General features: G+C 41.3%; 3 protein-coding genes and 3 pseudogenes across 4 annotated transcripts in view; 4 read left to right on the forward strand and 2 right to left on the reverse strand.

Annotated features, from left to right (window-relative positions):
• Positions 1–25,923: 25,923 nt before the first annotated feature.
• Positions 25,924–36,863, reverse strand: KCTD12 (potassium channel tetramerization domain containing 12). Its single transcript, XM_001137708.7, has one exon. The coding sequence runs from the start codon at positions 31,914–31,916 to the stop codon at positions 30,939–30,941; it is 978 nt and encodes a 325-aa protein (XP_001137708.2). The 5' UTR covers positions 31,917–36,863; the 3' UTR covers positions 25,924–30,938.
• On the forward strand, positions 32,919–104,468 carry ACOD1 (aconitate decarboxylase 1). The gene is made up of 5 exons (XM_063792224.1): positions 32,919–33,008; positions 98,175–98,336; positions 99,281–99,370; positions 100,998–101,203; positions 102,690–104,468. Exons 2-5 carry the CDS (start codon positions 98,259–98,261, stop codon positions 103,708–103,710), a joined length of 1,395 nt encoding a protein of 464 aa, XP_063648294.1. The 5' UTR covers positions 32,919–33,008; positions 98,175–98,258; the 3' UTR covers positions 103,711–104,468.
• Positions 73,581–74,551, forward strand: LOC129136841 (transcription factor BTF3-like; annotated as a pseudogene).
• A 22,378-nt stretch (positions 104,469–126,846) lies between the features above and the next one.
• LOC737600 (large ribosomal subunit protein uL30-like) lies at positions 126,847–127,638 on the reverse strand (annotated as a pseudogene).
• A 2,929-nt stretch (positions 127,639–130,567) lies between these two features.
• Positions 130,568–134,361, forward strand: LOC452606 (ATP-dependent RNA helicase A-like; annotated as a pseudogene).
• A 2,023-nt stretch (positions 134,362–136,384) lies between these two features.
• Positions 136,385–144,179, forward strand: part of CLN5 (CLN5 intracellular trafficking protein) — a 12,488-nt gene continuing 4,693 nt past the window's right edge. Inside the window, exons 1-4 of one of the 2 annotated variants that reach the window (XM_054665404.2) lie at positions 137,750–137,973; positions 140,765–140,930; positions 141,604–141,829; positions 143,741–143,783. In XM_054665404.2, coding sequence (XP_054521379.2) covers positions 137,801–137,973; positions 140,765–140,930; positions 141,604–141,829; positions 143,741–143,769 — 594 coding nt within the window. In that variant the 5' untranslated portion in view covers positions 137,750–137,800 and the 3' untranslated portion in view covers positions 143,770–143,783. Of the gene's footprint in view, positions 137,974–140,764; positions 140,931–141,603; positions 141,830–143,740; positions 143,784–144,179 lie in introns of both variants that reach the window. The other variant, XM_509687.8, reaches the window with a different exon arrangement.

Consider the following 144,179-nt stretch of genomic DNA (forward strand, 5'->3'; position numbering starts at 1 on the left):
GCCCCAGGGGAGTTAGGGCCAGGAGGGGTCCTGATTTGCAGTGTTTGCTGATTTCCATGGTATAAATACCCTCATCGTGGACAATTTTAGCCTACAACCTAACCTCAACCAGTTAGCAAAATGTGTAAAAATGGAACAGTTGTCTGTGATGCGCCCGTGTGACATAGTTCTCACAGGTCACTGCAAAACCCTTGGCAGAGATATGGAACGTAAAGTCCTAAAAAGCAAATTGCGTAATAAATAATTATTCTAAGTGTGTGAATTCTGAATTATCATAAAAGAAAAATAAGCCTATATCTAACAAATAACCTATAAGATTCTATGTGAAAACTAGAAAAGTCAATAGGAGCTATTTCTGGTATATAAAAGTACCAATGTGGTGAGTTAACTGGGCTCTAATTCCCCTTGCTACCCACCAAAGATCATTCCCAAATCGCAAACACATTATTATGTGAGGATAGTACTCCAGGCTCCATGACTGCCACACTAAAGCAAATCCATGGGCCAGCAAACTTCCATGAGCTGGAACTGAGCCTCCAGGCAGAAAGGAAAAAAAAAATCAGACACTTTCAGAGCTGTAGATCAATGCACTAGCTATTGAAAATCCTTTGGCAGTCAGCAAAAGTTATAAGATTGCCTTTTCTCTGTTCTAAGAGATTGCAGAAGGCCTAAAGGTTACATTTGGGATCAGTGATTTTTTTCACAGATCTAAGCATTATTTCTATTCAAAGCCAATTTACAGCTTTGTTTAGTCCTAGTGGCTTAATATATAATAGAGAATAAAGCAGGTTAGAAGTAGGAAAAGCCCTTTGAGGCATAAATAATTTAAGCATTACTCACATCAATTCAAATGCTTTAATCAAATGTAAGAGATTCTACACAGAATTCACTAACTAGACACACCAGTAAAAGGCAAAATAAATATTTTCTAGAGAATGTTCTGTCGCAACACAGCATTACCTCCAAACTAAAAATATTTGGCCTGTGGGAAAAAGCCTAAAGGCTGAAAATTTACTGACTCCAAATTTATTAAGGTAATCATAGGTGTCTCAGTCACATATATTATTGTGGATTTTAAAAAAAAATCCTTATGCTAAAATGTGGGCAGGGCACAGTGGCTCATGCCTGTAATCCTAGCACTTTGGGAGGCTGAGGTGGGCAGATCACTTGAGGTCAGGAGTTCGAGACCAGCCTGGCCAACATGGCAAAACCCCATCTCTACTAAAAACACAAAAATTAGCCGGGCGTGGTGGCACGTGCCTGTAATCTAGCTACTCCGGAGGCTGAAGTAGGAGAATCATTTGAACCCAGGAGGCGGAGATTGCAGTGAGCCAATATCACACCACTGCACTCCAGCCTAGGCAGCAGAGTGAGACTCCTTCTCAAACAAATAAATAAATAAAACGTGGTATATACACACTATAGAATACCATTCAGCCTTTAAAAAAAGGAGGAAATCTGCCATTTGTGACATGGATAAATTTGAAAGACATTATGTTGAGTGAAATAAGCCAGGGCAAAAAGACAAATACTGTTGGCCAGGTGCAGTGGCCCACGGCTGTAATGCCAGCACTTTGGGAGGCCGAGGCAGGCAGATCATGAGGTCAAGAGACCAAGACCATCCTGGCCAACATGGTGAAACCCTGTCTGTACTAAAAATACAAAAATTATCTGGGCATGGTGGTGCGCACCTGTAGTCCCAGCTACTAGGGACGCTGAGACAGGAGAATTGCTTGAACCCAGGAGGCGGAGGTTGCAGTGAGCCAAGATCATGCCACTGCACTCCAGTCTGGGTGACAGAGCAAGTCTCCATCTCAACAACAACAAAAAAAGACAAATACTGTTACTGGTGGATGGTGTCCAGGTTCTTGGTGTCTTGAACAAAGAATTGGACAACATGCACAGACAAAGCAAGGAAAAAATGAAGCAACAAAAGCAGAGATTTACTGAAAATGAAAGTACGTTCCACAGGGTGTGAGCTGGCTCAATCAAGCAGCTGAAGAGCGTGGTTACAGAATTTTCTGGGGTTTAAATACCCTCTAGAGGTTTCCCATTGGTTACTTGGTGTACACCTTATGTAAATAAAGTAGTTGCCCAAGATCAGTCTGATTGTGGAGGGGACCAATGAGAGGCTGACATGAAGTTACAAGTTATACCCTATGCAAATGTCCGATTGGTTGTGGGAAGTGACCAATCAGAGACTGTAGTTACAAATGAAGACTTGGCCCACCAGCAGCCTGATTCATACTCCTATGCAAATGAAGACTTGGCCCAAGACCAGTCTGATTGATTGCAGGAGGGGACAAATCAGAGGTATTTTCAGTTTTTCATTTGCCACACAGAAAAGGCAGGGTGTTGCAAAGGGAGTCACCTCTGATCCTTTTGTTGCTTGGGTGTGGAAAGTTGGGGTTTTCCTTTTGATTTGGTTCTAGGAAGTCAGCATGAATTGGCCTTAAGTTCCTTGCCTCCAGACTTTATTCTCCTGCCCCAATACCACATGATCTTACTTGTATGTGAGATCTAAAAACATTAAACTCACAAAAGTAGAGAGTAGAATGGCAGTTATTGGGGTGTAAAGGGGACAGGGGTTAAGGAGATGTTTGTCAAAGGATACAAAATTTCCATTAGATGGAAGGAGAAAGTTCAAGAGATCTATTGCACAACATGGTGACTGCAGTTAATGATGACATATTATATACTTGAAAATCACCAAGAAAGTAGATTTTCAGTGTTCTCACCACAAAATATAAGAGGTAATGCATATAATAAGTAGCTCGATTTAGCCATTTCATATATATATATATATATGTATTTCAAAACCTCATGATGTGCATGATAAATATATATAATTTTGACTTGCCAATTTAAAAATTAATTAATTAATTTTTGTTTTTTGAGACAAGCTCCTGCTCTGTCGCCCAGACTGGAGTGCAGTGGCACGATCTCAGCTCACTGCAACCTCCGCCTCCCGGGTTCAAGAGATTCTCGTGCCTCAGCCTTCCGAGTAGCTGGGATTACGGGCGCGTGCCACCGCACCCAGCTAATTTTTGTATTTTTAGTAGAGACAGGGTTTCACCATGTTGGCCAGGCTGGTCACGAACTCCTGACCTGAAGTGCTCTGCCTGCCTCGGCCTCTCAAAGTGCTGGGATTACAGGCATGAGCCACCACACCCGACCAAAAATCAATTTTTAGAAGTAAAAACCCTTATCCTAAACATCACAGAAATTAGATTAAAAATAAAATAGGCCAGACGCAGTGGCTCACGCCTTTTCCTTCCACATCTTTCCATTTTGTTGTACTTTTTATGATAATTATTTTATGATAACCATTTGTAGCATGAGAAAAGTTATTTTAAATTCAACAAAAATATTGACTCACTCATATGTCTATAAGTAAACACTATATAGTTCTCATGAAGGAAATGTTGGAACTAAAAAGCGTCAAAGAAAAGTAACGGGAAAGGTCAGAAAAATGGGTAATAAGTTAGGACTATCATATATGGGAGTTATTTTTAAATTTCTGAAACACACAGACAGGGAATGCCACAACTGTTGCAGGCCCAGCTGGAGCTAAATGGATACAGCTCCTGACTGGGACAGGGCAGAGGCCCAGGCCAGCTCCATCATCTCTGATCTCCCTCTCAGCCAAAACCTTTCAGTGTCATCTTCCCTTCCTACCTCCATTCCTGCCTCCCCATTTACTCTTTAACTCACCATAAACTTGCCTGTTCCCCTTAATTTCCTCCCCCAGCTCCACAAAAAAATGCCTTTGCCGCTGCCATCATGTTGTCTCTGTTGTCAAATGCAGTAGTCATACTCAACCCTTGTCTTATATGAATGACCCCCCAGCCACAACTAACTCCTTGCACATCTCTTTCCCTGAATCCTGTGACACGCCCAGTGACAGATAAACTATCAATTGTCTACCCAGCAGGGGTTGCCCCATGCACACATGCATGGCACCTTGCCAACACAGTGCCAGTTGTGTTTGGAGGAAGTAGGCTTCTCCCCTAGCTCCAAGAGATGAACCATGTTGGCTCAAACCAATCCTCATGTAATCTCATTCCTCATGGCTGTAATGGGTGCAGGAGTTGGTACATACAGCCCAGCTTTGGCCAATGAGATCTGAGGATAAATTCCTCCCAATGCTCAATTCATGCTCTTGAACTCAGTTTTTGATGTTTGGCTCTGTGACAGCTTTTTCTGGGGGGGAGGGGAGGTGGGGGATGACCATGAGAGGAAAGCCAGGATAATGAACAGCTAAACAGAGCACTGATGTGAAAGAAATGCTGAATTAACCCTGGAATCACTTACGCCTGGATTTCCTGTATGTGAGACAGTAAGTCCTTATTGACTAAGCCACTCTTAGGGGTTCAGCTCCTTGCAGCCAAAGGTATCTTAGTTGATACTGACATGTTCTCCCTTCTCAGCTTCCATTCTCACCCACCTGTTCTTCAGGCCCTTTCCTGATCTCTATACCCTTTGCTTATTAGTAGTCTGGAGTTTCACCCTTGGCTTTCTTCTCTTATTATTCTATTCACTTTCTCTTTGTGTTTTCTCTCTTCCACTTGGATGATTTCAACTATACATATTTGTTTATAGGTATATATAAATATTTATTAAGGACCTACTATGAGCCAGATCCTGTTCCATGTTCTATATTCTGTGGATATACTGATAAATAAGACCACTGTTTCCCTGGACAAAAGAACATATGTATATGTATATGTATATGTATATGTATATGTATATGTGTGCATGTGTATATATGTAAATACTCATATGCACATATATGTGTGTATAGATATGTAAATACTCATATGCACATGTGTGTGTGTATATATATATGCATATAGATATGCATATATATAAAGGGGAGGAGGAAAGGGAAGGGGTTGAGGTTGAAGAATTTTTCATATTTTTCGTTATTCAAATGCTATTTTGCCTCCTTTTCTATAGGAATGTCTTTTGCTTATTGATTTAGAAGAGTTTTTTATTTTGTACACTATTCCTCTTTTCCTCTTTTTCTATTCTCTAAGTGTGTACAGTATTGGACATTCGTTTCTTAAAGATTTTGTAAAACTTCTGGTAAAGTTATCTAAGCACATAGTGTTCACTATGTAACACTATAGAAGTCTTTTTATTTCACCTTGGGTCAGTTTGCGGGAGCTATACTTTTCTAGGATTTCATCTATATTTTCAAATTTATTAACTTAAAATTTTTCTGAAATATATAAATTGAAGACTAAAAATTTCCCTCTGCATACAGCTTTGGTTACACTTTCTATATGTAGTGTCTTTATTTGGATGTTGTTCTAAGTACCTTCTTATTTCTGCTACAATTTTTTCTTTGATCATGAGTTATTTAGAAATTTTTCTTAATTTTCACATATATTAATTTTTTCCAGTTATCTTTTTGTTCGTGATTTCTAACTTAACTGTATTTGTTGTCATAAAATATGCTCTGTATTATTTTAATCTTTAAATGTGTTTTGACTTCCATTATGGCCCAAGTTATATCAATTTGTATAACTAACCCAATTGTTCTTAAAAAGAAATACATTCTCCAGTTCTTGAATGATCATTACAGCAAATTTGTTAATGTTTTTCAAATTGTCTCTCTTAGATTTTGCTGTTAGTTACTAAGAGAGACGTGTTCAAATTTCTCATGATGATTGTTGACTTGTTTATTTCTCTCCATAGTTGTCATTTTGCTTTGTATATTTTGAAGCTGTATTATTAGGTGCATCCAAATCTAAAAGTATTACATGGCTCTAGAGAATTGAACATGTTATCCTTATCCCTAAAAGTGATTTTTTGCTTTAAATTTTATTTTTTAATGAATTAATATAGGTATACTAGCTTTCTTTTTGTGGGAATTTGCCCGATTTGTCTTTTTTTATCCTTTTAGTTCCAATCTTTCTTTATCATCTCCAGTGCTTTTTAAATGATTCCATAATACTGTTACCACTGTAATGCTCTAATTATAGTTTTAGCTTCCAAAATAAGATTATTCACTCCTCAAATGAAACAAAAAACAGAACTGGCATTTCTGAAATTATGGTGTGTGGTTTTGAATATGATTGGTTTGCTATGGTAAACCCTGTTTTTCGTCTAAAAACCAGTTCTTGTTTTTCTTGAGCTCATGGGTCCTGCTGGAAAAACCTATCCGTGTGGGTGGATGGCAGGGCAGGAAGAGGGAAGATGTGGCCAGGAGAGGTGGTGGTGGGTAAGCAATGCTAAGTGTAGGTCGTGTTCGGCAAATCCTGATGCCTACAAGGGCCAAACAGGTAATTTAAGCAATTATGTGAGACGAGAGAGAACTGGTGATTACTTGTCCTTCTAAAGGCAGTTATTTGTCATCAGTTGTTACCCTGTTGAGACGCTGCAGATCTTTTTCAAGATAAACCTGAATCTAGACCTGGATGGGATATCTACTGAATTTGAAAAATTGGCAGCTAATTCATTTATTTAAATATACGATATCTGTTCCCTACATTTGCAAATTCTGGCCTCCACCTACAAATTCTGGCAAGGATCACACTTAAAGAAGGAGAAAAGTTGGAAAAGGTCTTTCCCCATTCCGGCTTACCCTATAATGGGCTTACTCACTCCTCTTTGTACAGGGAAATTCCTCCTGAGAAACATAAGTCTAAGGCATTTCTTAGCTCTTGGGAAATGGGTTTTTGGGATAACTTGGTCTGGTCAACTGCACAAACATCATGTTGTATTGCTTCTCTGGAGGCAAAAATGGAAAGCGGTAGGAAGTAAGAATAGGTACTTAAAAATGAAGAGTTACCAAAACAACCAAATTGTAGCAATGAAAACAAAATACAAAAGTTTGTCTGGGGTGCCTGTTGACAGCACTATGCCAACATCCAAATTTGTACTAATCTCTCTAACCTCAGCCCAAGTTAGTCCAGTCTGGAAACTAACTCATCCACCTTTCTCTATGCAGTTCATGAGAAAAAAAAATATGGAAAAAAGAAGAAAGGAAAAGAAAATATGCCCCAAAATATATGATATGTACCTGCAGGCATATGCACATACCAAGTCCTTAATTCTTCTGCTCTTTCGTTTTCCGATGGAGTTTCACTGTTTCTCAGGCTGGAGTGCAGTGGCACAATCATAGCTCACTGCAGGCTTGAACTCTTGGACTCAGGCAATCCTCCAGCCTCAGTCTTCCAAGTAGCTGGGACTATAGGCAGGTGTTACCATGCCTGGCTAATGTTTTTTTTTGGTAGAGATGGGGTCCTGCTTTGTTGCCCAGGCTGATCTCAAACTCCTGGCCTCAGGGGAACCTCCCACCTTAGCCTTCCAAAGTGCTGAGACTACAGGTATGAGCCACCATGCCCAGCCTGGTTATTATTTTACAATAATAAAATATTTGTGTAATATCTCCAAGGAATCTTTAGAATATACACTGCCACCAAGAGAAGATGATTCAATGACTGGCTGAACAAAAAGGTGTTCTTTAGAAAGAAAAAAAAGGATTGATCTCTCATCACTTACAAATCACTTTTAGTAACATTTATATATGCTATTTTATGTAGTGTTCAAAAAAAACAAAACTATGAGGTCCTTCCATTTTATAGTAAGAAAACTGAAGCACAGAGAAGATAAATGACTCACCAAGGTCATAGATTTAATAAGGGTTAGTGCCAGGATTGAAAACTAGGTCTCCTGTGTCGAAATCCTGCATTTTCCACTCTATCACACCTTCTCTGGCTGACAATCCAATGAGAATCTCAGCTCCAGCAGCCTGGTTCTTAGATAGCCAGGACTTCTGACAAAGTGTGAGAGCTGGGAAGTGCCAGTGTCAAGAACTCAAAACAGTAGGAAGTCAGAAGTGAGCAGCAGGACTCACAGCATGGAGCAAAGGCATGGCCTCTGGAGGGTTGCAAGGAAATACTTACATGTGATTTCTAAAAAACCAAAATTGTTATTTCTCACCTTCCCTACAATCGATTCCGCCTGTCCTTCCCTCCAGATAGAGACCAGGTATCCACGTTACTTCTCTGAACACCAATTTCATTTTACTCTAAATTCAAAGAAACTAAATTTCTATTTCCCATCTTTCATTTCCTTTTCCACAACCCAATCAATCATTTCATTATTTTAGCTTAGCAAATTTCAACTTTATCTAAGATCATTTCACTATCTACCTTCTGATATTTTTAGTATATTAAGTAGGTAAGTTAATATGTATTGCCTCAGTTAAAGAAAATATACTCAGCTGGAGTATGTTTTCATCATAGTTTCATCTGCTTTCATCGTAGTTTCAATTAATAAAATTGTTTTTACTCATATTTTAAAATACTGATCATATAAAGCATATATGTCTACCATGCTATTCTGGCACATTTTTTGACTGGTTATAGGATAATTGCATTGAATTAGTTGTACAAAAAAAATTGAGGTTTTTTTCTTAGGTAAAATAAACAAATGAACAGCAGAGTATGTTGTTAGATGATTTTCATTTTCTTCAACATGCACAATATAAAATTTCTCAGGTAACTGTGATAGAAGAGATTTCATTGGAAAATAAAATCCATAATTCATTAGTCATCTCTCTGGTTAGTTCTCAGATTGTCCCTTCAGAGGATCCTATAATTATTTTTCATCATTTCCACTATCAAAGGTTTATTTTACACATAAAAATTATACATGTATAACCCATCTCTCAACATAATGAGAGGTTTGGGGGATCCGTTCTGAAGTGAGAAGCTTCTCTCTCAATTTGATCTCAGGCCCACCTTGCTCACAACTGCTTTGTATCTCTGAAACTCCATAAGGGCTTTAATTAAATATTTTATATCAAAGACATTGTCATATTTTCTTCAATCAGTACCTACTGCAGTGCCTTAGAATGAATTATGGAAGGAAGGGAGAGACCACGTGAAAACTGTAAAGTACTAGGTACTTCCCACAAACAAAATTAAGCATTCAGTGTACATTTACAAATGACTCAAACCTGTTGATATGGTTTGGACCAGTGTCTCCAGCAAATCTCACGTCAAATTGTAATCCCCAGTGTTGAGGTGGGAGGTGACTGGATCATGGGGGCAGACTTCTCAGGATGGGTTTAGCACCATCCCCGTTGGTACTGTCTTCACAATCATGAATGAGTTCTCATGAGATCTGGTTCTTTTTTTTTTTTTTTTTTCTTTGAGACAGAGTCTTGCTCTGTTGCCCAGGCTGGAGGACAGTCATGCAATATCTTGGTGCACTGCAACCTCCATCTCCCAGGTTTAAGCAATTCTCCTGCCTCAGCCTCCTGAGTAGCTGGGATTACAGGTGCATGTCATCACACCTGGATAATTTTTTGTATTTTTAGTAGAGACGGGGTTTCACCATGTTGGCCAGGCTGGTCTCAAACTCCTGGCCTCAAGTGATCCGCCCACCTCAGCCTCCCAGATCTGGTTCTTTAAAATTGTGTGGCACCACCTCCCTCCTCTCTCTCTTGCTCCTCCAACCACATGATGTGCCTGCTCCCCCTTCGCTTTCTGACATGATTGGAAGCTTCCTGAAGCCTCCCCAAAGCAGAAGCTGCTATGCTTCCTGTCAAGCCTGCAGAACCATGAGCCAGTGAAACCTCTTTTCTTCATAAATTACCCAGTTCAGGTATTGCTTCATAGCAATACAAGAACGGACTAATATACCTATCTTTGAAGAGAGTTCTCCCATGGTTTTTGGGAAAATAGAATCATTTACATTTAACTGAGAATTTACTTAATAATTTTTGTTATGAAGTTGTAAGTCTTCAAAAAATATTTGCTTATTGATATCTTGTAGCAAACACATAGCCACATACAGCATGTATTGAAATTCTTTGCAAAAGAAAACCATTTCAGTTTTTCCAACTTGATTATAAAGTTCTGACTGTACCCTATAAGAAGCAGTTACAATGAGGGGTCAATTACTATAAAAAGAATTATATTTCTCTGGTTTTTAATATAAAAATTCGTGAAGTACTTTTATGAAGAATATTTTTCAAATTTCTAGCAGTTTGTTTCATCCATATTTCCAGGACCTTTGGCTGAAATTAAAATCCATTAGCTTTTCTGAAACATTTCACTGGGTACCACAACTGGTGTAAAAATAGGCTCCCCTCAAAGCCCACATTATCCTCAGTGACATTTATATTACAGTGTCATATAACTCACAAGCTAGCCCCAGTGAATCATGGCCAAATAACAGCAGAGGAAGTAAAGGTGAAGCCTGACAGCATTCTGCTATTGACTAAAGAGGATAAGGACACTCTGACTGTATTTTCCCCACTTTAGTCCAGAATTACAATATTCTGTAACTCATACCAGTAGCCACTCTAAAGAGTGTAATTTCAATTCTAAGCTACCTTACCGAACACTATTTTATGCTGATAAGATACAGTACCTCTATCTGTCTCACAGAAATTGGAAAAGGGAGTAAAACAGTGAAATGAGAAATGTTTAAAACATAGCAAAGAATATTCTCTCTCCTTCTTGGAATATTGAGTCTTCTAAATTACTTATTTATATGTTTTGTCCCATATCTGTAAACCACTTAAGCAGATCCAATGAACCTACACATTTTATGTACTCTACTAGTCATCAGTTGCCCAAACAGAAAATACTCAGTAGAATAAATTGATCACAAATGAGATACCAAATGAAAAATATCAAGTAAATTAATAATTCATTTCCAGGAGTAAAAAAAAAAATACAGTGCCATTAAGATACTAGAATCATGAATCTATAAATAAACTACCTGTCCAAGAATGACAGGGTAAACTCTCCAAGACTATATTCATTTCCTATGACTGTTGAAACAAATTGCCACAGACTTGGTGGCTTAAAACAACAGAAATATATTCTCTCACTCTCCCACTCTCTGGGTCCAGAGGGTGACCCAGATGTCCAAAATCAGTTTTACTAGGCTGAAATTTAGGTGTTGGCAGGGCCACCCTCCCTCTAGGGAAAAATGCATTCTTGCCTCTTACAGTTTCTGGTGGCTGCAGTGTTCTTTCGCTTACAGCCATATCATTGCAATCTCTGCCTCTGTGTTCACATGGCCTCCTCCTGGTCTGTCTGTGTTCAAATCTCCCTCTGCCTCTCCTTTGTAAGGACACTTCTGATGGCACTTAGGGCCCACAAGGATACCTAGAATAATCTCCCTATATCAAAATCCTTAACATCTGCAAAGCCACTTTATTCATGATTACCGGTTCCAGGAATTAGGATGTAGATACCTTTGGGGAAAAAGGTATCATTTTTCAGCCTGCTACACAGAGCAAGACCACAGTTAAAGCATTTAAATGGAAGCAAAGAAAATGGTGAAAAGAAACCTGAGTTATGCACAAGCCTCACACAATGCCCTTCTCGTGTCATGGCTGTGTAATGTCAGCTGTTTGGAAAGTCATGCTCAGCGTCTCAATCACGATGATTTTTAGGTCAATGGATTATCTGCCTTCAAGGCGATTACCGACCAATTAAGAAATTGATTCCCCTATTGTATATCTAACAAGAAAGATATTTCTAATGTGAGGGGGCAATATTGTCACCTGACGGTGAAGTAGGACAGAACACGTTCTCTGATTATTCTGTAAGACTTTTTATAAAAGCATTTCAGCTCAAAAGTTGCCTAGACACCTATGTTTTGTAAAAATCGTCCACATGATAGCGTCGCTGACACAGATAGTTACAAATAGGAAGGCAGACTTTATTTCAAAAAGTCAGACCACTTTGTACTCATTAACCAATCTCTCCTTACCCACCCCTCCACCCTCCCCTTCCCAGCCTCTGGTAACCACCATTCTCTTCTCTACTTCTACGAGTTCAGCTTCTTTAGATTCCATGCGTAAATGAAATCATGCAGTATTTGCCTTTCTGTAACTGGCTTATTTTACTAAACACAATGTTCTCCAGGTTCATCATTTTGCCACAAATGACAGGATTTCCTTCTTTTTTAATGGATTTTATGGATTTCCTTCCTTTTTCCATTGTGTATATACACATTTTCTTTATCCATTCATCTGTTGATGGGCATTTAGATTGATTACGTATCTTGTCTACTGTGAATAAAGCTGCAATAAACATGGGGGTGCAGATATCTCCTGGAGATACTGATTTTATTTCCTGAAGATATATATTCAGGAGTGAGATTTCTGGGTCATACAATAGTTCTATATAATAGTTCTAATGAATGCATGTATCAAAACATCACATTGTACTCCATAAATATGTACCATTGTTAATTTGAGGAACCTCTATACTATTTTCCATAATGGCTGTACTCATTTACATTCCCACCAACAGTGTACAAGGGTTTCCTCTTCCCCACACCTTTGCCTATACTTACCTCTTGTCTTTTTCAGAATAGCCGTCCTAACGTGTGAGGTGATATCTCACAGTGGTGTTGATTTGCATTTCCCTGATGATTAATTATGTTGAGCATTTTTCATATACCCACTGTCCATTTTATGTTTTCTTTTGAGAAATGTCTATTTAGGTCTTTTGCCATTTTTAATCAGATTATTTGAGTTTTTGCTATTGAGTTGAGTTCCTCCCACATTTTTTATATTAACCCCTTATCAGATATATGGTTTGCAAATACTTTCCCCCATTTTGTAGGCTGTCTCCTCACTCCGTTGTTTGTTTCCTTTGCTGTGACATCAATTTAATTTGATGTCATCTCATTTGTCTATTTTTACTTAGGTTGCCTGTGCTTTTGAGGTCTTATCCAAAAAAAATCTTTGTCCACAACCATATCATGAAGTATTTTCTCTATGTTTTCTTCTAGAAGTTTTACAGTTTCAGGTCTTTAAACCATTTTGAGTTGATTTTGTATATGGTGAGAGACAGAAGTCTGGCTTCATTTTTCTGCATGTAGATACCTAGTTTTCCCAGGACCATTTATTGAAGAGACTGTCCTTTCTCCATGGTGTGTTCTTGACACTTTTGCCAAAAATCAGTTCAGTAAAAGTGTATGGATTTATTTCTGGCTTCTCTATTCTGTTCCACTTGTCTATGTGTCTGTTTTCATACCAGTCTCATGCTGTGTTGGTCACTATAGCTTTGTATTATTTTGAAGTCAGGTAGTGTGATGCCTCCAGCTTTGCTCTTTTTGCTCAAGATTGCTTTGGCTATTTGGAGTCTTCCGTAGTTCCATATGAATTTTAGGATTGTTTTTCTATTTCTTTGAGATATCTTTGGTATCTTGATAGGGATTGCATTGAAACTGTAGATTGCTTGGGGTAATGTGGACATTTTAATATTAATTTGGAGGTTCATCAATGGGTACAAAGTTACCGGCAGGAGGAATAACTTCCGGTGTCCTACTGCACAGTAGAGTGACTGTGATTAACAATATTATATTTTATATTTCAAAATAGCTAGAAGAAAGGATGTTGAATGTTCTCACCACAAAGAAATGATAAATGTGATGTGACAGACATGCTAATACCCCAATTTGATTATAGATTATTATACAATGTATGCATATATCAAAACATCACAGTGTACCCCACAAACATGTACCATTATTATGTGCCAGTTAAAAATTTTTAAATGTTAGGAAGATATTTCAAAGAGGACAGCCATCCCATGATGCCACAAAATGTTTTTTGTGCCACAGTCAAAAAGACAACACCAAGTTGGATAGATCACTGATCTCAAGAAGTTAAACATATGTATTTCCATATGAGGAAGTCACATATTCTCTATGCAAGTGTAAAAAAAGAATGAGAAGCTTTTTATGCTCTAATATGAACAAATCTCCCAAATATATTCTTTAATGAAAAAAACTTGGATACAGAACAATGTACACATTATGCTTCCACTTGTGTAAAAATAATGTGGGGGGAAATATATATTCATATTTGCTTCAATGTTCATAAAATCTGTAAATGCAACCTACATAAGAAACTAAATACGATGGTTAGTCATTGGGGAAAAGGAGTGGGAAATGGATGAACAGGAGACCAGGCTGGAGGGAGATTTTCACTGTATACCTTTATATACTTTTAAATTTATGATCTGTGCAAATGTATTACCTAATCAAAAAACTTAAATTTATTAGTTAAAACATTTTTAAGGTCAAAAAAAAAAAAACAAAATAAAATTTTTCTGAAAAAAAAAAAAGTCAGGTGAGGCTCTAGGAAAAATATCTGGCCAGATCCTGGGCTCCTGATGCTCAGATTTCAGCTGCTAACGTATGTAAATGATCCCATCCAGGGGCCCAGCTGTTGTACACTGAAATGTGCTGATGAAACTAAATTGGGATTCTAGAGAACACAAATCAAATTGTAAGCAAAATTACTGAAATATACCAGCCCTCCTTTGAAGCATTATAGGCCAACCCAAGAGAAATGACTAATGGATAATAATACACAGTCCTGACAGGAATCATAAGCTAGGAAGGAAGTTGCATGTAAAATAATAATAAAGAATATTAAATTGCCACTAGGCCCTGCCAGAGACAAATGAAATCAGAACAGATTCTCACCACCAGTCACTTACTCAGTCCCTTTAAATATGTCCCAGACAAAGAATGCTTTTTCTCATATTCCCTTTCTACTAGAAAGGAAGGTTTTCTTAGATCTGGAAAAGGCAAAAAAGAGATGCCCCACCAAAAAAGAAGGCCATCAGGGGCACTATACTGCCCAGCCCGTTGTCTTTCCTTGGGCAACAGGCTGCCTTTACCAGCTACCTGTAGAGAAAAGTATGCACTTTCCAGCCGGGTGGCTCACACCTGTAATCCCAGCACTTTGGGAGGCCAAGGCAGGCGAGTCACAAGGTCAAGAGATCAAGACCATCCTGGCTAACATGGTGAAACCCCGTCTCTACTAAAAATACAAAAAAAAATTAACCAGGCATGGTGGCACGCGCCTGTAGTCCCAGCTACTCGGGAGGCTGAGGCAGGAGAATTGCTTGAACCCAGGAGGCGGAGGTTGCAGTGAGCCGAGATCACACCACTGCACTCCAGCCTGGTGACAGAGCAAGACTCCCTCTCAAAAAAAAAAAAAAAGAAAGAAAGAAAATTATGATGCACTTTCCTTGAGATATCTGTACATATATATACATATATATGCACGTGCAAAATAGGACATTGTTTTTAAGTGTCTATGTAATTTATTCCTAATTTTTCATTATAAGCTAGCACCTCAGCACTTTAATTTGGGGACTCCCTGGAAGTTTGCATCTAAACCTCAGTCATTCATCATTAATAAGAAGTGAGCCCCTGCCTGCCTAGTTCTGTTTATCATCAGGAGGTATGCCTTGAAGGCCCTCCACAAAGCCACCCAGCATGTGCACCTCCCAGCCTCTGCCCACACACATCTCTGTAAAGGACAGGTAGCAAAACACCAGGGCAGAGGACAAGCAGTCCCTAATCTTAGATGGTAGCATATTTCAGAGTGTACAGTTCAAGTCACCCTGTGTCCTTCTCCTAGACTTTATTGTCCTAAGACAGAAGTTCTCAACCCTAGCTGCACATTAGAAACATCTGGGAGATATCTTTCAACATTTGAGAAATGTCTATAAACATATTTGAAGTCTAGAAACTGCCCCCAAACACTTGGATTTCATTGGTCTGAGATGGGGCCCAGGCATCAGTATTTGTTTTTAATTCTCAAAGTTACTCTCATATGCACTCAGCTTTGAGAACCAGAGTACTATCTGCTAACTTTTGTTGCATTTTATCTCCCATGACTGTTCAGACTTTCTTTCAAGTTCATCTACCCAGGCCTACCCTGTTTCATCTATCTAAGGTCTCTTCTGCTTTATTTTGCTGCCTGAAGCTATGGTATTGTCTTGCTCATCTCCAGACTTAACACAATGCCTGTCAAGAATTTCTGTTCAACTCTATTCCAGGTCCTGGCTTCCCTGGCTATCCCCAATGGGACACTGACCAAGATTACAAAAATACCCCTGAAGAGTCTGCCCACCCACCTGCCATTCCCCTCCTTCACTTAAACCCGTCTCAAATACGGCAATTTATATAGTCTTTTTTTGTGCAATGCAGTAACATTCAACACCTTGGTCCTCATTTGGGCCAAATCCCTTACAATGGCTATTTCTTTGCTCACCTATACATCCTCCTTTCTATCATAGGGCTTCATCACTTCAGAACTGTCACCCTTTAGGGCCAAATAATTGTGGAGGCTGTCCTATTCATTAATATGATATTTAGCAGCATCCTGGTCTCTGCTCACTAGATGCCAGAAGCACCCTTCTCCCAAGTTATGACAACCAAAAATATCTCCAGACATTGCCAAATATTCCCTGGGGAGGGGGAAGAAGTTTCCAACCCTAACCATTTGAGAAGCACTGCTCTATCTCTACGGCTAGTCTCCCAAACTACTTCAAAGGGGTCGTCTCCTCGGCCACCTGGTATGTATATTCTCCCCAGTTTAAATTTTTACCCAAGTTTACGATTGATTACTCTAGACCATCTTCCTCCCCCTGAGTTGGCAACCTCTACCTTGGAGTCAACTTCCCAAAAGAAGCCAACACCAAAACAGCCGAGACAGACCCTCATGCCTGCAGGCTGGTGCGGATGAGCCTTAGGGGGATTCTACAGAACTTATCACATGTATGGCTTCAAGCCATACAGAATCTATTTATTCTGAAATCTCCTAAAATCATGACTGTGATTTTTCCACTGTATACCTTTGCAGCCCATAAAGACTTTTCTTATGCTTTAAACTCTCTAAACATTAAATTAATTTATATAACAGTGACAGTGTTTAGAGACAGAGTCTCACTCTGTCGCCCAGACTAGAGTGCAGTGGTATGATCTTGGCTCACTGCAACCTCCGCCTCCTGGTTCAAGCGATTTTCATGCCTCAGCCTCCCGAGTAGCTGGGATCACAGTTGTGAGCCACCATGCCTGGCTAATACTAGAACCTTTCTTAACATTAGAAATGCAAACTTGGTTCCTGACTCTAAATATTAATTCTTTCATTCCTTCCTCTGACTTGTGGGATGGGGATTATAATGTTCTGGCAAAGCCCTTTGAAATTCCAAATTAGGTGGAAATTCATTTCAATTCAATTTGAGCACCAACTCTTAATTATTTGAGCTAATGGAGAAGGACAAAGCACCAAAAATAGAAAATCACATAATACAAATGTAAGCACATACTGATACATACAGATCATCTCAAATTTTCAGAAATTAAAAGGTTACCGAAAGTTAGCAGACTGATTTTATTGTGTGATTCATAACTTTTCCAAATAAAGAATTGCTAATATGTTTGAGCATTATGTTACTGGCATAGCATGACCCTTTGGTCATGAGGAATGACTTTCCGTAGTTCCTCATTATATCTGGAGGTGATTTCAATGTTTACATTTTCTTGGCAAGTTTACACAAGAATTTTTATTCTCTTTGTAAAGTTCTATGTTTTCATGCTATTGTCATTAAGTCCATATTGTTTTTTATTGTGGTAAAATATACATACCATAAAATTTGCCATTCCTACCAGTATTAAGTGTACAGTTTTATAGCATCATGCACATTCATATTGTTGTGCAACCATCACCACCACACATCTCCAGAGCTTTTATATCTTCCCCAACATCAACATTTTTCACAGATAGCCTCTCCCTTCTATTGACTAATAATCTGCCAAGCATTATTTTAAATTGATTTCCTGTAGCTCTTATTGAAATAAATGTAGTCTCCCAAAAGGATTGTTCTGAAGAATGGCATTTACAAATAGTATTAATAGACATTTTATGAAAGAAGATATGCAGGTGGCAAATAAACATATGAAAAATGCTCACCATTAATAATAGAATAGAAAGTCCAGAAATACATCCACACATTCACAGCCAACTGATTTTTGACAAAGGTACCAAGTATCTTTGAAGAAAGAATACTGTCTTCAATAAATGTGTTGAAGAAACCAGATACTCACATGCAGAAAAATGGGATTAGGTCCTTAACCCACACCATATACAGAAAGCAACTCAAAATGGATTAAAGACAAATTTAAGACCTGAAACTGTAAAACTTCTAGAAGCATAAGGAAAACACTTTGTGACATGGGTATGGACAAAGACTTTTTGGATAAGACCTCAACACACAGGAAACTTAAGCAAAAATAGACAAATGGAATTACATCAAAATAAACAGCTTCTGCACAGTAAAGGAAACAACCAACAGATTCAAGAGACAACCTACAGAGTGGAAGAAAATATTCACAAGCTACACATCTGAGAAAGGGTTAATATACAAATTATATGAGGAACTCAATAGCAAGAAACCAAATGATTTTAAAATGGGTAAAAGACCAAAATAGACATCGACATTTCTCAAAAGAAGACATAAAAATGGCCAATGGGTATATCAGAAAATGCTCAGCATCTCTAATCATTAGGGAAATGCAAATCAAAACCACAGTGAGATATCACCTCACACATTAGGATGCCTATTAGGAAAAAGACAAGAGATAAGTATTGGCAAAGGTGTGGGGAAGAGGAAACCCTTGTACACTGTTGGTGGGAATGTAAATGAGTATAGCCATTATGGAAAACAGTATGGAGGTTTCTCAGAAAATTAAAAATAGAAGTACCATATGACCCAGGAATCTGGCTCCTGGGTATATATCCACAGGAAATGAAGTCAGTATCTCAAAGAGATATCTACACTCCCGTGTTTACTGCAGCTGTATTCACAACAGTCAAGACAGGGAATCACCCTAAGTGTTCATCAACAGATGAGTGGATAAAGAAAATGTGGTGTATATACACTATGCAGTACTATTTAGCCATAAAAAGAGAAGTAAATCCTGTTATTTGCAACAACATGGATGAATCTAGAGGACATTATGTTTAGTGAGATAATCCAGGCACAGAAAGGCAAATGCCACATGATGTCATTTATTTGTGGAATCTGAAAAGGCTGAACTAGTGGAAGTAGAGAGCAGAATGGTGGTTCCCAGGGCCTGGAGCAGTGGGGGACGGGGAGGGGTCGGTGGGTAGAAGACGTTTGTCAAAGGAGACAAAATTTCAGTTAAGTTCAAGAGATCTATTGTACAACATGGTGACTACAGTTAATAATAATGTGTTGTATTCTTTAAAATACATGAATACTCTAAGGGAGTATTCATGCTGTGGACAAGAAATTTAAAAAAATAATGGTAAGAGCGTAGATTTTAAGTGTTCTCAGCATAAAAATGGTAACTACAAGGTAATGCACATTAAATAGCTCAATTTAGCCATTTCACAACATACATATTGTAAAATATCATCTCGTAGAAGATAAATATATACAACTTTGTATGTCAATTTACAATGAAATGAAACACAAAAAATAAAAACGTTTTTGTCATTTCATAGTTATGCTTCATACATTCCCACTACTCAATGCCTCAGTAACCCCATTCTTCCTCTATTTCTTTTTCAACAGACAAAGGAACTTATGTTGAAAGAGGAATCTGGTTGTCTCAAAGAGTACATGGAGAGAATATAAGGTTGTTGACTAGACTGGGATGTTTTTGTATCTGCAAAATTGGAAAATTTATTTTAACAAATATCTCATTTCATTTAAAAACATACCATATAAATTGGCTAAATGATATTAAAACAAAAGCATACTAATCATTTTTTAAAGCTGTTAGCTTTTAGACTAAACCATTTTTTGGTTTAATAGATACAAAATATTAACTACTAAGACAGAATTTCCATAAAGTTGCACTAATAAGGTTAGTTCCCATAGTCTTAGCTTTATTAATAAACTCGATTTTAGCTGTCCACAGCCCATAAGGACTACGGAAGTTTCTTCAGAACATATCTTTAGCATTAAGCTACCAAAAAAATCTTTTTAATTTCAAAATTAATAAGCAAATAGCCTCTTTGTCCAACTCTCGTAAAACTGCAAACTTTGGCATTGGGGAAAACATTTTCATATCATTTTTGTACTAGAACTTCAGACATTCTTATTTTATGAAAGACAAGGACTGAAGTGGATGGTAATGACAGCTACTAAATGTCTCCAATATCAATTTCCTTCACAGAACCGCATACAACAACAGTAATCCCCATACAACTCCGAGCCCTAGTTTAAAAATGTCCCTGTAAGGTAATGCCATGTCACAATTAAAGCAGTGAGCTCCACACAGTTTCTCTCCAAAGCCTGTAGCAATTTTAAATTAACTTCAACCTTTTTTCAAGATAAGGTGACTCCCTGTGTCTACTCTTTCTTGGCTAAAGACCATTTCTGATTAGTTTCCTATAACTAAATGAAAGCTAATACATTTGTCTGCTCCAGCTGCCATAACAAAATACCATAGACTGTGTGGCTTACACAACAGAAATTTATTTCTCACAGTTCTGGAAACTGGAGAGACAAGATCAAGGTGCCGGCAGAGTGTGTTTCATTCTGAGACCTCTTCTCTTGACTTGTCGGTGGCCACCAGCTCTCTGTGCTCACATGAACTCTTTTTTTGTAAGCAGGAGAGAGTGAACTCTGGTTTCTCTTCCTCTTCTTTTAATGATACTAGTTCTATTGGATGAGGAATCCACCCTTATGATGCCATTTCACCTCAATTACTTCCATAAAGGACCTACCTCCAAATACAGTAACATTGGGAGTTAGGGCTTTAACATATGAATTTGGGGGGAACACACACATTCAGTTCATAGCCACTAATATCAGCCTTTTAACTGGGAAGTTGCTGGCAGATTTATCAACTGTGTCCAGATCCACAAAGTAAAATGAAGTTAAAGATGAATGTCAAAGAATTGAAGCCCCCCTAAAGCTCTTTTCAACTGTTAGAGCTAACACAAAAATATTTATTTGCCTACTTATCCCCAAATTGACTCAAACCTAGAATTAAACTAAATGATAATAACATGAAAGTTTTTTGAGAGTTCTCCTTAGATACTGGGAGAAGGAGACTATGTATATGTTACAGAGGAGAAATACAACAACAATACAATAAAGTTTCACTCTTGTTTTATGGTCTTTGCTGTACTTATGTTTTTAAAGTAATACTCCCAAAACTAGTGGGCAAAATTTTAACTAACAGCTCCGTTTCTGACATTAGCTCATGAAGAGAACTTATACTTTGAACACATGGAGTTCTGGGCAGGAAAAAATATATATATTCACTATTGTAAGGTCAGAGCATCATTGCACAGATCATTTATTTTTTTTAAGTACTTGCAACTGTCATTTTTAAAACCCACAATTCTCACCAACAGAACATTTGAAATAGTATACTCCAGCATTTCAGGGAGGTCAAATTTCTTTCCTACAACTTTTAGAGGCACCTTTTGAAACTTTCCAGTTAAGATTTTCAAAAATCTGTACCAAATAATAGCCCCAGAGGAAAGTATATAATACAGCTGCCAGTGAGCTTGACTTTCGTCATAAAATGGAAACATTGCCGAGCATTTTCTCCTTTAGCCAGAAATTCACATGGGGCTTTGGAGCAGCTGCCCTATAATAACTATTCAGAAAAAAAGATACCTGAATCAATTAGTTCTCATCCTAATCTTTCTGACTTTCGAGTCAGATGAAAGGATAATCATTTTTATATATTTATTTATGAAACTAGTTCTATTTTTTCAAATATATAGGTATAAAGGGGGATTATTGATCTTTGGTAGCATTATTTTAAAAAGCAAAGATTAAGGCCGGGCGTGGTGGCTCACACTTGTAATCCCAGCACTTTGGGAGGCTGCGGTGGGCAGATCACCTGAGGTCGGGAATTCAAGACCAGCCTGACCAACGTGGAGAAACCCTATCTCTACTAAAAATACAAAATTAGCCAGGGATGGTGGTGCATGCCTGTAATCCCAGCTAGTCGGGAGGCTGAGGCAAGAGAATCACTTGAACCTGGGAGGCAGAGGTTGCGGTGAGCCGAGATCACCCCACTGCACTCCAGCCTGGGCAATAAGAGTGAAACTCCATCTCAAAAGAAAAAAAAAAGCAAATATTGGCAAATTTCAAGTTAGTTCTTTTTCTCCCTATATGTGAAAAAAAATGAACTAACATAAGCATTCATTAATTTATTCAACAAACCTTTATTGATCCTCTATTACATGTTATGTACTATGTTGAGCCTTGGGGCAAAATAGAAAAATAAATGCTTTTTCTATTCTATAAATGGGCAAATAGATGTCGAGGGTGAGCTAAGGGCTCACTACATAACAGAATTAGGGCTGCTCTATATAATAGAGGCAAGCAACCCAAGTCATCAATGAGCCTAAACTCTTCGTTTCTCTTGCATTCCTCTTGCTTAAAAACTGTGATTTTTTTTTTATTCAATGCTTTCCAAAAAGGAAAGACAGAGAAAGAAGATATTTCCACTGCCCTTTTCTTTCTGTATACAAAAATGAGAGCTTGCTCTAACTTTGGATTCTACTCTTCCCTCACCCACCCAGAAAGCAGAATGGAGAAGGATAACGAATTATTATTATTATTATTATTATTATTTTTGAGACAGAGTCTCACTCTGTCACCCAGCCTGGAGTGCAGTGGCGCGATCTCGGCTCACTGCAAGCTCCGCCTCCCGGGTTCACGCCATTCTCCTGCCTCAGCCTCCCGAGTAGCTGGGACTACAGGCGCCCGCTACCACACCTAGCTAATTTTTTTGTATTTTTAGTAGAGATGGGGTTTCACTGTGTTAGCCAGGATGGTCTCGATCTCCTGACCTCGTGATCCGCCCGCCTCGGCCTCCCAAAGTGCTGGGATTACAGATGTGAGCCACCGCGCCTGGCCCCAGGATAATGAATTATTAAGAAATAAATGATAAATAACTGGGGAAATGTTTTCAGTTACTCTAACAAAAGAGAACTCCAAATAATTAATTTTAGAATCTATCATTCCTATGCTTCATCTTTTTCACTCTGAAAAAAAGGAGGGAGGGTGAAGCGGAGATCATTCTTAGTAGCTGTTAAGTGTATTTAACAGAATTGTGAGGGAAAGATAGTGTTCATAAAATTTCAACCATGAAATGTGTGTAAAGTCCAACGATGCTAAGTTTTTTGTCATGTCTGGTAGTTATAGAAATACTTTAACTTCTATAAGTACTTGGCCAGTTGACCATTTTGCTCTCTGTTGGTGACGGTAAAGGAGAAGGCTGCGTCTCAAATATATTAGGGGCTCAATTAATGGTTGTTGAAGCTGAAAGGATGACTTCGCATTTGGGGACTTCGTATGCATAATAATAGGTGCTCAATACAGTACCTACTAAATAATTGATGAGGTCTCTCTAAAGACTCTGTGTCTCTTGATGATGAGACCTAGGGATTAACAGAACATCAGAGTTTCTCATTCAAACATGGTGTGTCCAATATTACTGCAAACAAATCTCACTCATGCATAACCTGAGAGGTTTGAAGGGAGAATAAAGATGAACAAAACCTGACCCACTCCCCACCACCCCCATTGCAGCCAGGAGATCTGCACGTGGCTTCGTGTGGTCCTCTCATCTGGACTCGCATAAACAGCCTCCTTCCTGGTTTCTGACTCCTGGCCATGCCTATCAAACCCATCCCTCGCAGAGCCCCCAAACGTTCTCTGCAGAATGGAATTCTCTGATTACTTTACACCTTGCTTAAAATTCTTCAGTAAACCCTGAGAACCAAAGTTCAAATCTTGTAATGGGTTACGTGAGGCTCACCCTGATCTGGCTCTTACTGCTTCTCTGACTATGCTTTTGTTTGGTTGGTTGGTTTTGGTTTGGTTTGGTTTGGTTGTTTTTTTGGTGGGCATAGAGGGCTTTTTGCTTTTGCCATGAGGTTTCAGCAACACTGAGCTGTTTCTAGTTCTTGCTGTCTCCCGATCATTCCTCACTAAGCTGACCTGGACTTAGCAGGCCTCTCCTCTTTCTCTTCTTCACTTTTAAGCCTTTGCTCTGGTGTCTCCTCCTCTAGCAAGCCTAAGACATGACTTAGGTATCTCCCTTTCTGACTCCCTCTGTTGCTCAGACTATCTTAGCCCTGATTTCCAAGTCATTCTATCATTATTTGGCTCTCTTACTGATCCTCAGCACTTCTGTGTCTTAGTCATCCCCGTTTCCCTATCAGATTGGCACAGTGTGGCACACAGTAAGTACTCAGAGATTTTGAATGAATGAATCCTCAATGGCTGCTCTACAAGGGGGAAAGTTGCAGCAGCCAAGTTAAGAGTTAATGGCCTAAAACAGCCTCGATGACCTCTTTTCTACTTCGCCCCATCCACTACTCTTAGGAGATCTGTGAGGGTAAAGAAGGTGCCCTTGGGCCCCAGAGGGACATTGAAACTTCTTAACTGAGCATAGTAAAGCAGAGAACTTAGGAGGCTGACGTTTTCCCTAAACTATCTCTCAAAAATCAAGCCCAGTATATGCCAACAGAAGTTCTCAACTCTACCACTACCACCATCGCCAAGTTCCTAATGGCAGAAGAGCGTGCACTCATTCCTAGGATACTACAAGTTCAGAGTATCTTTAACATGTAGGGTTTTCTCTCTTAAATTCATGAAAATTTCTCAATCCTTCCATAAAATGAAACAGATTTTTATAAATCACTTACCAGTGAAAGGACCTAATTCCCCTATCCATAGGTACATATCTTAATTAGTAAAACTGAGATTCCAGAAGGCACCCCATATTTCTTCTATAACTTCCCATCCTTTTCCAAATCCCCCCGAGGTGCCTCCTTAAGAAGTATGGGATATAATATGGCTCCTCTAGATATACTGTATACCTAAAACCAAAGTATTGGTCATAATTCATTTAAAAAATCTAAAATTTGAAAGGAGGTATAAAACAAAGGGAAGGGGCCTTGTTTCCAATATAAAAGCTACATAAAACTTCACACTTATATACCTAATGACTCTAGAGTGATTTCACACCACCCCCACCAATTCCTAAAAAGCTTCCAGTGAATCCCACTGTTTCCATAGTTCCTCAAGAAGGAAAAAGTACCTCCTGGTCATTTCTCTCTTGGCATCACTTCATACAAAAAAAGCTGGACTCAAATATATTTGCATATATGTAAAAAGACATTCAGTACAGCACTCTTTGGAGTAGGAAAAAAATACCCGGAATTTTAAATGCCTATCAATGAAGGACTCACAAAATAAATGACAGCACATCTAGACAATGGCATGTCATGTAGAATATCATGTAGCTATCAAACAAAATGAGGTAGATCATTGCCACATGTTCATGCATTGCAGTAGCTCCAGGATATGTAGTTAACAAACAGAAAGCAAGACACAGAACAGGTGTGATTTCTACAGAAAAGATAAAAAAAAAAAAAAGGGAGGCCTCTAGGAAAAACTAGCGGTTACTGGAGGAGGGTTAATCTGTATTACATTTTCAAAAAATAATGTGTCTACACGCACACACTTTTAAAACAAAAGCTATCCAGAGGAAGTACAGGCAAAAGGAAAGAGGAAGGGTGAAGCCTGGCTCACTCTACCCGCCCGACTCATGGCTTCCGGTGCCATAACCCAGACGACTTGTTTCTGTGATTTCTCAATCTTAGCAGCACTGTGCCTTCTTTAGAGAGGAGGAACATCAACCACTAGAGATGATGCAGTAAAGTGCCCCCACATCAAAAAATGCAGCTCCTCTTTCCCAACATTTTTTAGAACCTTCTCATGAACTGTACTTTTAAGTAAAGAACATCTCGAAGCTTCTATTTCCCTGTCCCTATACACAGCAAGTGGCATATGCTGCAGAGAAGTCAAAGAAAATGTTTGTGAAAAACATTTCTTCCATATTAAGTACCAGACCGCCTGGGCATTCTTGACAATAAACTCTGGGGAAAGAAGCTATTTGTGCCTGGTCCTTCACCGGTTCCTTGGTGAAGAGTTCTGATGGCATAATGCTCGCCAGTAGTCCCACAATAATTTGGGAAGTGTTGCCAGTATTTAGAGAACCCCGTAAATGAAATTAGACCAGTGTTCAAGCCAATCCATGCCAAGGAGCCAAGAGGAATAAAGGAGTGAATGTTTTATTCTTTAGTGTTCAATTGAATACATAACAAGTCACATAATCAATGATTCATTACTTCACACACAGGAAGGAAAACAGTAGCTAGTATTTCTGTTATACAACTGGTTGTGAACAGGAAGAACAAAAATCTTTATAGCATTAGATGGTTGAAGAAATTCTCAAAGTTTGGGCATGTCTGAAAAGACTTTGACTGCATCTTTTTTCAATATAAAGGGATTTTTTTCTTACATTTCTGTGTCATTAGAAAAATCTGATAATCTTATAAGATTTTTTCTGCTCTTCTTACATTTAGAGAAAATGGTTTAATGATATGTACTACTTAAAAAATCAGAATCCCAGATAACTCTGTGTGAATCTTACATTGTCTAGCAGATAAGGCTTTCAGATGCCTGGAAAAATTTAAACAACATATAATTTACATCTTCAAAATTAACATCCAGATGGATGTTTTAATCCTTTGTCACTAAATGGTTACTAACGCTGTTTGAGTGGTCATAAATGAATTGTCATTTGTATTCAATAGTAATAGCAAAATTTACCTGCCTATAAAGTCGCAAAAACAGTTGTATAATAGTTTACATTACAATTAATGTACCCATACCTCAAAACACATTTAGAATTTTAAAAAACTGGCTTGGAAAAAAATCACAAAAAATTTAAGTGACAACAAATCTTGATTAACTAGTCCATCTTCCTACCACACATGATTATACTCTAATGTAGATATTCTGGTTGAATTTCTTCCATCCAAGTTTGAAGGGCCCCAGTAGAAAATCAAGTGTTAATACTTTCAGATTTTTATTGTCCAAAACTGTTGACAAAGAAAAGCTAACTTCAACATAACTTGTTTCTGGCTATACAAAGACCTATTTCAGGTGCTACAGATACTGAAAATAGGAGTATTTTACTTATTTCTCAAGAGACAGACTTATGCCATCTAAGAAAATGAATTCAGTTTTTAAATGATTTATAGTAAGGAAAAACAGGAAAACAATTCCAAACGAAGGATTGACTCTGATAGGCTTACAACAAAAATATTCAGTTTACTATTTTAAAAACTAAATTGAGTAAAGTATTTGTGATTTAGACTATAAAATAAATTCTCAAGGAATTCAACCCCTCCAGTCAATACTTTTTCTTAATGTCTGCATTGTAATTTAGCATTTTGCATGTGGGAGTACACAAATGAATTGAATATTGGATCAGAATTTACCCTAACTTGAAGAGTAAAAAGTTATCAAAGTTTCACCTTACATGGCTTTATTGAAATAACATTCCATCGAAAATTCCAATAAAAATTGGAATATATTATGAGCACTGCCAATTGCTCATTTTGTCTGATATTAACAGATTATGCATTTCCTCAGAGAAGCAGTAGGTCCCATATATACAGACATATATATATGGCTCTGGTTTGAAAGAGAAGACAATTTTGTCTAGTATTATGATTTATCACTGTGCTATCAATCAAAAAAACCAAGTAAGAAATACAATTAAAACAACATTGAAAGGGAAAAATTTTTAAATCTCACATCTTCAAGGAATATTTTCTACAGCATATCATTTGAAAAATTAGAATGAATACTGTTCATGGTCCACATGTATTAAACAAAAAACATGTCAATTACTTGGTGCAAACACACAGAACCTGGTACCTGTTTTCTTTTTTTTTTTTTAACCACCATTGTCTACTCCTTTTTAAAAATTAAGTTTGTTACTAAAAGTCCAATGTCATTCACTTGTATTTATGATCATCAAATGGTAATTAGGGCAACATATGTAAATGCATGCCTCTGAATCAGATTCATGCAGTGATAATTATCTGAATAATTTATGACATTCTCCCAGGTTATTTGAATGGTATCTTTGGAGGGCTTACTCAAATGAACCCACAATACCTCCACTATTACAGCTTATAGGAAATTACAATCCACTTTACAGGCCTCAAAGGTTCATTCTGTGGCCCAAAGCCCATGGAGGGGAAGGGATCTAAAGGTGCTCATGTCAAGTTATTTTACTTGTTTTTTACTGTCTACCCAATGTAAAATCAATTTTCTTCACAGCCTTTACTTTAGGCTAAAAATAGACAGTTTTCTTGTATTGACTTTAACTTTAGAGGGGACAGTCGTCCCTGGAAAAAGAAGTAGATTTACTGTCCCTAACCATTAAATTCCCAGTCTTTCAAATAATGTGGGGGGTGGGGGGTGCTGGGTGTGACAGGGTGGAGTGAATAAGATGCCTATGTACAAGACAGTGGAATAGTTCACCTCAAAGGTTTACAAGATAACATTTGTAAGACTTGAGTGACAGAGGCAAAATTTTAGCAGTTTCTCAAGACTCTTGGAGTTGAGCAGATTTGAGAAGGGAAATCAGAATCGCCGAGCCTTGCCATCTGTCAGTGGTTTTGGTCTGTCCCAAGATGTTCTCAATCATGTGCTTCCTGTTGAACAATCTAACAAAATACCATACGGGGTAGAGAAATCTCTGCAACACTGACTTTTGGTCAGTGAATCAGAGTCCTAAATTATTTCAGGCTTCAAACAGATGAATTCTGATGCATTACTTAGTCTCAGACCAAACTCAACATACAAGCAAGCACAACTTCCTAGATTTCTGCTTCCATTTCGCCTAAAATTACAGGCTTTGTATATAAAGTCAATTTTACTTCTCAAAAAATGTTAGTCTAATAAAAGACTTGAAATCTATTTCCCAACTAAAAAAAAATTAGTGGATTAAAAATACAGGTACCTTGACTTTAAGTAGACAGTTAATCAACATATGATTAGTAATACAACTAATACTCAAGAAAAAAAGTATAATACAGCAAACTCAGTTTTACAATTATGTATTTTTTCCTAACCCAATTCCTCGATAAGGATGTAAGAAACTCATCAAAACATGTTGCTTTAGTATATAAACCAGCTGATGCAAATTACTGGGGTAATATAGGAAATTTTATAGCATTAGTAAATGAATTAAAAAACTAAATGATTCGTGTAAAATGTTTATATATGGTATATACAGCTTGGATCACATGAGTCTAAGAATAAAACTGTCGATTTGTAACATCTGTATGGACATAGTAAGATACAGTACGAGATTCATTTTTAAAAACAAGGAAAAATAGCACTAATTTAAACACTGAAAACAGCTCTTACAAAATCCTTAAAAACGTACATCAGAGAAAGATGCTGAAAACAAAACAAAATAGGCTTCTCTGTCATCACAGAATATCCAAAGGACACCTCACAGCATGGAGCATGACGAGGTTTATTTCCCTTCACTTATGGTTTACATAGGATATGCATTGGGAATTTATTCCATGTAAGAGTAAAGGCATAAGGCAACCAGGTCTCCTTCTGTTTCTGTTGCATTTACCTATTATTGGACCATTTTATTGCTCAGCTCACTTTTAAGTACTTATTTGCCTTCATTTAAAAATATTCCATTTTACAGCTATCTACAGATAGGCAGCCCTTGGTGCTGAGTTCTCTGCAGCTCTGTCATTTGAAAGGATTCCACTTAACTTCAAACAAACTGCATGAAAGTGGCATTTTCAGGTTTTCAGGTTTGCCCAGAAGTCAACGTTTGCTGGGCTTGGAGAAAATAAGGATTTTTAATAAGTGATCTTAGGTCTAAGTAACCAAAATGAAACTTCTTTTGCGCAATAGATTCCAAAATCAGGATTTATAATCAACAAGAAAATAAAAGTTCAAAAACTAAAACCCTACTGGGTAACTCTTTGGTTAGATTATATATAAGCATTAACAACTCTAAGTTTAGGACTCAAAACAGTAAGTTCAGTAAACTGCCAGGTAAGAGTAGGTCTGTTATTAATCTTTATAAAATGCTTGGCATGTTTGCATTTACTATATGATATTTTTTAAATGTGCATATACTCAAACAGATGGTACAAATTTCCAACTTTTAAATCATAAATGACTATGTCTGCTTCTCCCTTCCCACCCTTCCTACCCTTTCCTCCCTCCCCACCCCACCCCGCCCACCAAGTCTTACAGCTAAAGGAAGGTCCTACTGACATTCATTGAAAGAATACAGGCTTTCCTAATACCCACGACGTGCACTATGACCCAGCTCCCTACAGTCACTGCCAGGTGACCTCCTACGGCGCTTGGAGACCTGAGCAGCCTTGCACTCTTAGGCGGCAGCGTCCTTTCTCCCTCTTGCCAGTAACTGCTGCCATGTCAACCAGTGGAATCAAGGGCTTCTGGCGAGCAGCAGCTGAAAAGGGCGCCTCTGCAGGCAGGCGGATCACTTTCTACAAGTTTAAGCTACAGGCTGAGACCTTTTATTCTGTACGAGAAAGGATCCTTTACTGTCCCACGCACTAGATTCTTCTACTTTACGTGTAACTTTTCAAAACTTTATTAGTTTAGTTACTGAACTGCCTCCATGGGGTCCTAATTCCAGGCTCAGAATCTTCCATCCAGCCTTCTAAAACTCTACCTTCAAAAGAGGTCAAAAAGACTGTGTAATGACCTTGTAAAACACTAACCCCAGACAGTGGAACCAATCCTGATCTCTTAAACCCCCAGTGAGTCATAAGAGCTTGAGAAGATTTCAAGGAAATCTTCCGCACATTGGACACGGTCCAATCAGGTTCTGAACAATTCAATCATCCCCAGGTCTGTGGCCCCACTCCCCCAATAGATCCAAACTGAAGTACCATCTGGGGGAGGGGTGGTTTGAGGCAGGGAGTAGAGAAAGCATGGAGTGGTAGGTGGGGGTGGGGTGGGGGTTCCTCTGGGTTCTCTCGGTTCAGGAGGTCCAAAGAAGACGAAGCAGCCCAGAGGATTTGCGGCTGCAGGTTCTGTAGTGGAGGGAAGGTGGACGGACAGGTCTCACCCAGCTACTACTGGAGGGGGAGAATGGGAGGGCAGCAGCCAGGGGACAAAGGGGGGGGACAAGAGGCTCTGTAATCATCTCTCAGGCAGGAGAAGGACTGGGCGCTGGAGTGGCGAGGGGGTCTGGGGAGCTCACTCCCTGCAGAAGACGTACTCGGTGTAGCTGGTCCAGATCTTGTCCTCGCTCTGGTCGGTGCTGCTGGCAAAGGCGCAGGTGCCCGTGGAGCTGCACGCCACCATGTGGAAGCCCGACTCGGACAGCTTGTCGAAAGCCTGCTCCAGGAAGTTGAACTTGAGGTAATAGCGCGAGGTGTAGCGCTCCGGGGGACGGTCGGGGTCCCGGCTTTCGTTCAGGGTGTCCCCAAACACCTCCTTGGCCAGCGACGTCTTTCCGCAAACGGTGATGCGCGCCACTCGCCGGAACTTGGCGTCCGCCTGCGCGTCCCGCCCGATGGTGTAGGAGCCGCGGTAGCCGATGGTGATGTAGCCCGAGCGCCGGCTGCCGTCCAGCGACTGGGACGGCGTGAGCAGCGGGCCCGCCGCGCCCCCGGACGGACTGCGGCTAGCCAGCTCCAGCGTGGGCGACGGCGCCCCGGCAGAGGCGCCCTCCTGCTGTTCGGGCTCCGCGTAGCCAAGCGGCAGCAGCTCGTCACCCAGCGAGCCCTCCTTGTGCACCCCGCGCCGCGAGGGCGGCGGCCCCGGGCCGGGCTGCTGGGGCGCCCCGAGGCGGCGCACGAGCTCTGGCAGCTCGAAGTACTCGGCCTCGCGCTGCAGCCGGCTGCGCTCGGGGAAGTAGTCGGGCAGCACGAGCTGCAAGTCCCGCAGGTAATCCAGGATGTAGCGGAAGAGGAAGCCGTCCCGGTCCAGAAAGAAGCGGCCTTTGCTGTCCCGGGCCAGCTCCTGCGGCTGCTGCTGCGTGAACATGCGCCAGAGCAGCGAGTCGGGCACCGACACCACCGTGCAGCGCCGGGTCACGTACACCTGGCCCCCCACGTTCAGCTCCACGATGTCGGGGAAGAGCGGTGGCTCCGCGGAGGACGACGAGGAGCCACTGCCGCCCCCGCCGCCGCCCCCGTTGGGTAATCCACGTGTGCTGTCCGCCAGAGCCATGACAGAGAGGTGGCCGGGCCGGGACAGTGGCAGGAAGCCGCGCTGCACTCAGGAGCTGCAACCGCCTTCCCCGGAGCCCCGGAGCCCGGACGCTCGCTCAGCCCTGCACCCCGCCGCCGCCGCCGCCACCTCCTAGAGCCGCGCGGAGCCAAGCGGTGCGAGCGCGCCGCTGTGCGCCCCCGTGAGTTCCAGTGCGCTCCGCCCGCCTTGCCCGCGCGCTCCAGGCGAGTGCCGGGTCGCGGCCCGCGCGCTGCTTAAGTAGAGCCGCCTGCTCTGGTGCCGTGGCGCGCAGGAGGCGTGGGCGGCGGCGGAGCCTCGCTTACCGGGCGAGTGGAGGGGGGGAGCGGGGACTCGATTTGCATCTTAAACGGGGACGCCACGCGGGGCTGCTGGCTCCACCCCGGCTCGCGAGCGCTGGGGGCGCCCGGACTCCCACCCGCTCCCCACCCACCAGCCCCGCCCCGTGGTCCCGCCCAACTTTCTCCCTCTTCCGAAGAGGACCCGCCCGAGACTTGGCGGCTTCGGAAGACAGCTCCTTGGAGGGACAGTCACCGCGCCCCCTCCCCTCTCGCCCCAGCCCGCACCCAGGGACTCTGGAAGGAGGACGTGAACTTTCGGAAGCCTCCCGCCCCGGGAGTGGAAATGCGTGGCCGCCTCTGGCCCTCCGGCCTGCGGAACTGGGCGCTTCCAGCAGTGCGGCTGCGGCCTGCCATCGTTGGTTGTCGTGTCACTGAAAGTAGAGAGACGCGAAAAACCTGGAGAGACGAAAGAGCCGCCCCAGTCCGAGCGCAGCCAGATTTTGTTCAAGTTGCCTTGCAGCCAGCCTGGAAAATAAATAAATAAATAAACCTAGAAACAAAAAGCAAACCTCAGTGTCCCGCAGTAGGATGCTTTACGATAGTTTATTTTCTGGCTGCAGAGACAAAATGAGATGAAGCTTCAAATCTGCTCTTAATTGCAATTCCCTCTTCCCGCAGGGCCTTCGAGGCCAGACTGAAGTGAAGGGGTAAGACTCCGGAACGTTCGGTCTCCGGGTCCCGTTCAGCCTTCGTTGAATCGCGCCCTTAGACTCACAACAGTTGCAGATCTAAGGTAATTTTTAAAGCCACCTTTGGCGCCTGCATGTTTATCCTTCCAAAAGTCCAGGCGCCCCTTCTCTCCCGCATGCCTCGGTCACTCTTCGGCCCTCTCCAAGTTCCCGTCAGTCTCAGAAAGGGATATTTATGTATCTGAAGGCCCTTGTCTGGATCCCATCTCTCAACTCCTGCTGCCTACACGTTTGCTTTTCCCCCTCGGACTGCAGCCCACAGAACCGCCCCCTCCCCCTGGAAGCTTTCCCTGGCTTCCCAGGTGGGTGGGGCCTCTGGATGGCTCCCTACACTCTGTCTGCGCTGCTCCCAGCACGTTCTGAAATGTCATATTTATGAGTGATTATCTGATCACTGATTTGGGTATAAAAGTAAGAGCTCCTGAATGCTGCAAAAAGAGAAGAGTGCAGAGGAGGGTGTCAAGAAATGATTGGGTCAGTGAATGTTTCTTGTGTACCTGCTATTATTTGCAGGGCACCAGGGAGTGAGGAATGCAAAGGCGAATAATCTCCAAAGCGCCTTCAGTGTAGCCCAATAAGCAAAGGGTCAGGGGTCTGCGCAGTTATCACATCAGTTTGAAGTATAGACCACACATCAGGATAAATCAGGCAAGATCTTTGTTCTTGATAAAATTTATCCTTCTGTGTAACCACCCAGTGAGCTTCACAGTCTCCTCACAGATAAATGTCATTTTTATTTTGAAATGTTTATATCTGCTCAACAATCACCGCGTTCATGTCAGTGTGCTGAAATGAGATCAACACCCAAACCAGTTATCTTAATTGCAAGTACAGATTTTGATACTGAATGTATTTCACCATTCTTTTTTGTTGTTGTTCTGTTCTTTGGGATAAATAATAGATAACACAAAACTTCCAAGTCCCAGTGCAGGATTTCGAGGTGGTTGTGCTACTAGGCGTTATATTAGTGTCAGAGACCTGACAAAACCAGTCTCTTTTCTACAAATCCAAGAAAAGCCTTCTTTGTATCAGTTCTGCACATATTTTTGTATAATTACCATTGCTCGTTGCATCAGCAAATCCTGCCAGCTCTGTGTTAAAAATCTTTCTAGACTATTAACGTATTTCACCATCTCCCTATCATCACCCTGGACCAAGCCACCATCATCTCTTGCCTGGATTATTGCACTGGTCTCCTAACTGCTTCTACTTCTGCTCCTACAGTCTTGTATCACCAGAACAAAAACAGGGACCCTGCCTATAATCCAAGGCTGGTATGTCACTCTGCTCAGAGCCTGCCAGTGGCTTCCTATCTCAGAAAGAGCAAAATCCAAAGTCCTCTCAGTGGCTTACAAGACTCTACATGTTTGGAGTTATCCCACCAGCACCTCTCTGACACATCTCCTGCCCTGCCCCCAGGAGCTGGCTGGCTTTAGCCACATAGCCCCTTTCTTGTTTTCTCAGGGCCTTTGCACATCCTTGTAAAAGTCTCATTTCTCCTCCCTCCCGTGTTCCTCACCTTGTTCAGGTCCCTCCCTTCTCACCTTCTTCAGGTCTGCCCACCAAGACCTTTCCTTGATTCCACTTCTTAATGCAGCACAGCCTCACTGCAGCTTCCTCTTCCCTGCCTTATTTGTTGACTCTTTTCCTACATCAGAATATAAACTCCAAGACTTCAGCAGTTTTTGTCTGCTTGGTTCACTGCTACACCCCCACTGCCTAGAACAGAGCTGGTATATTACAGGCATTTGATAAATATCTGTTGCTCACGCAAGCATTCAACCACTATTTATTCAGGGCCTACTACTATATTCCAGGCTGCATGTTAAAAAATAATCACTGCCCACTAGGAGCTTATAGTCTTGCGAGGGAGACAAATAAATATAGTATAAAGATAAGTAAGCCTATTTCAGGTGGTGATAAATGCCACAAAGAAAATAAAATTATAAGATGTGATAGAGGGACTGAGTGTGGAATACTACTTTATACAGAGTGCCTGGGGAAGGCATATCTGTGAATGTGACATTTGAGCTGAATAATAAGAAAGAGACAACCATGGGAAGTTTTGGAGGAAGAGCATTCCAGGCACAGGGTCAAACAAGTTAAAGGGGCCTGAGTTATGAGTGAGCTCACATTGAAAGTTTATGTATTGTGTCATCTACTTGTATCCTGTGAATCTCCAAAGTACCCTTGAGATGATCAGTACAGAGTCAAATGTGAGTGATACCGTGTGCTTATTCACTACCTGCAGCCTACTATCATCATTCTCTACATCTTGACATAAGGTAGTCATCAACCACCAGCTAGTCTACTGCAGAAAAGCCATTGGTATTTCCTTATAGAAGCCAGGTAGTGCATGAGAGATATAATAATGAATGAAACAGATGATTTGAAACACAAGGAATGTTTTTCTAGTTAATTTTATGTGTTCTGTTTCTTGCCTATTGGTTGGTATCACAGAATTCAAAAGGAAATACTACTGGGGAACTCTGATGCTGGGACTTGAGGGCCTGAGTGTTTATAAGAAGAGAGTCATAACTCTTTAGCATCTCCAGTATGTTAAATATGCTTGATTGCAAGGGATTGGGGAGGATTTGGAAACCCACTAGCCCTGTGTTTAGTCTCAAACCAGTTTCTAATGATGGTCATTGCTAATTGATGGTCATTGCTCCTTTTCAAGTAACTCTTTGTATTTTCCTGAATAAGATACAGTGTGCCTACAAGTAACCTGTCCTTTGATCCTAAAGTGGAGGATACTGGAAACATCTCTGGACCTACATTCTCATCTCATTTGCATCTTCTCCCCCACCTACTGCCTTCTCTTCAAACCAGCTTCCCCTCCCACTCCCCACAGTAATCCTTCTTATCCAAAGTTTCCATTACCATGGTTTCAGTTACCCATGGTCAGCTGTGGTTTGAAAATATTACATGGAAATTCCAGAAATATAACTAATTCATAAATTCAAAATTGCACACCATTCAGAGTAGTGTGATGAAATCTCCCACTGTCCTGCTTCGTCTTGCCCTGGACATGAATATCCACACCTCTACACTCCCAACCCATGAGTCACTTAGTAGCCATCTCAGCTATCAGATCAACTGTCTTAGTATCACCCTATCACAGTGCTTGTGTTCAAGTAACACTCAGTTTACTTAATAAATGGCCACAAAGTACAAGAGTAGTGATGCTGGCAATTCAGATATGCCAAAGAGAAGCCATAAAATGCTGCCTTTAAGTGAAAAGGTGAAAGTTCTCGACTTAATAAGAAAAAAAAATTGTATCCCAAGGTTGCTAAGATCTATGATAAGAATGTAGACATTGTGAAATTTCTGTGAAATTATGAAGGAAAAATTTATGCTAGTTTTGCTGTCACACCTCAAAACACAAAACGTATGGCACAGAGTGCATGATAAGTGTGTAGTTAAAATGGAAAAGGCATTAAACTTGTGGATTGAAGACATGAAGAGAAACATGTTCCAATGGACAGCAATCAGGTTCAGTACTACCTACGGTTTCAGTCACCCACTGAGGGTCTTGGAATGTATACCCTTTGTATAAAAGGAGACTACTGTATTCTGCATACCAAAGATTTAAGGAAAGGAATGAGGAACATGAAGAGAAATATAAAGTTAAAGGGGAGGAACAACTGGTGAAATGAAGTGAGTGCCTTTGAGAATTGAATGAATTTAATATATGTGAAATGATCTGTACATTGTAAAACACCATTCAAGTGTCAGAATCATTATTTTCCACCACTTATCATGGTGCCTGACAAGTCTTCCCAATAAATACTGAATGAACAAATGAATGGCAGAAACATTAAAATGAACACTATGGGGAAAGGGGAAGAGAGGCAGAATCAGAAATTATCCTGAATAAATATTTATTCCATTTGTCATCCTCCTAATATGTGTGAATCTTTTCTCCATGCAGGCTTTAGAAGTCATTGACTTTTTGTATTTAGAAGGAGAGATTAATTGAATAACATTAAGTGAATCAGGAGGCAAAATGATCTTAATAAAGATTTGGTAAAAGATGTGACAATATTTAACCTGAAGAAAAGAGAACAAAATGTTATATAGGGTACACTGCCAAAATACTAGGTCTAAATTCCAGTTACTCAGGAGGCTGAGGCAGGAGAATCGCTTGAACCTGAGAGGCAGAGGTTGCAGTGAGCCAAGGTCGCACCACTGCACTCCAGCCTAGGCAACAGAGCGAGACCCCATCTCAAAAAACAAAACAAACAAACAAAAAACAGGTCTAGACAGTAAAGAATATCCCAACATTGTATGATTATCTCTAGAGTATGATTTTTATGATTTATAGAACCAAACAAAGAGACAAAGGTTAACAATGTTGATATTTCTATACCCTTAAAATGGTGTTTGGAGCTTATCCAGGAAACAAATAATAATATAATAAGCATGTATAGAGTACTTACTATGAGCCAGCCCTATTTATAGAACTATACATGTATGAACTCATTTAATCCTAACAATAACTTTATGAGGTTGGTGCTATTACCCAAGTTTTAGATGAGAAACTGAGGCACAGTGAACTAATTTTCCCAAGATCATACAGCAAATAGGTGCTGGAGCTGGGATTTGAACCCAGGCAGTGTAGCCTTAGAATCTGTGCTTTTAAACACTGCATTTTAAATCCCCTTTCCTCTAGGAGTACTTTACATGTATTAAGAAGTAAGTTATATTATTTTCCCCCTTTACAGATGAGAAACCCAAGGCAAAGAGAAGTAAGGTAACTTGACCAAGATAACACAGCTCTTTATCTCTGCTGGGGGCAGAAATGCTACTCTAAAGTCTACGTGCTTATGTTCCGCAATACTGGTAACCAGAAACTCAAAGTAGCCACTTTGAAAGAACTAGGGTTAAGAAAGAGTCAAGTCCTTGGCCCTTATTTCTTCTTTCTGCCTTCTTTTTTCTTTCCAACCTATTTTAGGTTTATGGGTACATGTGCAGGTTTGTTACACAGGTAAATTGCACGTCGCAGGGGTTTGGTGTACAGATTATTTCATCACCAAAGTAATAAGCATAGTACCTGATAGGTAGTTTTTGGATTCTCACCTTCCATCCAACCTCTACCCTCAAGTAGGCTCCAATGTCTGTTGTTCCTTTCCTTGTATCCATGTGTACTTTTACCCAAATAAGAATCTCTATTTGAGCCCCTGGATAGAACTGACACACTATTGTCCTAATCTTTCCCTAATTCAGTCCTGTACACAAAATAAACAAGATTTTATTTCTGGCTCTCTCAAATATCATTACGGTTTGCAAAGCACCAAGTTCCTAGCATGTTCATTTGGCTTTATTCTGAGCACATTAACTCTTGACAAGGATAAAGTGAATCCATGGAAACTGCTGAGATCTAGGTTCCAGTTTCCCAAAGCAAGCAGTATCCACTGGTCTTCTGGGGCTCATAAAATTGAACAAGTGCATTCTACTTGTGGCTTTGCATATCAAACTGAACACAAAAATAGCTGGCCCTCATCACTTGAGTGATTCTGGAACTTCTGACTAAGACTAATTATTAACATCACTGATGTTTCATAAGAATTTGAAAGTCTTGGTTTCCAATCATGATATTAAATTTAGAGAGGAACTATATATAAGTTATCACATTCTAGTGTTTTTCTGTTTCGAGTGTTTTCATATTGTCAGGTTGACTTAATTATCACAATTTTGTGAGGTGTTAACCAACCTGTGTTCCAAATGAAGAAAGAAGCTCAAAAAGGTTAGGTGACTCACACCTCCTCTCAGGTGGCTGGGATGCAGTGCTGGGATGCACGTGGATGCTTCCTGATTTCACATCCCATGCTCTTTGAATTCTTCAGCAGCCATATCAGCTCCATTTAACACCCAAATGAAGGTTGTCATTCAAAATAATCACCTTGAAGACTATATACTTCTTTGAGGGATGCTGGAATCACTCACCATTTTTGGTACATTTGTTTGGAAATTTTCTTCAAAGCCAATTTACACAAGAATATCACCCTATTATTTTATACTTATGTTAAAGTTGTAGTTGATATCTTTCTAGGGCTCTAAAACAGGGCACCTCACTGCAGGACAGACCCACATGCCTGAAAATAAATTAGGACAAAGCCGGTTTTCATGAATGAAACTAAGGTGATGATCATCGGGTATTCACCTTTTGACATTGGGTTTTAAAGATCTCATCCCTAGAGTTCTCTAATATGCTGAATAGCATTGAGTTTAGGTTACTTAGAAAGAAGGGCTGATTCAACTGCAGAGATTTTAATATGTGGTTCCAGAAAGTCTGCATATTTTATTGTGAGGTTTGCACAAGAAGCCAAGCCACTGGCTAGACTGTAATGGTTGATTTCTTATGTAATTGTAAGATCATTTATTTGATATAATTAAGGGGGAAAAATATCTTTCCCCAATTTGCTTTCCAGTTACTAAAGAAATATGCATAATATTTCACAGTAAGAAAATTGCCTCCAAACATGCTAAACTTTAAATTTACATTACTTGGTATAATTTACTTTTAAAAAATACATTTCTTTTCCTACAGTAAAATATAGATGGGAAAATCATACACTTTAGAGTTTGATGAACCTGTATCCTTCTCCTGGTTTTATTTAAAATCAGATATTGGTCATAGTTATTTAAATATTCTAAACTTCAGATATTTATCTTAAAATGGAGCAAAAATACCAACCTCATGGGACTCTTGTGAGATTAAATGAGATGATACAAAGCATTTTCTTCCACAATGTCTGGCACATAACGGATACATCATGACATCATGCATGTAGGTTTCTGCTCCCACCCTTCCATTCCCCCATTGCCATTGCACTTCTACAATTCAGAGTTCCTTGTTGAGTTTGCTTACTTCATTCTTCAGTCTGTTTATTACTCTCTCTTAGATGATGTCTCTTTAACAGTAACTAAAATGGACAGGGTAAATGGCACTTCCTCAGCAGTTCCCCATTTCTTCCTAGGAGTCAGTCACATCTAACACAAATTTACTCTCTGGTTGGAAAATTTAGTCAAAATCTAGACAGCTGGGAACCCTCAATTCCAGGGCTTATTTCTCATCCTAGACTTTGCAACTCAAAGTACAGTTGGCATAGTTTTATCTCCGTAACTAAAAGTTCAGCTATTGGCAACCTCTAGGAGGTAAAGGCTGGGTAGGGGTGAGCAGAAGTGTTCTAAAGAGGGCCTTAAAAACTCCAGGTATCCTTAAAATCCAAAGACAATGACTTCTTCTCTGTTCTAAACCCAGGGACTTAAGCCATGAAATGTTGAGGAACTGAGCCTAAAGAGGGCAAGAGCACCATCCCAAACAACAGCTATGGTGTTTGCCCCTAGCTTCCAGGCGACAGTGGCTCCACAACAGGAAGAACACATGTGCACACTGCAAAGGAAACAGAAGTTTTGCATGGCTGCAACAGATTTTACTGGAAGAAGTATCAACAGTGCAAGATAAGTTTAGCTCCCCTTTACATTGCATTCAACATCCCTTCAAATATTTATAGAGCACCTGCTATGTGCCTGATCTTGCCAGAAGTTATGGATGGTTCCACAGGTCCTTGGCCCATGAGAACCTGTACAATATCAAAGTAAGTGACTAGTAAAATAGCAGGGACATGCCACAGGTGAAGATCATAGGGAGGGAAGTTACCTTCCTGCATGAGTCAGGGGTTTCTAGAGAAACAGGAAAGATACTATACAAAGCTGACCTCAAGTAAGTCAGGTCAAACAAAACACTTTTCCTCAGCATTGCTAATATCTCAGCATTGTGATAATACTGTAGACATAAGTATATTATATTTTGGCAAGGTATCTGACAGCTCATTCATGATCTTTTTGGATAAGATAGAGAAATGTGTGCTGGACAATAATATCAATTAGATGGAGACATGGTTGATAAAAACAGACATTCAAAGATTATTGATGAATGAAACAATGCGTAACTGAAGAGAACGGGTTAGGAGAAAGATTCTGCTTTAGCTTTTTTCTATTGAATTTTTATCAGTAAATTAAATTAACATGTGGGAATTATGCTAATAAAATGTATAGTTACACAGAGCTTAGTGGGCTAACTAACCAAACAAATATGGAATTAACTTTCAAAATTATCCACATAGGTTTCAGCAAGAAAGAGAAGCAAATAAGAGAGGATGTAGTAAGTATAAAGGTAAAGTTATGCAATTGCTTATGACACAGTCGAGCAGTTTACATGAAAAGTGACCTGGGAGTCTGCATCTACTGCAAGTTTAAGAAGCCAATACAGTGGCATGACTGTAACATGCACAGGTACAAACACCAAATACAATCGCTTTTCAACATTGGAAAGGACCTTATAAATTATTTATGTCAAATCTTTCCTTTTACAGATCCAAGCTGAGGATGTGATAGTAAAAACACAATAACTGACAGTAAAACTACACCTAGCATTCACATATCTTTAAGTCTAGGCATCACAAGCTTAAGAGTTATCTTAATAGGCAAGAGTATATTTGAAGGAGTATAAGCAAGCTTGTGAAGAATCCAAAAACAATGTAATAGCAAGATTTTTTAAATTTTAGCATAGAATAGCCTAGAAGAGAGTATTACTGGAGGCAGTGTGGCAGCTTGTCTTAGTCTGTTCACGTTGCTCTAACAAAATACCATAAACTGGGTGGCTTATAAATAACAGGAATGTATGTCTAACAGTTCTCACGGCTGAGAAGTCCAAAATCAAATCATCAGCAGATTAGGTGTCTAGAGAGGGTCTATTTCCTGGTGTGCAGATGGCTCCTTCTCTCTATGTCCTCACATAGTGGAAGAGGCAAACAAGCTCCCTCAGGCCTCTTTTATCAGGGCACTAATCCCATTCATAAGAACCTGATCACCTCCCAAGACCACCTCTTAATACCATTATATGGGGGATTTGGTTTCAGCATGGGAATTTGAAGGGGACACAAACATTTAGACCATAGCACATGTTTAATGAGTCTGAAAAGTCCTTAGGGCCCCCTGACCTAAAGGCTGAATTAGGGACATTGTCTTTGGGGGTGAGTAGACTGCTTCAATGTGTTCATTGTTGAACTACAGGGTTCTAGGTGGCCGGAGCATTGTCCAGTATTAAAAGAACTTTAAAAAGGCAGTCCCTTATTGATGAGGTACTTCCTGACTTCAGGGACAAAGTCACTGATGGAACCAATCCAGAAAAAGTGTTCTCATTGTCCAGCTCTTCTTCTTGTACAGCCAAAAGACTGGCAGCTGGTGTTTACCTTTTCCCTTCAAGGCTTGGGAGTTAGCAGCTGTATAAAAAGGGCTGTCCTAATCATAAATCCAATTGCATTTGTGCAAAACAGTAGGGGTAACCTATCCCTTCCTTCCTTAAATCCTAGTGCTTGCTTATCTTCCTTACTAAGAAATGTCCTTTGTGGATTCCCTGCCCCCTCCAGAATAGAGCACTTTTGTCTGCATTAAATACCTGTTCAGGTAGATATCCTTCTTTTCTCAATGATTTTCTTAATGGTGTCTGGGAACTCGTCTGCTGCTTCTTGGTTGGCAGATACAGCTTCCCTTGTTATCTTCATATTTTTAAAACAAATCTCTTCCTAAAATTATCAAACCATCCTTTGCTGATATTAAGTTCTTCAGCTTTAGATCCTTCACCTTCCTTTATTAAGTTGTCATACCATGACTTTGCTTTTTCTTGAATCATATTAGAGTTTATAGATATGCCTTTCTTATAACAATTCTGTATCTACATAAAAAGCTACATTTTCAATTCAAGATAAAAAGGTATTTTGCAAAAAGTCCAAGATTTTCATGCCTGCTGGCATAGCTGCAGCAGTGGCTTCATGAGTCTCCTCTCCTCTCCTTTCTTTCCTTATTTTTTTTTTATCAATGGTCCTTATACCGGATTCATTTATCTTGAAATGAAACCACAGCTGCAGACCTCAATCTGTAATACATACCTAGCAATTTAACTGTTTCTTGTAATGTCATGACTTTTTTCTGCTTCTTAGGAGCATTTCCAGCATCACTAATGGCAGTTTGTATGGGTCTCATGTGTTATTCAAGGTTTATGCTATTGCATTAAAACATGTTAAAAAAAATACACGGGAAACATGAGAGATCACTTTTCATTGTGATACGTAATTTACCAGAGTTATGACCTGCTCATGCAGAGATGAGTAGCATTACATGGCATTTTAAGTGGATACTTTTGACACTTGAGCTCACTACAGTAGCAACAGGAGGTGGCTATGAAATTATAATAGTATAGTATGTGCTACAGTTAATTTTGTGCAGTTATAATTTAATACTGCGTGTTTGTTTATAATTCTCTCAACTGCAGGGGTGCCATGTTTGGTCAGTAAGTATATACATAAATTTTGATGCAATTTACCTTTTTATAATAGCTTTGTGTAAATTTTATGGTAGCAAATCATCTAATAGGCTTGTACTGACATACATTTTATGCATTCATGACACACTTAAGAAAATTTTTTTTATATTTCTAGGCCACATGAATGAAATGAGAGAACTCATTTCAGCATTAACTCAAATGTTCATATTTCAAAGTCTCATGCGAGACAAGGCAAGTTCCTTCCCCCCAGGAGCCTGTAAAATCAAAAGCAAGTTAGTTACTTGTTAGCTACAATAGGGATGCAGGCATTGAGTAAATACAGCCATTCCAAATGGGAGAAATTGGCCAAAACAAAGGGGCTACAGGGCCCATTCAAGTCTGAAATCTAGCAGGGCAGTCAAATCTTAAAGCTCCAAAAGGATCTCCTTTGACACCATGTCTCACATCCAGGTCACACTGATGCAAGAAGTAGGTTCCCATAGTCTTGGTCAGCTTCATCCCTGTGGCTTTGCAGGGTACAGCCTCCCTCCTGGCTGCTTTCACAGCCTGATGTTGAGTGTCTATGGCTTTTCCAGGCACATAATGCAAGCTGTCAGTGGACCTACCATTCTGGGGTCTGGAGGATGGTGGCCCTTTTCTCACAGCTCCACTAGGTGGTGCCCCAGTAGAGACTCTGTATGGGGGCTCCTACCCCACATTTTCCTTCTGCACTGCCCTAGCAGAGATTTTACATGAGGACCCCCCTCCATAGCAAACTTCTGCCTGGACATCCAAGCATTTCCATACATCTGAAATCTAGGCACAAGTTCCCAAACCCCAATTCTTGGCTTCTGTGCACTCGCAGAATCAACACCACATGGAAGCTACCAAAGCTTGAGGCTTGCACCCTCTAAGCTCTGTGTTGTGAGCTCTGTGTTGGCCCTTTTCACCCATAGCTGCAGTGGCTGGGATGCAGGGCACCAAGTCTCTAGGCTGCACACAGCATGAGGACCCTGGGCCTGGCCCAAAAAAAACACTTTTTCCCTCTAGGCTTCCAGGCCTGTGATGGGAGGTGCTGCTGTGAAGACTTCTGACATGCCCTGGAGACATTTCCCCCATTGTCTTGGGGATTAAAATTAAGCTCCTCATTACTTATGCAAATTTCTGCAGCTGACTTGAATTTCTCCTCAGAAAATAGGATTGTCTTTTCTATCACATTGTCAGGATGCAAATTTTCCAAACTTTTATGCTCTGCTTCCCTTATAAAAATAAATGCTTTTAACAGCACCCAAGTCATCTCTTAAATGCTTTGCTGCTTAGAAATTTCTTCTGCCAGATACCCTAAATCATCTCTCTCAAGTTCAAAGTTCCACAAATCTCTAGGACAGGGGCAAAATGCTGCCCGTCTCTTTGCTAAAACATAGCAAGAGTCATCTTTGCTCCAGTTCCCAAAAAGTTCCCCATTTCATCTGAGACCACCTCAGCCTGGAACTTATTGTACATATTACTATCAGCATTTTTGTCAAAGCCATTCAACAAGTTTCTAGGAAGTTCCAAACTTTCCCACATTTTCCTGTCTTCTGAGCTCTCCAAACTGTTCCAACTTTTGCCTATTACCCAGTTCTAAAGTCACTTCCACATTCTCAAGTATCTTTTTGGTAACACCCTACTCCTGGTAGCAGATTACTATATTAGTCCATTTTCCTGCTGCTGATAAAGACATACATGATACTGGGCAATTTACAAAAGAAAGAGGTTTACTGGATTTACGGTTCCACGTGGCTGGGGAGGCCTCACAATCATGGCAGAAGGCAAGGAGGAGCAAGTCACATCTTACGTGGATGGCAGCAGGTAAAGAGAGAGCTTGTGCAGAGAAACTCCCGTTTTTAAAACCATCAGATCTCATGAGACCCATTTACCATCACAAGAACAGCATGGGAAAGATCCACCCCCATGATTCAATCATCTCCCACTGGGTCCCTCCCACAACATGTGGGAATGGGAGCTACAAAATGAGATTTGGGTGGGGACACAGAGCCAAAACATATCAGACAAGAACTAGGTTGACTTCACTGCTGTAGATCTAAGCTACAGACAGGCAACACAGAAGGGACTTATGATTTGGGCTGAGAAATTGCATTAGATGATTTCTACTTCTTTCTAACGTAAGAGAACAATTTTCCTCACCAACTGCTTATGCAAAAATAGGCATTTTTTTCTAATCTTCCCTCCCAATTTCAGGGATCAAACTTGATTTAACAGCTATCATGTTAGAGAACTTATAATCATAACCAATAGCTAGTATGTCCTGTATCTTCCCTGTGTCTCAGGACCTGTGCCAAACAGTAGATCAATCATGTCTGAGATCCTTGAATACCCAGTGATGAGCAGATTTTTTTAATACATAATTTTTTCCTGCTGTTAAATCTTTGACTAAATATAAAGGCAATGTTCATTTATTTCAATAAATTCAACCATACAAGTATAACCAGTGTACATTTACTAATATATCTACTTTTATAAGTATGTTACAGTGCAAGTAAAAATGTGTTAAATAATATAGCACCATTCCACATAGTTTAAAGCATTTTATTGCACATATTGATTTTTTAATTATATTGGTTTCTCGCCTATTCATTCTACCACAACCTTGTATCATTTAGTTCTTATGATGGATAAAAACTGAAGTGGTCATTATGCATTTGGCAAAACCCATAGAACTGTACAATGCAGAGTGATTTCTAATAGAAAATGTGGACTTTAGTTAATTACAATGGATTCATATTGGTTAATCAATCATATCAAATGTACCATACCAATGCAAGATACTAATAATAAAGGAAACTGCGGGGAAGAGGAGAAGAGTATATAGGATTGCTATACTTTTTGTTCAGTTTTTCTGTAAAACTAAAACTGCCCTAAGAAACAAAGTCTATAAACCTAAAAAAAATAATGCAAACAGATTTTCATAAGCCCTCTAATTATTTACCCTTGGGCCATTCTCCAAAGGAGTCTATCATCCTGCTTTCAAAATTGTTTACAAATATCCCATCTACAGATATATAGAGATACTACAGATAGAAAGAAAAAGCTTTTGTTCATCTCAGGAACTGTCTAATTGTGACATTGACATAGTCTACAATTTTAACTTTACCCTACCAAATTTAATATAAGACAAGATGCCACAGCACACTGGGATAGTTGTTCTATGGTTCGGAACTTTATACGTGTTTAAATTATCTGATCCCTTTTACATCATCCTTGTGATCCTTCTTGCTAGAAGTGATACTGTCCCATCCTCAACTGCTCTACATATTCAAGGATGCTCTTTTGGTCAATGGAAGTAGCCCTCTCCATTTCTTGAGCACCTTCCACATGTAATGCAATATGTTAGGTGCTGGGATACAGATATGTCTAAGGCAGACAGAGTTCCTATTTTCAGCAGAGGATGCAGATATTAACCAAATTTTACAATTGAAGAAACAAGCCTGGGTTTATCACATTCATAATCCACTTAACAAATATTCATTGAATGAACTTGACTGATTAAGAAAATAACTGAGGCTCAGTTAAGTTTTTCTTTTATACCGCATAGGAAGACTGCCAAGGAGAAACTAGTACCATAGACAAAGTAATGAATGCATATTCAACCTGCTTTAACTGAATATCTTTAAATAATTTGTATAATGATTTATTTGATGTTGTAAGTTTCAAATAACTCCTAACCACCTTTAAATTTAAGAATAATATTTTCCCTATAGTTAGACAGCATTTCAGCTGACCAAATCATTATTCCTGGCTGCTTCATCAGAGCACTGAAGGCCAAATATATATTAACATATGTTAGATACTTAAATGGTTCTCATCAAACCTCCAGATGTTCAATCAAGAGAAGAAAAGTGCATGAACTCTCTGATTGTCCTATCAGCAGGGTATAGGAATAAAAATACATCCCATACAGGAAGACCAAAAGGCACATGTTTTTTTCTCCAGCTGTTTTCAGCTACTCAGGTGAAGCTAAAAGTTAGATTTACCCAGATAGGGAGTTGAAGGGGTAGACAAGGGAATTATTAAAATGATGGAATGAATCCAAGCTGTGGAAGGAGGAAAATGAGGAGATACGTGAGTGGGGCTTTCTCAAAATAGCACTTAAAGACATCAGATTACTCTTCAATATTATTTTCTCCTCAAAGGAGGGGTCCAGGAAGCCGATAGAGAATATAATGGGGTTTCTAACCAAGAGGGGATAATGGGAGGATTGTTTCCCACCTCTAGCCTTAGCTGTCTCTGTCTCACTACCACTTTAACCTCCTTTATTAACAACACACGTCTGAATCCTGTAGCTTAGAGTCCACTGTGAGAACAGAGCCTTTTCAGCTTCTCCTGGATTGATCAATACACCTTTCACTTAAATTCTCTTTTGACCTTCAAAGGTAACCTTTATTGGTGACTTGTACTCTTGCTTGTGTTAAGGAGGTCAAATTGCTAGATTTAATCATTATGTCATTTCTATCTATTTCTGTCTGGCTGAAGACTAATTTCCTACTTCCAAAGTTAAGAAGCAAGTTCTTGTTTCTATCATCAGAATGGGTCCTTAAGTTGGAAACTAGACTCGACAGATACGAGTAAAACAAAAACTAAGTGTTGGTTTTATTCCCACATTTCCCCTGACCCAATTGGAATGAAAGGGAATAGATCTCACCAGTCACAGTTATGGCATGTGCTGATGGTCAAGAGGAAAGCAGGCAACACCTGGCAACCCACCTGTCCCGGAAGTCCTGCCCAACACTGTCACATCAAAAGGACAAAACTTAGTCTTGTGGCCACATCCAGCTGCAATAGCATAACGAAGGCCAGCAGAGGGGAGCATTTTACCTGGAGGGCTAACAGGCAATGGATAGCAAAGTCATCAGTAGGTTTAGCAACACATCTATTCAGACGGTGAAACATTTTTGTCTACTTAGCTTCAAGGTGCATTAAAATCATCCAGAGATCCTTATATTCATATCTATCATCACCCCTAAATGAAAGACAAACCCATGAGCTACCACTGTGTCAAGTTTCTGTATATATGTACGACCAGCTCTCTTCCTCACCAGTGCCCCCTTTACTCTAAACTTCAAGCTGCCACAAAATAGATAAGATTTCATTTCCTTTCTGCATCTGAAATACATGAGCTTACTCAAGAAAAGTTTGATCAATGAATAAACGGATGAATATCAGTGAGTGAATAATCAAACTGGATGGCTGAATTGAAGGGAAGAAAGGAATGAATAATGTGTTCTAAGCATCAATTTGGTCTGCTGGCTGCTTTTGATTTTTAAATCAGTTTATTTAACTTTTAGTTGTTTCTTGTCTCATATGTTTTATCCATTGGGAAAGAAAAGTTAGTTAAAAGTCTCAATAATTTAGAATCGGTGCGTGAAAGTCAGATGCCTTAGGAAAATGTATAAATCTCCTCTCCAAAGGGCCCAGTGGATGTACATATGAAAGTGGTTTGTCTCTTTATCTTCAAAAATTTTTCACTATGTGTTCACAAGCAGAGGATAGAGAAATGCTTCCAGGCAAGTTAAACAAACAGGGATCTTTATCGCTCAGCTGCCTACCATCTATCTTAAACATTTAGCATGGGACTATAAACAGATCCCATACCTTGCCTCTTTCATAGATGTACACTGTATCAATAATACCATTGGGTGATTAGTAACAATAACTAATAATTTAGAATTTTAGATTTGTTATCTCACATGTAAAATTACATGTGAGATGCATGTAATTTACATGTACAATATGCTACCTTTTCAGGGAAAATCATGGGCATATCAACAATTTTTTAATGAGATTATGACCCTTCCTTAGGTAATAGAAACTGGGTTAATAGCAAATGGGGTATTGATAATCTCTATTAATAATAGCAACTGGGGTATTGATAATCTTTAGTTTTCTGACATGCGGCACGGGGTAATACTATAGAAAGCAGACATAAATTTCACTTCCTAAGTGTTAAGTGCTTAGCCAACCACTCTAAAAATACTCTATTATAATAATGAGTAAATACAGGAAATAAAGTCATATTTTATGTTTAAATGGGAGCCAGGAGATAAGGAACTAGGTTGACTTTGCATCCACTTTGCATTTGAGACTACAGATTCAACATGTGATGGAGGAAGAGTAGCACCTAGTGGTGAAACGCAGCAGCTACACCCACCAGGGAGCTGACTGGAAGTCTTCCAAGTACTTCATCCTCATTTGTTGAAACGTCATTTGTGGCATTTTAAATGCTGCATCTTTGATTCCTGAGATAGGTGTTTTAGTTTGGAGTCAGCTTTATGTGCTTGAATATTTCCAAAGAAAAATGTATACATGATCAATATATCCAGGAATTTGTGAAAAGATCCTAAACTTTTCAAACATGTCACAGGTAGTACTTGAAGTATGCTTGGTAAAATGTACCGGTTAAAGCAGTATGTTTCTCAGATAGCCTGAGATTTTATTTAACAATTATGTATGTAAGTCTACTAATACATTTGAGCAAAAGAGTGTTGGTTTCATAAATAAGAAGTCAGTATTTCACTTAGATTATTTCAGAAACTTGTAAGTACCTGTAAATAGCTACTCTGAAATTCCCTTTTCTTCAAGTGAGAGATGCCGTAAGTATAACACGGTGTTTTATAAACTTGGACCTGCAGTAAATAAATAAGCACTAAAAACTTTTATAGTGGAAACTAGTTTCAATTATATAGCTTATAGTTTAGTTGATGTTGATAGTGGTAAGAAGAAACAAATTTTTAAAAATTATGAATAACCTTTAGTGTATATTTCAACTCCTAAATTAAATGTCAATTCAACTAAAATGTTACTCTCTTAGTGGGGGTGTAAATGAGTGTATCGTCTGTCCTTGAGACTTTGATGTAAAAAGACAGAGTTGTGAAATTCAAATTGCACCAATAATCGTTTTGTTTTTATCTCCCATGCTCCTTTATCTATTAGCAGACATCCCACACGCACACACACCTAGGCCAGGCCCAGGCCAATCACTGTATCCCACCCCTTGGCTCTTGGGATTATTCCAAGGTTGCTCAACCAAAGTGCAGCTTCCAGCAATGCTATCTTTACCAGAACTGGCAGGGAAGTCCCTTCTTTCCCCTTTGGTGGGTGGCGGTTAGGGGTGATGCTCATTCTCTGCAGCGATAAGTTTGTAATAACAAGGTCCCTAACCTTCTGGTTCCTGTTGCTCTTCCCCAGTATTCTCCCCATAAGCCTCCTTAAGATAAAATCTACTTTGAGATATGTTTTTGCAGCCTAAAGAGGACTGACTCATATTGCATTTTTAAAATAAGGCATAGCTCTGATCATGCTATAATATCACCCTGGTCAGAAAATCCTCATTGCTCTCCATTGCTTAAAAAATAATCCCCAAACTCTTTTTGGATGTGTTGTTTGGCTCTAAACTCCTTTTCCAGCCTAATTTCACTCAACCTAGTGAAACTGAATTATTCTTTATTTCTTCAAAACACCCAGTACTTTCCCTTATTCATTCTGCCCTATAAAAATTATTTTCTGCCTCCAGCCATGCCAGTTTCCACCTTCTGAAACTATAGGTACTTTTCAAGATCAACTACAAATCATTCATCTTCCATAAATCCTTCTTCATTATGCCATGAATCAGTTAAGGTTGGGTTCAACTGACTATAAATGAAAACTGAAAATCACAATGGCTTAAAGAAGTGAGAAATTTAATTCTTGCCTATATAAAAGAAGCTTGGGGGCAGGCATTCCTGGACTGTCACGGCAACGACATGGATACAGATGTATTAGTTTTCTATGCTGCATAACAACTTAGTACAAACCTAACAGCTTAAAAAACAGTTTTTTATCTCACAGTTTCCATAGATCAAGATTCTGCATATGGCTTAGTTAGGTGGTCTCACAAGGCTAAAATCAAGGTGTTTAATGGACTGCATTCTCATCTAGAAACTAGGGAAGAATCTGCTTCCAGGATCTCTCAGGCTGTTGGCAGAATTTATTTCCTTGCAGCTGTAAAATTCGTGTGGTCTTGTTTCTTCAAAGGTAGCAACAGAGAAAAGGAGTCTCTGCTGCTTACAGCCTCTGATTTCAGAGAAGGTGTCAGTGCTCTTTTAAATGGCTCACCTGATTAGCTCAGGCTTACCCAGGATAATTTCTCTTTTGAGGAACTCAAAGTCAACTGCTTAGGAACTTTAATTACAGCTGCAAAATTCCTTCACCTTTGCAAATAATGTAACCTAATCATGGGACTGGTTTCTCATCTCCTTTGCCATATTCTATCAACTAGAAGTAAGTCATAGTTTTCATCCCAACTCAACGAAAGGGGATTATACAAGATTGTGATTCAGTAGGGGGTCACCTTCATGTGCGTCCACATGATCAGAGACCCGAGTCCTCTTTTCCTGCTTTACCCTATCACTAGCCTCCATCCTCAAGTTCCCCTCATGGTCCAGGAAGGCTTTTAAAGCCCTAACCATCATATTCACCTAACATGCTGCAGTAAGGAGGAAAGAAATAGGGTGAGAAGGATTATTCTTCCTAACTGGGTCAGTTGCCTGTAAGCAAACTTCACGGAAGTCCCACACAACATGTTCACTAAATCTCTTTAGCCTCAGATGCAGACAATAACGAGACATATTACCTGTAGATAAGTTATTAAGAAGTAATACAACTAACTAAAAGTCAGCCTGCCTTTCATTGTCACTACCTGCCAGCATTCTCAATAATTCAATCATAAAATACAGTCAGTTATGTGTCAGTTAATGACAGGGATACGTCCTCACCTTCTTTCAAATGTGCAGGTTCTCACCTCCTTTCAAATAAGCAGAAGAGTGAGATACACCAAAAAAAAAAAAAAAAAAAAAAAAAAATCCCAGAAATTCTTTTCTCAGAATTACACAAGTTGGAACTCCATTCTGGATCCTCTTAACAGATCACATACTCTCTCCCAAATCCAATAACGGAATGTTTATTTAATGGATTATCAGCACTCCCTATTCCACAAAGATGTCATATCTTCATCAGATCTTTTTGTCTGGGCACTATACGGCTCCCTTCTACTTCTGGGTGTGCTAAGGTCCACCCATTTCAAAGTCAACACCACCGAGAAACTTCCAGGAGAGGCTAGAGTGATGGATATCGTAGTATCTGTGTGTAATTTTACATAATTCTATTTTCCCCACACTCCCCTCCCCAACTGGGAAGGAGTCAGGAGCAGAAACTACCTGTGCTCCCTGGACTGTTGTTGGGCCCCCACCCATCACTTCTTCCCTGCAGAGGGGAGTAAAGAAAGATCCAGGGACACTGGCTATGACAAGGATGGGATCAATACATGTGAACATGCTTATACGCAATACTTAGTCATTGTATTGTGTGAGAAAACATGGATAGTGTTTCACAATTAAATAGTGTCTATATTTTAAATCCGTATTCATAGAAATGGAATGCCAGCTATTAAATAACTTTTTAACAAATGTTATTTCTTAATAATATTAATGAATCTTATTACTAAATTGCATTCAATTAGTCATTTAAGTAACACTTATCAAATATATGAATAATATATCTTGAGTACATATTATTTATTAATAATACATTAATTTGATTTTAAAATTAAGCATCAAACCTCCAATATGTTGAATATAAATCATTAAGTCAAATACAAATAGAGAAAGGGTACAGAGGAGGAGAGTATATTCTGGAGTTCACATTTAAAATAGTGAGGATATGACATGGATATTAACTCCAAACCTCACAGCCTTTCCCCACAGGGGGAGGACAAGTTGCCTGCAAAGCTTCCCTCCCAACGCTGTGCCGTGATCCACCATAGCTTGCCTACTTTCGCCATTTACCAGCCCTTTCTACAGGCCTGGCAGGAGGAGCCTGCACCTCTGTGTGTTTGCTGCGTGCTGCTTCTTTGGGTTGCTGACCCACCTCCAAGTTCTCTGGGCCAGGAGATACAGTCCAGGTTGACCCCAACAGAGAACAGCTAAGCCATGTGAAAGTAGAGGACAAAGACCCTGGTGGCTCTGCCTCAGGGTCTCCCTGTTCCTTCCAGAATCTCTCACAGTGGGTCCCTGTGTCATTCAAAAATGTCACTGGGGTGCTCACCAGATTCACCCTTTCAGAGGCCCCTAAAGACTAAGTCTGTAAGTGAGTCTGGGGCGGAGATGCTCCTGAGACTACAGTTTCGGAAACTGACCTTTCAAAGAGCCTGAGTCTGAGAAAGTTGTAATACCACAGAGTAAAATAATGCTTTAATGGTGGGTTTAGGTCATTTGATATAAAAAACCAATTTTTAAAAAATGTAACACAGAAATAAGTGGGAAAGGCAAGGAGGAAAGCTTCAGAGGCCATTCAGGGAGACTGGGGTGGGGACGTCCATGGATAAAACAGCCAGTGAACTGCAGCCCTAGAAGGAAATGCAAGAGGCACACACAAAATCAGAGGCTGCAACAGCAACATGGAAGTTAAAATGGTTTACTCCACAAGAACAAGAAACCCTGGCCGGGCGTGGTGGCTCACGCCTGTAATCCCAGCACTTTGGGAGGCCGAGGCGAGTGGATCACAAGGTCAGGAGATCCAGACCATCCTGGCTAACACGGTGAAACCCCGTCTCTACTAAAAAATACAAAAAATTAGCCGGGCGTGGTGGCAGATGCCTGCAATCCCAGCTACCTGGGAGGCTGAGGGAGGAGAATGGCGTAAACTCGGGAGGCGGAGCTTGCAGTGAGCCGAGATCACGCCACTGCACTCCAGCCTGGGGGACAGAGCGAGACTCCGTCTCAAAAAAAAAAAAAAAAAAAGAAACCCTGAGGAAGTAAAATCAGCTTGGGAAAATTATGACAATGGCTCCATGAAACCAAATGAAAGAGGAGCTCAAAGAATAAATTATAGCCCAAAATGTTTAAGCACACAGAATTTTTTAATGTACTCTTCAACACCCCTTCTTTCTCTCTCTCTCTCTCTCACACACACACACACATTTTTCTACATCAACAGTAACCATCAAGGGCATCAGAGAGCTCTCCAAGTGGATGTTCTTTCTCCTTTAGGGGACAAATTGTAAAATTGACGTCTGACTGCCCCAGGCTAAGATGCTGAGTCTGCACTCAGTCCAGCTATGAACCTCCCTGATTTTCTCCCTAGTTCCATCTTTTTTCTGCTTCCCCAGCTGGTAACCCCTCCTCTTTGTGTCCCATTTGCTATTCCCTTTCTTCTGTGACTGCAGACTTTCCCTCTCTACTGGCTTCTTCTGGGGCTATAAATGTATTCAACGTCTCCCTTATTTAAAAATACCCTCAGGCCAGATGCAGGCTTACACCTATAATCTCAGCACTTTGGAGGCCAAGGTGGGAGAATCACTTGAGGCCAAGAGTTGAAGACCAGCATGGGCAACATAGCAAGACCCTGTCTCTATTTCTTTTTTTTTTTTTTTTTTTAAGGAGACAGAGAGACCAAGAAATACCTTCAAGTGCCTCCACATCTCCCTCTATTGCATTTCACAATGAACTCCCTGAATAATCACATGCAAACTGTCCCCTCTACCGTGTCACTCTGCTCCCTCTTCATCACTGCAGGCTAGCTCCTGCCCCCTTAACTGTGCTGAAATGCTTTGACAAAGGCCTCCTCATTGACAAATCTAATGTCTTCTTTTTAGTCCTCAGCTTCCCTCAAACTCTCTGTGACATGCTACTCTGTTGATCATTCTGTGTTTTTGAAACTTTTTCTTCCTTTGGCTTCTGAGAAAACCCTCATAATTCTGCTGTCTCACTTATGTTCCTTCTCAAATTCTTCTGCTGGTTAAATGTTGGTATTCCCCAGGGCTCTGTATTCATGTAAGTCTATCCCTGGGGCTCAAACTGTGGTCTCCAAACCAGCAACATCCTTATTACCAGGAAACTTGTTAGAAATGCAATTTAAGAAATACAGGACAGCCAGTTAAATGTGAATATCAGAAAAGCAGTGGATACATTTTACAATTTTAAAAATTAGGCCAGGTGCAGTGGTTCATGCCTGTAATCCCAGCACTTTGGGAGGACAAGGTGGGTGGATCACTTGAACCCAGGAGTTTGAGACCAGTTGGGCAACATGGTGAAACCCTGTCTCTACTTAAAAAAAAAAATTACAAAAATTAGCTGGGTATGGTGGCACACGCCTGTAGTCCCAGCTACTTGTAAGGCTGAGGTGGGAGGATCACCTGAGCCCAGGAGACAGAGGTTGCAGCGAGCCAAGATCACGCCACTGCCCTACAGCCTGGGTGGCAAAGTGAGACCCTGTCTCAAAAAAAAAAAAAAAAAATTATGATAAGTATGTCCCATGCAATATTTGGGACATATTTATTCTTTTTTTTTAAAAAAAGTGTTATTAATCTGAAATTCAAATAATTGGGCATCTTTTATTTTTATTTGCTAAATCTGGCAACCCTAACTACAAATTACTAGTCCCTTTCCCAGACCTACTGAGTCAAAATTCTAAGCATCTGGCCTATAATTTGTGTTGTAATAAGTCCTCCAGGTGATTCTAATTTCTCAAGTTCAAGGAGATGCTCTACATCCCACCCTTGACTGCCTTCATCTGCTCCCATGACAACACTTAACCAAAGTGGGGATGTTCCTGAACCGCTGATTTGCGTGCTCCTGAATTTTATTTAACCGTGCGTCCCACTTTTATGCGGAAAACCAGGAAGAATGCAAGAACAAGGTCATCAAGTTCTGGGCTTTAGAACAATGTTTACCTGTCTTTGTGTAAGAGATTTAGAAAAAGATTCAATGATGGAGAATCCATTTTTTTCTGCTCCTGCTTACCCACTCATGTAATGCTTCTAACCTGTCAGAGAATTAGGGAAAAATAATTAGTCACTGGAATTAGGCTTCCTGCACCCATTCCCATCCCCTCAATCTCTCTAAGAGAAGATGATAGAAGTGCCCCATATAATTCTTAGGGTCTTACAGTAGAGGAACCAGTGCCCCTCAATCTATCTGGAGTTCCTCTGAGCCATTAGGAGAGTAGAGATGGAATGGTGGGAAGCAAAAGCAGATGGAATTGGGCAGCTTCACAGAGAGTTCTCATCAGCCCCCAAAGGACCGGAGCATAGATAGGACTTAGAGAACTAGCAGGCTCAAAAGGGTCCCACAGTCATGACAAGGGAGGCAGCCACACTGTGGCCTGTGCAACAGAGGCCAGATGGATGATGGACACCTCCATGGGAGCCAGTCTGAAGGGCAGGCAGTACCCAAGATCAGACAAGTCTACACATCAGCCAATGGCAGCACAAGATGCCCTCAGACAAGAGCCCATTCCCACCACATTGCGACTCTCAGGAGATTCAGAACAGAAAGGAAATTTATATGACAAATGATTAACATGATTTAGCTGACTTGGAAGGGATTACATTAAGCTTCCTGCCCATGAACCAGAATGAGAGGTTCAGTCAGTTACAGGATGTATCCTTAAGGGTAAACAAAGTCAGCAGCTGCAACACACCCTGAAATCTTAGTGACTGAAACCAAGTTAATTTCTCACTCACACAAAGTTCAGTCAAGAATCAGCCACCCTCCTCCTTTGCCTCTGGAACACGTGGCCTCCTCAGGCACAGAGGCAGGGGAAGAAAGGGAAGGAGGCTGCACACCAATTCTTCACCCTGTTAACCTGGAAGGGACGCTTCTGCTCCTAGGCCATCAGCCAGACCTAGTCACATGGCCCCAGTCTCACTAGAAAGAAGGCAGGAGATACAGAACACTTGGATGTTTGGTGTCTTAGTCAGCTTTGGCTGCTGTAACAAAATAGCATGAACTGGGTGGATCAAACAACAGAAACTTATTACCTCCCAAAGGCTCTACCTCCAAATACCATCACATTGGGGTTTACAGTTTCAATATATAAATTTTAAAGGGACACACACACATTCATTCCCTAACATTTGGCAAACATTGACTATCTCTGCCATAAAGGAAATCAATTAAAGTTACTTTCATCACACATTCAGATTCAAGGTGATCTCTATGCTGATAGTTCCCAAATCTCTATCTCCATCCCCGATCTGGACTCCTGATCCATATACCCACCTGCCTCCAGGATATCTTCACTTTCACATCCTATAGGTATTTAAACTTTATTTTTTAAAATGTCAACTTTTATTTTAGACTTGGAGGTACACGTACAGATTTGTTACATAGGTATATTCCATGATGCTGAAGTTTGAGGTACAATTGATCCCATCACCCAGGCAGTTTAATATGTCTAAAGCTAAACCTATCCTCTTCCCCCAACACTGTTCCTCCTCTTGTATTTCTTATCTCTAGACACCCACAACAGAAACCTGGAGTAACCCTGGACTATGCTCTCCTCTACCCTTTTACATTCTATCGGTCACCAAGTTTAGTAGATTCTGCTTCCTAACTGCCCTTATACCTGTTTCTTCTTTCCATCTGCTTCGAGGCTTCTCAGTCTTGGCACTATTGATATTCCGGGCCAGATAACTCTTTGCTGTGAGTGCCACCCTGTGCATCGTAGGCTGTTTAGCAGCATTACTGACCTAGTAGATGCTAAGGTTGCCCTCGTGAAACAAAAAGTTTTCCAACATTGTCAAGTGTCCCCTGGGAGACAAAGCTGCAGGCCTCCAATTAAAAAATTACTGATCTGTTACTGTTTAATTTTCCATTCTTGTTGCTTCAGGCCTGAGTTGTTTTAATAGTTGTTGGGTTGTATTTTTTTTCTTTCTTTTTTTTTTTTTTTAGATGGAATCTCGCTCTGTCACCCAGGCTGGAGTGCAGTGGCACGATCTTGGCTCACTGCAACCTCTGCTTCCCAGGTTCAAGTGATTCTCCTGCCTCAGCCTCCAAAGTAGCTGGGATTACAGGCATGTGCCACCATGTCCAGCTAATTTTTGTATTTTTAGTAGAGATGGTGTTTTACCACATTGGCCAGGCTGGTCTCAAATTCCTGACCTCAAGTGATCCACCCACCCCGGCCTCCCAAAGTGCTAGGATTATAGGCATGAGCCACTGTGCCCGGCCCATTGGGTTGTATTATAATTGGCATCGCTGCCAACATTGCACAGCCCACCCACTCACCTCCCACTCTACTCCCTGAACCCATTGTCTGCACTGCTACCTGAATGATCTTTGTGGTTAATCTGACCATTTCACTCTCCCATTAAAAGCCCCCTTTGCTTATAGGATAAAGTGTAAACTGCTTATGAAGCCATACAGAGTTCTCCATGAACCTGACTTAACCAATTTCACTGCACATCCTGCCACCACTATCCTCTACTTGTAATGCAGGAACATATTTTGGCCATTTATGGCTTGGTTCAAGCTCATAACCTCCTGTGTCAAGTCATTCCTAAACCTCTGTGAAGAGCTGATTACTCTCTTCTCTGTGGCTCTACCATGGCCTTGGTAGACTTCTAGAAGACTTGGGTTTTTGTACGGCTACCTGTACTAAATTGCAAGGTTTTTAGGGATGAAGCCAGGTCTGCTTGATTCCTGTGTTTCTCGTCGTTAAGACAACCCTGACACATAGTAACCACCCAATTCATTTTTTAACAAATGACAGAAGTGCAACAGTCATTCCCTCAGGAACTTTTGATTCTGCAAAAAGGCTTGGATAGTAAATTGGGCTGCAGCAATTGCCTATTCTTCACTGAAGAAAAGTCTTAAGGACTTAACTCTGAAATTTTGGAAGACAAAGTAGCCTTAATTAAAATAGCATCTTTCAGGCCAGGCATGGTGGCTCACACCTGTAATCCAAGCACTTTGGGAAGCCAAGGTGTGAGGATCACTTGAGATCAGGAGTTTGAGACCAGCCTGGCCAACATGGTGAAACCCCATCTCTACTAAAAAGATACAAAAACTAGCCAGGCGTGGTGACAGGCCCCTGTAATCCCAGCTACTTGGAAGGCTGAGGCAGGAGAATCATTTGAACCCAGGAGGTGGAGGTTGCAGTGAACCAAGACTGCAACACTGCACTCTAGCCTGGGTGACACAACAAGACTCTGCCTGAAAAAAAATAAATAAATAAAATAAAATAGCACCTTTCAAATGCTTATAAATCACAAGATCAAATCAGTTGAAAGCAATACTTTCTTTTTACTCATTACAGTTTATTGAGCACACCCTAAGTGCTCAGAACTGTGTCAGGTGCTATACAGATTATAACCCTTTAAACTGTGAGAATTACCAATAAAACATGAAAGAGTGAAAGAGCTGGATTGCAATTAACTTTACCAATAATTATTATGGTGTAATTCTAGGTACATCATTGTTATATGGAAATAAAAATCTCAACAGTGAGTGAAGGCTGCTAAAAGTAGCAGCAGCAATTAAGCCTCATATGACTATATAACTTTAGAATGAAAATGTCAGGGAGGAGAAATGGAAAAATCATGCAATCAAGTGAGACACGTTTTATAAAATAATAAAGGACAGGACCTCTTTTTAAATGCTTGATGGCAAACACGTGTCACAAGTTAGAAAAATGTTCACTGTATTTGTTGAATGTTTTCCATATGTCACACATATGGATTTTCTAATTCTATGAGAGGTTTTTCACTTAAAAATTCCAGTGTGTTGACAAGTTAATAAGTGATCTACTGGCTTCTTCCCATGCAAGGGGCTGGAAAACCAATTTCGGCATAGTAGGTGGCATTGCTTTCCCTGGGTTCTCAGCCAGGGTCCATCTGGCTACAACAGAGGTGAGGCAGCCTCCCCAGTCCTGCTGCATGCCACCTCTCAGCCCACCTGCCAGCTACCACCCCCCTCAGGTCCCCTGTTTCCAGCCCTGCCAAACCGCCCACCTCACCCTGAAAATTCCCTCTGCCAACAAAGTCCTTTTCCCCTGTGCTGTACCTAGCCCATGTCTACTCATCCTTTTCTCTGAAGGTCTTAATGAAATGTCATCTCTCCTGTGAAGCCTACTTGGGTCTCCCAAGCAGAATCTGTAATCCCTGGTTCACTGGCTCCTTGGTACTTAATCAATTCCCCGTGTCATGCCACACTAACCCTTTCTATTCATTTAGCTATTTCAATAAATACATTCATTTCAAAAGCTTATTTATTGAGCATCTGCTGGATCAGACATGGTGCCCAACCCTAGAAACAGAAAGATGAATGGTGCATGGGGTCTGCTAGAGACCTAGGCATCCAAATACAAGAAGCACAAAGAACACCCAGGAAATTTATCGCAAAAAGATCTTCCCCTAGGCACGCTGTCATCAGGTTATCCAAAGTTACAACAAAAGAAAGAATCTTAAAAGCTGTGAGACAGAAGCACCAGGTAACCTACAAAGGAAAACCTATCAGATTAACAGCAGATTTCTCAGCAGAACCTCTACAAGCTAGAAGGGATTTGGGCCCTATCTTCAGAAATTCAAAGAATATGGCTCCTAGTTTTCCAGTATGGATGGGGTCCCATACAGATTGACTGTGCAGGATAAGAGAAAAGTCAAATATGGCTCCTAGTTTTTCAGCATGGATAGGGTCCCATGTAAGATATGGACTACATAGAAGTGAATTTAGGAAGAAAGTTGATGCATTCAGTATACTTCACATAGAGCACTGGGTGCGTATGGACATTTGGGTAAAGATATCTTAAGAGGCAACTGAACGTCTGAGCCTGAAGGTTGGGGTTGCAGAATGAGCTAAGGAGACAGATCTGCAAGTTGTCTGCTGCTGACTGGTAATCAGGGACCATGAGACCTTCAGAGAACCCCTGGAGAGGGCTCAACGTGGGAAGAAAGCCTAGGCAGAGCTCTGGAGAACACCAGGTAAAACGGCCTGGCAGAGGAAAAGGAGTCATGGAGGACACTGAGAAGCACAGTTAGAGAGGATGAAGGAGAACCAGGAGGACACGGTGTGATTCGGCACAAAGGAAAGATATTACAGGAAAGAGGAAGGATAGTGCTAAGATTAAGGGCATAGCTTCTGAAGTCAGACCACCTCCATGCTGGTCCAGTGCTTAATAATTGGCTGAAATAGAGCAAAGTATTCTTTTACGCTTTATACCTCAGTTTTCTCATCTGTAAATGGGTATCTCATAGGATTATTGTTAATATTAAAAACATTTAGACTAGCAACTGCCATGTATTATGTTCTTAATAAATATCATTTTTTATTAATATTATAGATTTCTCTCTTCCATTTTTGTCAACTTCCCCAAGGGCAGAGACTACTTTTTTTGAGTCAAGTTCTCACTCTGTCACCCAGGGTGGAATGCAGTGGTGCAATTATGGCTTACTGCAGCCTCAACCTTCTGGGCTCAAGTGATCTTCCTATCTTGGCCTTTCTAGTAGCTGGGACTACAAGTATATACCACCATGCCCAACTAAATTTTTTAAATTATTTTTTGTAGAGACAGGGTCTCACTATGTTGCCCAGGCTGGTCTCAAACTAGGGCTCAAGCAATTCTCCCACCTCAACATCCTAAGTTGTTGGGATTATAGGCATGAGCCACCACACCCAGCCACAGAGACCACTTTTTAAAAATCTTCTTTGTATCTCATTCACCTACCACAGCATATAACTCATAATAGGCACAAAAGAAATAGTTGTTGAATAAAATCACTCTACTAGGACCCTCTACATGGCCAGAGCATCTTTTGTCATAATAGTTAGTCAGAGATTTGACCCACGGAGTCAACGTTCTGAGAAAAAGTTTGTTTTTCTCCAAAGTCAGAAAAGTCTATTTTGGTTGTTTCCAAAAACATTTAATGTTAAAAAATTAACTCTTAAAAAATCCTAGAGTTGAAGAGACTTTAAAAGTTATCCAGTCCAATGTCCTTATTAATGCAAGAAACTTTATATGACATCCATAAAACTCAACTTCCAATGACAGCCAACCCACTCCCAGCCCATTTCTCTGTTAGAAGGTTTTATTTTATTCTTAGATCTTGAACACAAGGCGGCCTCCCTGCAATTTTTACCAACTGATCCTAATTCAATCTTATAGAGCTACCCAGCCTACTTCTATACCCCTGAGAAGATAACAATCCTTCAAGAAACTGAAGACAACTACAGGCATCCCTTATTTTATTGGAAGAAGGTACCACCTAGGACTTTCACAGCTAGAGAAGAGAAGTAAATGCCTGGCTCCAAAGCTTCAAAGAACAGGCAGAGCCTCCTGTTAGGGGCTAATGCAGCTTGACTTGAAGTTGAAGTCAACGCACATTGACCATTCTGAAAATCTAGAGCCTTTAAGAATGAAGCTAAATCTACTCTACCTGTGCTCTATAAATGGAACAGAGCCTGGATGACAGCACCTGTGTACAGCATGGTTTACTGAATGTTTTAAGACCACTGTTGAGACCCAGTGTTCAGAAAAAGATTACTTTCAAAATATTACTGCTCAGAGACAATGCACCTGATCACTTAAGAGTGCCGATGGAGACATATAAGGAAATTAATGTTCTTTTCATGCCTGTTAATATAACATCTGTTCTGCAGCCCATGGATCAAGGACAAATTTTTAACTTTCGAGTCTTATTATTTAAGAAATACATTTCATATGGTTATTGCTGCCATAGATATTGATTTCTCTGACGGATCTGGGCAAAGTAAATTGAAACCCTTCTGGAAAGGATTCACTATTCTAGATGCCATTAAGAACATTCATGACTCATGGGAGGAGATCAAAATATCAACATGAACAGGAGTTTGGAAGAAGTTGATTCCAATGCTCATGGATGACTTGGAGAGGTTCCAGACTTCAGTGTAAGAAGTAACTGCAGATGTGACAGAAATAGCAAGAGACAGCAATTCCAAGAGCAATTCCACAGACCCTCTAAAGAAAGGAGACTGCTCCTGTAGGACCCAGGTGAACCCTCAAAACTGTGAGTGCCCCAACTGTGGAAGTTGGGAAAGGGAGACCCTCCTCTCCTAAACACACACCCCCACTGGAAAAGCTGAAGGTCTGTTTGTGGGAGAAGTTTCTGACTTTATCTGGAGCTGAGTCAATGTGGACAGCCAAGTGAAATACAGGGGTAGAGGAAGCAGCAGAAAGGCCCTGGGAGCTTGCTGGGTCCCTTAGCAGGCCATTCCTGCCTGGCACCTCAGGGATCCAGCGGGAGAGGAGCAGGGGGTAAAACTACACAGGAAGAAGCAAATCTCTAGCTGAACTTAGTAACAATTTGAACAGGGTGAGAAGCCTCCTGGCCAGAACCGGGGGGAGGGTGCAAATCCAGTATGCAGACTCTACAGGCCGGGGGGAAAAATCCAGACCTTTTATTTCGCAACTAGGAGGCGAGTAGCCTGGGGCAGGTTTTCAAGCTGGTATTGCTCTCTGCCTGGAAACAGTCTGGGGGCTGATAAGGGACACGGAGGGAGTGAGACCAGCCCTTCGGTTTGCATGGGAGCTGGGTGAGGCCTGTGACTGCCGGCTTTCCCCCACTTCCCTGACAACCTGCATGACTCAGCAGAGGCAGCCATAATTCTCCCACGTACACAACTCCAGTGACCTGGGACTCTCACTCCCATCCCCCACAGCAGCCACAGCAAGACCCACCCAAGGAGAGTCTGAGCTCAGACATGCCTAGCCCTGCCCCCACCTGATGGTCCTTCCCTACCCACTCTGGTAGCCGAAGACAAAAGGCATATAATCTTGGAAGTTCTAGGGCCCCGTCCACTGCCGGTTCTTCCCCATAATACCACAGCTGATGCTGTCTGGAAAGCACCACCTCCTAGCAGGAGGCCAACCAGCACAAAAATAGAGCATTAAACCACCAAAGCTAAGAACACTCACAGAGTCCATTGTACTCCCTACCACCTCCACAGGAACAGGTGTTGGTATCCATGGCTGAGAGATCCATAGACAGTTCACATCACGGGAGTCTGTGCAGACAACCCCCAGTACCAGCCCAGAGCCAGGTAGACTTGCTGGGTGGCTAGACCCAGAAGAGAGACAACAATCACTACAGTTCAGCTCACTGGAAGCCACATCCATAGGAAAAGGCGGACAGTACTACATCAAGGGAACATCCTATGGGACAAAAGAATATGAACAACAGCCTTCGGTGCTAGACCTTCCCTCTGACAGAGCCTACCCAAATGAGAAGGAACCAGAAAACCAACCCTGGTAATATGACAAAACAAGGCTCTTCAACACCCCCCCAGAAATCACACTAGTTCACCAGCAGTGGATCCAAACCAAGAAAAAAATCCCTGATTTACCTGAAAAAGAATTCAGGAGGATAGTTATAAGCTAATTAGGGAGGGACCAGAGAAAGGTGAAGCCCAATGCAAGGCAATACAAAATATGGTACCAGAAGTGAAGGGAGAAATGTTCAAGGAAATAGACTGCTTAAAGAAAATACAGTAAAAAATTCAGGAAAGTTTGGACACACTTTTAGAAATGCAAAGTGCTCTGGAAAGTCTCTGTAATAGAATTGAACAAGTAAAAGAAAGAAATTCAGAGCTTGAAGACAAGGTCTTCAAATTAACTCATTCCAACAAAGACAAAGAAAAAAGAATAAGAAAATACGAACAAAGCCTCCAAGAAGTCTGGGATTATGTTAAACGACCAAACCTAAGAATAATTGGTGTATCTGAGGAAGAAGAGAATCCTAAAAGCTTGGAAAACATATTTGGGGGAATAATCAAGGAAAACCTCCCCAGTCTTGCTAGAGGCCTAGACATCCAAAAACAAGAAGCACAAAGAACACCAAGGAAATTCATCACAAAAAGATCTTCCCCTAGGCACATTGTCATCAGGTTATCCAAAGTTAAGACAAAAGAAAGAATCTTAAGAGCTATGAGACAGAAGCACCAGGTAACCTATAAAGGAAAACCTATCAGATTAACAGTAGATTTCTCAGCAGAAACCCTACAAGCTAGAAGGGATTTGGGTCCTATCTTCAGACTCCTCAAACAAAACAATTATCAGCCAAGAATTTTGTAAATCCAGCAAAACTTAGCATCATACATGAAGGAAAGAGACAGTCTTTCAGACAAACAAATGCTGAGAGAATTCACCATTACCAAGCCACCTCTATAAGAACTGCTAAAAGGAGCTCTAAATCTTGAAACAAATCCTGAAAACACATCAAAACAGCACCTCATTAAAGCATAAATCAGACGGGACTTATAAAATAAAAATATAAGTTAAAAAGCAAAAACAAAAAACAAAAAAACCAAAGTACACAGGCAACAAAGAGCATGATGAATGCAACAGTACCTCACGTTTCAATACTAACATTGAATGTAAATGACCTAAATGCTCCACTTAAAAGATGCAGAACCTCAAAATGGATAAGAACTCAGCACAGCAAAAGGAATAGTCAGCAGAGTAAACAGACAACCCACAGAGTGGGAGAAAATCTTTACAATCTATACATCTGACAAAGGACTAATATCCAGAATCTACAATAAACTCAAACAAATCAGTAAGAAAAAAAACAAACAATCCCATCAAAAAGTAGGCTAAGGACATGAAAAGAAGATACACAAATGGCCAAGAAACATGAAAAAATGTTCAACATCACTAATGATCAGGGAAATGCAAGTCAAAACCACAACGAGGTACTACCTCACTCCTATAAGAATGGCCATAATCAAAAAATCAAAAAACAGTAGATGCTGGCATGGATGCAGTAAACAGGAAACACTTCTACACTGCTGGTGGGAATGTAAACTAGTACAGCCATTATGGAAAACAGTATGGAGATTCCTTAAAGAACTAAAAGTAGAACTACCATTGGATCCAGCAATCCCCCTGTTGGCTATCTACCCAGAGGAAAGGAAGTCATTACTCAAAAAAGATACTTGCACACACATTTACAACAGTGCAATTCACAATTACAAAATTGTGGAACGAACCCAAATGCCCATCAGTCAAGTGGATAAAGAAACTGTGGTATATACATATATGGTGGAATACTATGCAGCCATAAAAAGGAATGAATTAATAGCATTTGCAGTGACCTGGATGAGATTGGAGAGTATTATTCTAAGTGAAGTAACTCAGGAATGGCAAACCACACATCATATGTTCTCACTGATATGTGGGAGCTAAGATATGGGGACGCAAAGGCATAAGAATGATGCAATGACTTTGGGGACTTGGGGGAAAGAATGGGAGGAGGGTCAGGGCTAGAAGACTACAAATATGGTGCAGTGTATACTGATCGGGTGATGGGTGCATCAAATTCTCACAAATCACCACTAAAGAAATTACTCATGTAACCAAATACCACCTGTACCCCAATTACTTATGGAAAAATTTTTTTAAAAAAAGAAATAGCCAGAGAACTAGAATTATAAGTGGAGCCTGAAGATGTGACTGAATTGCTGCAGTCCTATGATAAAACTTTAGCAGATAAGGAGTTGCTTCTTAGAGATGAATAACGAAAGTAGTTTCTTAAGATACAACCTACTCCTGGTGAAGATGCCATGAGCATTGTTGAAATGACAAGGGATTTAGGGATTTAGAATATTCCATAAATTTAGTTGATAAAGCAATGGTAGGCTTTGAGAGGATTAACTCCAATTTTGAAAGACGTTCAACCATGAGTAAAATGCTGTCTAACAGCATCACATGCTACAGGCAAATCTTTTGTGAAAGAAAGTCAGTTGATATAACAAACTTCATTTTTGTCTTAAGAAATTGCCACAGTCACCTCAACCTTCAACAGCCACCACCCTGATCAGTCAGCAGCCATCGACACTGTGGCAAGTCCCTCCACCAGAAAAAATATTACACTTATTGAAGGTCCAGGTGAATGTTAGCATTTTTTAGGAATAAGGTATTTCTGAATTAAGGTATGTACACTTTTTTAGACATAATACTATTGCACACTTAATAGACTACAGTATACTGTAAACATAACTTTTTTATTTTTTTGAGACAGGGTCTCACTCTGTCACCCAGGCTGGAGTCCAGTGGTGCAATCTCGGCTCACTGCAACTTCCACCTCCTGGACTCAAGTGATTCTCCCACTTCAGCCTCCTGAGAGCTGGGATTACAGGTGCACACCACCACATCCGACAAATTTTTCTATTTTTTATAAAGACAAGGTTTTGCTATATTGCTGAGGCTGGTCTCAAACTCCTGACCTCAGGCTATCTGCCAGCCTCAGCCTCCTAAAGTGCTAGGATTACAGGAATGAGCCACTACATTTGGCCAAACATAGCTTTTATATGCACTGGAAAGCCAAAAAATTTGTGTGACTCACTTCATTGTGATATTTGCTTTATGCCAGTGATATGGAACTGACCCAGCAATATCTCTGAGGTAGGCTTATACATTCTAGGTTTTTAAAAAATTAACAGGACAAAAATCAACACTGTATCAGCTGGTGCTGTCATTTTAAAAATACCATAGACTGGGTGACTTATATAACCGAAATTTATTGCTCACAGTTCTGGAGGCTGGGAAGTCCAAGATCAAGGTGCTATTAGAATGAGCCAATTCTGATGCAAGTGGATGGAGCATATACAATCTTAAGGCTCAATATTATGAGTATATAGTTCAGAGTATCAACCCTCTGAGCTCTGTACCGGTCTGCACTAGGTGGGGACATTGACAGACTAGCTTGCCCAGAAACATAATCAGGACTACTGGAGGCTTGGCAAGTGTGGCATTCATGTAAAGAAAGTTACAGCAACAAGTTAAGAAGCCCTGCCACACTTCTGGATTGTGAACAACCAGCATTCAAGAATGTTTGCACACCTATGCCTTATAGGACATCTCTGAACGCAAGTTGTTAAACTTTTCAAATATATGTCTTGGTTTTAGTGTAGCTCTTCAGCCTGTCAAGACCACTTAAGATAGTATAATTTGATCTGAGATTGACCATCTCAGCTATCTGTTTTAGCTTAGTATCATCTATACATCTGAGTGAAATGTCTCCTACAGCTTCATCCAAAGCTCTGGAACAACATAGCAGCATCACTGGTTATCTAGCCCAGGAAAAATCACCTCACCTCTTTGATCCTCCATGTATTTCCCTATAAAATTTGGTTAGGTAGTCTTTAAAGCTAAGTACAAAACAGCAGTTTGCATAAAACTTTAAGAAGCCTCCCTATGAAGTACACAATATACTATCACCAGGATTTTTACTGAAATTCACTGACATGAAATTATATGCCCAATATTGTCTGAATGGGCATTTTCTAAAGAAAAGATCTATAGTTTTCATGAGATTCTTAAAAGGGTCCAAGGGACCACTATTCCATGAAGATGGTTGTTCAAGTAGCTGGCTGCCCACCTCACTGCACTATTTTAACACATTCCTCTACCTCTATCATGAAAATGAAAATATTGAAGCCGTCTACTATTTTCATAAAGTAACTGTGAATTCTCCTCAAACTTCCTAAAACCCATGAGCTTCCTCCCAACTCAGGAAGCAGCTATGGTTTTCTATGTCTGCTGCCCTTCAGAAGGGTTGCCATAGCAGAATAGAAAAAAACTAAAGACTCAAGATCCCAGAATTTTAGTATTAAAGCCTTTGAAAATGTAGGCTGCCGGACTCAAGGCCTGAAGTATATGCCTTAACCACTGGATATAGATGTCTACCAAATCAAAGACAAGTGCAGTTCCATCCCAAAAATAGACAAGGATTCTGCCAGTAAGGGGGAGTCAGAGGAAGAGAAGAGCTGAGATATTAAGGTATCTCTGAAATGGAGTCCCACTCCTGTCCCCATCACTGGTGGGAGAGGGTGAATAATAGAAACTCCAAATGGGTTTGGGGACATCTGTTAACACTGAAAACATTCCAGCAAGATCCACAGAGATATCCCACATCCAGAGTGGAAACAGTAGAAAAATCATCAATGTGTGGGCACCTGGGCAGACAAGCCTAAAACATCATCAGGGCCTCCAAAATCCAGTGAGGCAAAGGAACAGTTCATGGTATTCCCCATGAGCCCAGGAGGGATGGGTAAATAACAGAAAAAGAGCAAAACCCATGAGGCCTCTGACTTGGTATGAGGCTGACACAGCACAAACACCAGAGACCAGGGGCCAGAAGGAGCAAAGGTGTGTCTATCAAAGCCAGGTTAGATAGATGATGCCAACCTAAGGCCTGACACTTGATGTCCCCTACCCGATGACTTGAGATGACATAAGTGTCCTCCCCCTCCCCACAATGTACAGGAAGGTGAAGGACAGGGAGATCCTGGGACCAACTAAGATTTAGTATTTGCCATTCAGCAGAATGGAGATTCAGTGAGAAAATGTGTTCAGTTACAGAAATTCTACAAAAGATACACTTCTTAAATACTCAAGTTTATGGGTAGAGACGTATATCTGCAACAGAAATCATGACAAACGATGACAAACATTCTACTAAAATCACATAGCACCGTGCTCGTGTCTATGGCATTACCCAGGTCCATACAGTCAAAGCAGCTTTTCAAGAAGGAAGTGTGACAACTCTGACAGTGGTGACCCTTTTCTCCTGCTAACCAGTGCTGATTTAGACCAAGTGTTCACTCTTCCACCTGATGAGCCAGGTATGGCCTGCCAGGTTCTTGTTTGACTGAAGCAGTCCATTGTCAACAAAAGCCCTTAAAATTTTCAGACCCATCTTATCCCTTCCATGTTTTATGGTGCTAAAGTCTGCTGTCTTAACTAGTCTTTTGAAGCACTTGAGGAAATTCAATGCTTCTTTTTGAGGCAAATATTGATCCTACCCACGGGATATGGGTATATCCTATTCAACTGATGTATGACAAGAGATAGACATCAGGCTCTTGAACATTTTGACAATTCTGCATTATTCTGGAAGGATTGAGTGGATGGATTCTTCTGCAGTGAAACAGCATAGAACATAGATACTAAGATCCAAGTTGGAAAAAAATCCAATGACAAATCGGTTTAATTCCAGCCTTTGCCAAAGGCTCCTGTGAGACTTCCAATATTTAAGGGAGTCCTCAGGGTCATCATACTAGAGTATCCATTGCCCCTCTTCCAGATATTGCCCCCAGCCATGGGTTACATAGCAGAAAGCAAGAATCTGCCTTATATCATCTAAGCTCCCAGCAGAAATGACTTCCCTTAATCAGGATTTTTACTCTCTGTAACTTTTATATATGGTTTATACGAAAAACATCCCTTTAAACAATGTTCCTGTGACTTTTGCAAGACCCGAGTTAGCTACTGCCTGTTAAATTGTCCCTTCTGTAAAGAGCCAGTTGATAAATTACTTTGTGATTCAGAGCAAGAAAAGCTTTAGTTCCTGAAAGTGTTTGTCTCTGTCCTGCTGTCAAACAATAAAAATTACATAACTCAAAGATTTCCTTGTTTGCCTTATCTTTAGGAAACTCAGAAATAATTATTGTGCTCTCCTGCAGTAATTGATTTATCTCAAGGACACTGTGACATTGATTTCTCTGCTATATTAATTTGTCTCTGGTTTAAATTGTGCATTGTGTTCGATTTTGTAAACAGCCTCAAGCTTTTCTGAAAATAAGTGGAATATCATTGAAAGAAATGCATTTTAACTTCCCCAAGATTTGGTTTTCTTCAAAATATCTACCTCAGTTTTATGGTTATATGAATTCACCTATTTGACTAATTTCTGTCACCTCTATTAGAATGTAAGTTCTATGAGGGACAAGAGTACATCAAATTTGCTCACTGTTCTACCTTCAGTGCCTAGCACCATGCTTGAGGGTTAGGGGACTACAGTAACTAACAACCTGAAAACTTCCCCATGGCTTAAAGAACAAAGGCTTCTTTTTTTCTTGCTCACTCTACATATCCACTATAGAGGTCGGCTGTGACTCTACCTCTCATAACCACTGGAATGTTGTCCTGGCAAAGAGAAAAGAGATATGACAAACCACAAATCATCTATTAGCACTGCATTGGCCAAACCCCAGTCACACGGCCAGGAAGGGAATGGGTAGCCCTCCCAGGGACAGGTACTGCAGGGAGGGTTTGGAATATTTGGAGACAATAATGCATCTATAACGTATAACATAACCTGAGCAGTTAAGTCACCTGGACTTACAGATTACATTTTCCTAAATTAATACGGTGCTCTTTAATTATTTCTTCCCATATTTCACCTTTGGTCTTTGAAACTTGTTTTAGAAAAAAAGTTCATTTCAAAATATCCTGTTGTACTATCAACTTCGTTATACCTAGGTCAAATACACATGATCATGCATAATATCTCTCCCCTTCCCCCTGTATAGCTTAGGAAGTCTAGAGAGCAGGGTATTAACTTTTCCCACTCCAGTATACTCACAGAGGCCTCAGTGAATAGTTACAGAGCCCATGTCAGGGTTTCTATCTCCTACTATAGGGAAGAGAAGATCAACTGATAATCTGTCATTGGATTTTTTTCAACCTGGATCTTAATATCTATGTTCTATGCTGTTTCACTGCAGAAGAATCCATCCATCTAATTCTTCCAGAAGAATGCAGAATTGGCAATATGTTCAAGAGCCTGATTTGAAGTTTGAAACTTCACTTGCACACTTTGAAACTTCACTTGAACACTTTGAAACACCTGAAAACCCCAAACAAAATAAAATATTCTTTTGAATGCATGCCTAAGCTTGGAAGAAAATAAGAGAACTGCAGGGGCCAAAGACAATGAAACGGAAACTATAGCAGGCAGCTAGAGAACCAAAAGTGCAACAGTCACGCTGGTGAAAGGCTTTCCAGTTTGATGCTAACATTACAAACCTGAGGCTGAGGTTTTAATGGCTTCATAAAAGCAGAAGACCCCACTTAACTTGGGGAGTTACACTGAGGCCCCAAATAAAGCTATAATCCACAAAGGACCTCGGCCTAAGTAAAAGGTATACCCAGACTTTCCAGATTTAGCAAACAAAAATATAGGCTGGCCAGTTAAATTGGAATTACAAATGAACTTTTAATATAAGTGTGTCCAATGCAGTATCTGGAACATACTTATCCTAGAAATTTTTGTTGCTGTTTATCTGAAATTTAAATTTAACTGGACACCCTGTATTTTTATCTGGCTGTCCTAGGGACACTAGAAAAATTACCCACCAACCAGCATAAGGAGTCAACAAGAATGCTTGCCTATCTCCATGTGGACTCTCAGTAGTGGGGGACAGGTGGGAGGGAAAAATATCCCCCCTTAAAAATGAATAATCATGGGTCTGCCTTACACAGATTTATGGTTCAACTTTATACTGCATGAGCCTCATCTACCAGGACAGAAATTAGCCTAAGAAAGGCCCACCAGACCATGATACCTCAGCATTCCAAAGATAAGCTCACAACTCAAAATTACAGTTGGGTCGCTTATGTACTACAAGCAAAGCAGGCTCCTTCACTTGTCAGTTTAAAAATTCAAACTGCATAAAAGCTTTGAGACATGTCTACAGAATCAAACAAGCTGATTCCTTCTCTGTATTCTCGTAGGTAGGGCAAATCAAAAGGTTCGATCCTGTGGCTTCACGCTGTGATTCTCATTTGGCCAAAAACACAGCTGAGAAAAAAAAAAAAGAAAAGAAAAAAACAAGCCAGTTCTAGCATTGGAAATGTAGCATTCATTAATCCATTAAGAATAAAAAGGAATGAGATCATGTCCTTTGCAGGGACATGGATGAAGCTGGAAGCCATCATCCTTGGCAAACTAACACAGGAACAGAAAACCAAACACCGCATGTTCTCACTCATAAGTGGGAGTTGAACAAAGAGAACACATGGACACTGAGAGGGGAATAACACACACTGGGACCTGTCGTGGCCGGGGCGGGGAGGGGGCGTGATGGGAGGGAGAGCATCATGACAAATAGTTAATGCATGCGGGGCTTAAACCCTAGGTGACAGGTTGATAGATGCAGCAAACCACCATGGCACACGTATACCTATGTAAAAAACCTGCACATTCTCAACATGTAACCTGGAACTGAAAGTAAAATAAAATAAATAAATAGGTCCTTATGACCTAGAAAAAAAAAAAAAGAATAGACCTTAAGGCACTTTGAAGCTTTTAGTTCCCTTTAATCATAAAAGCCACTTATTAACTAAAACTAGAGATAGCTCAAGCTATCTGATTTTAAAGGCTTAGTCTCAATGTGTCCCTTCCCTGAAATCCCAGTAGAGTAGCCAATTGTCCTGAAACCCGCTTGGATTTAGCAATGAAACACCTCAGTCCCGGCCAAACCAAGACGGTGGGTCTCAGGAAACATTCTTCATCCTAATAAAAGGCAAATTAAGTACAGTTGACCCTTGAACAACATGGGGGTTATGGGTGCTGACTTCCCATGCAGTAAAAAATCTGGGTATAACTTTCGATTCCACAAAAACTTTGCTAATAGCCTTAACTGTTAACTGGAAGCCTTACCAATAACACATACAGTTGATTAACACATATATTGTATGTATTATATTACAATAAATTAAGCTAGAGAAAAGAAAATGTATTCCTTTAGCTGCCATCCTGCCTCCCTGTGTGCTTCTAATCTCAGCTGGTCTCACCCGGGACTCCCCAAGTGCCAACCCTAGTCCCCCGCGCAGCCCCTTTTCCACTCAGATAAGATGAAAGAAACAATCATGAACCAAAAACTCACCAAACGGCAAGCAGAAGAGCACACTGGTCGGAAAGGAACTGCTCACAGGAAAAAGGTGGTTCACAGCATCTGAGACGCTGTGTTTGAGGGCAAGTAGGCCCCTTTGACACCTTTGGTGTTGAACTCATGAGGTTTTGAATGTCCAGGGACATTGGCCAATATCAAAAGAACTTTAAAAGTCAGTTTGGTAAGGTACTTCTTGACTTCAGGGACAAAACAGCAATGGAACCAATCCAGAAAAAGGGTTCTCATTGTCCAGGCCTTCTGGTACAACCAAAAGACTGGCAGCTGGCATTTATCTTGTCCCTTCAAGGCTCAGAGGTTAACGGTTTTATACATAAGGGTAGTCCTGATGATAAACCTAGTGACAGCAGAGGATAAAAAATTTCAGTTCTCCTTAAAGAAATTAGGGGTAAACAATATCTCTGGTATTGAAGAGGTGAATATGTTTACACACCAAGGAACAGTGATTCACTTTAACAACCCTGAAGTTCAGGCATCGCTGGCAGCAAACACTTTCACCATGACAGGCCATGCTGAGACAAAGCAGCTGACAGAAATGCTACTCAGCATCGATCATAAACCAGTGCTGCAGATGGTCTGACTAGTTCAAAGAGACTGGCTAACACTGCCCAAACAATCTGTGGGTGGAAAAGCACCACTTGCTACTGGAGAGGATGATGAAGTTCTAGATCTTGTGGAGAATTCTGATGAGGCTTCCAACAATGAGGCAAACTGAATTAAGTCAACTTCTGAAGAAGATAAAACTTGAAGCAGTTACTGAGAGCTGCTGTTTTATATTATGACTGCTTTTTAAAAATGTTTTGTTTACAGATCTAATAAAATCTAGATCTCTAATATTTTTAAGCCCCTTGGATACTGCAGCTCTTTTCAGTTTTTGCTTATATACAATTCACTCTTTGCAGCTAATTAAGCTGAAGAAGCCTGGGAATAAAGTTTGAAACAAAGGTTAATAAAGCTCTTTGCCTAGTAAAATATGTGTGTGTCTGTGTGTGTGTGTATGTGTACACACATATATACATGCATACACATATTATGCATATATTCACACATATATAAATACATACACATATACACATACACACATATAGTATTCATTAAGTAGAAGTGGATCACCACAAAGGTCTTCATCCTCATCATCTTCACATTGAGTAGGCTGAAAAGTAGGAGGAAGAGGAGGGTTGGTCTTGCTGTGTCAGGGGTGGCAGAGGCAGAAGGGGTGAAGGAGGTAGAAGGGGAGGCAGGAGAGGCAGAGACGTTACATGTGTATTAGTCCGTTTTCACGCTAATAAAGACATAACTGAGACTGGGTAGTTTATAAAGAGGAAGAGGTTTAACTGACTCACAGTTCCACATGGCTGGGGAGGCCTCACAATTATGGTGGAGGGCAAAGGAGGAGCAAGGGCGTCTTACATGGCAATAGGCAAGAGAGCTTATGCAGGGGAACTCCCACTTATAAAACCATCAGATCTCGTGAGACTTATTCACTACCACGAGATCAGTATGGAGGAAACCGCTCCCATGATTCAATTATCTCCCACAGCGTCCCTCCCATGACACATAGGGATTATTACAATTCAAGGTGAGATTTGCATGGTGACATGGCCACACTATATCACCATGTAACTTTATGGAAATACATTGTTAATTCCGTCTGATTATTTTTTGGTTTTGCTTTTTAATTTATCTAAATGTTTCTATATGGTACTAATCCTTCTACAACTAGGCCCCTTTAGATTTCAGTACCCCTGTATTTTTAGTGACTGAAATCATGAAAATTCTGGTCAGGTCCTGTCTTGTCTTGCTTGCACATGTTAACCACTCCCTCTTTGACCAATATCCCTTTTTCCCCACAATACAATTATAAACTGCTGATGTACTATTTCTTTGTCAAGCAGAGGGAAATAACTTCAGGGTCACAAAACATTTTTGCAGAAGAAATGAATGCCTTTAAGAATGTTTCAACCAGCTGCTGACACCCAGAAATCTGGCTGCTCAAGGTGTTATCTGAGACTGAAGAAACACAGACTTTTCCCCTGGGTTCCCTGAAACTCCCCCTCCCTTACTCTCCAGCTGCATAAAAACTCTCTGCTTCATCTTTTTGTTAAGATAGATTTGAGAGAGCTTGCTCTCCTGGCTTCTCACTTTAGCCAAATTGAAAAAACCTTTCTCTATCTCCAAGCACCGATGTCCCATTGTTTGGCTCCAGCTGCACATTGGGCACACGAGCCTGAATTTGGGATTCTACAACACTTCCAATGTTTGCTTTAGTTTCAATGCTCATGTTATAGAAGAGTTCATGCCATAAAATAAGTCAAAAGCAGTCTTGAATAATTGGAAGGCTTCTGCCAGGTTGTCTAATGTCAATTTGTTTTCTGGCCCTGCTTCTTTTGACCTCTATTCTTTATTGTCTGGTGCTAATTCAGAAGCACTCATCTCCATCAAGTCATCTCCTATTAATTCCTTTCATGTGACGTCTGCTAGTTCTTGGAGTTCTCTAAGATCTATATCTTGAAACCCTTTATTCCTACCCTTTTTGCCATAGCCACAATCTCTTTTATTATTACCTTGACTGTCTCTGTCATAAATCCTATGAAGTCATGTGCAACATCTGGGCACAGTTTTTTCCAAATGGAATTTATTATTTCAGGCTTAATGACCCAGGATTCTTTTTATCCCAATAATAGCATCTTTAATGGCAGGTAAGCCTTTCAGACTTTCATAATGTTCTCTCTCTCAGATACTCTTCCATAGAGACAATCCTTTCCATAGAGTACAGTGTGTAACGAGTCTTAAAGGTCTTTATGACCCCTGACCTAGAGGGTGAATTAGAGACACTGTGTTTGGGGGCAAGTAGACACCTTTGACACCTTCCATGTTGAACTCATGGGGTTCTTAGTGGCCAGGGACATTGTCAAATATCAAAAGTACTTTTAAGTTCAGTCACTTACTAGCAAGGTGCTTCCTGACTTCAGGGACAAAGCATCAAAGGGACCAATCCAGAAAAAGGGTTCTCATTGTCCAGGCCTTCTTGTTGTACAACCAAAAGACTGGCAGCTGGTGTTTAACTTTTCCCTTCAAGACTCAAGGGTTAACAGTATTATAGTTAAGGGCAATCCTAATCATAAACCTAACTGCATTTGTATAAAATGGTAGAGTCAGCCTATTCCTTCCTGCCTTCAGTCGTGTTGTTCGCTTGTCTTTCTTACTAATAAATGCCCTTTGTGGCATTTTTTTTCCAGAATAAAGCACTTTGATCTGCATTTTAAAAACCTGTTCTTGAAGATATCCATTCTCCTCAATGATTTTCTTAATGGCATCTGGAAACTCATCTGCTGCCTCTTCATTGGCAGAAGCTGCTTCTCCTGTTATCTTGACATTTTTTAAGCCAAATCTCTTTGTAAAATTATCGAACCATCCTTTGCTGACACTAAATTCTCTAGCATTAGACCCTTCACCTTCATTTTGTTTTTAAGTTGTTATATAATGACTCTGCTTTTTTTGAATGATATTAGTATATAGGAATGCCTTTTTTATAGCAATCCTGCATCCACATAAAAAGCTGCATTTTCAATGTGAGATAAAAAGGTATTTCACCAACACAGGAACAGAAAACCAAACACTGCATGTTCTCACTCATAAGTGGGAGTTGAACAATGAGAACACATGGACACAGGGAGGGGAACATCACACACCAGGGCCTGTTGGGGGGCTGGGGGCAAGGGGCAGGGAGAGCCATTAGGCAAATACCTAATGCATGTGGGGCTTAAAACCTAGATGACAGGTTGATAGGTGCAGCAAACCACCATGGCACACGTATACCTATGTAACAAAACTGCACGTTCTGCACATGTATCCCAGAACTTAAAGTAAAATTTAAAAAAATAAAAATAATTTTAAAAAAGGTATTTCACCAAAAGTGCAAGATTTCTGCACCCACTGGCATAGCTGCAGCAATGGCTTTACAACATTTCTTTTTTTACAATGATCCTTACGCTGGATTCATTTATCTTGAAATGGAGGGCAACCACAGCTGCAGATCATGATCTACAGTACATATTATCAAACAATCCAACGTTTTCTTGTAATGTCATGACTTTTCTCTGCTTCTTGGGAGCATTTCCAGCATCACTAATGGCATTTTGAATGGGTCTCATGATGTTATCCACGGTTTATGGTATTGCACTAAACATGACAAGAAATACATGAGAACTGTAAGAAATCACTTTTTACTGTAACACCCAATTTACTGGAGAGATGAATTGCTCATGTGAAGATGATTTTATGCAGTTATAATTATGATTTAATACTCATTCTTTATGTCTACATTTCTTTCAACTTCAAATGGCATAATGTGCGGTCTGCGTGTGTGCATAAGTTTTGATAAATTTTAACTTTCTTTAATAGATTTGTGTATATTTTGTTGCAGTAAATGATAGACTAGTATCAACATACATTTTATGCATGCATGACATGCCTAGCTTTTCCTTAATTTTTTTCAATATTTCTAGTCTACAGGGTTTATTTGTGAGTCTTTTCAAGTTGCCATAAAACTTCAAAAAAATTCCAATATATTTATTGAAAAAAATTCACATATAAGTGGCCTTGCTCAGTTCAAACTCATGTTGTTCAAGGGTCAACTGTAAATCTTTGAAAGTTTTTCTCCTTATCCTCCTACAAGCAACATTTGGGAAAAATAAGCTAATAATAATTTCTTTAAGAGATAGTTTGCACAGAATGTCTATAACTGAAATATACATGAATAAATAAGTACATATGGATATACACTCACTCATAAGCTTCCGTGAGCTTCAGTTTCCTTATCTGTAAAATACAACCAACCATAGAACCAAAAGGTTTCAGTAAAGATTCAATGAGATTGTGCACAGTGTAAATAAAGCACTTAGCTTAGTTTCAGACACACAGTAAGCACTCAAAATTGTTATTTCCTATTAAGTTTCATACTTTTGTAGCACTTAGATTTTATATTTCAGTAATATTAAATGATGCCATTTTCACATTTTTGGTTTGAAGTAGCAGCTTTTTTGATATTGCTTGAAGATTCTCACATACAATACCTCAGAAACTGTTGATGGATGCAAATTATTTTCTCTCACTATATGTGGACATTGATCATTCATCCTTTGACTTTCAAAATCCAAACATTCTTATCAAGATTCAGGAAAAGTGACAATGCTTTCTTGAAAAATGTTATATTCTTCACAAATGTTTTAAAACTTTTTTTAAAAACAAGCTTGATACATTTTATCTTGTCTGCTTGTCCTTTTTCCAAAATGTAAAGGTAATAGTGAAAATAGCCTTCCCAGGCCGGGCACGGTGGCTCACGCCTATAATCCCAACACTTTGGGAGGCCAAGGTGGGCAGATCACGAGGTCAAGAGTTCAACACCAGCCTGGCCATCATGGTGAAACCCTGTCTGTACTAAAAATACAAAAATTAGCTGGGTATGGTGGTACATGCCTGTAATCCCAGCTACTCGGGAGGCTGAGGCTAGAGAATTGCTCAAACCAGGACCCGGGAGGCAGAGGTTGCAGTGAGGCAAGATCACACCACTGCACTCCAGCCTGGGCTACAGAGCGAGATTCTGTCTCAAAAAAAAAAAAAAAAAAAAAGGGCTTCCCTTTTTCCCATTTTTTACCATCAGTGACCCAGAACAAACAGCTTTCATTTCTGATTTGCAAAGTATTCCTTTAAATTGAGTATATGTTTTATGTGAATCTATAGTTTTACTGATAAGAAAGGAGCCAAAACTATTTTTTAAAGTTCTTTTTTTCTTCCAGAATTAGCTGCATTGAGCATGTGCATATTAACAGTCTTTTAAATTGTTATTAATATGAAGACATTACCCTTCCTCTGTCGGAAGGACATAACGCTGAGCCATTTGGACTGAGTTCTGACAGATTTGCCCCAAATCACCCATATCATCTTCTTACATCTTTTTTGTGGCCAGAATATAGTTTAATGCTACGACTATTTCAGATATTGCTGTCAAATAAGGTTTTCCTTTGTTTGACATTGAAAGTCCTGAATGGGATCAAGACAGGTGATCTAAACCTGTGCTTCTCAAATTTGAATGTGCACATAAATTACATTTTCAGAAACTTGTTAAATATGGATTCTGATTCTGTAGGGGCTGATTAGGGCTGTGGCCCAGGATTCTGCATATCTAGCAGGTTCCCAGGTGATGCCGACACTGCTAGTCTGGACCACATTTCAGCAGCACAGATCTAAAGCGATGGTTCTCAGCGTGTCGTCTTGGGACGAGCAGCCCAGGCATCACCTGGAAACTTATCCAAAAATGCAAATTCTCAGGGCACACCCCTGACATTCTGAAAGAGAAACTTTGGGTTAAGGCCCAGCAATCTGTGTTTGCACTAGACAGCCTGAGGATTCTGATGCACAAAATGCTTGAGAACCACTGCTCTGAACAATTAACACCCTGCTCTAAAGTAAATTTCCTGCCAACATGGACCGATTTTATTGTTTTCTATTAAGACAGAAATCAAGGCTGTCTTGGGTCTGAGACATCCAGGACAGTCTTGCCATGGCTAAGTTAACTGCAGGAAAGGAGCACTTAACAAATCTGCCCACACTGGTGAGTGGGCCCTGGAAAAGCAGACCCTGCCACCAGCTCTGGCTGAAATTTCATCAGGCAGGAGCATTCCCTACATCTGAGCATATGGATGTCATTGAAACCAGCAGTCAGCAGGAGGGAAGTCTGACAGGGGTTAGTAGAGCAGTGCTGGATTGCCCAACAGAGATAGGCATGTGCTTAAGGTACCCACTAAACAGGGACACTAAAATAATGAGAAAAAAATTTGTGAAGAATATAACATTTTTCAAGAAAACATGAAAATAGATATCATGTTGAAAATCACATTATTCGGGTTCTTCATATTAATGTTATTGGTTAGTATGACTTGGTGTAATCTCTAGAGCCAGACTGCCTGTCTCTAAGTCCTGGCTCTACCATGTAACAGCTAGATAACTTTGGAATTTACTCCTCTTGCATTGCCTCAGTTTTATCATCTATAAAATGGGGATAATGGATTTTTTGTTAGAATTAAATATTACATCAGATTTGCAAAGCTCTTAGAATAATGCCTTCTATATAGTAAGTGCTTAATAAATATTTTTATTACAAGTTAGGGGAAAGAAAATAAGGGTTCCATGTTTCTTTCAGTGCTTAGGGTTTTGAAAGAATTAACTCAACAAATTAACCAATAAACCAAAGAAGTTTAACACAACTTGTGAGAGATTAGACAAAAGTCAGAAATGCAAGCAGATAAGAGGAGCCATCTGAAGAGATCTATGGGTCCTAGAGAAAGACCAAGCAAGAGTAGGATAGAACTAGGGAAAGGGCAGGACTCTGCCCAAAGTCAGGTACGTATCAGAAAAAAGGAACACACCTTAAATCTCTGGGGTACACATTAGGAGATGTGTGTGTGCTGGCCACCCACAAGGATGTATCATCATCAGTAACTCTCAGAACTTAAGGCCGCACCACTGGCTCTCACCTTAGCTGCAAATGGAATCACCTGGGGAGCTTTCTAAAATACCAGTACCTGGGTTCTACCCCCAGACTCTGTTACATTGGTCTGGGGCATTACCTAGGCATCAGAGTTCCAAAATCTCCTCAAAGTGAGTTTATTAGTGTCCAGGGTTGAGTGTCTTGCATCTTTTAAGTTTGTCAGCATTGATCCTGGAAGTTGTGATGGGCCCAACTGCAGGTAAATGAGAAACTCAAGGATAGGAAAACACAGTCCGTGCTTATTCATCATCTCCACGTTCTTTTTTTTTTTTTTTTTTTTTTTGAAATGGAGTCCCACTCTATCGCCCAGGCTGGAGTACAGTGGCACAATCTCAGCTCACTACAACCTCCGCCTCTTGGGTTCAAGTGATTCTCCTGCCTCAGCCTCCCAAGTAGGTGGGATTACAGGTGTGCACCACCACACCTGGCTAATGTATTTTATTTTTTTGGTGGAAACAGGGTTTTACCATGTTGCCCAGGCTGGTCTAGAGCTCCTAACCTCAAGTGATCTTCCCGCCTCGGCCTCCTAGAGTGCTGGGATTACAGGTGTGAGCCATCGTGCCTGGCCCAGGTTCTTTATTCTTCATATTTATGCTCTAGACTTAGTTGCTTCCAAGCTGTTGCTAGTACATAGGGTACCTTTGTGCAATTCAGAAGCACGTTTTCCTTCTTCAGGATGCTTTGTCAAGAACTGAGAATGGTCTGAGATGTTGCCCTATGTGCAAGCTAACGGGTAAGCCTATCGCAGTTTCATGGATGGTGGCAGAAGACTTGAGACTTCTTGCTTTTGGACTTGTTTTATTTTTTTAATCATCTCATTCCTCAGATGATTTCCTATTCGTACTTCAACTTTTTACTAATTATTTACCCGAAGATTTTGATACTTTAAGACATGATCAACTGCATATACTACTGGGCCTAATCCTTGTTATTGTCACATTGAAGCAACATAAGCCACCTCAGAACTGAGAAATACAGATTAAACTAGCCAAATCCATGACAATGACTGAGTTGTATACAAATGACCCATACCAAGTATTAGATGAAACAAGAGACTTCCAAGAATTGGCATGGCCTCAGGGAGACACAATGTGCCACTATGTCTGAAGATGTGTCATAACTGTTAAGCTGCCATCTTACCAGTTACAAGAACTCAAGTTTAATCTCTTGCAAGAACTATACTGAAAAGATGGCCTAACAACTAAGTGCTGTCACGTGTCTGAGTGTTGCAACAACAGGTGAATGATTAGTATGGAATTTTAAAAGGGGAACAAAGACAAAGAAGGAACAGAAGCTAACTAGCATAAACTGGGGAGAATTTGTATCTGGCAAATACCAACAGGGAAGTATCTGCTATGTTGGGGCAGGGACTTCCAACTGGCTTTCCCAAGGCCTTGGTAAATGTCCCTCCAATCCTGTGACGGTTAATTTTATGTATCAACTTGACTGAGCTAAGGGATGCCCAGATAGCTGGTAAAACATTATTTCTGAGTGTGTTTGTGGGGGTGTTTCTAGAAGAGATGAGCATTTGAATCAGTAGACTGAGCAAAGAAGATCCGCCCTCACCAATGTGGGAGGGCATCATCCAAGCCATTGAGGGCCTAAATAGAACAAAATGTCAAAGGAAGAGCAAATTTGCTCTCTTCCTTCTTGAGCTGGCACTTGCATCTTCTCCTGCCCTAGGATGTTGGAGCTTCTGCTTTTCAGGCCTTCAGACTTGGACTGAATTACACCACCTTTTAGTTCTCCAACTTACATATGGCAGATTGTGGGACTTCTTGGCCTCCAAAATCATGTGAGCCAATCCCCACAATAAATCTCTTATATATTTACATATATCCTATTAGTTCTATTTCTCTGGAGAACCATGACTAATACACCCTCCCACTGCTTCATTCCAGTTCCACATTTGGCAAGCAACATTCCACGACTCATCTGGCTTCCCAGCCTTGTTGCTATAGGGAAGGACCCCAGATAATGAAAGAAACTAGCCTTGCAATATAAAAGAACTAAAATGATACGTTGGCATTCTGATCTATGCATCAGACTCTCACCAGTTTGTTAGTGAGACTGTCATTTCCCTGGTGGCAGATTGCCTGCAAATCCTCAGTACTAAAGCTGGATGCAGCCATGGACATGCAGTTGACCACATGAAGGCATTTTCCCAAGAAGGCCACCTGGCCTCTCTAAACTCCCCCTCATTACTCCCTGATAGCAACTGGTCCCACCCCAGGTTTCATCCTATCCTAAGGTGAGTGCCTGAGCTGAAACTGGTCCCTAAAATTCCAGAAGTCTTTGGAGACAGGGCAATTCTAAACCCTTCAGGGAAGCCTCTGTTGTCCAATTTAGGACATGCAAGCAGAATGTCACTCTCAAGACTGAAATATTACTTCTCAACTGTTTAAAGACCAGAATGGGATGAGGACTTGGAACTGCCATATGCACCCAGGATCCATATTTATTCATTCAGCACCCAGAATGTGGTAGATAATAGATACTATAGATACAGAGGAAAATGAGATGGAACATTATCCATGGGCTGATATTGTCACAGGACTAGTTATCAGCTTTGCAGGGCTTGAGTCAATCAGTGGACCCAAAGTTGACCAGGATCTTGGGGACTAACTCTCACTAACCCAAGTTATATGAGAATGAAGAGTCAAGCAGAATTCCAATTTGTTAATTTATATTGATCAGAATTTTATCATTTCTAGTGTCTATAAGGAGTCTGCTATTAGACCGTTCTCTGTATCAAGGTGCCTGGAAAGGCAAGTTATCAATGTTCACTCGGTTAGTTAAAGGAAGAATGGATGCTGAGGGCCACCTCACACACAACACAGGAATGCCTAACTTTGATGGGTGCCTCCATGTTGAAAAACTACTATCTTTATAGCAATCCTGTCATCATGATATGAAATTTGTTTTTCTTCTAGAAAATTAGCTAATACAGATGGTCACGCTAATTATCAAGTAAAGTTAGAATGAGCTGTGCGACAAATGGTGTGTCATGTCTTCTTGAGAACTAGTTATTGTTTATCTTGACAACATGCATGTAGTGGGTTGTAGCTGCTTGGTTATATAAAAGGATGAGACTTCTGTCTTTGCCATCTCTTAGAGGATTGCCTGTGATGTACATTACATTCTGGTTTAACGCTTATTGAATAAATGTGTTTTCTTTCTCTGCTTTCTCAATAGAGAGGATTTATGGGCTGGGAGGAGATTTTGTTTTTAACTGTATTTCCCTACCATCTTATTCTTCCACATGCACAGTCCTTAGCACAGTGTTTCTCATGTATAAAAGATTTTCTGTTGATTTCTACCATTCCTTTTCCTATTTTCACACATCTAAGAGCAAGACGGATTTTTTTTTTTTTTTTTTAGTTTGTGGGGGAAAAGGTAATACTAATTCAAAATATAAAGCCATAGTCAGAAAGTTTGAAAATCTTTGCAAACTAGATTTTATTAATAATGTTAAATGGTGAAGGCGGGAAAATATGTTCTTAGTGGATACCAAGGGGTAAAAAAGAAGGGAAGGAGGAAGGGGGCTACGTGAAGTAGGAATTCTGGAAGGCAGAACCCAAGTAGTCATATGGAAAGTACCAAGCCTTCAAAACATCACAAGAGGCTACATTAATTCTAACTCTTTTCCTAAAATTTGGAGGAAGTATTAAGATGTTGAAATGCATAGCTAATTTGCATACTTTGAATGAGTCATGACAAATATTTCAACTGACAAGAATTTTTCTTATTGAAACATGATGATAGTGAGCTTTTTGTATTAGCTGTCATCCCTATAATATTCAGAGACGTGTTATTTTGTGTAATTCACTTGGAGGGTACAGATCTCACTTACCCACTCACAAAACAAGGGTAATGTGTTGGGGTATAAATTTAAAATCCAGGAATGTGTGATTGCATTGTGCTGTAAGTTCATGCTATGTTTTCACAAAGGCTAAAAGGTTAGAAAAATAAAGATAATTTATGAGAAGCAAAATAAGAAATTGGAAAAGTACATATAGCAGAGAATCTTGTGGACCCATATGTTTTGGGCACCAGGGAGATAGACGATATCATGGCTTCTCAGTGGTCTGTGTGAGGGAGCCCTCAGCACTCATTCTTTCCCTACTAACCAAGTGAGCATTGTTAACTTGCCTTCCCAGGCACCTTGATATAGAGAAGGGCCTCAAGAACACACTCCTGTACATATTAGAAATGATAAAATTCTGATCAATGTAAATTAATAAATTGGAATTCTGATTGATTCTTCATTCTCATGTTACTTGGATTACTAGAGTCAGTCCCCAAGATTCTAGTCAACTTTGGGATTGAATCAATCCCTGCAAAGCTGATAACTAGTCCTGTAAATATGTGGTCACTCGCCAAGATAAGCCCATGGGTAATATTTCCATGGAGTCCAGACTCAGCAATCAGCTGATGGCTCTTTGTGATTCTCTCTCTTTCCTGCCCCTTCTCTCTCTCCCTTCCTTACTCTCTCTCCTCTAATTTCACAAAGCAATTTTTAGAATTCTCATTTATCACCCAGGTGATCCCTCTTTCCCATCATAAAGGTTGTAGCCAATACACCTATAACAAATGAGAAATTAGCAAGAGAAAAGCATAACAAGTACACTTGATCATAGGTTTATGTGACATGGAAGTTTTCAGGATGTAGGCCTAAAAATACAAGGGAAACTGTTCATTTTTACACTTAGGTTCTATGACGTAGGGACAACCATTTAGAAAGGGGATTGGACAAAAAGGGTATGAGCTAATGGGAATTGACTCAGTGGGGGAAACCCAGAGAGGCCTGCATGCCCAGATTCTTCTTGGCTTCTCTGTGCAGTACTCCTTTCTCCTGGGTAGAACCGCTGTGAATGAAAGTCTTTTTTTTTTTGAGACAGGTTCTCACTCTGTCACCCAGGCTGGAGTGCAGTGGCACGATCTCAGCTCACTGCAACCTCTGCCTCCCTGGCTCAAGCAATTCTCCCACCTCAGCATCCCGAGTAGCTAGGACTACAGGTGTGTGTCACCACCAAATTAACTTTTGTATTTTTTGTAGAGATGGGATTTCACGATGTTGCCTAGGCTGGTCTTGAACTCCTGCGCTCGAGCAGTCTGCCTGCCTTGGCCTCCCAAAGTGCTGAGATTACAGGCATGAGCCACTGTGCCCAGCCTGAAACAAGAGTCTTAATTTCTTTATGGCCAGTTGTTACACAGAAATGTGGGGGAAGGTTAGAGGAATATTTTTAGGCTCTATGGCTGGCTTTAGGGAAAAGAGGTTCTAATTTCTATGCTTTGCCTCAGGGAGAATGAGGGGCGAGAGACAGGAGGGCAAAAGGTTGGAGACAGACTTTGCTTCTGAGGCTGCTTCTGAGGCTTTCATTTGAAGGTATTGTTTTCTGAGCCCCAACAACCATAAAAATACAAATGGAGAAGGGGATAAAATCACCAAGATAGCAACAAAATATCTTGCTTAATGATCTATGATTTACTAAATGGGACAGTCAAAGCCACATGAAAAAATATGAAAAGCAAGCCGGGCACAGTGGCTCATGCCTGTAATTCTAGCACTCTGGGAGGCCAAGCTCAGGAAATTCTAGCACTTTGGGAGGCTGAGCTCAGGAGTTCGAGACCTGAGCTCAGGAGTTAGAGACCAGCCTGGGCAACACGGTGAAACCCCGTCTCTAACTAACATACAAAAGAAATTAGCTGGGTGTGGTGGCACATGCCTGTAGTCCTAGCTACTCAGGAGGCTGAGGCAGGAGAATTGCTTGAACCCGGGAGGCAGAGGTTGCAGTGATCCGAGATCGCACCATTGCACTCCAGGCCTGGCAACAGAGCAAAACTCTGTCTCTAAAAAAAAGAAAGAAAGAAAAGAAAAGCAGATGATGACAGTTCTTAAGGGAATATCATCATAACTGAAGAACCAAGCCCAATAATGCGTGGCATGCCACCGTCCCCTCTGAAGACGAAGTGACCACGGAAGTCCCACGAGACTCCAGCAGCCCTGACCACAGCCGATTGGACCCACAGCAGACATGGAACATTCTAACGTTTAGTGTAATCCAAAACGAGATGACAGAGGCAGGGTGAGAGGCTCACACCTATAATCCCAGCTACTTGGGAGGCTGACGTGGTAGGATCACTTAAGCCCAGGAGTTTGGAGTTACAGCGAGCTATGACTGTGCCACTGCACTCCAGCCTGGGAGAAGAAGACTCTGTCTCAAAAATTAATTGATTAATTAATTAATTAAAAAGAGATAATAGTGAGTAAACCTGAAGCTCTCTCTGTAGGTCTGTGACCTGCATATTTTTTAAATGTTAACACTGTAATATGAAAGCATGGCTGAACAGTTAGCCTTGCTCTTTTGGCACCCTGACCAGTGCCTCTCACTTTAGCTGAGTTTAAGAGCTTCCTTAAGAAATGACCAGCAAACTCCATGATCTCCAAGCCTAGGGGTGGTCATTTTAGCTTGGGGAATTGAGGACACAGAGGCAGGTCGACAGCAGTCAGAGAAATCCTGCAGTTGAGGGTCATGTCCCAACACTACAATCTGACTTAATCTGTATTTGTCAATATATGAAAGAACAATGCAGAATCACTGGACATGAATAAAACCAACAGCATGAAAGAGAGGTGCCAAGATGAAGAAGCCTTGTAAAAGGTCCCAGAAGAAAACTTGTATTTAATATTTGAAGTAATTTTCTCAAAGACACTGAGAAGTTACAAGATTCATAAAACAAGACATTACCGGCCATGCCAATGGATATGTTAATTAAGTTCACACTTACGGGCACTAACTCCAACAGAAGCTTCCACTTTCACAATGTCTCAATAGCCAATTACATGTGTCCAAATTCACTGTTTATACAGAGGACTTCACACACCACCAATCATGCAATTAATATCAACGCACAGGGAGTAATCAGAGGCAGGTAACAAATCGCAGCAACCATGCTGGTGACCAATGGTTAACACACCAGTCAAGTGGGTCCTGAGTCCTTGGTAGGGTCACTTCTTCTCTCTGCTGACATCCACCAAGACAGGAGAAGGCCTCAGACATACCCCGGGCAGAGTCTCCAAAGGCATCTCTGAGAAGGCCTGGTCTTTGCTGCTTTTACAATCCTCAGCCACTTTTCACTTTCTATTGGGTTCAGTCCAGGTCTTGGGTGGTACCTGGCGACAACGGGTGCTATTACTTCTGTCCTTTACATGTATGTTTATCACATTGAGGCAGGTGCAGCTTCACTGTGGGCTTAATGCAGCTTGACATGAGTGACTCCCTTTTGAGACATTAGGATCACAAACCATTATGACATATCATAAGAAAACACTGCTATGTAAAATGTTCATCAGAGAACAAGAGTTAGTATAAAAGAAAAACATGGTTGCCAAAATAAGAAACATATTAGGAGCTGAAAAGCCAAATGAGCACAACTGAGGAACAAATTAGTGATTAGAAGACCAAGTCATACAATTCTACCAGAACACTGAATGGAAATTCTATGCAAAACTATGGAGATTATAAAACTCAAGTGGAGACAAGGAGAAAAAATCCAGAGTCATAATAATCTATATTCAGAAAAAGAAATAAAGAAGAAATGGAATCCAGAAAATTGTAGAAAATTGCTCTGAGATGAAAAAAAAGACTTGATATTCCAATAGAGTCTCTGGTTTGAAATGGGAATATCAAAAGAATGTAACTAGATTTCTGCTGTTGAGATATTTAACTATATTGCTTTTAAAGTCTGGGATAATTCTATATTTAAGTTTAAAAGAGCACAAACTACCTCAATTCCATTCTGTCTGCTAAATTTGCATAAACAATTTCTGCATGGAATATTTTTTAAAGTCTGCTGGATTTATTCAAATAAGGCATCAATCCATTTTACTCTGTTTTTAGCAGACATTTGGTACAGGGCAATACAGCCCATGGATAATCACTCAATGTTTGCTAGTTAACTAAGAAACACTAACAGTCTATTTGATGCTTATGAGAAAGCTACAAACAATACTTTTCTTCAAGGTAGAATGATTTGGAGAATGCATCATAACCATGCTGAGCTTTCACAAATGTAAAGATTTCTTCACAATAAAATATGTTGAGACAGTCATATTTAAGCAATGCTTTTACAGCCACACATCCATTCAATAGTACTGATTCCTCACTTTATAGTCCCTGCAACTTAATCCCCTCCTGTACGCTTAAAAAATTCCATACAAAGTTTAATAAAGAAAACAAAGGCACAATGTACATATACATACAAAATAAACATTGACTCTGTGAGGCATTCTCCTAAATATTTGTTTTTAAATATAGTTTCTTAATATTTTACACCTTCCTTGTTAAAATGTGATGCTGTCGACCAGCCTGGCCAACACGGTGAAACCCCGTCTCTACTAAAAATACAAAAATTAGCCAGGCGTGGTGGCGCGGGCCTGTATTCCCAACTACTCCAGAGGCTGAGGCAGGAGAATCACTTGAACCCGGGAGGTGGAGGAGGTTACAGTGAGCCAAGATGGTGCCATTGCACTCCAGCCTGGGCGACGAGAGCGAAACTCTGACAAAAAAAAAAAAAAGAAAAAGGAAGAAAAGCAAAGAAGAGAAGAGAAGAGAAAGGAAGAGAAGAAAAGAAAAATGTGATGCTGTCCTAAGGGCTGGGAAAAATGGAACCAGAACAATGGCATATAGATAATGGCCTAAGGTGGAAACAATTTTGGTAATTGTTGATAATTGTTGCTGTTGTTATTTTAAAGAAATTAAACACAATTTGCCCCAAGTTTCATCTTTTATAAAACCATTCTCATGGTAAGTACGTTTCAATGACCCAAATGAATTAACAAAAAATTAATCGGGGAAATGAACCCTGATTGCTACCGCTGTATTTTCTCCTAAAACATTGGCTTACAATCAAATGAAACTTAATCATAACAATCCAGAGATTGACTCATCCGATGTTGCCCAATAGTGGCAAAGAAGGGCAAGTCAGAAAAAAGGAAACTGAAATTCAAAGACTGTAATCAGCTATTTTGGACAAAATTAAACAAATTAAATGGCTTTTCTTTTTTCAAAATAGTCTCTATTCTCACATTCCTGATTTGTTGTTTCAAATATTTCCAGTTTACTCTGACAGTTCACATTCTCCCACAAGCATCCCTTATAGGGGAGCTGCTGTTATCAGGATGAAGAGAAAGATCTATTCATTGTATTCTATTTGCTGGCAGACCAGCACTCCAGAACAGGATAAAAGCCACAGCCATTAAAAAATAGATTCTCGGCTCGGTGTGGTGGTTCACACCTGTAATCCCAGCACTCTGGGAGGCCGAGGTGGGCAGATCACCTGAGGACAGGAGTTCAAAACCAGCTTGGCCAACATGGCAAAACCCCGTCTCTACTAAAAATATAAAAATTATCCAGGTGTGGTGGTGGGTTCCTGTAATCCCAGGTACTCAGGAGGCTGGGGCACAAGAATTGCTTGAACTGGGAGGCAGAGGTTGCAGTGAGCTGAGATTGTGCCACTCCACTCCTGCCTGGGTGACAGAGCAAGACTTCGTCTCAAAAAAAAAAAAAATAAACAATAGATTCTCCTGACACATTTCTGCTGGGGATGAGGGCATGAGTTAATATGACTGACTAATTGAAAGCATCAGGTTTGCATTAATTCATTCAACATTTACTGAGCCCCACCTATGTGTGAAGTCCTGTGTGAGACCCTGGGATATTGTGATCAACAGGGTAGATCAGTTCCCTGCCTAAAAAGAATGTTCCTATCTAACAAAGGGTACAAAGAGGGGAAACTTATATCCCCTGGGAACATACAGGTAGGGCACATAACCTAAACTTAGGATGTTGTAGTGGGCTCTTCGATGTAGTTCTTCCTTTTTTTTTTTTTTTTTTTGTAGAAACAGTGTCCCTGGACCAAACTGAGGGTCGGGCTGCTTATTCTCATGGCCCAATAATGAGATGCAGATGAACTGGGAAAGAAGCGAGGTTTTGATTTCTGTAACCAGTTACAGGGAGAAGGCCTGGAAATTATCACCAGACCAACTCAAAATTACAAAGTTTCCCAGAGCTTATATACCTTTTAGGCGACATGTCTGTGTGTAAGTGTGCATTCATCTAAAGACATACATGATTAACTTCTTCTAATCTATGACTAAGATCTGAGTCCTGAAGACCTTCCTCTGGAGCCTCAGTAAATTTACTTAATCTAAATGCATTCAGGTGCTGGAGTGATTACCCTTAATTTGTCTGATGGAGGCAAGATCATGGAAGTCTGGAGAGTTCCTATAAAGCTTGTTTGTGAAGGTCTGGGGAGTTCCTTCAGACCCACAAGAAAACTTGTTTAATCCTAAATGGGTCCTGATAAGAATTCCTTCATTATTTTGTCATGCTTTAAGACCCGGGAAAAGCCTAGGCAAAACTCTTGGTGGGCTTTTGTTGCATTCTAGCCTTTGTATGAGGGCACTGCCTCTATCAGCTTTTAACATTTAACCTAACCACTCAGTCAGTGCTGAAACAGTTGTTATGTAGGCCTGGGTTAGTGAGACCTGGCCTGCCACAATGGAGTCTCATTATGCTGCCCAGGCTGGTCTCAAACTCCTGGGCTCATGTGATTCTCCTGCCTTAGCCTCCCAAAGTGCTGGCACTACAAGCATGAGCCCAGCCCTAGATGTAACTTCCTAAAGTAAAAAGTGTGTAAAACTTTAGACAGGGTTTTCTCAACTTTGGTGCTGTTAACATTTTGGGCCTGGTAATTCTTTTGTTGTTGGGGTTGTACTGTACATTGTAGAATGTTTAGCAACATACCTGGACTCTACCCATAAGATGCCACAATTTGGTGACAACCAAAATATCTCCAGACATTGCCCAATGTCCTCTGGGAACAAACTCATCCCCAGTTAAGACCACTAGCTTAGATGAAAGATAAGAAAAGGGAAGTTGTAGAGTGAAGGAGAAGAAAAAGGTAGAAGGGTAGGGAGAGAAGACATAAGGAGTAAGAGGGAATCGTTGCTACAAAGGTCCCTTAGACAATAAAAATCATGGCCCCATAATGGGTGGTGGGTGGCAGACGCTAAGCTTGATTTGAGCATGAAGAGATAACTACAGTCTTATAAGGGCCCTTATAAGTCATATTATCAGCTTGGAGCTTTATTAACTATCTATTGCTATGTGTGATGGTTATGTCAACTTAACTGGGCCACATGGTGCCCAGATAGCTGGTCCAACATTACTCTGGGTGTTTCTGTGAGAATGTTTTGGATGAGTCTAACATTTAAATCAATAGATTGAGTAAAACAGATTTTCCTTCCTAATGTGAATGGGCTTCATTTAATCAGTTGAAGACCTGAATAAAACAAAAAAGCTGACCCATCCCAGGATAAGAGGGAATTCCCCACACCCACAAGAAAGATGGGCTTTTGCATTTTTACACAGAGCATTTTAACTCCTTTGTCCCAAACTCTTCCCTAATAGGATTGAAATGGAACCTCAAGGCTCATGGAGATTTCCTCCATAATTTAAATGCAGTCTTCTCCAAAGACAAATTCTGCCACCATATCTAGAACAATAGGTTCAGATTTGAAATCACTTGTTTTTGGTACCCACTGTAAGTGCAAACCAATTGGCCAGAAGTAGGCAATCCAGGGGAAGTGGCAATTGCCCAGAGGAGCAGAGTTAATTCCAGGCAAGCCATATCATAGTGATTGATAATAGGCAAAGAGGCCTGGACAAGCTGTGTTGAAGCAGACTCCAGCAATAGCAGGATGGCAGGGAGGAAGGCACTATATTCCAGAAGCCAGGCAGAGGATCAAGAATCAGAGATGTACAAATGTGGAAAGAGCAGTTCAGGAATGAGCAAGGGTACAAGCTGGGGAAAAGTTCATTAACCCCCAATGCCCTTCCAGGTTCTTAATCTCAAGTTGCCAGAAACTTCTGGATGGCACATTTGTCTCTAGACAATGGTGACCAACAGGGTGAAGTGGAAGGGGAAAACGGGTGTGTACATTAAATATTGCACATGCCACATTTTACCTAACCGATTTGAGGGCATTTGATTGTTTTCTTTTCTTTTTTTTTTGAGACAGGGTCACGCTCTGTCACCCAAGCTGGAGTGCAGTCATGTGATCATAGCTCACTGCAGCCTCAATCTCCTGGGCTCAAGTGATCCCCCTGCCTCAGCCTCCCAAGTAGTTATGACTGCAGGCACACGCCACCACACCTGGCTATTTATTTTTATTTTTATTTTTTGTAGAGGTAAGGTCTTGTTTTGTTGCCCAGGCCGGTCTCAAACTCCTGGCCTCAAGTAATCCTCCCACCTTGGCCTCCCAAAGCACTAGGATTATAGGTGTGAGCCAATGCACCCAGTCATGTTTCCAATTTTTGATCTTATAAGCAAGGGTATGAATTTTGTTTGTGTGCAGGTGGAGTTTTTTCCCAAAAATTTTCCATACATCCATGCTTACTTCCTTAGGATAAATTTTGAGAAGTAGAATACCTAGTTAAAAGAGTGTGAATATTCTTCTAGTATTGACATAAGCTATGTAGGCACAAAAGGCAATCCTAGTTTTACTATAAATTTACTTTTTCTGATGCCTGTGAGGAATCATATGATCACGATTACTGTACATCCTAGCCTCATTGAATTCTTCATCCACGTAAGAGTTGAACAATTCCTTAAAGAGGAAGTTAAAGTGAGTCTAGTCAGGAGGTGTTGAAATGACAGAAGTTCTAGGGTTAGAACAAAATGAAAGGAAATGGGTTTGAGAGGAGCGAAGGGTATAAAGACATCCAGCAAACAAATTACTCCTCTGGTTCACTCCTCCGGAACTGAACCTCTTCTTTACAATGAAATGATGCTCAAGGTATTGTGGCATTTTATGTGACTTACTTAAATTGCTTTTCCAGCAGACTTCTTCCTTCCTCAATTTCTTCAGTTGCCCTCTCCTTTTAAGAACAACCTGCTTCTGCTTTAACTTTTCTTTCAACCTGTGGGCTACCTAATTAACTGCATGGTGGCTTTCATTACTGTTTTACAAATGAGATACATGATTCTATTGTACAAAGTTAGGAAGGGAATGAATCATGACAAGTTCATTGAATTTTAACCCCCTAGTTTTATGTGTCCATTATGACACTGCCAGATTGCATTTCTGTTAATCTATTTACTGTCACCACCTTCTGTAGAAGATAAGCTTTTTGAGGCAGGAACCATCCAGTATTGACTTGGCAGTCTTGAGAGCTTAGAACAGTGCTGGACTCATAGTAAGAACTTGTGGGCCGGGCACAGTGGCTCGGGCCTGTAATCCCAGCACTTTGGGAGGCCGAGGCGGATGGATCACGAGATCAGGAGAGATTGAGACCATGCTCGCTAACTCGGTAAAACCCGGTCTCTACTAAAAATACAAAAAATTAGCTGGGCGTGATGGCAGGCGCCCGTAGTCCCAGCTACTCGGGAGGCTGAGGCAGGAGAATGGCGTGAACCCGGGAGGTGGAGCTTGCAGTGAGCCGAGATCGTGTCACTGTACTCCAGCCTGGGCGACAGAGCGAGACTCCGTCTTGAAAAAAAAAAAAAAATTGTGAAATTGATTTGTTCAGTGGCTTTATGTTATTCCTTAACTTAAATAATCACTGTATTTAACTACACAGAGATGCAAATGCCATGAGAAGGTCAAGCAGATCAGAAGATATTTTGGAAATAGATGAACGCAAGGACCACAGACAGCTGAGCAGCTGTGTGTTTATTCCCCTCACGTTTCATTCCTTCAGGGGCCAGGGACAGCCATGTGTTCTTTGGCACACAGGGTGCTGTTCAGGACTTCCAGAGGATTCCAGGGCTCCACCTTCCTGTATCACCAGCAGCACGGTCTCATATGGATGGATGGTGCAAGTACCTCCAGGGCTCCATGTCACCACCCCACCTCCCCCACTGCTCCCCAGTCTCACATTCCTCCATAAGACACCCCTGGGTCAGATCTAGCCCTGAAGAGATGAATGATCAATCACTACATGCCCCCAGCTGTGGGGTTTGTGGGGGTGAGAAGAGAGGTTTAAAAGAGGTAGTTTTGCTTAGAGTCAGGGATCCAATCAATATTTGAAACTCTTAAGTTTAAACCCTTTCTTCCTCTCTCTTTCTGCCCCTAAAAATATTTTAACTGCAATTTCTAGCAGCGTGAAAATCAACATTATTGTTATTCTTCCACCCTAATCTGAAACCTTTGTGCCACCATCCTTTCTCTCTCCCAGCCATCTTCTCTCCTGCTTTCGCCCACCCCATACACCCCTCCATCTTTCTATCAAAGCCCTCAGAGACATAAAAAGTAGCCCATCCTTTTGAAAATGGCAAGTGTTCCTTGACTTGATAAACCTGACTTGAGGCTCTATAAATGGGACTAGTCAGTGTCCAGGTTGAAGGACGTTCAGCTAGGCACGGGTTCCATCTCTGTAGCTCTGTCCTGGCACTGAGCTCAGTATCAGAGAACCCCAGATAACCCAGGTCCCCTAATCCAATAGCCCCTCACCCTACAGCTAAGATTTAAAAATGAAGTATCTGATGTTGAGAGAGACAAATTAAGTTGTGCAATGATGTAGTAACCAGAACAAGAATGGGAAGCAATCCAACATTCACTAGGTGGTGAGCAGATAGTGAAACCTGACTTAAGAGTGGATGTTTTTAGCTCTACATAATAGATGCTCTCTTGTGAAAATGTGTAGAAAACAAAATAACAGTCTACATATTGAAGAATTTGAATTTTAAAAGAATTGCAGAGTACTCCACTGCTTATGAAATTCAAGTAATCTTACATGTTTTTCTTATCTAGCTTATGGGTAGAAGCAGAATGAGCTTCTCCAGTGGGATGAACACAGACACTTCATATTCAACAAGTTCACACTGAGCCCATCATCATTGCTTGGAAGGCTGCTCCTCTTCCTGTGTTCTCTCTCTTGGCCAATGGCACTGCCATTTCCCCATCCAGAACCTGGGATACTGCAGCAGTCTTTTCACTGCCCCTGTCTACCCCTCTCCAATCCATTCTCTACACAACTGCCTACAGGAATCTTTCCAAAACATTAGTTCTGACCATAACTCTACTTTTCTTAAGACAGCACTTTGGCTCCCCATTGACATCACAGTCTTTAGAGTGATGTAATGTTCATCATTCGGTCATAAGCTGCAAATCCATTCTCCTTCTCACCTCTGTCTCCTGCATGCAACTCCACAGCTGAAGGGAGCCAAACTCCCTCCACTCTCTCACACCTCCCAGCCTTGGCCCTTGCTTCCACTTCTACCTTTACCCTCCATTCTCATCACCCTACACTATTATCTGATGACTACTCTTAAGTTTTCATAACCAGATCAAGTATCGATGTCTCCACCAACAGGGAAGAGCAGACAGTGGTTCTCAAGTCACATATGTAATTTAAAATTTTCCAGTATTTTAAATTTTAGAAAATGTTTAGAAGAAACTGATCAATTAATAACATGTTTTATTTATACCATATCCCATATATTATTATGTTGATATCAATATATTGAATTTTTTTTATTAAGATGAGAGGAGTCTCACTCTGTTGCCCAGGCGGGAGTGCGGTGGCATGATCTCAGCTCACTACAACCTCCACCTCCCAGGTTCAAGCAATTCTCCCACCTCAGCTTCCTGAGTAGCTGCGATTACAGGTACCCACCACCACACCCGGCTAATTTTTGTATTTTTAGTAGAGATGGGGTTTTGCCACCCTGGCCAGGCTGTTCTTGAACTGCTGACCTCAAGTGATCCATCCGCCTTGGTCTCCCAAAGTGCTGGGATTACGGGCATGAGCCACCACACCTGGTCAATGAATTGAATATTGATTCAGCATGCAATCAATATTTTTAAATTATTGAGATGCTTTATATCCTTTTTTTCCTACTAAGCTTTCAAAAATCAGTCTTTATTTTACTCTTATGACACATCTCAATTTGCTGCATTTCAAGTGCTCAGTAGCCACATTAGGGAGTAGCTGCCATATTGGACGTAAGAGCACCAGAGCACTTGAGAGCCTCCTAGAGATCCTAATGAAAACAGAATCCTGTGCTATGCTTCCAGAGGTTCCATTTCTGGGGAGAGTCTAATTTTGGTGGTCTGGAGTGGGGACCAGAAATGTTCCTTTTCAGCAAGAACCCCAGGCAGTTCTGAGGTACATGTTCGTCTGACCATTTGGGACTTGATAGCTAGATGCACTGATTGTCGAGTTACACGTATAGGGGTTTATGTTCAGATTCCATCACTTAAAAGCTGTGAAAATTAGGAACTTCAGTTCTCTAGGTCTCAGTCTCCTCACCTGCAAAAACAACTACCTAGAGACTTGTGGGTATTAAAAGGGTAATATATTTGAGACATTCAGCACAGTGCCTGGCAGGTGTCTCATAATAGCAGCTGTGCACTGCACCCGCAGAAATCTCTATCACACAGACGAGGTGTCCCTTGCATCCTCCTCCCACAACTCTCTGTGCTTCCCTCCACCACCACCCATCACGCAATGCTGTGTCCTGTGCTTGCTATGCTGCCCCCTCAACTCAACTGAGGAGATAAACTGGCTGCTGTGTGCTCCCACATTACTCTGCCTCACACATAGTAGGTGCTTAGTACACATCTTTTTTTTTTTAGAAATTAAACTAAATCTGAGCAACTGGGTTTCTTGTAGTGGAGCAAAACTCTTTATGCAAAAGTGCCTCAAGGTGTCTTATAGAACAGAAGTGTGTAAGTAAAGTGGGGTGTAGCCCTGTCCTAACACTCTTCCCTTTAAAGTCTATCACAGAAAGCTTTGCCACAGCAATCCATGGCTTGAAAGTGGGACACCTGACAGATCGTGTTATTCAGAGGAGCAAGAGGATGATTCTAGACACTCTGGGTGCTGGGTTCCTGGGAACCACTATGGAAGTGTTTCACATAGCCAGCCAATATAGCAAGGTAAGAAGCTCAAGGTCTACATTAGAGATAAAACCCAGTGCATACATATGTGTTACATTTACTCTATACTTCATTTTATAGACAGCACTTGATGTACATAGCACTGTTCTATATCATTTTTATAATTTCCTATGTTCCATTATCTGAGTTTTAATAGTCATCCATATTCTTTACTAAGTCACTGTCTTAAAACCATACACAGTGAGGCACAGTGGCTCACATCTGTAATCCCAGCACTACCAGAGGCCAAGGCAGGCAGACGGTTTGAGCCTAGGAATTTGAGACCAGCCTTGGCAACATGGCAAAGACCCATTTCTACAAAAACAAAAAACATAAAAATTAGCCAGGTGTGATAGCACACGCCTATAGTCCCAGCTACTCGGGAGGCTGAGAGGTGGGAGGATCACTTGAGCCTGAGAGGTTGGGGTTGTAGTAAGTCAAGATCATGCCACTGCACTCCAGCCAAGGCAACAGAGCAAGACCTTGTCTTAAAAACAAACAAACAAATAAACAGAAAAAAATATGCTAATAATATCTCACAGTTTATTATTATTATTCTCTGGAGAAAAGCCTGGTCAAGTACTCTGAGCAGAGTGGGGATGTACGTGAGAGCTCCTGCTCTCCCTAGGGTGTATTAGAGATAAACAGTCCATCTTCCCTGGTATTTACCCCAAGGAGTAAATAAGAGTAACTTCAGATGTGCTTCCTTGGAGCACTTCCGGATCATGATCTGGGATGAAGCAACGACATCTCCTCCCCCTTTCACAGGGGAGAGTTGTGTATTCTACAAGGATGAGAGGTATTCAATGACTAGGGCTTCTATCTGTGGCAAAGGTTCAAGTAAGAACTATGAATAATGCCTCCAAAGATGAAGAATAACTCTTGAAATGGTGACTTGGTATACTGTATTCACACTATCACTGGTTGATTTGCTTTTGTTCCAGATCTACAGTTCCAACATATCCAGCACTGTTTGGGGTCGGCCAGACATCAGGCTCCCGCCCACATATGCTGCTTTTGTGAACGGTGTGGCTGTAAGGAGGTTTTCACGTCTTTTCAACTATTAGATAATCATAATAATTTTAGAGTCAGGAGATATCTCAGAAATTGCCCAAATTCTATATTTTACAGATGAAAGAACTGAAAGTCAGACAGATAAAGTGGCTTACCCTCTCTCCTATGTAGTAATTCAGTTTTCATGTTTTTACAGTAAATTGATGCTTTTCAAACAGATTGTGTAGCAGAGGAAAGAAGATGGAAGGATTTAGATAAAAACACCCTAAGGTATCCCAATTCAAAACCTTGAATATAAATAGCAAAAAAAATATAAAACCCATATCCAGACCTAATATCTTCTGTTTTTCCTGTTGTGGGGCCAGTTTCTCTCGAGTAATGTGTTCTTTATTCATTCACTCATTCATCCATTCAACAGGTAGTTATTGAGAAAGGAACAATGGCCTTATAGTGTCTGTATTTTCTGAACCAAAAATCTGTACTTCTCATCTGACAGATGATTTTTATGCTTTTTCTGTGTGTCACGGGAAATATTCTACAAGATGTAACTTGGAAACAGACATGTTGGGATTTCCGAGATATTTTTATGATTTATGGGTACAATAGCTCAGGAGATTGAAAGTTAAAGCCAACGGTGCATTCCAAAGCAATGTCCCGAAAGCAGTGGGAAATGCATCAGTGACAGCAAATAGATATAAAAATCTATTTTTAAATGAACTTCTGGATATTACTGTTTTAATATAAAGAAAAAGAAAATGGCTAGGAGAAAGAGGAATAAGATCTTAAAGCAGAAAATAATGATTTTTAAAATATATAGCTGAAAAGTTAATCTGAGTTTGAGAGTTCTTGTGCTATTCTTACAACTTCTCTAAAAGTTTGAAATTATTTCATAATAAAAAGGTACAAAAACATATGGCCTCATATGGAATAAATGACATTAAACTTGCAGTGCAACTTATTTAAAGGGTGGAGGAGGAATTGCCAGCCACCTGATTCTGCAGCTTTGTTTTTAAAGGGGAATATAGATCTTTCCAGGGGCCACAGCAGAGGGAGCTCAGGCCACCAGGGCAAGACCCAAGCTCCTTGGGGCTCACAAGCTGCTCTCCAAGGTACTCCCTTCCTCTGGCAGAGGAACAGCATTTCCCAGTGCCCGGCCATGTGATTAATAATCACAGCCAGGCCAGGTGTGGTGGCTCATGCCTGTAATCCTAGCACTTTGGGAGGCTGAGGCGGGTGGATAACGAGGTCAGGAGTTTGAGACCACCCTGGCCAACATAGTGAAACTCCGTCTCTACTAAAAATACAAAAATTAGCCAGGTGCGGTGGTGGGCACCTGTTATCCCAGCTGCTCCAGAGGCTGAGGCAGGATAATTGCTTGAACCCAGGAAGCAGAGGTTGCAGTGAGCCAGGATCATGCCACTGCACTCCAGCCTAGGTGACAGAGCAAGACTCTGTCTCAAAAAAAAAAAAAAAAAAAAAACGAAAAAAAATCACAGACATTTCTCAGATTTTCTTTTCTGAGAATCAGATCAAAAGAATCTCACATAAAACAAGGTTATTACTAAACTAAGTCCTTAGTGGTCCAAAAGCCATTGCATTAAGGGAAAATTTAAGGCTTTTTGTTGCTGTTTGTGTCTGTTTATACAGATTCACTCCATGGATTTTGATGACACGAGGCACCCTGCCACCCACCCTTCTGGGGCTGTCCTTCCTGTCCTCACAGCTTTAGCAGAAGCCCTGCCAAGGAGTCCAAAGTTTTCTGGCCTTGACCTGCTGCTGGCTTTCAATGTTGGTATTGAAGTGCAAGGCCGATTACTGCATTTCGCCAAGGAGGCCAATGACATACCAAAGAGGTATGGAGAGAATTTGCCCCATGAAAAGGTAGTCACATCCCCTTCATCTATCAATCATTATCTCCGTAGAGCTTTCTGATTTAGAGGCCGGTTCAGAGGAAGATGTTAACATTAGCACAGGTAGATAAGTCAATACACCAGTCACATATGAAACCCTCTATCCACATTTAAAGAAGTGACTTCAAGAGTGCAACCTGGACCGTGAGATAAATTGGGCCTCTCGTTGCAAGGTGATTCATGTCATTCTGGCATTCATGGGTGTACTGAGTATTCCTTATTTCATTCTCAAAGCAGAATCTATTCTGAGACTAGCTAGCGTCCCTCAGACTAATGAGGACATTCAGAATATCCTTACTCTGACTGTTCATCCTGCAGATAAAAAATGGTCAAATGTCGGCCACATCATATGGCTCAGTCTCAGATTTATGTTGCCACTTGCTCCAGCCTGCCAGGAGAGAAGTAAATTGAAATACTAGGTAGTGAAGTTTCAGTTTCTTCAAGGCCCACAATTCTCACAGTGACTTAGATGAGATCTCAGCAATCAATAGCTGTTGCCTTGCTGGCAATAATTGTAATGGTACCATTTATAAAGAACTCACTATGTGCCACGCACTATTGTAAACATGTTAATTTATTCAAAGCTCCTAAAACTCTAAGAGGTAGACGTTATTATTATCACCATTTTATTTTATTTTTTGAGATGGAGTCTCGCTCTGTTGCCAGGCTGGAGTGCAGTGGTGTAATCTTGGCTCACTGCAACCTCCGCCTCCTGGGTTCAAGTGATTCTCCTGCCTCAGCCTCCCAAGTAGCTGGGACTACAGGCATGCACCACCATGCCCAGCTAATTTTTGTATTTTTAGTAGAGACGGGGTTTCATCATGTTGGCCAGGATGGTCTCGAGCTCTTGACCTTGTGATCTGCCTGCCTCAGCCTCCCAAAGTGCTGGGATTACAGGCGTGAGCCATCGTGCCTGGCCTTATTATTATTTTTTTTATTATTATATTTTTTTGAGACAGTCTCACTCTGTCACCTAGGCTGGAGTGCAGCAGCATGATCTCAGCTCACTGCAGCGTCTGCCTCCCAGGTTCAAGGGATTCTCCTGCCTCAGTCTCCCAAGTAGCTGGGACTGCAGGCACCCACCACCACATCCGGCAAATTTTTGTATTTTTAGTAGAGTCAGTGTTTTGCCATGTTGGCCAACCTAGTCTCAAACTCCTGACCTCAGATGACCCTCCCACCTTGGCCTCCCAAAGTCCTGGGATTACAGGCATGAACCACCACACCTGGCCTATCAGTATTTTGTGTAAGAAAAAATCTACAGAGAAGTTGAATAATTTTCCCCAGATCATGTAGCTAATAAAGTAATGGAGCTGAGATCTGAACCCAGACAGTGTGACTCCATTATCAATGTTCTTGATGACTACGCTATCCTGCCTCCTGGTGGTTACGGTTTGTACATCTCCAACTCTGCTTCTTTGCTTTTCAGATTCCATCCCCCTTCCGTGGTAGGAACGTTGGGTAGTGCTGCTGCTGCATCCAAGTTTTTAGGACTTAGCTTGACAAAGTGCCGAGAAGCTCTGGCCATTGCTGTTTCCCATGCTGGGGCACCCATGGCCAATGCTGCCACCCAGACCAAGCCCCTCCACATTGGCAATGCTGCCAAGCATGGGATAGAAGCTGCATTTTTGGCAATGTTGGGTCTCCAAGGAAACAAGCAGGTCTTGGACTTGGAGGCAGGATTTGGGGCCTTTTATGCCAACTATTCCCCAAAAGTCCTTCCAAGCCTAGCTTCCTACAGTTGGCTGCTGGACCAGCAGGACGTGGCCTTTAAGCGTTTTCCTGCACATTTATCTACCCACTGGGTGGCAGATGCAGCTGCATCTGTGAGAAAGCACCTTGTAGCAGAGAGAGCCCTGCTTCCAATTGACTACATTAAGAGAATTGTGCTCAGGATACCAAATGTCCAGTATGTAAACAGGCCCTTTCCAGTTTCGGAGCATGAGGCCCGTCATTCATTCCAGTATGTGGCCTGTGCCATGCTGCTTGATGGTGGCATCACTGTCCCCTCATTCCATGAATGCCAGATCAACAGGCCACAGGTGAGAGAGCTACTCAGTAAGGTGGAGCTGGAGTACCCTCCAGACAACTTGCCAAGCTTCAACACACTGTACTGTGAAATAAGTGTCACCCTCAAGGATGGAGCCACCTTCACAGATCACTCTGATACCTTCTATGGGCACTGGAGAAAACCACTGAGCCAGGAGGACCTAGAGGAAAAGTTCAGAGCCAATGCCTCCAAGATGCTGTCCTGGGACACAGTGGAAAGCCTTATAAAGATAGTCGAAAATCTAGAAGACCTAGAAGACTGTTCTGTGTTAACTACACTTCTCAAAGGACCCTCTCCACCAGAGGTAGCTTCAAACTCTCCAGCATGTAATAATCTATCACAAATCTCTCCTGAGGCTTACCAACATCTAAATGACTTTGCATTTGGGGAGATTCAATGATTTGGTTTGTAAAGCAAGGGTCTGCTGCTTGGTTTTCCCAGGAAAAATGAACCAAGATGGAGAGAGTCCAGAAACAGAACTACATATATCTGGAAGGAGCCTTCTCCTATAAATTTTGCAGGACAGTTCCACTTACCTAAATCAAGATGAAACACACACAAAAAAATGAGTTTGTAAGCATTCACAAGGGTGAAATTCAACTCACCTGAGATTTACTTATAAAATTAATCTCTTCATAGGAATTATGTGTGGACTTCATGAGCCTCAAGGTTTTAGAGGGATGTGAACCTGAATGTATATTTTCTGACAGTGGAGAGGGCTCTGGTGCATTGTGTCACCAACAGATCTCCTAGACCATGGCTTATTACCAAGCCCTCCACAGTGCAAGGGGTGCTACTGGGGAATGGGTGGGTTTAAATCCTGCCTCTGCCATTCACTAGATGTAGCCTTGAGCATGTTACCATTAGCCCTCTGCCTCAGTTTCCCTATTTGTCAAGCAGAAGTAAAAAGCAGTCTGGAAAAATCGCATTTTGGCTCTAGAACCCAAGGTCTTAAGCACTACAATATATCACCTTTCAGTATAAAAATATTTGAATCAGAGTTGCAATAAAGAATGAAAAGGAAAAAAGAGAAGTAAATACGTGAGTAATTATATAAATACTAAACTGTATTAAAATAATAGAAGTGTCATGGGGGTTAAAAATGCAACACTAACAATCATAGTTAATGTGTTACAAATCCCTGGTATTGTTCAATAAAAGGGCAATAATAAGTATTATTATTGATTATTATTGATTATTATTATTGATTATTATTATGATTAATAAGTATGCTGTATTAGTCCATTCTCATGCTGCTATAATGAACTGCCCAAGACTGGGTAATTTATAAAGGAAAGAGGTTTAATTGACTCACAGTTCCACATGACAGAGGAGGCCTCAAGAAACTTAGAATCATGCCAGAAGGAGAAGCAAACACGTCCTTATTCATATGATGGCAGGAAGGAGAAGTGCTGAGCAGAAGGCAGGAAAGCTCCCTATAAACCGTCAGATTTCAGGAGAACTTACTATCATAAGAATAGAAGCATGAAAGTAACTGGCACCATGGTTCAATTACCTCCCACCAGGTCCCTCCCACAACACATGGGGATTATGGAAACTATAATTCAAGATGACATTTGGGTGGGGACACGGTCATACCATATCATTCTGCCTCTGGCCCCTCCCAAACATCATGTCTTCACATTTCAAAGCACAATCATGCCTTCCCTACAGTCCCTGAAAGTCTTAACTCATTCCAGCATCAAGGCAAAAGTCTAACTCCAAAGTCTCATCTGAGACAAGGCAAGTCCCTTCTGCCTATGGACCTGTAAAATCAAAAGCAAGTTAGTTACTTCCTAGATACAATGGGGGTAAAAGCACTGGGTAAATACATCCATTCCAAATGGGAGAAATTGGCCAAAACAAAGGGGCTACAACCCCCGTGCAAATCCAAAACCCAGCGGGGCAGTCAAATCTTAAAGCTCCAAAATGACATCCTTTGACTCCATGCCTCACATCCAGGTCATTCTGATACAAGAGGTGGGACTCCCATGGCCTTGAGCAGCTCTGTCCCTGTGGTTTTGCAGGGTACAGCCCCCTCCTCCCAGCTTCCTTCACAGGCTGGCATTGAGTGTCCACAGCTTTTCCAGGCACATATTGCAAGCCGTCGGTGGATCTACCATTCTGGAGTCTGGAGGACAGTGGCCCTCTTCTCACAGCTCCACTAGGAAGTGCCCCAGTGGGGACTTTCTGTGGGGGCTGCAGTCCCACATTTCCCTTCTGCACTGCCCAAGCAGAGGTTCTACATGAGGGCTCCACCCCTGCTGCAAACTTCTGCCTGGACATCCAGGCATTTCCATACATCCTCTGAAATCTAGAAGGAAGTTCTCAAACCTCAATTCTTGACTTCTGTGCACCCACAGGCTCAAAACCACATGGAAGCTGCCAAGACTTGGGGCTTACACCCCTTGAAGCCATGGCCTGAGCTGTACCTTGGCCCATTTTAGCCTCATCTGGGATGCAGGGAACCAAGTAAGTCCTGAGACTGTAGAAAGCAGCAAAGCCCTGGGCCCAGCCAATGAAACTATTTTTCTCTCCTAGGCCTCTGGGCCTGTGTTGGGAGGCACTGCTGTGGAGAGTTCTCACATGTCCTGCAGACATTTTCCCCATTGTCTTGGTGATCAACATTTGGCTCCGTGTTACTTATGTGAATTTCTACTGATGGCTTGAATTTCTTCTCAGAAAATGGGTTTTTCTCTTCCATCACATCATCAAGATGCAAATTTTCTGAACTTTCATGCTCTGCTTCTCTTTTAAACACAAGTTTCAATTCCAAACCATATCTTTGTGAATACATAAAATAGGATGCTTTTAACAGCACCTAAGTCACCTCTTGAATGCTTTCCTGCTTAGAAATTTCTCCCACCAGATACCCTAAATCTTCCCTCAAGTTCAAAGTTCCACAGATCTCTACGGCAGGGGCAAAATGCCACCAGTCTCTTTGCTAAAACATAGCAACAGTCACCTTTATTCTAGTTCCCAACAAGTTCCTCATCTCCATCTGAGACCTGGATTCCATTGTCCATATCACTATCAGCATTTTGGTCAATGCCATTCAACATGTCTCTGGGAAGTTCCAAACTTTCCCATATCTTTCTGTCTTGAGCCCTTCAGACTTTTCCAACCTCTGCCTGTTACCCACTTCCAAAGTCTCTTCCACATGTTGGGGTATCTTTATAGCAGTACCCCACTCCTAGTACCAATTTACTGTATTAGTCCATTCTCACACTGCTATAAAGAACTGCCCGAGACTGGGTAATTTATAAAGGAAGGGGTTTAACTGACTCACAGTTCCGCTTGACTGGGGAGGTCTCAAGAACTTACAATCATGGCAGAAGGAGAAGCAAACATGTCCTTCTTCACATGATAGCAGGAAGAAGAAAAGCCAAGCAGAAGGGAGAAAAGCCCCTTATAAAATCATCATATCTCAGGAGAACGCACTCACTAACATAAGAACAGCAGCATGAAAGTAAATTGCATCATAATTCAATTATCTCCCACAGGGTCCCTCCCACAACACATGGGGATTATGGGAACTGCAGTTCAAGATGAGATGTGGGTGGGGAACACAGCCAAACCGTATTATATGTCCACTGAAATTTCTAGGATAACCATTTGAGAACAGCAGTAGAATGTACCACTTCCAGGTTAATAGAAGGAGAAAAATTGAATTAGAAAAATATAATCTGGCCAGGCATGGTGGTTCATGCCTGTAATCCCAACACTCTGGGAGGCCAAGGTAGGAGTACTGCTTGAGCCCAGGAGTTTGATGAGACAGTCTGGACAACATAGTGATATTTCATCTCTACAAAAAAATCAAAAAAATTAGCCAAACATGGTGACACACACTTGTAGTCCCTGCTACTCAGGAGGTTGAAGTTGGAGGATTGCTTGAGCCCCAGAGGCATAGGCTACAGTGAGCCATGATCATGCTGCTGTACTCCAGCATGGGCAACAGAGCAAGACCCTCAGAAAAAAATCCAAAGGAAGGCAAAAAATGAGGGGGAAAGAAATATAAAAAAGGACATATAAAAAGCACAAAATAAAATGGTAGGAAAAATTCAAATATATCTATAATTACAAAAAGAGTAAATGGACTAAATGTTCCAGTTTAAAAAGACCAAGATTTCCTGAACATATTTTTTAAATGTTTAACAACTTTATTGATGTTTAATTTACATATTAATTCATCCATTTTAAGTGTACGGTTCAGTAAGTTTTAGTAAATTTATAGAGTTGTGCATGCATCACCACAATTCAGTTTTGGAATACTTCCTTTTACTCCAAGAAATTTTCTCATATTATCTGGGATCAATCCCCATTCCCACCTCCAGCCCATAGTAACCAGTGATGTATCTCTATAATTCTGTTGTTTCTAGACATTTTGGACAAATCAAATAATATAATAAGCAGTCATATGTGTTTGCCTTCTTTCACTGGCATAATGGTTTTGAGATTCTTCCACGTATGTGTCAGCACTTTTTTGCTTTTCATTGCTGGACAGCTTTCCATTGTAGGGATACGCCAATGTTTGTTTACCCATTCACTAATTAATAGACAGTTGGGTTGCCTCCAGTTTGGGCTATTATGAATAGTGTTTCTATGAGCATTTACATACAGGTCTTTGTGTGAACATATGTTTCCACTTCTTTTTGACAGATACCTAGGAGTGACTCTGGGTCATTGGGTAAATATATTTTTAACTTTATAAAAAACGATTTTCCAAAGTAGCTCTATCATGTTACATTTTCTCCAGCAATATATGAGGGTTCCAGTTTCTCCTCATACTTACCAAACCTTAGAATTGTCAGTCATTTTTATTTCAGCCATTCTAGTGAGTGTGTAATGTTATCTCATTGTGGTTTTAATTTGCATTTCCCTAATGACTCATTCTCCTCCATTTTTCCAGTTCTTTTTATTGTGTGGTCTTCTTATGGTATGGACGTATACCTGGAATATATAAGAGCTCTTTATATATTCTGGGTATAAATCCTTTATCAGATACATGTTTTGTAAAAAGTTTCTCCCACTCTGTGGTTTGTCTTTTCATTTTTTTTTTAAAAAAAGTATCATTCTGGCTTTGGATGTCATCAGAAGACTTTCTAAAATCCAATTATATACTTTATGCAAGACAAATAAAAAATGCAGAAGGGTTGACGGTAAAAAAGATGGGGGATATACGGATGGAATATTAACAAAAGAAAACTGGACAAATAAATGTTAGTATTGGACCAAGCATTACTATAAATAGTGTCACTATGTAACGATAAAAAATTCAAATCACCAGCTAACTGAAATAATCCTAACCCTACATGCACCTAAATCATATTGAACTGCAAGAAGAAATAAATCCATCTACCACCATACTGAGAGATTTTCAACATTTCTCTCCTATTAATTGATATTCAAGGAAACCAAAAATAAATGGGCTACATAATATTTAAACACAATCAACATGTTTATACAATAGGAATTCTGTACCCAACAACTAGAGATTTCACAATCTTCTAGAAATCTCATAGAACATTTACAAAAGTGGACTAACACTGAGCCATAATGCAAGTCTCAACAACTTTTCAAAGTACTGGATCATACAGTTATTTTCTCTAATCACAATGCAATCAAGTTAAAGATCAATATTTTAAAAAAGATAATTAGAAAAGCTGCCAGCCGCAGTGGCACGCATGTTCATGCAGTCCTGGCTACTCAGGAGGCTGAGGCAGGAGGATCACTTGAGCCCAGGAGATTGTGGCTACAATGAGATATGATGGCACCATTGCACTCTATCCTGGGCAACAAAGTAAGACCCTGTCTGACCATCAGAGAAATGCAAATCAAAACCACAATGAGATACCATCTCACACCAGTTAGAATGGCAATCATTAAAAAGTCAGGAAACAACAGGTGCTGGAGAGGATGTGGAGAAATAGGAACACTTTTACACTGTTGGTGGGACTGTAAACTAGTTCAACCATTGTGGAAGTCAGTGTGGCGATTCATCGGGGATCTAGAACTGGAAATACCATTTGACCCAGCCATCCCATTACTGGGTATATACCCAAAGGACTATAAATCATGCTGCTATAAAGACACATGCACACGTATGTTTATTGCGGCATTATTCACAATAGCAAAGACTTGGAACCAACCCAAATGTCCAACAATGATAGACTGGATTAAGAAAATGTGGCACATATACACCGTGGAATACTATGCAGCCATAAAAAATGATGAGTTCATGTCCTTTGTAGGGACATGGATGAAATTGGAAATCATCATTCTCAGTAAACTATCGCAAGAACAAAAAACCAAACACCGCATATTCTCACTCATAGGTGGGAATTGAACAATGAGATCACATGGACACAGGAAGGAGAATATCACACTCTGGGGACTGTTGTGGGGTAGGGGCAGGGGGGAGGGATAGCATCGGGAGATATACCTAATGCTAGATGATGAGTTAGTGGGTGCAGCGCACCAGCATGCACATGTATACATATGTAACTAACCTGCACAATGTGCACATGTACCCTAAAACTTAAAGTATAATTAAAAAAAAGAAAAATAAATAAATAAAAAAATAAAATAAAATAAAACAATAAAATAAAATGTAATCCAAAAAATAAAAAAGCCTGAAGTATTTGTAAATGAAGACACACAAATTTTTTTTTATTTTATATTTTGCATCACAAAATAAATAATGAAAATTATAAAATATTTGGGACTAACCAATAACAAAAATACTACAAATCAGAATTGGTAAGATGTAACTGAAGCAGTACTTTGAAATTACATGTAGAATCGCTGGCTCTCTATTATTACTTGGATTATGCTGTTCCACAGGACACATCACAAATCCCTGATGAATTTGTCTGAACACAGCTGATCAAAGAAAAGGTAAAAGAGGTTTCTTTTATTGTAGCCCTGAGGTAAATTTAATTGTACTTTCTTGATGCATTGCAGACGTTTCTAGGGGCAACATCTAAGGACTATTAATAATATCCTCAGATAAGACCTGACAGATGCCTCAGACCACCAGCAGGGGTTGGGGAAGCCACTCTCTCCTGAGGGGGACAAGAGTACTCAGGGTGACCTTGATGTTGGTCATTATGCCCACTGAGTAAACTGAAGGCAGGAGAATACATCAGGGAAATGTTGGCCTATAGAGAGAGCTGAAGGCTCCTCTTCACTGGCAGGCCACACATATAAATGGGAGAGACAGAGAGGAAGAGAGGGGAGAGAGATCCACTCTCCACATCCTTTCCAGGTGATGATTTCTTTCTTTTTTTCTTTTCTGTTTTTTTTTTTTTTTTTTTTGAGATGGAGTCTCACTCTGTTGCCCAGGCTGGAGTGCAAAGGCACAATCTCATCTCACTGCAATGTCTGCCTCCTGGGTTCAAGTGATTCTCCTGCCTCAGCCTCCCGAGTAGCTGTGATTACAGGCATGTGCCACCATGCCTGGCTAATTTTCTGTATTTTTTTAGTAGAGATGGGGTTTCGCCATGTTGGCCAGGCTGGTCTCGAACTCCTGACCTCAGGTGATCCACCCACCTTGGCCTCCCAAACTGCTGGGATTACAAGCAAGAGCCACCGTGCCCGGCTTTTTTTTTTTTTTTTTTTTTTTTCCCCAGACAGGGTTTTGCCCTGTTGCCCAGGCTAGAGTGCAGTGGCATGATCATGGCTCACTACAGCCTCAGCTTCCCAGGCTCAAACAATCCTCCTACCTCAGCCTCCTGAGTAGCTGGGACTACAGGTATGCACCATCATGCCCAGCCAATTTTTTTAATTTATTTTTTGCAGAGACGGGGCCTCACTATATTTCCTGGGCTGGTCTTCAACTTACAAAGGGCGAGTGGAGACCTTGCATTGGAATGCTGGAGTTAGACCTGAGCCCTCTTGTCTCTTCCTTCCATGAGGCTGGAGAACAAGCACTGTTTCTGAGCTGCCCTGCCCTGAGAAAGCCTGAGATGGGGCTAGAATTTTGATTTAAAGTCTAGGAATTGATCTGACGTCTAGGAATTGTGGCAAATGCTTGCGTTTTCCCTCTCATTCCCTTAGGGAGAACAACCAAAGATGCTGCTCAGTCCATTTTTATTGTTATAGGGCTTAGGTACAAGAAAATTAGCCCTCCACATGGATCAGGCCAGACCACCAGGGAGAAACCCACCCTGAGCCTGGGACAAAGGCTTCAGGCTCACAGAGAAAGTTTCCATTTCAGCTCCCTCCCTGTACTTCTGCATCCTTAGCACACATCCATGGCCCCGAGTCAAACTGCCTCAGTCAGCAGAAACATTTTTGCCATCTTTAAAGAGCCCTAGTGCTGGCTATTGCATATGTTTCAGGGATGCCTGAGGCCATGCACACATTTGGTGATTCATGAGAAGGACCCAGCATTTAGTAGCCCCGTGGCTAGGGTTTACTACAGTGCAAGGATACATGACACGATAAGCAACAGAAAAACACACAGGCAAAGTCTGGAAAAATCCAAGCACAGGCTTTTAATGCTCTCTCCCTCCCCTGAGGAGACTCATGAAGCAGGCTCCTTTTGTCAGCAGCGAAAAATTCAGTAATATGTGTGCAATGTTTCTGCCCTAGAAAGAGACTCAGCATTCAAAGATTTTACGTGGTTGGTTATGTAGGCACCCTCTCCCTAGAAATAATCAGAATTCCAAACTCAAAGAAGAAAAGCGGGTATTCAGCATAAACCAAGTTGCTTGCGCAGTCTAGATACAATGAATCATTCTTATCAGCTAGAGAGTGGGTTAAAGTGCTATGTTCCTAGACACCAGCCAAGGGCCAGCCTGGTAAGCAAGTGTTTCCTAAAGCAGCAGCCTCAGGTCTGCTATGTTATTTCTTTTCTGCGTGGCTTTTAAACCTGAAACCCCTTCCTTTCCTGTTTGTGCAGCTTTGTAGGGTAGGAAAATGTTGTATAAAATTTGGACTTCACCTCCACTTTAGGCATTGCCACTGCTCTGTTGCACTTGAGCCCTGTAAGCTGTGTGTTCTATCACAGTATTAACTAAAGCTGATATCCCCAGTAGGCTTAAAACTGTAGGATTTCTGCACAGAGATCCGCTGTTGGTCTGATGGGCTTCCCTTTGTAGGTGACCTGTCCTTTCTCTCTGGCTGCCCTTAACATTTTTTCCTTCATTTTGACCTTGGAGAATCTGATGATTATGTGTCTTGGGGTTGATCTACTCGTGGAGTGTCTTAGTGGTGTTTTCTGTATTTCCTGAATTTGCATGTTGGCCTGTCTTGCTAGGTTGGGGAAGTTCTCCTGGATAATATCCTGAAGTGTGTTTTCCAAGTTGGTTCCGTTCTCCCCATCTTCTTCGGGTACTCCAGTCAATCATAGGTTCAGTCTTTTTACATAGTCCCATATTTCTCGGAGGTTTTGTTTGTTCCTTTTCATTCTTTTTTCTCTAATCTCGTCTGCGTGCCTTATTTCAGCAAGATGGTCTTCCAACTCTGATATCCTTTCTTCTGCTTGGTCAATTCGGCTATTGATACTTGTGTATGTGTTACAAAGTTCTCATGCTGTGTTTCTCAGCTCCATCAGGTCATTTATGTTCCTCTCTAAACTGGTTATTCTAGTTAACAGCTCCTGTAACCTTTTATCAAGGTTCTTATCTTCTTTGCATTGGGTTAGAACACGCCCCTTTAGCTCAGCAGAGTTTGTTATTACCCATCTTCTGAAGCCTACTCTGTCACTTCATCCATCTCATCCTCTGTTCAGTTCTGTGCCCCTGCTGGAGAGGTGTTGCGATCATTTGGAGAAGAGCCATTCTGGCCTTTCAGGTTTTCAGTGTTTTTTCGTTGATTCTTTCTCATCTTCATGAGTTTCAATCTTTGAGGCTGCTGACCCTTGAATGAGGTTTTTGTGGAGACTTTTTTGTTCATGCTGTTGTTGTTGCTTTCTGTTTGTTTGTTTTTCTTTCAATGGTCAGGTCCCTCTTCTGTAGGGCTGCTGCAGTTTGCTGGGGCTTCACTTCAGGCCCTATTCATCTAATTTGCTCCCACTCCTGAAGATGTCACTCAAGGAGGCTGGAGAACAGCAAGATGGGTGACTCCTCCTTCCTCTGGGATCTCTAACCTCAAGGAGCACTGACCTGATGCCAATAGGAATGCTCCTGTATAGGGTATCTGGCAACCCCTGTTGGAGGGTCTCAGGTCTCACCCAGTTGGGTGGCACAGAGAACAGGACCCATTTAATATAGCACTTTGACTATCCCTTGGTGGAGGGGGTGTGCTTCGCTGGGGGGAAATGCACTCGTCTGGGCTGTCTGGGTTCCTCAGAACCAGCAGGAGGAAAGACTAAGTCAGCTAGTCCATGGAGACTATGGCCACCCCTTCCCCTAGGGGCTCAGACCCAGGGAGATCAGGATTCAGTCCCTGAGCCCCTGGCTGGAGTTGCTGGAGTTCCTGCAGGGAGGCGCCACCCAGTGAGGAGGGATGGGTCAGGGTCAGGCCTGAAGAGGCACTATGGCTGCATCTGCCACAGCCAGTGTATTGGACTGTGGGGAATACCTCTTGGGACCAACCCGTCCAACCTCCCTGGCTTCAGCGGGGAGAAAAGCGTGGCCTGGAGCTATAGTGATGGCTGCCACCCTTCCCCCACCCTGGGAGCTTAGTGTGTTAGGCAGCTAGCAGTCCCAGTGTTGGCTGCTGCCCCTCTCCCAAGGAGCTCAAATGGCTTAGACAGCAGGCAGCCACAGCTGTGGTGCTCGCCACTCCTCAGCTGGGAACTTGGCAGGCTTAAGCAGATTCTAGCTGAGTGGCTGTTGAGAATCTCCATGGCTCCGTGGCTGAGACCCTAGGTCCCAGTGGAGTGGGCTCACGAGTGGGATCTTCCCATCCGTGGGTTGCACAGTTCCATGGAAAAAGCACGATTTCCCAGGCTAGGTAGCACGCTCACTCATCACCTCCCTTGGCTGGGGTGTGGGGGCTCCCCTGACCCACGTGGCTCTCGGGTGGGCCACCGCACCACACTGCTCTTCCTTGCTCTCTATGGATCATGCCAGCCTCCTAGTCAGTTCTGATAACAGAATCTGGACACCTCAGTTGCTGGCGCAGGATTCACACACTGTTATGGTTTTTGCTGGGAGCCTCCGATCTCTGTTGCATAGTTTCACATGGCTGGGGAGGCCTCACAATCATGGCAGAAGATGAAGACCAAAGGGATGTTTTACATGGCAGCAGGCAAAAAAGCTCTCATTCTCTTTATGGCTGCACAGTATTCCATAGTGTATATGTACCACATTTTCTTTATCTAGTCTATCATTGATGGGCATTTAGGTTGATTCCATGCCTTTGCATTGTGAGTAGTATTGCAATGAACGTACATATGCATATGTCTTTATAATAGAATGATTTATATTCCTTTGGGTATATACCCAGTAATGAGATTGCTGAGTCAAATGGTATATTTGTCTTTAGGTCTTTGAGGAATCACCACACTGTCTTCCACAATGTTTGAACTAATTCACACCAACAGTGTATAAGCATTCCGTTTTCTCCACAACCTCGCTGGCATCTGTTATTTATTGACTTTTTAGTAATAGCCATTCTGACAGGTGTGAGATGGTATCTCATTGTGGTTTTGATTTGCATTTCTCTAATGAAGATCTGTGATTATTTTAAGCCAGCTGCTTATAATGAGAACATGTGAGTTTTAAAGGAATGTTTATAAATTATATTTTATAACAACTTCGCTTGGAAGGTTTTATCTAAAAAACATCACACTCAGAGAACTCCCATGTGATAGGCCCCAGGGACCACCGTTAAGTACTGTGATAGCTTGTGTAAAGGAAACTCTTTGGGGGATACTGGGTAAATAATGGGCTTTCATTCAATTTAACACGTGTGTATTGAGGGCTTACTATCTGCCAGGGGATATTCTTAGTGCGGGTAATAGAGCAATGGACAAAATAGGCAAAACCTCCTGTTCTCATGAGCTTACGATCTATTATGGGTAGAGAAACAACAAGCAAAATAATTAAATAAGATGAGGAAAGTGCTCTGTGCCTGTTCTGGGCAGCCTCTGCTTGCTTTGTTCCTCCCCTGGTAGGAATGTAAGCTTCTGGTGCTGAGTTAGGTTCAGGGACTAGAAGAGTCCAAAGAATGTGAGCCTCCCTTTAATGGAATTAAAAGCTTCCAGTTCTTTCTGGGCCATGATATAACCTATGACTGCAAAAGACCAGTGGTACCATACAAAGGTAGCTTCCTTGTCGATTCTAGCAAGACTTCCCTGCACAGAGCAAAGCTATAGGGAATCAAGGTAGGGAGCAAAGGGGCAAAGTCATGACAAAATGTGCTGCTTTTCATTCCAGCAGAGTTGTGCAAGTATGTACATGTGTGTGCAATCTCTTCTCCCAACACAAGATCTACCTGCAATACTTCACTTATTTAAAAAAAATATTCATTAGTAAAATTACTCATCCTCTGTTCTCTGACCATAAAAAAAAAATAGCACCATAATAGTTCACAGAAAGTAATAATTGAAGACATTCAAAGCAGGTGAGTATGTCATAGGCAACTACTCAGGCTCTTGCTTAAACCCTGGGTGCCCAGTAGTTTGTAGCTGTGTGGCACATCAAAAGAATTTATGATACATGGTAACTTTCTTAAAGTTTCATGGCTCAGCTGGGAATGGTGACTCATGCCTGTAATCCCAGCACTTTGGGAGGCCGTGGCAGGAGGACTGCTTGAGCCCAGGTATTCAAAAACAGCTTAGGCAATATAGGGAGAAGCTGTTTCTACAAAAAAGTAAAAAATTAGCCAAGCATGGTGGTGTACACCTGTAACCCCAGCTTACTTGGGAGGCTGAGGTGGGAGGATCATTAGAGACTGGGAGGCAGAGGTTGCAGTGAGCTGAGATCTCACCACTGCATTCCAGCCTGGGCAACACAGCAAGATCCTGTCTCAAAAAAAGGAGGTGGGGGGGTCATAGTTTTATTGGAATCATAAAGAACAGAACAGGCCAGGCACGGTGGCTCACACCTGTAATCCCAGCACTTTGGGAGGCAGAGGCGGGTGGCTCACCTGAGGTCGGGAGTTCGAGACCAGCCTGACCAACATAGAGAAACCCTGTCTCTACTAAAAATCCAAAATTAGCCGGGCTTGGTGGCGCATGCCCATAATCCCAGCTACTTGGGAGACTGAGGCAGGAGAATCACTTGAAACCGGGAGGTGGAGGTTGCGGTGAGCCGAGATCACACCATTGCACTCCAGCCTGGGCAACAAGAGCGAAACTCCGTCTCAAAAATATAAAAAATAAAAAGAACAAAATAAACACCTTCCAAGAAATAACTAAAATTAGTTTAGTCTTCCAGCGCAGTTGTAAATGCAGAATTCAACATTCCGATATTACCATCTCATTTAAAAAGTTATCCTTTTTGTGCAGTTATTACAAACAAGTCAACCAACCCCAGTTACAGCTGGCACCTATGAAGGAGCCAACCTGGAGGTTCAATAAAAACTTTAAAACAGCCCAATGCACATCTTTCAGAAGCATGGCATGATAGTGTTGCTTCTGACTCTAAAAAATAAAAAATGTACTTTTTTAGAAACCATGTATGTCAGTATAATTGCTACTTACTTATGAGTCAAGATCACAATTAAAGTACCTACCATCAAGTGAAAGAGTATGTAATTCATCTGGTAGGAGCTAAACTATTTTTACCTGAACAATTTCTTCTAAATATAGGTCAAGCACTATATCTCAAGCCTGCTGTAAAACATGTCCTACTAATCCACCAGAAATATCATGCAAAGAGCCAGGTGCAGTGGTGTGTGGCTATAGCCCCAGCTACTCGCGAGGCTGAGGCAGGAGGCTGGCTTAAACCCAAAAGTTCAAGACTGTAGTGTACAATGATCACATCAGTGAATAGCCACTGTACGCCAGCCTGGGCAACATAGTGAGACTTTATGCCAAAAAAAAAAACCATGCAGAAGGGCCATGCCATGAATGCACACGTCAGTGCCATTTTGTTGGTAACATCCCCATAGGATTTACTCACATCCATGTTTACAGCTAGGGCCCTGTACAGCAGTGTCTCTGTCATCACCAGAAAACATATCATGAAGAGAAGTTATAACTGAGTGGGGAAAAAAATGTTCCTTAGGCACCTGGCAGCATGACCGTGAAAAAGGTTAAAATTACTGGCTTACACTGGCCTCTCAAACACTGCCAAGTTCAGAAAAAAAGCTCACAGATATTATGCACATAAGAAATCGGTCCCAACATGAGGCTTCACTTAAATAACCAGTTAGTAAGATAAATGAAGGGTAAATGTACTAGGATCAATAGGAAATAATTAAAGCAAGCGCCACTTGATTCTTACAGCTGAATGATATGATAACAGAATTGCTACATTGATTTTTTTTTCTTTCAGAGTAAGCCAATGTATTAATAGTTTGAAAGAATTTATCTTCCATATGATTCAAGCCATCTAGTCTTATCACCTTAAACCACAGCCCCTTATCACCTCCACCTCCACCCTAATGCCAATCACCAAATGCTGCAGCCCCGTAATGAATGATAATTTGTCTAGCACCCTGGGAGGCCGAGGCCGGGGGATCACTTGAGCCCAGGAGTTCAAGACCAGCCTGGGCAACGTGGCAAAACCCCATCTCTACAAAAAATACAAAATTAGCCAGGTGTGTTGGTGCACACCTGTGGTCCTAGCTACTCTAGAGGCCAAGGTGGGAGGGTCGCTTGATCCCAGGAGGTCGAGGTTGCAGTGAGTCATGATCACGCCACTGCAGTGTACTGCACTGCCAGCCTAGGTGACAGAGCAAGACTCTGTTTCAAAAAAAAAAAGATAATTTGTCAAGCTATTAGAAAAGTGGTCACGTCTATATTTATCTGCAGGAAGGAAAATAGGAAAGCGCCGTAGGACCTGCTTACTCGGCAGGCAGCTTTCTATCCTTTTCTTTCCCTCTGTCCACATTATTATCCTGACCTGCTGTGACTTCACCAGCAGGAAGGTTTCGGCTGCCAAGCCAGGGGAAATGCAGCAGCAGTAGCGATGGGCTTCCTCCCACAGGGGAAGGCTTGAAGTGTCCTTCACAGAACTGCTGACAGAGCAGTCTTTCCCATCCAGGGCAGCTCTGAGCTACTCCAAAGCCACCAGCAAAGACGACCACCCAGGATTATTTAAGGCAGCTGACAAGAAGAATGGATGAACAAATCTTGGGCAAAGAATGAGGGTATAGAAGAGCAACACATAACACACGTGGTTAGGATGTAAAAATAGTATTTCTTTAATGTCTTCTAGAATTGATAGTGACTTTGAATTAATCCATTAACTTTGTTTTTTTCTTTTGCATTAACTTTTTTTAAAAAGTCAGTACCGCGGCTGGGCGTGGTAGCTCATGCCTGTAATCCCAGCACTTTGGGAGGCCGAGGCAGGCAGATCATGAGGACAGAAGTTCGAGACCAGCCTGGCCAATATGGTGAAACCCCGTCTCTACTAAAAATACAAAAATTAGCTGGGTGTGGTGGCGTGCGCCCTACTCGGGAGGCTGAGGCAGGAGAATTGCTTGAAACCGGGAGGCAGAGGTTGCAGCGAGCCGAGATTGCACCACTGCACTCCAGCCTGGGTGACACAGCGAGAGTCTGTCTCAAAAAAAAAAGACTCTGTCTCAGTATCACAACCTATAATTATCAAGATACCTTGGAGATCTTTTTGTAAAAAATTGATGACAAATTCTGAAACACACTCAAATCATTAAAGACATTACATAGCTTCAATGCAGCCTTATAGCAAGTGGACTCAATAGACATAAAGGGCTTATATTAACCTAATAATAATAAATAATCATTTTGCATCAACAGTATGAAATTCTGAAGATACAAGCTGGGACACCTATCATGATGCTAATTTTTGCTAAATATTTCAAGTTTGGTACGAAGTAGAACTATATCTATTAAAAAGCTTTTGAGATAACTCCATACATTTTAAAAACATAAACCTATCCTTATGTGCTAAAATATTTTTTAAGTAGCAGTAATTTTGACATTAATTTGCTAGTAATACTACCTTAGATGTGAAAACACTAATATTAGCACCAGACTTCAGGAGCAATAACCCTTACAAATGTCTCTCGGGATAACCGTATTAGCAGTGGAAGAAAAGAGTGAATTCTCAAAACACCCACAACTCAAATAAAATGAATCTCCCTAGCCCTTTCTCTCTCTGGGGATTTGTAGATAGATTTAAACTTACATTTTATTCATAATGTGTAGCATGTCTCCAAAGACAGTTATCCAATATCCATGCCTCCTGGTACTGATGCCCTTTTGGGGTCCCCTCTCCTTGAATCAAATCTCACTTCTGATCCATTGAAGGCTGCAGAAGTGATGCAGAGAGACTTCTTGGCTACATTGTAAGAGGAAAGCCCAAGTCTCTTGTGCTAAAATTCTTAATTGGGAGGACATTAGGTTGAGAGGGCTCAGCACTTTGGGTTCCTACAAAAGCAACCTGAAACCCAACTCAGAGTGAACGGTCACGGTCATCCCAGGAAAACAACACTTAAGCTTAACCAATCAGAAACCACCAACCAACCTCTAACTAGAGACTTTACCAATCAGAAATTGCCAATGAACCTCAAACTAGTGACTTTTCACTTTAACCACTCAGATGGTTTTTTGTGGGGTTTTTCTTTTTTTTTGCCTTGCTTCCAAGAACATCTAGAGCTGCCCAATTCATGAGCTGTCTATTCAAATAAACTGGTTAAAATTTGAATGTGCCTAAGTTTGTCTTTTCACACTTAGAATCCTTGTTCTGGGGAATGCCAAATTCACATGGAAAAAGCCTAACCACCCTGAGGCCTACGAGTTATGCGGAAGCCCAGGATTGCCACAGGGAATGGTCACATGGCTGCATGGCCAGCCTTCAGCTCTTCAGCCATCCTAGCCCAGGCATCAGACATGAGAGTGAAGACACTGTCATGGATATCCAGCCAAGCCAAGCCTTTAGATAGCTGCAGCCCCAGCCTCTACCTCAATGCAACATTATTAGACACCCCAAGCAAAGCCCAGCTACCCCAGCTAGTACTGGGGCTCCTTTTTCTGCCTAAGATCCAGACCCACCAAAAGGTTTCCTCCCCCTCTCTCTAAGACCGAGAATGTCACCATGCCTGATCAGACTCTTTCACAAGATAATGTGCAAGTTAATCTCTGTTTCCTGATCCATTCATTCATTGTCCCTAGAAATCCCCTCAGTGGAATTCTTCCACCCCTTCCGACAAACTGTTTCACCAGGATGATGTATAAGCTTTTGAACCCCCTTAGGGGATGGGTAATCACTCTGTGATTCGCCTGGTGTACACCTTAATTAAATTTGTATGCCTTTTCTCCAATTAATCTGCCTTATGTGGGCTGACTTTTCTGAGAATCTTCAGAGGGCAAAGAGAAAGCTTTCCTTTGACCTCTACATTACTCAACCCACAGAACCAAGAAAGATAATAAATTATTGATTAAGCCATGAAATGTAAGCAATAAATGTCTGGAACACTATATATGTAAAATAGCAGTAAGCAACCTATTTGGTAGATGTATAGATAGCAACAAGCAACACACACTCCTGATCCAACACAATGATTCCCAATTCTCACTGTGGGACATCTCCAAAGTGTCTCCAAAAGCTTTAGAAACATTGTGAATGAACTGATATAATCTGACAATAAAACTAACTTTGTTTAGTTTGAAAAATATAAACATAGGACATACTATTCCTTATGAAGGAAATTAAAAAGAAGTCAAAGAAAAATATCAGAGAAAATTGTACTCATAAATGAATCTTTTATTTAAGTAAATAAATCTTTTTTTTTTTTTTTTTTTTGAGGCAGAGTCTCAATCTGTCACCCAGGCTGGAGTGCGGTTGTGCAATCTTGGCTCATTGCAACCTCTGCCTCCCGGGTTCAAGCAATTCTCCTGCCTCAGCCTCCTGAGTAACTGGGATTACAGGCACATGCCACCACACCCAGGTAATTGTTTGTATTTTTAGTAGAGATGGGGTTACACCATGTTGGCCAGGCTGATCTCAAACTCCTGACCTCAAGTGATCTGCCCACCTCGGCCTCCCAAATTGCTGGGATTACAGGTGTGAGCCACCATGCCCAGCCTAGTAAATCAATCTTTTATTTCAATTTATTTATTTCAATAAAAGATTGATTTATGGTTTTATTGATCACAATTCAAATTAAAGTCTAATTTTAAATCTTTTATTTGAAAAGGGAGCGTTACCAATCTAAAACTGATTTCTGCCCTGAAAAGGTCCAGAAACAGGCAAAACCTCTACTGTAATTTTCAAAGTCTGAAGGCTTCAAAGGGTGGTCTGCCTGCAACACCCCACCTGTTGCCTAGAAGCCGAATCAGAATCTGCATTGTAACAAGATCTCCAGGTGAGTCATGCGTCCATTGAAGTTGAAGAAGTACTGGCAGAGAGCAGCAGTTCCCAAACTTGTCTGCACATGAGAATCATCTGGGAATCTTTTTAAAATTCCGAAATCCAAGTCATACCCTAGAGCAACGAAATCATGGGACACAGGCATTGATGGTTTTGAAGCCTACCAGGTGATTCCAATGTGCAGCCAACTTCGAGACCTAGTGGTCACCCTAGATAGGGCACTGGGAAATCACTTGGGGAGCATAAACACTAATATTGGTTTCCACCACCGGAGAGTCTCATGTCACTGGTCTCAGGTATGACCTATGCAACTGGAGTTTTTAAAAGCTCCAGGTAATTCTCATGTACAGCACAGTTTGTACAGCCACAGACCTGGAGCCAGGCACAGAAGATTTCAAAATGGCAGCTGAGCCTGCACCACTCCTTGGGGAAGAAGGTTTTAAAGTCAGTGAACCTTAATTAAAATGAACAGTTGGCCTCACAGTTTTCAGCTAACTCACCAGGTAGAATGACAGCATCAAGCTTGCTCAAGTTCAGGTCTGCCAAGTCTTGGACGTCCCTCCGGGCTCTCCTGGCACTTTCCTCCAGCACATTTCTCTTCTTTCTCTTGGGCTCCCTTTCAAGTGATTAACGATGAGCATCTGCTCGACATTAGGCACAAATACCTTCACCTTCAAAATAGAAAGAAAAACACATGATGTCATTACCTCTATGAAAACAATCAAGCAACACTATCTCAGAATCTAAACCAGGAAGCCAAGATCAAAAGCCACGAAGTGATTCTGTATGCCTTCAGGGCCAACATCAGCTAGAAATATTACAGCTCAACCACAAAGAAGAAAGTGCAGGGGCCTTCTAAAAGGGGGAAAAAAAGAGCTGTAAATTAGCTTCCAAAAGGAAGGGAGATCAAATAGATTACAGAGAGGTGGCTTTTCAGATAAATATATATATATATTTCTTTAAATAGATGAAAGAGAAAGAGAGGATGTAATTTTATAGATAGGAACATACAGGACTCAAAAATTGGAGGATTAAATCAGCCCTTGAGATCCTTCAAAGCAGTGCTTCTCAAGCTAGCTACACATTAGAATCACCTGGAGAGCTTGGGCACCAACGAGGCCAATTCAGTGGAAATCTCTGGGAGTGAAGAGCCAGCCTGAGCCTTGCTCCAGCTTAAAATCTCCCCAGGCGATTCTGTTTGTCAGGGCTGGCAACCACTAATCTAAAGCAAATGGGAGATAAAACTCAGGGCTCGGAGTTAAAACCCCGGAGGCTTCAATGCCAAGACCCCGCAGCAGGGCATTTGGTAGCTCTCGCTTGATCCACCTCCATGCATCCAGCCCCACCAAGCTCTGGGTCACCCCGGGTTCATCCTCAGAAACACTCGAGAGGGGAGGACATCACTCCAGTTTCCCTGTCTCCAACCCTGGGATCCTGTAGGGGCCCTGATCTGGGGAAACATGAGGACGTGGAGGCAAGGGAGGAAGCTCAGGGGAGACACTTGTATATTGGGGGTTGCCTTTGAGCCACACCTTCTTCACTGGCTTCTATTCCAACCTAAAACACACAGGTCAGCTTCACCAGGAAGTACACGAGGCTGGTCTGAATCAAATGTCCCTTGACTCTCTGAAAGGATGGCATTAGGGCTGGGAGGCATAAAAATCAAGAGTCTCAGCCTCTTGTTACTAAACTTTGTATTTCACTAAAGTATATGCTAAGATTCTAAACATTCTCTCTTCATATATTGTTTTATAAAATTGAATAATAGCTCCTATCTGATATACCACATATACATACATATATGAGCTTAGAATCTCATATATATATATATATATATATATATATATATATATATGAGAAAAGACTTTGAATATTCCGAAGGGCAAGAAAGATGCAGATACAGATACAGGCTGGGCATGGTGGCTCATACCTGTAATAGCAGCAGTTTGGAAGGCCAAGGTGGGAGAATTGCTTGAGGCCAGGAATTTGAGACGAGCCTGGGCAACATAGTGAGACCCCTGTCTCTACAAAAATTAAAACTAAAAAATTAGCCAGGAATGGAGGTGTGTGCTGCAGTCCTACCTACTCAGGAGGCGGAGGTGAGAGAATTGCCCGAGCCCAAGAGTTTGAAGTTACAATGAGCTTTGATCGTGCCACTGCACTCCAGTTTGGGTGACAGAGCAAGACCCCGTTTGTTTAAAAAAAAATGCTAAAAACATGGATTTGATTTTAAAGAATTCCCCAAACAAGTTGGCCTTCAGTTGTTTCACGGAATAATCAGATGAACATGCTCAAGGAGTGAAACACGTTTTCAACATGTGCACGTCCTTTGGAACTGATAAGAAAGCACTGAGGCATTTACTGGGTTGTAATCTAGACTCAATAAGTCCATGTACCTCTCCCGGACTTCATCTCAAGCACAGAGACCTGAGTTCATTAAATACTCACAAACCCCAGTGTGTAGGACATCGCCCTTCACCCATTAGGAAATCAGTAACTACTTGTTGAAAGGATGAATGAATAACACCCACATTAATCTTAATACCCCTCAAGTGAAAGAGGTGCTAGATATCTCCTTTCCTAAGTTTTAGAGAAAAGAGAATTGGCTTCTAGGACTGACTTTGTCACTGCCTAGTGATGACCTTAAAGAAGTCATTTTTCCTCCCAGGGAAACTCAGCCAGGAGATTGAACAGAGATGTCCTCCAGCTTCAAACTTCAAATCCTGCAGACAAAGAAATTAATGAATTGTATATTTTAACTTATTAAAAAGAAAGGTGCAGCAGCTGTGGCGGTTCCTCACAAAGTTAAAGAGAACTACCATGATTCCGCTTCTAGGTATATACACAAAAGAATTAAAAGCAGGGACTCAAACAGGTATTTGTACACCCATGTTCACAGCAGCATTATTCACTACAGCCAACAACCCAAATGTCCATCAACAGATGAATGGTACACAAAATGTGGTGTTCTACATACAAGGGAATACTATTCCGCCTTAAAAAGGAAGGAAATTTTGACAAGTGCTACCACATGGATGAACCCTAAGGACATAGGCCAAGTGAAATAAGGCAGTAACACAAAGACAAATATTATATGATTCCACTTGTAGTAAGTACCTAGAGTAGACAAAGTCTTAGAGATAGAAAGTAGAATGTAATAGAGGCTACCTGGAGCTGGGAGAAAGGAGAATGAGGAATTAGTGTTTCACGGTTGCGGTTGCAGTTTGGGATGATGAATATGGTCTGGGGACGGACAGTGGAGATGGCTCCACAGCATTGTGAATGCACTTAATGCCAGTCGATCACACACTACTTAAAAATGGTTAAAATGGTAAAGTTCATGTTACATATGTTTTACTCCCTCCCCTCCAAAAAACAAAACACTATTGGCAAAGGGGTAGCAGGTGAGGGGCAGGCTGGTATGGTCCTTGTGACTGCGAACATCCCTGCTGCCCGTTTTTTGTCTGAAGCCCGGCTGGGTCGCTGGAGATCCAGCGGAGTGTGCGGAGGGAGGCGTGTTGGATACCGTTAAAAATGAGAAGCCCCAGGCCGGGCGCGGTGACTCACGACTGTAAGTCGCGGCCCAACCCTTTGGGAGGCCGAGGCAGGTGGATCACTTGAGGTCAGGAGTTCGAGACAAGCCTGGACAAAATGGTGAACTCCTGTTTAAAAAAAAAAAAAAAAAAAATTCGCAGGGCGTGGTGGCAGGAGCCTGTAATCCCAGCTACTCGGGAGGCTGAGACAGAAAAATCGCTTGAACCCGGGAGGCGGAGGTTGCAGTGAGCCCAGATCGTGCCAATGCACTCCAGCCTGGGCGACAAGAGCGAGACTCCGTCTCAACAACAATAACAACAAAAAATTAGAAGCCCCTGGGGACGGAGAGCATTAGGACAAATACCTAATGCATATGGGGCTTAAAACCTAGATGATGGGTTGATAGGTGCAGCAAACCACCAGGGCACATGCATACATTTGTAACAAACCTGCACGTTCTGCACATGTATCTTGGAACTTAAAGTAACAAAATAAAATAAAATAAAATAAAAATAAAAATTAGAAGCCCGAGAGAGGGAAAACAGCTTAGGAAGGGGTTGCCCCCGCCACTCCGCAGGCTGCAGAGGGAAGAGAAAGCGCCCCCGTGGCTCCCCCAGGGCCGTGCAGCCCAGACCTAGCCCCGCAGCCCCACATACCCCAGCACCTCCGAAGCTGCGTGCAGAGCCGCTCGCTCCCACCTCCGGCTGCACCCGCGCGCCCCCTTGCGGCGGATTCCGCTCTGGCGCATAGCCCCACTGGAGCCCTGGCGCGTTGGCGATGGGGTCCCAGGTGGGAGAGAGATCTGTCCGCTGAACCTGCGCATCCCGGCCCCTGCGGAGGCTGCAGAGATTCTGTCCTTTCTGTTCGGAGGGAAGAGAGAGGGCGCCAGGGAGACATAAGCTAGATTTTTATTAATAGATAACTTTATTTGAAAATTATCTTTAAACGAAAGAGCAAGGGGAAAAATGGATTCTATCCTTTGCCGCACTACTAAAAAGTAACTTCCATTCAACTTATTTCAAAAGAGAACGTCGATATTGATATGCAATATTTTTAATTGTTTTAAAATATTTAATTGTGTGCAATAATTTTTTTAACTGCTCAGTTCCAAAGCTGGAAGTTGAAGTGATGTTTTTGACAGGGAAGACTGAAGAAGAGACCCCATTGCATCTTCATCGGAGCTGGAGGACAAAAAAAAAAATTCTTAGGACACTTAACATGGAGAGTTTGAGATCCGGATACAGCGTGGGCTGTAACTAAGGGCAGTGGAAGCAGGCAGCCTTGGCTAGGATGCCGCTGCTCCTCATGACATTTTGTCTCACAAACTTAGCAAGTTCTTAGAAAGTCCAAAACGCCACATGTGTTGCCTAATTTTCTTATATGATCACAGGAAATAAATAGGAAAAATGCAGATAATTTGCATTTTATTTGATAATTTTTAAATAAAAGTTACTTGTTAATAAAATTTCAGGTAGGATGCTCCCTCAGTTTCTTCTGTACAATATCATTCATTGACCAGATATTTGAAGAAAAGTTATTCTTTGTTTTTTTGAGAGCAGGTACTGTTTATTAACTGACCAGCTTAGAAAAATAATCATGGTAGACACCTTAGTTCATTATTCTAATAAGCTGTTGATCTGGTCCTCCCTGTTGCCAGCATCTCCACCTTCTACAAAATGGGTGGTCTTTTTCTTCTTTCCACCTCATGGAGAAGATAATTTAAAGGACCACAGGAAGTTATTTGCTTCTTTGAAGCATTTTCCAACAGTATAGATCTCATGAATCAGATCTTCCGTGCAGATGATGCCATATTTACCAAGCGTTCGAGCAATCAAAGCGTTATCTGTCAAAGCAGTTCGCTTCTTATTGATTTTGCCATAACCCCGCTTGTAGATTAGTTTATTTACTGACTTCAGATTTGGGTACCCCCTGCAATATATGGTTCTACAATCCCCAGCATGTTAATTGAAACCTTGTTAAGCTTCACAAAGGTTCCACTGAAGATTTGACGAAGGCGAAGAAGCTGCAACACCTTTCGGACCTTTGGGCTCACACCACTGATACCTCTGATCCTGATGACAAATGCCAATTTGGGTTCTGCAGGTACATAGAAGTTGCCAGCTTTTCTTGCCATTCAAATTTAAGTTCCGTATATCTGTCTATATTCCTTGTGATAGTGCTTTGCTTTTTCATAGATAAGCTTCCTCCTTGCCTTTCGAAGCATCTTTTGGGCAAACTTCTTTCTCAGGCATTGGATCTTCAGCTCTGTGAAATTTCTTCGCTTTTTCTTAAGGGTTTCTGGTACAGCAGGAACCTTTTTCTTCTTCTCTTTGACACTCTTCATGGTTCCAGCGGGAAAAGAGGAACTATTCCTTTACTATTAAAAGATGAAATCTGCAATATCCAGCAAACATTACTTTCCCTACTGGATCTTTAAATTATTAGTCCCATGTTCCTCTGATAAAAATTCACTAAGCCTTTATGTCCTGGGTGCTGAATAAACCCTGCATTTACTTTCAAGAAGAAACCTACCTTTCTTAACCTGGAGGTAGATTGCTGCTCATAAGTGACAGATGGAGTACTGTAAATCCCCGAGGGTGATTCTAGCCCTTGACCCAGTAGGATATTTACTGTCAATGATGCCTAGATTTAGAAAGAGGATGTAAACGTGGTGTCGACACCAGACAGGGCAAAGAGCAACTGCTTGTGGAAAACACACATGCATCCGTCATCACTGCAGATGAGGAGGAAAAGGAGGACAAGGAGTGAATTTGAAAAGCAGGATAACTTAGTGTAGGTCTGAGTGCCCAAGATCAAACCTGACTCCACCCTCACTGCCTTATGTGATCCCGAGAAATTACTCAAAATATCTGTACCAACATTTCCTCAGGCTGAAAGTAGGAAGTAGCACCTTTTTCATAGAGTTGTTGGAAAGATTAAAAACAGTAAATGTCATCTGTGTCAAAACCTTGATACTAGTGTATTTCTGTTCACTGAATGGTTTGTACCCCTTTAGTTTCCTTGATATACGTTGATTAAAAAAAAAAAAAAAAAATTTGACTGGGCCCGGTGGCTCACGCCTGTAATCCCAGCACTTTGGGAGGTAGAGGCAGGCAGATCACCTGAGGCCAGGAGTTTCAGACCAGCCTGGCTAATGTGGCGAAACCCCATCTCTACTAAAACTACAAAAATTATGTGGGCCTGGTGGCACATGCCTGTAATCCCAGCTACTCGGGAAGCTGAGGCAGGGAGGCAGAGGTTGCAGTGAGCCGAGATTGCATCACTGCACTCCAGCCTGGCCTACAGAGCAAGACTCTGTCTCAAAAAAAGAAAAAAAAAATCAACAAAATTGATTAAAATGTCTAATTGGCTTTTATTAGTGACTCATAAAACAGGCAGTTGCTAATCAAAATAGAGGGAGCTTCAATGAGCCTGGCAGACCAGTTGGTTTTCCTAAGGTAGCTTGAACAGAAATAGGGAAACAGGAATACAAAAAGTGAATTGGTTAACATCAGTTTACTTCAGGTTACTTTACTTATAAAGGGTTAAAGCAGAGAGGACTTCCTTATCATGCTGACTTAGGCTGACTGGGCCCTTTCTGATTGCTTGCTGTGAATCTCTTGTTTTTACGAAAAGCCAGTCTATTTTGGGAATTTTCCCGTTTATGTTTCAGTTTGATTACAGTTTGATTACTTAGCACAAGGGACCCCATTTTGGTTCAATCTGTTGCGACCTAATGCAGGGGCTCAGTTCAAAACCATGGCCTCTCACACATTTTATTTAACAACACAAAGAAAAGAGTTTTTGCTCTGAAGCCAATTTTCTTGCAGCTATTGATAAACCGATCATAACAGAACTAAAAAATATATTCAATAAACAAGTACAAGATTAAAGAATTGTCTAAACAATGTAATGTAATAAGCAAAAGATTATAAATCCAAATCACTTGATTTAGGATTAGGGTAAGGTGTTCCTTATGGCTCCACAGTTTGTTTTTAAGTATTACCTATTAAGTAGATGTCTCACTCTAATCTCTGCCTTCAGTGAATATTATAAATGTTAATTTTATTAAATTCACACTTAAATGATGCTTTTAAAATTATCTTTGGGTCGGGCACAGTGGCTCACCACTATAATTCCAACACTTTGGGAGGCTGAGGCAAGAGGATTACTTGAGCCCAGGAGCATGGGCAACAAAGTGAGACTCTGACTCTACCAAAAACATTTTATTTAATTAGCCAGGCATGGTAGCACAGGCCTGTAGTCCCAGCTACTCAGGAAGTGAGGTGGGAGGATCGCTTGAGCCTGAGAGGTCAAGGCTGCAGTAAGCCATGATCATGCCACTGCACTCTAACCTGGACAACAGAGTGAGACCCTGTCTCAAAATAAAAATGAAAATAAAATTATCTTTGAACTAAAATAAATGACGCTTTAGGCAAGTGAAATTGTCGAAACTCTGAAAATAGGATGTACGTATAGTTGATGTATTTGTTTAGCCCAGTTTATCATGTAAACAACAGGTTAGTATACCCAAGTTTCAGAAACACTTTGGGGGTTCATCAATTTTTGGTTACCTTCAAGATTTTCTTAACCTCTTACATGAAAATTTGTGTCAGGGCCAGGCTCTGTGGCTCATGCCTTTAATTCCAGCACTTTGGGAGGCCAAAGCAGGAGGATCGCTTGAGCCCAGGAATTCGAGACCAGCTTGGGAACATAGTGAGACTCCTTATCACTACAAAAAATTTAAAATTATTTGGGCATGGTGGTACATTCCTGTAGTCCAGCTACTATAGGGGCTGAGATGGGAGGATCACTTGAGCTAGGAGGCTATGGCTGCAGTGACTGTGATTGCACTACTGCACTCCAGCCTGGGTGGCAAAGTGAGACCCTGTCTCAAAAAGAAAAAAAGGAGTAGGAAATTAGTGTGTCTAGGGCCGGAGCTCTTAGGCAAACTGGTGAAGCCCCTTCTCAGAATAATGCTTTTAACGCCTAAAATAAAAAATGAGATTGTAAATGAGAAACTAAAAATTAGCTTGGACTTTAATCTGCCCTCGTATTCATTAGCCTGGACTGATAAAACCAGCCTCAAAATTACCAGAAAACAGTATTTCTCTCAAACCACAGTAAATCATAAAGTGTCATAACAACCTCCTTTCTTTTCTACTTAATTTTTTTTTTTTTTTTTTTTGCCAAGTCCTTTATGGAAGTTGTTGTGCGTGTCTCTGTTGTCTTCGTGGAAGGCCAGAGCCACACGGTCCTAAGAGCTGGGAACCAGGAAGCGTAGGCTGATCTGAAGAAGACACTTCAATCATGGATGATGCTAAAAATGTTCTGTATGCCTGGTGCGGCAAAAGGAAGATGACTCCATCCTATGAAATTAGAGCATTGGGGAACAAAAGTAGGCAGAAATTCTTGTGTGAGGTTCAGGTGGAAGGGTATAATTACAGTGGCATAGGAAATTCCACCAATAAAAAAGATGCACTGAGCAATGCTGCCAGAGACTTTGTTAACTATTTGGTTCAAATAAATGAAGAGTGAAGAAGTTCCAGCTTTTTGGGGTTGCATCTCTGCCCCCACTTACTGATATTCCTGACACTACAGCAAATGCTGAAGGAGGTTTACCAACAACCATGGGAGGGCCTCTTCCGCCACATCTGGCTCTCAAAGCTGAAAATAATTCTGAGGTAGGGGCCTCTGGCTATGGTGTTCCTGGGACCAAGGAGCCAACTTGAAGGATTACTACTCAAGAAAGGAAGAACAAGAAGTGCAAGCGACTCTAGAGTCAGAAGAGGTGGATTTAAATGCTGGGCTTCATGGAAACTGGACCTTGGAAAATGCTAAAACTCATCTAAACCAATATTTTCAGAAAGAAAAAAGCCAAGGAGAATATAAGTACACCCAAGTGGGTCCTGATCACAACAGGAGCTTTACTGCAGAAATAACCATTTACATCAAGCAGCTGGGCAGAAGGATTTCTGCACATGAACATGGATCAAATAAGAAATTGGCAGCACAGTCCTGTGCCCTGTCACTAGTCAGACAACTCTACCATCTTGGAGTGGTTGAAGCTTACTTCGGACTTACAAAGAAGGAAGGAGAGAGAGTGGAACCTTACAAGGTAAACCTCTCTCATGATTTACAGCATCAGCCACAAAACATCATTTGAGAGCTAAATCTTGAGATTATGCCCCCGCCTGAAGATCCTTCTATGCCAGTTGCACTCAACATTGGCAAATTGGCTCACTTTGAACCATCTCGGTGACAAAACCAAGTGTGTATAGTTCCTCGGTCACCTCCACAATCCAGATGGAATCCTTGGACTACTAGCAACATTGCTGAGGGACCTCTGGGCTTTTGCTTCTCCAGAGCAAATAAGCTTGGACCTCAAGAATGAATTGGTGTACCAGTTGGAACAGGATCATGATTTGCCAGCAATCTTGCAGGAGCGAGAGTTACTGCCTGTGAAGAAATTTGAAAGTGAGATTCTGGAAGCAATCAGTCAAAATTCAGTTGTCATTATTAGAGGGGCTGCTGGATGTGGTAAAACCACACAGGTTCCCCAGTTCATTCTAGATGACTTTATCCAGAATGACTGACAGCAGAGTGTAACATTGTAGTAACTCAGCCCAGAAGAATCAGTGTAGTTTCCGTGGCAGAGCGAGTTGCATTTGAGAGAGGAGAAGAGTCTGTAAAAAGCTGTGGTTACAGTGTTCAGTTTGAGTCTGTACTTCCTTGTCCTCATGCCAGTATAATGCTTTGTACTGTAGGTGTGCTCCTAAGAAAATTAGAAGCAGGCATTTGAGGAATCAGTCATGTAATTGTAGATGAAATACATGGAAGAGACATTAATACTGACTTCCTTTTGGTAGTACTGCGTGAAGTTGTTTCAGCTTACCCTGAAGTTCTCATTGTTCTTATGTCCACTTCTATTGATACCAGCATGTTGTGTGAATATTTCTTCAATTGCCCCATCATTTAAGTGTATGGGAGGACTTACCCAGTTCAAGAATATTTTCTGGAAGACTGCATTCAGATGACCCACTTTGTTCCTTCACCGAAAACCAAGAAGAAGGACAAGGATGATGATGGTGGTGAGGATGATAATGCAAATTGCAACTTGATCCGTGGTGATGAATATGGTCCAGAAACAAGGATGAGCATGTCTCAATTGAATGAAAAAGAAACTCCTTTTGAACTCGTCGAAGCTCTCTTTAAGTACATTGAAACCCTTAATATTCCCAGAGCTGTGTTGGTATTTTTGCCTGGCTGGAATTTGATTTATACTATGCAGAAGCATTTGGAAATGAATCCACATTTTGGAAGCCATCAGTATCAGATTCTACCTCTGCATTCTCAGATTCCTCGACAGGAACAGCGCAAAGTGTTTGATCCAGTACCAGTTGGAGTAACCAAGGTTATTTTGTCCACAAATATTGCTGAAACAAGCATTATCATAAATGATGTTGTTTATGTCGTTGACTCCCGCAAGCAGAAAGTGAAACTCTTCGCTACTCACAACAATATGACCAACTATGCTACAGTGTGGGGATCAAAAACAAACCTTGAACAGCGGAAAGGGCGAGCTGGCCGAATACGGCCTGGATTCTGCTTTCACCTCTGCAGCCGAGCTCGTTTTGAGAGACTTGAAACCCACATGACACCAGAGATGTTCCAAACACCATTGCATGAAGTTGCTCTTAGCATAAAACTTCTGTGTCTAGTTGGAATTGGCCAGTTTCTGGCCAAAGCAATTGAAACTCTCCCTTTGGATGCTGTGATTGAAGCAGAACACACTCTTAGAGAGCTTGATGCATTAGATGCCAATGATGATTTGACTCCATTGGGGCGAATCCTGGCTAACCTCCCCATTGAGCCTCGTTTTGGCAAAATGATGATAATGGTGTGTATTTTCTATGTGGGAGATGCTATCTGTACCATTCCTGCTTCTACCTGCTTTCCAGAGCCTTTTATCAATGAAGGAAAGTGGCTGGGCTACAACCATTGAAATTTTGCTGGAAACGGATTTTCTCATCATGTAGCCCTTTTATCAGTATTCCAAGCCGGAGATGATACTAGAATGGGTGGAGAAGAAGCAGAAATACGTTTTTGTGCGCACAAAAGACTTAATATGGCTACACTAAGAATGACTTGGGAAGTCAAAGTTCAGCTCAAAGAGATTCTGATTAATTCTGGGTTTCCAGAAGATTGTTTGGTGACACAAGTGTTTACTAACACTGGACCAGATAATAATTTGGATGTTGTTATCTCTCTTCCTGGCCTTTGGTGTGTACCCCAATGTATGCTATCATAAGGAAAAGACAAAGATTCTCACCACTGAAGGGTGTAATGCACTTATCCACAAATCATCTGTTAATTGTCCTTTTAGTAGCCAAGACATGAAGTACCCATCTCCCTTCTTTGCATTTGGTGAAAAGATTCGAACTCGAGCCATCTCTGCTAAAGGCATGACTTTAGTCACCCCACTACAGTTGCTTCTCTTTGCCTCCAAGAAAGTCCAATCTGATGGGCAGATTGTGCTTGCAGATGACTGGATTAAACTGCAAATATCTCATGAAGCTGCTGCCTGCATCACCGCTCTCCAGGCAGCCACTGAGGCTCTGGTTGTTGAAGTAACCAAACAACCTGCTATCATCAGCCAGTTGGACCCCGTAAATGAAAGTATACTGAACATGATCCGTCAAATCTCTAGACCCTCAGCTGCTGATATCAACCTTATGATTGGCAGTACATGGTATGGAGATGGTCCAGGTCCTCCTAAGATGGCCCGATATGACAATGGAAGCGGATATAGAAGGGGAGGTTCTAGTTATGGCAGTGAAGGCTATGGCAGTGGCTATAGCAGTGGAGGCTATCGTAGCGGAGGCTATGGTGGCAGCTCCAGCTCCTGTCGGGCAGGATATGGTGCAGGTGTTGGTGGAGGCTATAGAGAAGTTTCCCGAGGTGGCTATAGAGGCAACTCTGGAGGAGATTACACAGGGCCTAGTAGAGGCTACAGATGATCTGGGGGATTCCAGCGAGGAGGTGGTAGGGGGGCCTATGGAACTGGCTACTTTGGACAAGGAAGAGAAGGTGGCATCTATTAAGGCTTGTTTATGTCAGTTCCTGTGTGTAGACAGTAAGAAAAAAAAGGCATGCTATGTGTGACATTTTTTTCCGATGTTTATTTCCCACCAAAAAGTAAATGCATTTTAACCCATTCTGTGGTTCACTGTAGCTTAAGGAAACCAAGCGTATAGAGGCATTAGTGATTTTGTTTATATTATGTAAAATGTAACGATCTATCTTAGAAATACCACAGTTTGTATTTTTCTTTAAGGAGTAAAGATTTGTCTTTAAAAATAACTTGATATTTTCCTGGCTTTCATTTAATACAATGGAAAATAAAGTATTACAAGAAAAAAAATTTTTTTCTTAGAGACAGTATCTCATTATGTTACCCAGGCTGAAGTGCAGTGGCTATTCACAGGCACGATTATAGCTCACTATAGCCTCAAAGTCCTGGGTTCAAGCCTCCTGAGTAGCTAGAACTTCAGGTACATGCCACCTTGCCTGGCTTCCTGCTTTCTTATTCACTGAGAAACTTTTTTCTCTAAAATCATAGATTAGAGACAACTTCGTGTTTGAAATTACATCAGTAACAATAAAATATCCCACCTTTGCTTGAAGGACCTCAGTCATTCCACACAGAGAATTGGCCTCAATTTACAACCCAGATGTCAAGCTTCTGATAAGGGGTTTCCAGACACAAAACTCCATCGCTATTTTAACTTCATAGTCTCCAAGGAAATAGGCCCTTCATCCACTTTGCAGTCTAGACCTAGAGCCTGTGTGTTGATGGCAGCAGCAGGCCGTCTGGAGCAGCCACTGCCATCATTGACATACAGCCTTGTTTTGCTTCGAGTCTACCAAAATACTGCTTATTTAAATTTCATCTCAACTCCACACTTCCCCAGAATCCTATCACTCTATCTGGGGAGATGCCATGTGGTCCAGGCAGTCTTAGGCTGAATGGGCAAGGATCCAAGGGAAACCAATTAGATTGAAATTCAGTTCTGTCTGTGGGCCCTCAAGATTTAAAAGCCATGGACAAGGGGGAAGCAACCAGTATCGACCAGTGATAATCTATGAGCACCTTCAGCTTGGGGTGTGGGGTCATAGACAAAAAGAATGGGGTTTAATCAGTGTTCCCATCCAAGGCAAAACCAGACCAGAAGAATGGGAGCTACCAGGAGGCTGAGTTAAGACCAATACTAGGGCCAGGCACGGTGACTACAGCCTGTAATCCCAGCACTTTTGGAGGCCGAGGCAGGTGGATTACTTGAGGTCAGGAGTTCGAGACCAGCCTGGCCAACATGGTGAAACCTCGTCTCTACCAAAAAAAAAAAAAAAATTACAAGTGGCACACACTTGTACCCAGCCACTAGGGAGGCTGAGGCAGGAGAATTGCTTGAACCCGGGAGGCGGAGGTTGCAGTGAGCCGAAATCACATCACTGCGCTCCAGCCTGGGTGACAGAAGGAGACTCCGTCTCCAAAAAAATAAAAAATAAAAACCAATACTAGGAAGTGCTTTCTTACCATGAAAGCTCCCTGCACACAGAATGAAGAGACAGATGGCAGAAGCAAGACCAGAGGCCTCCACCACTGAACAAGGTCAACCTGAATTTGTTTTTGTAGCTCTGGGAAGTCATGAACTGAATGGGAGGTTCTACTGTGGCCCTCTACTAACAGTAGATGGAAGCTGGAACCATCTACTGTTAATTGTCCTTTTAGTAGCCAAGACATGAAGTACCTATCTCCCTTCTTTGTATTTGGTGAAAAGATTTGAACTCGAGCCATCTCTGCTAAAGGCATGACTTTAGTCACCCCACTGCAGTTGCTTCTCTTTGCCTCCAAGAAAGTCCAATCTGATGGGCAGATTGTGCTTGCAGATGACTGGATTAAACTGCAAATATCTCATGAAGCTGCTGCCTGCATCACCGCTCTCCAGGCAGCCACGGAGGCTCTGGTTATTGAGGCCATCTACTGTGGCCCTCATACATCATACTGTGTATGGTTCCAGGATTTGTAAATGCTCTAATCAATGTTTTTTTTTTTTTTTTAAGCTGTTCCTGCTGATTGCTTTTTAAGCTAGGCTCAAGTGTGGGGCCACGGAATCCTTCAGGTGCCCTTCAAATCAGACATTACATTTCAGCTCTCAGGGCTAGAATGCTTCCCCCTCTTATCTTGGGCAGGTCTTTGAAGAAGCCAGTTTAGCCTTGGTAATTTTGAATTTGGCCGTAGTATACGGAGGAGAGCTAGGTAGCTATCAAAACACTTAGACAAACGTATGGTAAAATGCAGCCCAGCCTGAACCTCCGCAAAACCCCCAAACCTGGAGCAGCAAGTGGGCAAAGGAGTGTGTGTTTGGGGCAGGGTACTGAGTCCCATCTGTAATCAAGAGACCTGGAGAGCCCAAGGAAGTCAGTGACACCCCCACAAGCTACACATCCTCCAATGGATTGTGGTGGTCATCTCTGGCTACCGAAGCCACCTTGCTTATTCCCACAGCTTTACAAACATTATGATGCTTCACACGAGTTGTGGGTGAAGTGAAGGAGTTGGAAAGTCCCGGTCTAAGGCCCTGCAAAACTGCTGTCTGGTAAAAACAAGTGACTATGGCAAGGCCCTGAATGTACTACGTATAGACTTAAGTCAGCATTTGTGCCTAACAGCAAAGCATGCCACGAGAGGCTCCTCAAAAGCCGGGTAATTGATGCCATTGTTTTCTTGACCTAGTTGAAGAGTCAAAGAAGAGAAGGTGATGCAGAAACTTCTTTCCAGTGAAGTGACAGATCCAAGCAAGGAACACCTGCCGGTGAGGGGAGCGGTAGGGGAGGGGGTGGATTCGGCAGCACTCGGGTAGTGGCAGGGACCACATATCGTCGGTGTTAACCACTGTTATCACTGGCCCAGGTCAAGTGAGGACCAGTCATTTCCCCACTAAGCACTTGGGGAGTGGCAGGGACCACATATTGTCAGTGTTAACCACTGTTATGACTGGCCCAGGTCGGGTGACGACGAGCCATTTCCGCACTATTGTCCCTTCTTCCTCACTGCACCCCCAGCCCTGCACCCTCAGCCCCAAATACACATTCTCGTTCACTCAACGTTTGTTGACACCTAGCGTGGGCCCTGTGGGATGGGGTAAAAGTTCGGTGTTGGGAGGAGCCCGGTGACAGATTTTTGGTTTTGGTGGTAGCTTTTGGGCAAGGACAGGTCAGTTCATAAAAGATGACGCCCCAGGTCTGGATCGAATTCTCCTGGGAGCTAGACCAAAGCACCTTCCTGGACTGCAAAGTGTTGAAGCCGCCGCGGGCCGGGCGCGGGGAGGTGTCATGCGCCGGAACCTGCGCTTGCTGCCAAGCTCTGGAGCTGACGCGCAGGGGCAAGGCGCCCCGCGTCCCGGGCTGGCGGCTCCGCGCATGCTCCTCCCACCGGCGTCGCAGGCCTCCAGAGGCTCCGGAAGTACTGGGTGCAGCCTGATGGCGCAGGAGGTAGACACCGCACAGGGCGCCGAGATGCGGCGGGGCGCGGGCGCGGCTCGGGGACGCGCTTCCTGGTGCTGGGCCCTGGCGCTGCTTTGGCTCGCGGCGGTTCAGGGCTGGTCCCGGGCCTCGGGCATCCCCTCCCGGCGCCACTGGCCGGTGCCCTACAAGTGAGTGCGGCGGCGCGCGCACTGTCGGGGTTGGGGTCGGCGTTGACGATGGGGGATGGGGTGCTGGGGCGGGGACCCCTGCTCACCGTGGTTTGTGTCGGGTCACGAGATGGTGCGGGGACAGCGCCAGGTGACGCTCGGAGCGCACTTGAGAGCAAAGTTGAGGACTGGGGAGTCGCAGCCGCTCGTTACGTGCAGCCCTGGGACCTTTCATCCCCTCTGGTCACTTGCGGCAGACTCAGGACAGTCCTGAATCGTGGAAGAAGAAAAGGAGAGTAATGTTATTTAATGGAGGGACTTCTGGGTACAAGTAGCTGATTTCTTGAGTAGTTTAAAAACACTGTCTATCGCATTTATTTATATCATGCACTGTCGTTAGTTATTACTGCGGAACATTTGGTACAATTTACTGGGCGACCAACTCGCTCTGGTTTCAACCTGATCAGAACCTGATCCGAAGTCCTTATTGGGACTTCCCAGTTTTGCCCTCAAAAGTCGCGCATCCCGGGAATCCCCGTCTCCTGCAGTCCTGGTTAGACTGGGAAGATTGTCACCGCTTTTGTCCAGTCTTCAGCCTGGAGGTAGGACGCCGGTCCTAAGTCGGGGACAGAGCCCGCACACCGGGTAGGTCGATTCCAGCCTTTGACAGAGAAGACACAGCCTCCGGCGGTCAGAGATAGCTAAACACAGAGAAAGAAAACATGGTGTCAACATCAGGCAGGAGAAAGACCAGCAGTTTTTGAAAACAGCTATTTTTCTTTAAACCAAAAGCATCATTGGACATAATTTTAACTTACTAGCATAAGTAATCAACAGCTAAAACTGCACACAACAAACCTGAAGAAAACAGCTATTTTGCATGACAGTATGAGTGGGAAGGAGTTCTGCCTGCTGCGGGTCAAATCTGGCTCTCTCATCACCAGGGATCTTGGGAAAGTTACTCAGAATCTCTGTGCCCACATGCCCTGAGTCAAAAAATAGGAATAGTGGTAGCACTTACCTCATAGGTTTGCTGGAAGGATTAAATCTAGTAAAATGCCAGCTGTTGTCAAACCTAGATAGTGTATTCTGCTCACTGAAAGGTTTACAACACTTTTTTGTTTTGTGTGATATACTACGTGGAAAGAGAAGTTTGTGGTTGAAGCTAGTTTTCTGGAAAATGTTAATAATAAAATATTTGTAAGAAGTCAAAATTACTCAATAGAACAAGAACTGTAAATCCAAACGATTTGGTTTAACATTAGGGCAAGGTGTTGACTATGGCTTTTTAGTGGATTTTTTTTTTAAGTCTCAGATATTAAGTACGTGCCCCCATCTAATTCCCTCAATTGAATATAATATTTAAGTTTATTAAGTTCACACTTAAATTACCTTTGAACTAAAATAGATTTTGCTGTGTCAGTGAAATCTCCATGTGATTATGTATTTGTTTAAACCAGGTAAGTGCCTATAAAACACTGTACCCAAGTAGCATAAACTTTTGGGAGCGTCATTAATAGTTTCGGTTAGCATAAAGATTTTAATTTCTTAAGTTAAAATAGAAATTTTTGTTGATTTGTTAAGATTTGTTAGATCTGGCTACAACCTTGGGGATCTAGGATTCTTAGATAGAAGCTGTTGTTGCCACCACTTCTTTCTTTCCCAGTGCCAGATTATAGGTGACCAGTGTGTCTGTTGAGCTGAATTCAGCTGCAGTGCCCCTCGAGTCCTATTGCTCTGGCCTTCTCCAGTCTTCTTTTCTTGCCTGCATTGTTGAGGTCACCTTCTAACTGATCTCTCATGTTTTATTTGGCCTCTCTCCGTACCCTCTTTTAATTCATGAAATAAGGTTTACTTTATAGCAAATTCAGTCCTGTCAGATCTGCTACTTAACATCCTTTAAGTTTAGCCCTCCCCAATTATAAGGCAGGGAATTCCATGCACATTCTCCTAGTGACAAAATGACAGCCCCTGCCAGTCTCTTCTGTCTCCATTCCTGCGTCGAGGCCTGAAATCCAGTCTTCCGTACCTACTGGAGACCAAATGTGCCAGGCTTGTCTTACAATACTTAACATTTCCTCTGCCTTTCTGTCTTAACCTTCTAGTCAAGTACATTAAAAACCTAGGCCCGGCCTTCGTCTCTTTCTTTGCCCTCCCCACCCCATTCATCCCATACCTGGTTAACAATGATTTGTCCTTCCTGTGTGCCCATAGGACTCATTCCTTTAGTCTAGCACATACCACACTCATTACTTGTTCAGTGTCTTTCCAGCTCCCACCCACAGTTCTATGAGAAAGGGAACAGTGTTTTAATTTTTGTTTCCCTCCTTCTTACTGTAGTTCCCTATATACGTAGTGGAGCCTCAATAAATATTGGTTGAATGAATGTTAATTCGTAAGTAAATATAAAATGTATTCTGTTACTCATAATTATCTGAATAATCTTAATGTATGGATTGTTTGTAAAATTGAACGCATTGGAAAAATGTTCATTTATTCTGTAAACATTTGCAAATGTCTACTATGATCTGGAGCTATAAAAATTTTAAGACAAAATTCCTGTCTTCAAAATTTTCACAGTGGGATCAGGGAACAGGGAAGCCCGTATTTATCAGAGTGCTTTTAGTTTATCATTTGCTATTAAAAACATTATTGGAAGTTTGTTCACAAGATAACAAAATGTGTGTTTATATTTATTAACTATGGTCCGACCTTTGAATGTTCCCCTAAAAATGTTACTGGATTCTAAAAGACATGAGAAGAATCAGATTCATTTTAGAATCTAAGTAGATGGTTTCTTTTTCTTTATTAGGCGCTTTGACTTCCGTCCAAAACCTGATCCTTATTGTCAAGCTAAGTATACTTTCTGTCCAACTGGCTCACCTATCCCAGTTATGGAGGGTGATGATGACATTGAAGTTTTTCGATTACAAGCCCCAGTATGGGAATTTAAATATGGAGACCTCCTGGAACACTTGGTAAGGATGCATCTTGGTCTTATAACTTTGGTTAATTCAATGATTTGGTTATTAAGTTGATTTTTAAGGAGTAATCACTATTTAGATGGCTGACTTTAGATCATGTTGGTGTTTGTCTTAGTACATTTAAAATGAGTAGTCAAAAATAGTTACTATCAGATTTTGTAATCTTGACAACAACAAATGTAATCACCATTATCCATTGTAATATTATGAATCTGAAACCAGCTCCTGTACCTAGCTCCTGGAAGGTGAGAAGAGGCCCAGAAGTGGCAGGGCAGGCAGGTAACACCTCTTGATTTCCATACCCTGTTGTAGTCACTTTTCCAGGTTAACCCATCACCATGTGAGGTCTGTAGAGCTGCTTCCAGAGACTGGCATGGGGGCTCCTCACACTTATTCTAAGCTCTAAGGAAATTATGAGCTTGTCCACATAACATGCAGGCCTCCTATTTGAGATGAGCCAAATAGGGGTGTAGTGGCCAAAGCCGGGGTGGATGAGGGCCTGGAGTTTGGGGCCACAGAGTGGATATGAAAATAGCAGCATGGAAGAACAGCTGAACAGTTGTTCTACTTGATATGCATTTGTGATGTGCCACATTTTCTCCTATCAGGTTACCTGGACCCATGGTTGTGTCACAGTTGCTTTTATACATGTACTGTCTTTACACAGAAAATTATGCATGATGCCATTGGATTCAGAAGTACATTAACTGGCAAGAACTACACAATGGAATGGTATGAACTTTTCCAACTTGGCAACTGTACATTTCCCCATCTCCGACCTGAAATGGATGCCCCTTTCTGGTGTAATCAAGGCGCTGCCTGCTTTTTTGAGGGAATCGATGATGTTCACTGGAAGGAAAATGGGACATTAGTTCAAGTAGCAACTATATCAGGTAAGTTTTGAAAATATAGTAATATTTGATCATTGCATCAAAAACCAAATGAAAGAAATTGTTATACTTCCATTGAAACATTTCAGTAATGTTTTACTTAGAGGTCATTTGTAAAATGTACTTTTGGAACCATTAAACTTTGGGAATTTTTTTCATCTCTTATTTGTATTTTTTATTTATTTTATTTGAATAGGTTTGTGGGGAACTGGTTATGTTAAGTTACATGAATAAGTTCTTTAGTGGTGATTTCTGAGATTTTTGCGCACCCATCACCTGAGCAGTGTACACTGTACCCAATGTGTAGTCTTTTATCCCTCACCCCTCTCTGACCCTTTTCCCCGACTTCCCAAAGTTCATCATTCTTATGCCTTTGCATCCTCATAGCTTAGCTCCCACTTACAAGTGAGAATACACAATGTTTGGTTTTCTATTCCTGAAGAGTTACTTCACTTGGATGGAATTGGAGACCATTATTCCAGGTTGCTGCAAATGCCATTATTTCATTCCTTTTTATGGCTGAGTAGTATTATTCCTTGGTATATATACACCACATTTTCTTTATCCACTCATTGATTGATGGGCGTTTGAGCTGGTTCCATATTTTTGCAATTGCAAATTGTGCTGCTATAAACATGCATGGGAAAGTATCTTTTGCGTATAATGAGTTCTCTTCCTTTGGGTAGATACCCAGTAGTGGGATTGCTGGATCAAATGGCAGTTCTACTTTTAGTTCTTTAAGGAATCTCCACAGTGTTTTCCATAGTGGTTGTACTAATTTACATTCCTACCAGCAGAGAAGAAGTGTTCCCTTTCCCCCACATCCCGCCAATATCTATTTTTTTTTATTTTTTGATTATGGCCATTCTTGCAGGAGTGAGGCGGTATTACATTGTGGTTTTGATTTGCATTTCCCTGATCATTGCATTTCCCTGAGCATTTTCATGTTTCTTGGCCATTTGTATATCTTCTGAGAATTGTCTATTTGTGTCCTTAGCCACCCCCACCCCGCCTTTTTTTTTGTTTGTTTTTTTGAGGTGGAGTTTTGTTCTTGTCGCTCAGGCTGGAGTGCAATGACACAATCTCAGCTTGCTGCAACCTCCACCTCTTGGGTTCAAGCGATTCTCCAGCCTTAGCGTCCCAAGTAGCTGGGATTACAGGCGCCCGCCACCATGCCAAGCTAATTTTTGTATTTTTAGTAGAGATGGGGTTTCGCCATGTTGGCCAGGCTGGTCTCAAACTCCTGACCTCAGGTCATCTGCCCACCTCGGCCTCCCAAAGTGCTGGGATTAAAGGTGTGAGCCACCACTCCCGGCCGTTAACCCACTTTTTGATGGGATTGTTTTTTTCTTGCTGATTTGAGTTCCTTGTAGATTCTGGATATTAGTCCTTTGTCAGATGTATAGATTGCAAAGATTTTCTCCCACTCTGTGGGTTGTCTATTTACTCTGCTGATTGTTCCTTTGGCTGTGCAGAAGCTTTTTAGTTTAATTAAGTCTCATCTATTTATATTTGTTTTTGTTGCATTTGCTTTTGGTGGAACCACTAAACTCTGACCCAAACTATTACTCATGCAGAACTTCACCTGTTGGTGATGAGTAGCTTATCTCTGATCTTTGAATGTTTCCCTAAAAATGCTCTTTTCCTATCATAAAAATGAATAAAATGATAAAACATTTTGTACAATTAAATTGGTCTTTCTAAACGAAATAGTAAGAGAAATCCATAAAATGCCTGATTAAAGGATATGTTAACTATATCTGAAAAAAATTTTAGTGATGATATTTTTATGTTGAAAAATAATAGCTACTAATATAGACTGGTTCTGGCACTGTTCTGAGTACTGTACATATATCACATCATTCATCATCACAACTTCTGGAGGTAGTAACTATTATTTTGCCTATTTTACAGATGGAGAAACTGAGGCACAGAGAGGTTAAAGTTACACAGCTTAGTAAGTGGGACTCCAACCCTGGCAGTTACGCCCCATTGCCCATTCTCCTAACTACTTTGATACATTGCCTCCCAAAATGTATATGATCTTATATTTGAGACCCTCTTGAGCAGTTTAAATATTTTATCTTTGAGATTTTTTTCTTCTTTTGGATGTATTGGAAAGTTGCTGAAAGTTGGAATTGTGTTGCAAGTGATGCATTGTTGGTTAGTAATGAAAAGAGTTCAGCAATCCTTTCATTGGTAACTCCTTATGTGACTTGGGTCACATTTTATATCTTATTGGCCCATTGCCTCATGTGCAAAATGGAGACAATATACCATAGCATTTGAGAAGTAAGGAGCTTGTCCATATGATTTATGAAGCATTACATTATAAATTGCTGTTCCCCAGAAC

This window comes from Pan troglodytes, chromosome 14 (genome assembly GCF_028858775.2).
Source record: "Pan troglodytes isolate AG18354 chromosome 14, NHGRI_mPanTro3-v2.0_pri, whole genome shotgun sequence".
NCBI lineage: Eukaryota > Metazoa > Chordata > Mammalia > Primates > Hominidae > Pan > Pan troglodytes.

Excerpts from the sequence above, each read along its gene's own strand:
- KCTD12 (XM_001137708.7), bottom strand. The coding sequence starts at position 31,916 with ATGGCTCTGGCGGACAGCACACGTGGATTACCCAACGGGGGCGGCGGC.
- ACOD1 (XM_063792224.1), top strand. The coding sequence starts at position 98,259 with ATGATTCTAGACACTCTGGGTGCTGGGTTCCTGGGAACCACTATGGAA. Across the intron at positions 98,337-99,280 it reads TAGCCAGCCAATATAGCAAG|ATCTACAGTTCCAACATATC; the intron begins GTAAGAAGCTCA and ends CTTTTGTTCCAG. Across the intron at positions 101,204-102,689 it reads GCCAATGACATACCAAAGAG|ATTCCATCCCCCTTCCGTGG; the intron begins GTATGGAGAGAA and ends TTTGCTTTTCAG.